The sequence below is a fragment of the Crocodylus siamensis genome, chromosome 1, assembly GCF_052110815.1.
Source record: "Crocodylus siamensis isolate JL-2025a chromosome 1, ASM5211081v1, whole genome shotgun sequence".
NCBI lineage: Eukaryota > Metazoa > Chordata > Crocodylia > Crocodylidae > Crocodylus > Crocodylus siamensis.
In genome coordinates this window covers 358,488,289-358,632,467 of record NC_143395.1, presented here as the reverse complement: position 1 = coordinate 358,632,467, position 144,179 = coordinate 358,488,289, and positions in this window count along the sequence as shown.

Below are 144,179 nucleotides of genomic sequence, written 5' to 3'. Positions count from 1 at the left end.
GGGCATTGACACCACAGTCCCCCAGTTTCTTAATGAGAACAGGGTGAGAGACAGTGTCGAATGCCTTCCAGAAGTCCAGGAAGACTATGTCCACTGCTACCCCATAATCTATGTCCACTGCTACCCCTGCATTGACCACCTGGGCGACAGCGATCATCGCCTGCTGGAATTCACCATCCAGCGCAAGGTGGCAAAGACATGCAGTAAGGCAGCAGCTCTAGATTTTAGGAAGGCAGACATCAATGAGCTAAGGAGGATATTTGGAGGAGTGCTGAGGTTGCGGAGGGGAGGGGAGCCAGGTGTCCAAGGACAGTGGTCGCTCCTTAAGGAGACGATCCTCCAAGCCCAAAGGAAGGTAATCCCAACCAGGATCAAAGGGAGCAGGAGAGCATACAAGCCTCCGTGGCTCACTGAAAGCATCCGGGAATGTCTCCTTGCTAAAAAGGAAGCTTACACCCAATGGAAAGAAGGGGTCATCACCAGGGAGGACTATTCTGTAGTTGCTCAGGGATGTAGGGGGGTAGTTAGGAAGGCCAAGGCAGAGATGGAACTGGGACTAGCTTCCCAGATTAACGACAATAAGAAGTCCTTTTTTAAATACTTGGGGGGTAAAAAGAAGGTCCCGGGTAATGTGGAGCCCTTGCAGGACGCGATGAAAAACTTGGTCGTCACACCCAATGGCAAAGCTAACATGTTTAACGATTTCTTTGTCTCCGTCTTCCTAAGTAGGGACCAGAACAGCCACCTACTCCTGGGCCCTCCTTGGGCCCTAGGAGAGGCACACCTGGGCCACGGGTTAGCGAGGATTTAGTTAGGGAGCTTCTGGAGGGGTTGGACTTTTTCAAGTCAGCCGGTCCAGATGATCTCCACCCTAGAGTTCTAAAGGAACTGGCCAAGGTCATTGCAAGTCCCCTGGCACGACTTTACGATCACTCGTGGTGCTCTGGTGATGTACTGGAGGACTGGAAGAGGGCCAACGTGATTCCCATCTTCAAAAAAGGCAGGAAGGAGGACCTGGGAAACTACAGGCCGGTTAGTCTTACCTCAACCCTAGGCAAGCTGTTCGAGAAAATTATGCTGGCACATATCCAGGAGGGGCAAGCAGGGGACTGCATGCTTCGGGGAAACTGATGAACATGGGTTCATCAGTGGCAGGTCCTGTCAGACCAACCTGGTGGCGTTCTACGATCAGATTACCAGATCATTAGATGCAGGGGTAACAGTGGACATAGTCTTTCTGGGCTTCCGGAAGGCTTTTGACACTGTCTCTCACCCCGTTCTCATTAAGAAACCGAGGGACTGTGGTGCAGACACCCACACAGTCAAATGGGTCGCCAACTGGCTGGAGGGCCGCACCCAGAGGGTGGTAGTGGATGGGTCCTTCTCAACCTGGAAGGACGTGGGCAGTGGGGTTCTGCAGGACTCGGTCCTCGGGCCCGCACTGTTCAACATCTTCATCAGTGACTTGGACGAGGGGGTGAAAAGCACCCTGTTCAAATTTGTTGATGACACTAAGATGTGGGGAGACGTGGGCACACTGGAAAGATGCAACAGGCTACAATCAGACCTAGACAGGTTACAAGGGTGGGCAGATGAGAATAGGATGGGTTTCAACACAGACAAGTGCAAGGTGATGCACCTGGGGAGGAACAACCGGCACCATACCTACAGGTTAGGGAACTCCCCTCTTGTCAGTACGGAGGAGGAAAAGGATCTGGGGGTCATCATTGACTCCAAGATGAACATGGGCCAGCAGTGTGGAGAGGCAGTTAGGAAGGCCAACCACATCGTGTCATGCATCCACAGATGCATCTTGAGCAGGTCCAAAGAGGTGATCCTCCCCCTCTATGTGGCACTGGTCAGGCCGCAACTGGAGTACTGCGTCCAGTTCTGGGCGCCACTCTTCAAGAGGGATGTCAACAGCATGGAGAGGGTCCAGAGGAGGGCCACTCGTATGATCAGGGGACAGCAGGGCAGGCCCTATGAGGAGAGGCTACGGGACCTGAACCTGTTCAGCCTCCAAAACAGAAGGCTGAGGGGGGATCTTGTGGCCTGTTATAAACTAGTCAGGGGGGATCAGCAGGCATTGGGGGAGTCACTGTTCCCCCGAGCACCACCAGGAGTGACCAGGAGTAACGGTCACAAGCTGGCAGAGGGCAGGTTTAGGTTAGTTATCAGGGGGCGCTACTTCATGGTCAGGACGGCTAGGGTCTGGAACCAGCTTCCAGGAGAAGTGGTGCAGGTTTCTACCCTGAGGGTGTTTAAGAGGAGGTCAGATGAACATCTTGCTGGGGTCGTTTGACCCCAGTATTCTTTCCTGCCATGGCAGGGGGTCGGAGTAGATGATCTGCTCAGGTCCCTTCCGGCCCTAGAAACTATGAAACTATGAAACTAATGATCTGGTAATCTGATCATAGAAGGCCACCAGGTTGGTCTGACAGGACCTGCCACTGTTGAACCCGTTTTGAATCGCCTTGAATGACTACTCAAAAAGAAAGTCATCTCAAATTACTAGCCAGTCTAGGAAATGTAGGCCTTTGCAAAAATAAGCAATCATTCAATAAATTGTAGCAGAAGACAGAGAAAAATTATACTCAACAACTGTTTAATAACATAAAAGCCATGTTGGGTCAAACCAATAGTCAATCTACCCCAGTAACCTGTCTCTGACAGAGGGAGGAGAAAATACTTCAGAGGAAGACCATTGTTCTGGATGGCCACATCCCCACAAGGAGGGGTATGCTGTTGCCATGGAGAAAAAAGCAGCATCATGAATTCATGCCAGTGCTTTTTGCCCTGGCTCATGTCCCTGCATGTGGGGTTAGCGCAAGGAAAAATGCTCCAGGTAGAGTAGAGGAGGCTGGGGCCAGCACCTGTGCTGGCCCCAGCAACCTTACCTAGGTTTCCAGAGGCCTCTCAGGGCAGCAGCGGTGGTTATCTGGCATCAGAGAGCCTGACTGGCTGGCTAGGCTCCTGGTTTGGCAGCACATGCACCTGCTACACAAGCCATATGACTTTTTTTTGCCTGGTGTCAAAAAAAATCACTACACTACAAATTTGCAGTGCAGTGAATGGGTGCACGTGCACACATATGCATGTTCATCTGGACGCACCCATATTTCTAAAGCAGCAATTCTCAAGCAGGGTGCTGTGCCACCTTTTAGATCAGGCCCGGGAGTCGCATCCAGCCTGCCCACAATATGGCCCGGGAGTCGCATTCAGCCTGCCCCACCATTCTATCTGGCCTGTGGGGCCCCTAAAAATTTTAGAAAATTAATATTTATTTGCTCCTATCTGTTAAAGATGATAGGAGACAGGAGCAGTAGGACCCAGGGGAAGCTGGTTGCAGGACCCAGTAGCAAGGCCTGCTCAGCCTTGCCCCCCGCAACCAGAAACCCCTGCCTAGCAGAGGCTTCTTGCCTGGGACCATGGGGCTATTCCTGCTTTCCTGCACTGGAGAGGGAAATGCGGCACTCAACAGCTCACCAAAACTCAGTAAGCAGCCCTCCGCCCAAAATAATTGCCTGGCCCTGCTTTAGATCCTTCTGAAGACACCATTGGGTACCATATAACTTTAGCACTGTTAGGTGTGCAAACATTAATTCCCAAGATAAACCTTTTCCTTTCAAATAAAAACATTCTCATTTATTGTGGTTTTTCTGAGATTTTTTTTGCAAAAAAAAATTGCTCTATTTTTTTTTCTGTAGTAAAAAAAGTGTAAAAAATAACAGTTGGCATTCTCTATGGAACAGCTTGAGTCTAAGAAGGGGTCTTGAATCTAAAAAGAATGAGAACCACTGATCCAAAGTGATCTGTCCCCATCCATTACTATCCCTAGTATCCATAATCATTGCTTTAGAATCTATTACCTTCCCTGACATCTGTCATGATTGTTTGAGTCTTTGGTGATAGCAACATATTCCACTTTTGACAAGGCATTGGTACAGGACATGACTGGGTTCAAAGTCTCCCTCTATTTCAAGGGGTTTGAATCTTTAATTTTCCAGAAGGTTACCCTAAACAGCAGGCAGTGTTCTTCATGCATTTTTGTGTTAAATAGTGATTGGATAAAAGTTATAAAAAAAAAAAAATACTGAAGCGGGGTGGGGGTTGCAGTGTCTAAGGTACTTTCTCTCCTAAGACAGTATACTTTCATAGAATGAGACTTGGTTCTTCTCCATTTGGCTCCAAAAACATTTCTCTCTTGGTTACATAGTAGACAAGCTTCAGTAAAGTGTGGAGGGAGAAATAGGATGTGGGGCGTAGTGGTTTCTAGCCCACAGCCTGGTAATTTAGGCACTTCCATAGAAACTGAGGGATGTTGTGGTGATCCATTGCCTGACCCAATTTACTTTTCTTTGAAGTCAAATGTGCTATCAGTCAATTACATACACTGGTTCAAGTATTCTCTCCTCTTTGATGAATTAGAACCATAAGGCTAGCCACTGAGAACAGAGATGACTTCATCTGTTATAATAGGATCCACCTCTAGATTGTCCATTTCTGGAATGTGAGAACTGTATTCCTCCATTCTTCTGAGTTAGGTACATATTGTTGGGAAGAGCAAAGCCTACTTCTGAGATAGCTAGTAAGCTAAATGGGATCAGAGCTAGAGCATATTAAATTATGATCACTCTTATGTTTGTTATGTTTGCTTTGTAGGACTCAAAGTACAAAGCGGTAATTTTTATTTTCTGTTTTTTTCAGTAAGTAACTAAAACTCATTTTGGTAATTTCTTTAATGTTTACAATTGCTAAAAAGGAAGAGTCAAGACACCTTTCATTCATACCTTGATGATGAATTCTAATTAAATAAGTAGCATTGGTATTATTTTACAGAATGGTTAAATGGGTTGCCCAGGAACATGAGGAGAACCAGTGTCAGAACTAGATTGAAGTTTGACAGTACAGCTGGCTAATATCTGACTAATTTCATGAACCTTAGTGTAAACATTTCCTTTGATCTTAATCCATATTCACTGATCTTACATTGAGTTTCAGGTTCTAACAACTCCATGAACTTAAAGTAAAACTTTGTGTTAGTAGAAATCATCGATATTCATCAGGTGTTGAGTCAAGCTCATGGGACACTCCAAATGTTATGTGATTTAAATGGAAAACAATAAATTGGTCCAGGTGCATATTAAACTGGGCCCAAGAGTATATGAAAAATATGAACAACAAATCTGGCCTGAGTTTTGTGTTTGTAATGAGATATACCACTTTGGGATTTTCATTTTGTTTAGAGATTTCTGTGACTATTTTGCATACTTTTCTCAAGAGTTGGCTTCCAAATTTGTGTAAAAAAGCTCTTATCACTCTTTCTTTATAGAAAACAAAGCAAAAGAAAAGAAATAAATAAAATTGCTCTGAAAAGAGCTAAATTCAAATATTTCTTCATGTGATTACATCTTGAAAATGGCTTGTTTGTTATCACCAGTGAAGGGAACATAAAATACGATAGAAATATCTGGCTGAGATAGGGAATTCAGGTGCAGGGACATTCAGCTGTATTATACTTGTATTCATGTATTATGCTTTCATATTTTTTATTATTATTATTAGAACTGAATCCCAAAGATTTAAATGTAGAATTCAGATGTTCTGCAAGGGATGTATTGTGGGTATACTAGAAAAAAAAAGGTATTAAGATGAGCTTTGAATAAAAAGGGGTAGTGATCTTAGTTCATTAGGGCTGAAAGATTGTTTCATGGTTAAAGTCTAATCAAGGAAAAAAGAGAGAAAGAGGAAGGAAAAGATATACAAAGGGTGTTAAGACTGGTCACATTGCATGGATTGAAGGAAACGGGTGGAAACAAAGGTAGGATGTGGCAGAAACAAGGCGTTAGATGTAGGCCAGGATAGAATTGTGAAAAGTGAGGAGTCCTATATGTTTATCTTGATACAGTGAACAATAGAGAACCAGTTGAAATGCCTCTTAACTCTGTCTCATTACAAGAGACATCATTCATTTTAAATCCAAATTTACCTCTGTCATATACAAGCCTTGTTTCCCCACTGCTTGTTGCTTTGAATTATTGATTTTATTTGTCACACATTTTAAAAGCCAATGTCACACAATTGGGCTTTGGCAAGACAAGAGTTGTGCTTGCAGAGTGAGCAACAGTGCATAATATCCATTTGAATTGAGAATCAGACAAGCTCATATCTGTATGAAAGAGCTTTACTCTTGATGCTCCATTTGTTTTGGTAGAGGTTGGTATTTGAAAGCTTGAGGAACAAATTGCATGAAATATGCATCCATTTCATTTTTATTATAAATATATATATTTGTATTGCTGCTGCTATAGCAAAAATTAAGATTAAAAGTTGAAGAAGGGGGGGGAAGTCCTTAGTCTCTTTTACATAAAAATAGGAGATTATTATCCTAAAACATAATCTCTGGTCTCTCTGCTCTCTGGAGTGAGGATAGGCCAATTCATCACTTTGTCTAGATATCACAAACTTTATGAGTGCTTCCAATATTAGTGTGCTCTCTGTTCTTAAAACATTATCACACACATTTCTGTGTCCCACAGACTGTCTAAGCAAGTAATATTGATAGCATTCCCATACATATTCTTATCACCTTGTCTGTAGGAAAAATGGGAGAGCTTTTCATACAGTTCACAAAATAAAGTTATTTATATACTATTTTATAGATACTTATATATCAGAGCTTCATTGAAATTGTAGTTACCCATATACCTCAGTATTAAATATACAGTGGTACTGCAAAATGCATTTGCAGTTTACACATCCTATGGGACATAGTGTAAACAGAACATTAAGGAAGGTTTATTTTAATGAAGAGACATTTTAAGGCAGCCTAAGGGAGAAAAAGTAGATCATTTCTCCACTTTTAGGAGCTATGTTACTAAAAATAGATGAAGTATAACTGTAATTCCATTTCTCCACTTGCATATTAAAGGTCAGACTATAACAGTATTATATTATTTGATGTTATTTTAATAGCCCTTTAATTTGTTCATTGACACTCCCAGCAAACATCTATGTACTTGTTCCTTGTGGTGACAATATACTTTTGAACACAGTACAGATCCAGTAACAAACAGTAATCTATCATTAACTTTATTTGCATAACAGGTATGATCAAGATCTTAGCCCTACTTATATATTTCACTCCAAAGTGATATTGTAGTAACTGAGGCGGAAAAATGTTCTTCTTAAACTTTGATGTATTACTCTCCTCCTCTTTGGGTGAATCCACATGTGCTACTATGGTGTCATTGCTACTGGAGAGACCCTTTGGAAGTATTAAAAGATGGTGCAGTATCAGCCGGTACTGCATCGTGCATGCTGCACATGCTTATTTTTAGGCACTACATTGCCATAGTGACACCCTATAATGAGGGATAGTGTCACTACAGTGATGTATCTGAGGCATCATGGGTTTTGCCTGCGGATGTTATGTCTCTGTAGTGTGTTGCTACATCCACGTAGCGTCACATGTAGACACACCCTTTGTTGTCTACTCTTGTCTTGATACCTAGGGTAATTGTTTCAAATGCACATAAGGACCAAATCTGAAACAGGATTTAGGTGACCAAAGTGAGACGTAGACATCGATATCTAAATGTGTGGTGCTGAAAAGTCCCATGCAGCTACCTTGTACCCAATAGCTGCCTAAACTCCAAAAGAAAGGCATTTTCCTTTTCATCTGAATTCCATCTCAATTTCCAGAATCACCTAAAATTATTCTTCTATGCATGACCAGAAATACATATCCTTGACAGGCCTGAGCAGGTCATACCAATCTAGATTAAGAAACTAGGCATGTCTATGCCTCTGTCTCTCAAGAGGCTTAATCTCATATGTATTTTCAGAGAAGATCTAGCACAGATGGACAGGATTGGACTCCACATGGAATGCAGGAGTAGGGGTTCTTTCTTTTAAGGAACACTGGGGAGCTATGTCATCGTTTTATTCAATGGATTTGTGGTTTGCAAAGTCACCAAGGACATTGGAGGCCCATATTCTGTTCAATTTACCTTAGGACTTTCAAACCCACAACTCCCAGCTCCTTGGAGAGGACTCTTAACCACAAACTATAGGCTATATCAGAAAAAGGATAGCCTCTTCATCCCTTCTGTTTAAGGTTTGCAGAAAGGAATGCAAGTTTCATTAGTGGTAAGAGAAGAAGCCTCTCTACACTACTAGTTTGGGTGCTTACCTGGGAACAAGTAAATGAGTTTGGTTCCTTGATCTAAGGAATATGGGCACTTCCCCAGGTGAGGGTCCTAACCCCTACAGAAATCACATGTCCCCTTGCTCTCTTTTTCTTCCATATTTAATCTTGAATTCTTTTCTTCACAGTAGAACATCTTCAACAAAAGGGTGGAAAGTTCCCACCAGCCTCTCAGAACAGCTGGGAGATTAGTGGTACCAGGACTGTTCTGAAAGGTGGATAATATGGATCTGAACTCCTTTAGGTAGAGTAGAGTTAAACCCAGATCTTCTATAGCTTGGCTAAGTGTTCTTACCACTGTTGTGTAAAATTAGGTGGCACCAGCACCAGCTTTAAAAGAGCAAGATTTACCCTGTTTTTAAGAGATGGGACCCCTACTTCAGCTGAGGATGCTAGGCTACTGAGGATGCTAGGATATTGCATGGAAGAAAGGCAGTTGCATGGATTATGATGGAAGAAAGGCAGTTCCTTCCAGCTGTGAATAAAGAGACTAATTTCCAGAAAGGGGGAGGGTTGAAGGCGTATACATCCTCACAATCTCCCTGTTGGCTAACCTGGTTCCAGGCCCAGTGTACTGACATCAGGGAGCTCCCCATTCAGTGTTCTCATTGCCTTAAATCCAATGCTGGGCATCCAACTCTCTCCATACACTGTATAGGGAGTCAAGACACCTAACTGAACATTACCCAAAAGGAGCAGATGCTTTAATTTCAGCAACAAGCGGCAGCTCAGTGCTTAATTCCTTTTTCTTTTTTTTTTTGTTTTTGTTTTTTTTGGATCTAACCCTAACTCAGTTGAATGGGATTTAGGTCTCAAAGGGTACATGCCCATGGTTGTGACACTGTGTCATAACAGGGGCACTTCCCAAAATGCTGTTCCTGTCCATTTCTGCTTAGAGGATCCAAATTTGGAAATGCACTTATGAAACCATTCTTTGAACGTGCCTTTCCACTTGATCGTGAGAGGGCAGTCTCTGGCATTCTTGAAGAAGGAACTGGTGGAGACTTAAGTAGTATATTTCCTAGGGCTTGATCAAATGGACATGAAAGTTGTTGAAAGGTGTTCCATTGATTTCAGCAGGAACTGGATGAAGTCTTTAGAACCTAACTTCTAATAAGTAACTATGGCTGCAAACATGCATTTAAATAATCTGGGAGAGTTCTCCCAAGTACAACCTTTTATAGAAGCAGGGCATTGGCTGTCATGGTTCCTCTGTTTTACCTGTGGCAGGTTAAAGTGTTATGTGCTGTGTCGGGGTAATCTTACAATCTTATCAATCTTATAGGATGGTTTGGGCAGGGATGAGCCTGTCGCAGGCAGGAGGTTGGACTAGATGACCTCTGACCTACTGCTCTATAACTTCTATGATTTTCTGGTAGACAAACTTAGCCAGTGCCACATGTACAGACATTTGAATGCTGATGTCCTGAGGACTGAAGAGCCTTCAGTGCTGAGACTTTGCAGCCAAGGGCTCCTATGCACATATCTCAGCATGTTCCACAAACTTCCTTAATCTGCCTGGCAACAGATGGTATCAGGACATAGGCCAACCCTAACTGGCTGGCCCAAACTTTCCATGGTCAGCCTGTGTTTCCCTGCAGGACAATGTGAGGATTGTGAAGCAGGCATGTTCTTCTCCCTGCTGTAGCAGCAGAGTCCAACAAGCAAGACACTGTCATTTTTTCAGGGGAGGAATGCTGGAGTACTGTATTTTCTTCTGAGAGAAACCACAGCATAGACAAACATTCACTCATCCAGGAGAAACTCTCCAATGAGTGATTCAACCCTGGTTGTTCCAAGGTTATTAGTTTCCTGAAGCATGCATTTTTACTCTGGGAGAAAAAGTCTGAATATTTGTATACTCATGCTTTTTCTCCTGGGGGAGCAGCAACTCTCTGGGGATGGATGAGAGCCACTTCCACATAGTGATCCCTGGTAACATCTTGGATGGCCAAGAGCACCCAAATTGACAAAAATGCCAAAGCTCACAAAGATAGAGGTAGCATTTTTATCATACAAAAGAAAAAGCATCTGTCTCAGGAGAAACTGAACGTCTGCATGAGGCCCAAGTAGCTTCTTATGACCTTACTGGAATTACTCATGTGAATGAGTCTGCTTACAGAAGGAAGGGTTTGCAGGGTCCGGCCATTCACTGGCTAATGGTATTACATTTTGTAAGTATTGTAGGGTAATTAAAAGAACTTATTTATATGAATCTATTAAATTTTGCAAAATGAGCAGCAAGTCTCATTCCCTACTGACCTGTATCTTGGAACAGAACCTAGTTTTCACAAGCCAAAAGGAACATTACATATGAATACCAAACTGGCTAGTTATCTAGCATTTACATTTTAAGTTTTGTTTTCTTTTTCATGTTAAAGTTATATGTATTTCCTTATTAAGGAAAGTGAACTAAAAGTTTAGCACAACACCAAGGGATGAACTGTGGAAAACTGTGCCAGTGGCTTTGATTTCAAAGACAACTTTTATTTTTTAATATTGTCCATGTAAGCAGGGGGTATCCATTACTGATGGTGAAGTACAGCATGATGTTTCCATCCTGTATGCCATTATTGGCAATATAAAAAAGTAATTTTACATAAAAGATGTGCTTTATTTGTACTTTTTTCATGGCAAAATTTAAGTGCAAGCCCCTCAGGATTCACATGAACAAGACCAATATAAGACTGCTGCTGAGATTTGACTACTCAATGGCTTCAATACAGCAGGGAACCAATTTGAGGGAAAAATGATTTAAAAAAAAAGAGAAAGCAACGAAGTTGGGTAGTTTGAGAATGAAATTTACAAAATGATTTCTCATGCAGTTCACCCCTGTGTCACTACATCCCCTGTGTGTCAAGCAATGTTATAAAAGGTGTTGCTATAACAACACTAATTAATTATAGTGGGATTTCATGTGTTGCAGTAAAAAGCCAAGCCACAGTAGTCCTATTCTGTGTCATAGCTAAAGGTGTAAGAGAGAGCTGTATGATATTGAGATAAAAAGTAATGCAGTAATTGCCGAAAAAAGCTACTAAAGCTATTCTGTCTTGAGGTAATATATACATATGTATCTCGTTGTTACGTACATATGAGTGACCATCAAAAATAATAATACTTATTCACACCTTATTCAATACATTAGAGGATAAATTGAAATACAGGGTGAGGTTTGTGCAAAATACTAAAGCCACTGGGGAGCTACATGACTTGAAAAATGATGCCTGTCAATGTACTCAGACTTCTGCTGCACATAAGTTAGAAGATTAGGGTCACCAGAAATTCTGCAATGAGTACTAAATCTATCCTGTGACTCTCTGACAAGTCTGAGAGGACTAATATAAGCAATAAAGTGTCCATGAAAAATACCCTGCAAACAGTAAATAAAGCTTACTTTACCAGATGCCCTAATCAAACTTGGCCACAATAAAATGCTGTTACAACAACAAGGAGGCAATAGTATTTCCAATGTTTAAGCCTGAACAGTTTTATATCATGATATGGCCTTCTGGAATGCTGGAGGTAAATTAGACACAGTTCACATTAGACAAGTATCCCTAAAGAAAAGAGCTTCTGACTAGTTAGGAGGGTTACCTGTAAAGTTATTAGAAGCAGGTAATAAAGTGTGTTCATATGTTGTGCATGGTCACAATGTGCACATTTTATTGTGCGTGGTCCAGCAGGAATTTTAGTGGATAGGCCAAGTCCTGGTCCTTCAACCACAGCTAAAAAGAAAGGCTCATTGCAAAACTGATATATACATTAGGTCTGTAGGCCAAATCCTATGTCACTGCTAAATCATCTAAGTGACACTTATGCAGTTTTTTGTCACCTAAATGCTAAATACTATTTCACCCACTAGGTGACAATCCTTGACTTATGCAATCAGGGTCAAGGGGCAATCTTTTTTTCTTGGCTACCCTCATAGTTCCTCCACTGCAGGAATAAGGTAGAATTTTGATCCTATTTCACCCGTACCTCTCTTACAGTGGATAACGGGTCTCTTGCATGCCTTTGGTAAGATCAGGCAATCTGCAGGTATCATGGAGATACTCTCAGCACCCTCAAAAAGGTGCACCTCTGAAACAAGAGTTTCTATGAACCACTAGAAAAAGTTAAAAAAAAAAAGGATTTTTCTGGGGCAACTCACAGAATATGCAGGGAACTACTGCTACACATTGGAAAAAGGACTTATATCACTTGCCAGCAGGGGCACAGGGGGACAAACTCATACTTTTCCCATAGCACAGTAGCATATAGTGTAACTGCACAGCCCCCAACTGGAACTCATCATAGCTCAGCAAGGCCTTCCATTGCAATGCTACCTCCTCCTGCCAGAGAAAGGCTAGAGATGGATCATAGCTAGTTTCAGTAGTGTCTTCGCTGAGGCACAGACCCCTCCTACCAGGCACACCAGACTTTCCTAGAGGGAAACAACTGGAATTTCTCACCATCCCTTCCCTCTCCGTGTCCCTTTGTTTCCTCCCAGGTGGACAACTCCAGAACATCTCCATAGTCCCTCAGGCCAGACGCCCAAAGCACCCAGGCAGAATGACTCAGGAAGACATGCTGAACCCACATGCTGCACAGAGAGAGATCTGCTAAAGTGCATGCCTCACACAGGTGCAGATCTATGAATCATGCCAACCCCACTGTTCGGATGCACCAAAGATGTGTCAACCCTTTTGTTGTTACAAACTTCCACAGGCAGCTACAAATGTAGGCAAGGTAGAGATGTAGGCAAGGTGACCGTCTATAAACTCACGAGGGGGGACCAGAAGGGTTTGGGGGAGACACTGTTTCCCCTAGCGCCCCCTGGCATAACAAGGAATAACAGCCACAAGTTGTTGGAGAGTAAGTTTAGATTTGACATCCACAAGAACTACTTCACAGTTAAGGCGGCTAGGATCTGGAACCAACTTCCTAGGGAAGTGGTGCTGGCTCCTACCCTGGGCGTCTTTCAGAAGAGGCTTGATGCCTACGTGGCTGGAGTCATTTGAGCCCAGTTTTTCTCCTGCCCAAGCAGGGGGTCGGACTTGAAGATATACATGGTCCCTTCTGACTCTACTTCTATGATTCTATGATTCAACTCTGCAGTTAATCAAACCTCACCTCTTATCCCCAGCACTCAATGGAAACCTCCAGGAGCTCTCAGGACCAAACTCCAGCCAGACTCTGCTCTGACCAACTGGCCAGATGCAGGCCGCTACACTGCTACCTAGGTAGCTAGTCAGAGGTGAAAAGCAACAGTTATGTGGATGGTGCCACATCTGATTCTACTACTAAGCCTTACCTGATTCAGTGTGATCCCTTCTTACCTGCACATCAAATGGGGACACCCCTCTGACCTGGTTAGCTAGCCCATCTCAAGCTATGCACATGGGATAATGGCTGCAGCCTTCCCAGAGCTCAAAAGCCAGAGGATAGTTGATGCCAGGGAGGGTGCTGGCTCATGCCAAAGAAGGAGAGAGCAGCATTGTGACTCCCCTCTGCATTGTCCCAACTTTACTTCCCAGTAGTTTCAGATCATAAAGTACTTTATGGTCCAGGATCTGGGGGAGCTCAAAAAATGGGGTGCATCACATTGCCTCTGCGGAGTACTTCTACATGTGGAGGAGACGCAGCAGTGAGTTAACACTGTGGCCAGGACAGGAAAGAACCATGGAGCCCATCCAGAAAAAAATAGATTGGTCTCAGGAAATGGACCAAAATACATCTGCAGCAGGACATCCAGAAGGCCTGGGGAGCTTTGACTAGGAGGTGTTTATCAGGTCAGGCACAAGGTACCTGAGTTGTGTCTATCTGCCTCCTTCACCAGAGGTATCTCCAGGGCCAACACATCAAAGTGAATAGAGCAAATTAGTAGAGCAGGTGCCTGACACAGGCCTTCTGACATCTCTATATGGGCAAAGAGCATAAACCCTGACACATTTCATGGCTGGTGAAAAGTTACACAGTGCTGTCATGGAAGACACTTCTTTTATTATGGAGAAGCTGCTGCACATCATTTTTCACACAGCTCTTGACACGAAGGGACCTTAATCCAATAGCAAGAAGACCAAAACAACTTGGGATCTTATTATGCTTCAGCCTTCATTCATCTTTGCGGACGTTGAGATTTGAACATCTCCTGCCTGCTCCTCCATTCAGGACTTGTAGATCCATAGCTGGGGATGAGCAGGCTTATTATAGTGGCAACCTGTGAACACCATGTCATAGTACCATCAATGGTTATATGTGGCTTTTCAGGAGGGAAACAATCTGCTGTTCTTCCACCTCCTGGTATTGCTGCCACTGCTTATTTCATGACGGCTTATTCATCAGAGTTACCCCTGCTTATTTTGCAGCTAACCTTCCCTGAAGGTCATTCCACTATCCACCACCTGTGGACATTCAGGGTAGCAGTACAGCTTTGCCCCACAAAGAGAGGCAGCAAAAAAACTCATTTGTTGGACAGTCAGTAAGAGGCTGCAGAGGAAGGGTTCTTGCTGCAGGCCATCCAAACAAGTACTCCAAGGAAGGTTGGCTGCAAGGAGCCAGGCGCTGTGTGGTGGTGGACAGGGATATGAAACTTCTTACTTAGGAATGAGTTCTGGGCTAAAGCTCTTTGGGGCACAATCTCCTGAGAAGGGCCAGCTAGATCCACAAGGAGGCATCATAGCTGAAGCCAAGGAACCTAGCAAAGAGCATTAGTAAACTCAAAGCAGGAGCTGCTAACAACCATCCTGTTAAAGTCATACAGGCAGTACCTGTTCACAAATGTGTGGGGCTCCTATGTGCAGTTTTTTATATTAACAAATGTGCCTGTTGTGACATCCAGACTTGTGAGGGATTTTTGCAATCTGTTAAAGTCCTTCATGGTCTATCTCTGAATGCTGGAGTGCTGGGGAAGACAATGTAGGTTAGCCTGTGGGGAGGAAAGCTCTCTAGGACCTCTAGGCCCAGGATCTCAAGGGCTTTGGATTGTCTGATGCCAGTAGTCTAGCAACAATTATTTGGAAGGAACCTGAGGTCAGAATATCTAGGGCAGTACTGGCTTTTTGCATTTATGCAACTTCATCGGGCCAAATCCTGAACTTTCTTACTAAATAATTCAAAGAATGATTGGATCATTGACAATAACGTTGCTCCACATTTACATCAAATGATATGCTTGGGTCAAATAGTCACTGAATAAATGGCATAAATATTTTTGGGGTCAGGGCCCAGAAGCAAGGACTCTTTCCAACTCAGGACAGGGCCCACCTTCTTGAACCACAAGAGCTTTCAGCTTTTCAGTCTGATTCTTGCTCTCTCTTGCTTGCTTATATTCTGGCACTGTGAGCCAGCTTCGAGAAGAGCAGGTGGACAATCTTCTGTAATGCACTGCCAGAGGCACAGTAGCTCCCCATTGACTGAACAAGAAAACTGAGTTTCATAGGCAAAGTAAGTTCACCCTCCTGTGTCTGGTCATATTAGCTTGGAAAAAGCAGAGGTTAGGTCTCGGATATCTTAATGTCAAAAAGTTTCTTTCCTATAGCATGAGTCAGAGTGGCTATGACATGTACACATCAGGGACACTCAGAAGTTTTTTCAACAACCTTATTAAAAAGTGATGGTGGCTATCTTTCCAGATGCAACCCAGAATCTCATCAGAGCCTTTCTATGTCCTTTTGCACTGGTGTAAAAGAGGGAACCTTACAGGAACCAGTCAAGTTAGACCAGTATCAGAGTATTATGAATGAAGAATCAGGCACTCAGCCTTAATACTTTCCCATTATGTGTTTTGTTTTATTAGGGGTTTGAGCAAGCTTGTCTAGGGTAAAAGAAAACCTTTTTTCATTTTCATCAGTATTTTTTACATGCCTCTAAACTCAGTAGTTGACAAAAAAAGGTAGTGGAGATGGAAAGAGACCAGCAGAATGGATAAATAAAACATATGTATACAATTTGTTACATCAAAGGGAGATATTAAACAGTGAAGTTCTTTGTTGTGTCATCAAACTTTTTTATGTGCAATTTTTTTTCTCAGGTTGTGGTTGTAGGTCAGGCTATAATTATCTACTGCCTGCTTTTTTAACTTTTAGATAATTTAAAGTCAAATTGCAAATGTATTTGTTTGAGTTTTCTAAAATTACCAGTCTTTTAATTTCTTCCAATTTTTTTGTGTTTGAGAAGGTTGCTTATTTTCAGGACAGTGCATATCCTGGTATGGATTGATGTGATGTGCTATAGTCGGGCAAGAAGCCCTCGGTGACCCCATTACCCTTCCCCAGTGGGGTACCAGCTGCCAATTGCCCCCATTCTGTGATGCCTTGTCCTTCTTCTCACCTTGTCATCAAGCCAAGACTGAACACTGTCAGACTACAGGTAAGCATCTGCATCTATAATCACTGCCAAAAGCTCTCCATTATCAGCTGCCAGGGCTACTTCAAAGATACGTGCACAACTTCCTCCAGATGCGGACAGTGAGTGTTTCATGACTGCAACAAGCTCTGCCTCTGCCAGCTGGGGAGTCTCAAATGTCAAATCTGTTTCCAAAATTGCATCCCAGCTCACCATGAAACATGATGCGTGTTGGGGAATCTTTTTTTACTGGCAGGCATTCCAGGCTGGACTAAGTACACACGTTTCATTTAAATAATAGAAATATATCCTCTGATGAGATGATCTTTTACAACACAAAATTAAAGGAACCTGTCAAAACCCATTGGTAACTCTTAAAACTTATCAGTTTTGCCTTTGATAAGTAAAGGTTACCTAAGTGTCCACAGTGTCCCTTATGCCTTCTATGATTTTCTTCAAATATGAAAGCAAATTTTAGTTATCTAAGCTGCTCTCTTGAGTCCATAAGCATGCAAATTTATGTGCTACAGCATTGGTTCCATGAAAGTATAAGGGCCTGAGTTTGAAAACTTATGGCCGTAGGCATTTGGCAAGTTTCAAAGGCACATTTTAGACAGCTCTTGCTGTTTGGAGGAAAAAAAAAGAAGCTGAAATCAGACAGCCTTACTCCTTGCTGCTATTGCTAACTTCTTGCCCTTCCCATCATGATTTAAAGCCAGATAATGCCAAATCTTCCTCATGGATACATGCAAATATGTAAGATTTGCAACCCTATAGCTTGAACATCTCAGTCAGAGGTAGGTGTTCCAGGGAACGCCTAATTTTAACATTCAAATAATAATTTAATTTTTAACTTATTTCTCTGAAGTTCTACTCCTGAATGGTAGAAGTGAGCTTCTTTGGAGGAAAGAGAGCTGAAGAGAGCTCTGAAGTAGGAGAGAAACAGTCTCTGTCTTCCAACATATAAAAAATATGCTAGGCACAGTGTAAGGTAAAGCATCTTGCTCAACCACTTGATTCTGCTCTCACACACATATCTTCTCCAAAACACACCCCTAAGGCTGGGTGAAAAACATCAAATAGAACATTTTTTCTTTGGAATGTGGGCTTCCATCAAACCTGAATTTTCTATGTATAAACGTTGATTTTAGCAGAATTAACCACAGAGAAAAATCAATAGAAACCATTTCATTTCAGGCTCTATTGACGCTAATCTCTACAGCTGCCTGATCCATTGTGGTGCTTCATGAGAGTTAGAGTTCACATCCCCATTCTTTCCTGAGGGTCATGCCCCCCACCAGATTTCATCTCTCTTGATTCATTGTAGTTTGTGTCACAGTATTGCTACCCTGATATTTGGCATTTGTAAACTGACATCGTCAAATGTTCAAGCCTTCTTTTTTGTCACTTCCAAGCTGAAATGCAATTAGATTGTGTTGTTTTTGTTTGGTGAAAAATTTCTATAGTTCTATTTTTGTCCCAACTTGGGGCAGTTCCTTTGACACTGAATTCTGGTTTCAGATTCCATTGTTTGACACTCCACTTTTTTTCTGGCAGAGTCATGTGCCTTGAATTGAAATTGTGTATCTACATCCATTCTGGGTACTTGCCAAGGCTTCTGCAGTTTTAGTTCTGGTGTGGGGCTATGCTGAGATAGCTAATATGTCTCAATTTATTGGGCATGGTGAACTTGGCTATCAGCTGGACGCAGAAGGAAGTACGTATAACATTCTGAAGTCTGCCACTGTTAGTCAAAATACAGTGTGTGGTCCTTAATGGTAGAACTGAGAGAGGTTTCATAAACTGATATTCTCTTTTCAAGGTTTGCAGTCAGGGCAAATAATTATATGTGCAATTTTTTTCTGTGGTACATTTAGAATGCTACTGCATTCTTAGATTTTTACAATGCCTATTTGTATTTCCCATTTGGCCAGATAATGAAATTTATTTTTATTTTAAAAAAAAAAAAGCCTAACTAAGCTTTTATATATGCCAGATAACAAGCCTTTTTATTACAGTTTCCTTAAACCCTTATCTCAACCTGTGTTTATTTCCTGTAAGAATTCATTTGTATGGATTGGTAGCCAGGTGTAATGTCTCAGCTGGAGATATTGATAGAAGGGTATATTACTCCCAACTTTCAGTCTTTCCCCAGGGAGAAAAGCAGAGTTTGGAAACATCTGGTCTGTTTTTGTTACTCCTTTATTCAGATGTTAGAGTTCTCACCACCTTAATTTTCAAAGCTTTGCGGAAACTGTAGCCAAAAAAAAAAAAAGATAAAGCTTTCATTATATCTCCCTTTTTTCAGAATCTTTTTTTTTTTTGTTTAATATATTAATCACATTAGATGCAAATGGTTGAAGAGGCAGGGATTTATTGTCTCAACTTTATATTGTCCAGCAGAACAGAATTAAAGTGTGGCCAGCCTAGCAGATTCATCCCTGTCTACCAGTTGGTAGTGGAAAGAAGGTCAGATAACAATATAAGCCAGTTACAGTAGCCCAGTGGTAAATGTAAAGCTCTGATAACCTAGCCCCATGACAAAGCGTGCTGTTCAATCTTATTGGGGTTTTTCAGAGACAGTAATTTATAGCACCCTCTAAGGGCCAAATGGCCTCCTCTAACATGTGCAGTGGTTCCCACTGATCTAATTTGGCTCTGAAAGGTTATCCCAAGGGCTAGTAAATTATTTTTTTGTTCTTTTTTTTTTAAATCTAAGGAGAAAGGGGGAAGGGGGGAGGGCATTCTGATCCTTTTATCCTTTTTTTCCCCTTTATTAAACAGAATGGTGGTGAAATGAACCAGGAGGCACTAAGTAACTAATATAATGTAACAGATGATTCTGATCTTTATTACTCATGCTGTGTTCCTGGCAGCCTGCTTAGAAGGAGACAAAGGAACATTATATGAGAAAGTGTAGCCAAGCAACATTGCATCATATCGGCTGAGGTGGAGAGTTCAGTCAGCGGCACTCGGCAGGGTAGAGACTGGTGGCTGGGGACAAGAACTAATGTGTGTCACAAGAGCGGAGAGGCAGAAGGGCAATGTTCACACAAAGCTTTGTGAAAGAAATTGTCACAGCAGATAGGCACTGAATTACCTGAGTGAGGCACAGGCCAGTGTTTTTTGGCTTATAGACACGTTTCAGGCACTGCACGCTGAAGACATAGTCAGTGACTGACAGACCACACTGACAGGTGCAGACAGTGGACATAGCAAATGCCCAAGCTATGAATAACATGTGCTTAAGCTGGTATACAGCCAATAATTGACAAGCTTAGTCAATAATCAGTAAGCTTGCATTTAAGTCATAAGCAGCATCCTGGGGAAGTAGAATGAGGATCTGTTTATCAAGGCCATTAATATGACAAGTGTAGATAACTCTTTGTGCAGTGCTTAATAGCAGCTAAAAGGAACAACTGGCACACTGTCGTTTTGATATGAATGGAAGTGTATATAGTCAGCTAGAATCCTATTGAAATAATGTATCGTTTTCCTTTGGCAAAGCAAAAATGTTTGCTACATATAGAAAAGACATAAATGTGGGAGTTCAAAATACTCTGGGAATATGAATCTGGCAATACAGAGGAAAGGGGGAATTCAACACTGAAACTACCGGTTGTCAGCCTTGGCCATTTTCAAGGCTCTTATGGTAAGATGCAGACCCCAAATCCTGTTTAAGAGCAAACCTTTACAGATGCTACACCTAGACCGATCTGCAAAGTAAAAGAAATGAACATAACAAGTAGTATTTCGAAATGGTGAGGGAAAGAGAGAAATCCTCTCTCTCAGATCTGTAATTTTCACTAAGACACACACTCCATTGGCATCTTCCAATTTTATAGAAAAACCAGTTCAGTACAATTCCCAAAGTCTAAGTGAAACAAAGGCATTTGAATAACACCAATTAAAGAATATTTATTTAAATAAGCCACATCTAAATGTTAGGTATAAACAGTGGGAGGTTTTGGAGACCTCTGCCAATTGAAGACAACCTGGCAGACTCTGTGCCAACTTCCTCCTCCCTCCTGTGTGTCTCCAGTGGTATAGGTGAGAAACTGTGTTATGCTGCTTGAGGTAGCTAGATAGGCATTGAGACAAGTGCCTGTTCTTGTGCTTTGGGGTTTAATCAGTAATAGGTCAGGCTATAGATTTGTCTCTTGCATCTTTGGCTGCCTTAGGCAGTAGTAACACCTTATCTGGTAAGCGGGAATGGAGAATTGTTGGGAAGTGTGATTGTTTGGATTTGTAACTGTCCCTTAATCCTGTCTAAGCTTGCCAAAGAGGTTCTGATCATAGGTGGACTGTAGTCCTGTCTCTCTAAAGACTGAATGGTCCTAGGTTTTTGTGCACTAGTAAAGGAAAACAAGACAGGAGGGACACCACTTAATGTAACATGTAGCACAGAGTAAGAGGAGAAATCTGGAATTTGGGCATGTTACTTCCTTGTCACATGATAGAGATTGAATATTTCTCTTCTCCGGTGCCCTCCTCTTTTCTTCCCCCCTTCTTTTTGTCATCAAAAATTCACAACATTAGGATTAACTCATCTTTTTGGTTTTTTTATTCCCACCTTTTAATTTCTGAAGCTCCCATCCTTCCCTATTTCATTTTTTCATTTAGGTCCAAACCAAGAAACTAATAACAGTCAATACTTTCTAAAGAAATAACCCTTTACAAATGTTTCTTGCTGGAAAAGTTTCACAATTGCTTGTGTATGAATTATTAGTGACCCCAGAGTTTAGATGCACTCGTCTTGGACATTTCCTAATGAGACCTCCTACACAGTATTTTTTTAAGTGCGTGCTCTGGCTTTACACACATTTTTCCTCTGTGGCTATGGCTATTAAAGTATTTATGTATTGTCAATTTACATTTTGAAAAGGAAATAAACATGTCTGCAATTGCTTTTTAAAGGGTTTCCTTCATTACACAGATCATCAAAACAAGAATTAGCCTTTCCAAATGAATTTAGTTCTTCAAAAGCAATTTTGATTTTTTTTCCTAACTTGATTGATATTAAGTTTTCATATCCACAAATAATTATGTACAGGAAAGGAAAATTGTACTAATCTCAGGCTAGATCTTGAGGTCTGTTTTCCACATTTATGCAAGATCACTCACCAGTGATGACAACAGGCCAGATTTTATTACTGTTTTATACACCTCAGTATAGATACAATCACACTTTCCAGCCTTGTTAGTGGCACTTGAGAGCATTTATGCACAATTAGCAATATACCTTGGGCAGCCAAAAGTGGGAGATATGTGAACAAGCTAGATTGTACATCACTCACTGAAAGAATGTGGCTTGGAAAGAATGTGGCTTGGAAGGGAGCAGCCCCTAGGTTGTAATTTGGACCTTTGCTCCCAAAAGGACACAAACCTCTCTGCTGTTCACCCTCCAGTGACTCAACCTGAACAGGAAAGGTTGCTAATGCCGAACCTGTCACCTGGCACTTGGAGCTCTGTGCTGTAAAATGAAATCATTCCAGATTCAAACTCTGGGGGAGGAGAGCCTAGAATCTGAGTCCCTCTTTCCCGGGCAAATGACTGAACAATGCAGCTATTTGAACAAGAATGAAGGAAGGCTCTTTCTCTTTCTTTTTTTGAGACATCTTCAAATATGTGTGTACATAGCATAGACCTGCTTGGTAAGTGTGTAGTGTACTGATTATGAATAGTAGCCATGTGGATGCTTATGCATCCATACTGTATGGGTAACAGAATCACAAACTGAGTGCTAATGCCAGCAATATCATTTAGCTGGAAAACCACCTTTTGGATAGTTAAAGGGTAATAGAATTTGGTCCAATGGGAGTTAATCTGAATCAAATATATGCAAACACATTTGGATTTTAGCCCCCACATTATGAAATGTTATTATGGTACTGGCTACGGGGGACGACCTAATAGGCGACCTAGTGATCGATGGGAAGCTGGGTGACAGCGACCACGAGCTGATCACCTCCACCATCCGCCGTAAAGCTGGCAAGTCAGTCAGCAACACAGAAGTCCTTGACTTCAGAAAAGCCGACTTTGAAAAGCTCAAGAGGCTAGTCGGTCAGGCCCTCAGGGACCATGACCCCAGGGAGATGGGAGTTCAAGAAGAGTGGTTGCTTCTCAAGGAAGCGAGCCTCAATGCACAAGCTAAATCTATCCCAACATGGAGGAAAGGCAGCAAGAAGGCACAGCAGCACCCCTGGCTCTCCAGGGACCTAGCAGACCTCCTGTGGCTAAAAAGGAAAGCCTACAAAGGATGGAGGATGGGATTCACCTCCAAGGAGGATTACTCCGCGCTGGTCTGGTCCTGCAGGGAGCAAACCAGGAAAGCCAAGGCTGCAACTGAACTCCAACTAGCTTCAGGCATCAAGGACAACAAAAAGTCCTTTTTCAGATATGTGGGGAGCCGGAGGAAAAGCAAGGGCAATGTTGGACCCCTGCTAAACCAGATGGGGCAACTGAAAACTGACGCCCAGGAAAAAGCCAACCTATTTAATAGGTACTTTGCGTCAGTCTTTCACCAGTCCCATGGGATGCCCATGCCTGCTATGGGACAGGGAAATCTGGGTGAGGGGGATCCCCTACCCTCCATAAATGCTGACCTTGTGAAGGAACACCTTGAGAAGCTGGATACCTTCAAGTCAGCTGGCCCTGACAATCTGCACCCCAGGGAACTCAAGGAGCTGGCGAGCGTCATAGCCCAGCCCCTGGCATGGATCTTTGAAAACTCCTGGCGCTCTGGTGTAGTGCCCAAAGATTGGAAGAAGGCCAATGTGGTGCCGATCTTCAAGAAAGGGAGGAGAGTGGATCCGGCTAACTACAGGCACATTAGCCTCACTTCTATCCTGGGGAAGATCTTAGAAAAGTTTATTAAGGAGGCCATCCTTGAGGGACTGGCCCAGGCTAACATTCTAAGGGACAGCCAGCATGGGTTTGTTGTGGGTAGGCCTTGTTTGACCAATCTCATTTCCTTCTATGACCAGGTGACCTATCACCTGGACAAGGGAGAAGAGGTTGATGTCATATATCTTGACTTCAAAAAAGCTTTTGATCTGGTATCCCATGATCACCTCTTGGCCAAACTGGCCAGTTGTGGCCTTGGCTCCACCACGATCCACTGGCTGGGAAATTGGCTCCGTGGTCGGACCCAGGGGGTTGTAATTGATGGCAGTCTCTCATCGTGGTGCCCTGTGGCCAGTGGGGTCCCTCAAGGCTCTGTCCTGGGACCCATACTGTTCAACATCTTCATTAATGATGTGGACACTGGAGTCAGGAGTGGACTGGCCAAGTTCGCCGATGACACCAAACTTTGGGGCAAAGCATCCATGCCAGAGGACAGGCGGGTGATCCAGGCTGACCTGGACAAGCTCAGCAAATGGGCGGACGAGAACCTGATGGTGTTTAACACCGAAAAATGCAAGGTTCTCCACCTTGGGAGGAAAAACCTGCAGCACCCTTATAGGCTCGGCAGTGCTATGTTGGTTAGCACTACAGAAGAAAGAGACTTGGGGGTCATCATTGACCACAAGATGAACATGAGCCTGCAATGCGATGCTGAGGCTAGTAAAGCAACCAAAAAGCTGGCTTGCATACATAGATGCTTCTCGAGCAAACCCCGGGACGTCATTCTCCCCTTGTACTCGGCCTTGGTGAGGCCGCAGCTGGAGTACTGCATCCAGTTTTGGGCTCCACAATTCAAAAAGGATGTGGAGAAGCTTGAGAGAGTCCAGAGGAGAGCCACGCACATGATCAGAGGTCAGGAAAACAGATCTTATGATGACAGGCTGAGAGCCATGGGACTCTTTAGCCTGGAAAAGCGTAGACTCAGGGGTGATCTGATGGCCACCTATAAATTGATCAGGGGTGACCACCAGGATCTGGGGGAACGTTTGTTCACCAGAGCGCCCCAAGGGATGACGAGGTCGAACGGTCACAAACTCCTGCAAGACCGTTTCAGGCTGGACATAGGGAAGAATTTCTTTACTGTCCTAGCCCCCAAGGTCTGGAACAGTCTGCCAGCAGAGGTGGTTCAAGCACCTACATTGAACAGCTTCAAGAGTCAATTGGATGCTTATCTTGCTGGGATCCTATGACCCCAGCTGACTTCCTGCCCTTTGGGCAGGGGGCTTGACTCGCTGATCTCCCGAGGTCCCTTCCAGCCCTAATGTCTATGAAATCTATGAAATTATACAAGAAAACCATGCTGGTCTTACCCTTACCCTCCCTCAAGCAAATATATTAGAGGGGTTAGTGGGAAGTTGGTATTTTGTGCTTGGAGCTTACCATTCAAGATATATCTCTTTTGCAATTGTCTTTTCCTCCCTGCTTTCCCTAATTATGGAATCCTGGAATCATGTTTCAAAGGGACCCCAGGGGTCTTTTGGTCCAAACCCCTGCAAAAGGCAGAGATGAGATGCCTGTGTCATCCATGACCACTGCTTATCTAGAAAGCAGCAGAAAACCCTGATAGTATGAAATTAGGCAGAAGGCAGAGTGGATTTGCATCTTGTAGACTAATTGAATCAGATATATATGAGAGATACGTTTATAAGCAGCAGCTTAATTCAGCAGATGCTAGCCAGGTTCAAAAAGAAGCTGGATAAAATAATAAATGATATATCTATTAATGGCTATTGAACAGAATAATTGGAAATGTCTTCTCTGGCATCTCTAAATTAATAAGGATGGATGTCAGGGAGGGACATGAGTAGGAGATGCAAAACTGTAGAGCTATCCAGTTAAATGCTATCCCACTATAGCATCCACTTCTGGCTCTGTTGGAGACACAAAACTGAGCTACATGGACCATTGGCCTGACCCATTATGGCATTTACGTACTTTATTCTGAAGAGGTTAGTATAGGATTTATTTGGGGATATTTAAAAGAATAGCTTCCACACTTATTGAATAGAGGATTTTCAAGATTGTAATTTCCCTTTGGATATATATAGTCTGTCGATACTTGCTTTTGGAAGTCAAGTTCCGTGTACAGAATTGTTTTCCTGTCATAGTAGTTCTTCTATAGTCAAGTCTACTAGTCAGCAATATAAAGGATGACTAGCCAAGTGTAAGGCCAAGTTTCTGTCCAGCCTGCTCTTAAAAATTTCCAGAGATGTAGATTCCATGACCTGTTTCAAGGTAGCTTGCTTCAAGGCTTGCCCATCCTCATAGTCAGAAAGTTCTTCCTAATCTCCACTCTAAATTTCCTCTGCTTGAGGCCATTGTTTCTAGTCCTGTCCCTTATGGCCAAAGACAAAAATCCATCGCCATTCTCTCTCTAGTCTCCTATGATACCACGTACTAGGAGCCTAACCATTAAAAACTTTTTGTCTCAACATACCCCTTTGAAAATTATAGCATCGTTCTGTTTTGCCTTCTTTTCCTGTTAAGCTCATATGTCAGCAGATGAAACACCATTGCTCCATTGCAAATTCTTTTCAAACTGGAAATCTTGGATTTGCTATGAAGGCAGCTAGTACTTAGTACATGGTCTTCAGAGACTTTGAAAAAATAACCTTAATTTCTAGCCGTTCTCCTTTTCATTAAAATTGTTGATGTCACATCTGTTTCCAAAGCTGCGTACTATGTGCGGCCAATGTGTGCCCTTACTGAATATTCCTCATTCTGCTTCCTGCAATCTCATCAAACATAATATTCTTTTCTACCAAGTGCTGCAGTAGTAAACTACTTTGAGAAATTGTTTGTTTCACTTCTTAAACATTTGCTGTCTTAGTTCTTCATGAATTGCAAGAATAACTTAAAGGAAATGAACTAAATTGGAGGATAAGGCATTCACTATAAAATTATCTTCATATATACATGTCCTTGATGCATTATATCAATGACTGATTACATAAGAACATAAGAACTTCCATACTGGGTCATACCAATGGCCTGTCTAGCTCAATATCCTTTTCCAACTGGAAAGGGTTGATGTTTTAGAGGGAGGGTATTGAACCACATATATTGGAATGATCTATTAATTTCCTTACCTGGCATCCGCCATTATTGGTTTAGAGATACCAGATGAAACAACTCCAACCGTTCTGTACAACAGCTATTAATAGATCTATCATCCATGGTTAAAGGAAAGATGACATAAGAGAGTAGTAATGGACTACAATGTCTTCATCTTTAAGTTGCTAGTTTGAGCTAGCTAGTTTATAAATGAAAATAGTTGTTAATTACAGCTGGGTATTTCATAGTTAGTTGATTTTCTAATTTTTAGGGATAATTGTTTTCATCACAAAAAAATTAATTACCAACGCGAATGGAAATTTCAATACAAACCATGAAGTATGGAGACATGGGGAATGGTGAGGTTTGCATACCATTTTTAAAGGGTTGTCTTCATCTCATACCAGATGCATGATTTCTAAGTCAAGATTGGGGCATACTAAAAGAAGAAGTTATAGACCTTTGTTTTACTCCTGTTTGACTGTGGTTTAAAAATGATAAAGGACTTGGTTTTCAGGGGTCTGAAAATGCACACTGCAGTATACCCTACAATAGAAGTATATACCGGCCATTGCAGAATTAACTAGAACTGATTTTTTAAATGTATAATACTTTTCCTAACAAAAATCATCTTTTTCAAGACCAACTCTTTTGTAGAAAGCTTTCATTCTCTTATAAGTGTTCCAGATAGTCACTGAAACTAAAATCATGCCTGTTTTTTATAGAATACTTTTAATAGGCCCTCTTAAAGTCTTATAGAGAAGAGGGCAGTGCCATTATTTTCATTTTACTGATCAGGAAACTGAGGCACACAGAAATGATTTGACCTACCTGAGGTCCCCCAGTAGAACAGTAGAAGATCTGGGAATGGAACTCAACTCTCATGAACCTTAATCTACTGCTCTAGTCACTTGGCCAAAAAGTGAAAACAAAGCTCTGCCCCTGCCAGCTTCCAACTCTTTACAGGTTGAAGAAGTTCTTTGAGGCAGAAAGTTCAAAAGGGGGTAGGGAGAAAATGCCAACGTTTCCCAAATATTTTTAAAAAATATTTCTCAAATCTGTTAATAATAGGTTTCATTTCATTTCAAATCTTGAAAAATAGAAACAACAAAAAAATCTCTGTTTTTGACAGGTTCTTTTTTTTCACATTCAACATTCTGGGAAAAAAAGGTTAATAGATTCTTAGTCATTGATTAAGGTATCAAAAGTACGTACAGATCTGCAGGAAGCTATTGGAAAAATATCAGTGAAAAATAAAAATAATGAACACGTTAGGATCATAGAATCATAGAACATTAGAGTTGGCAGGGACCTTAGGCAGTCATCTAGTCCAATCCCCTGCTCAAAGCAGGACCATCCCAAACTAGATCATCCCAGCCAAGTGTTAGTCTACCTGGGTCTTAAAAACCTCCAAGGGTGGAGATTCCATAACCTCTTGGAGTAATCTGTTCCAGTGTTTTGCTACTCTCCTACTGAGAAAGTTTTTCCTAATATCTAACCTAACTTCCCTTGCTACAATTTGAGGCCATTGCTCCTTGTTCTGTCATCTGCCACCACTGAGAATGGTCTAGCTCTGTCCTCTTTTGAATTACACTTTAGAAAGTTGAAGGCTACTATTAAATCCCCTCTCAATCTTCTCTTCTCTAAACTAAATAAACCCAGTTCCCTCAGCTTCTCCCCATAAGTCACCAGTCCCAGTTCACTCACCATTTTTGTTGCCTTCTGCTGGACTCTCTCCTATTTGTCCACATCCTTTCTTGGCAGGGTTGGGAGGGGGTGAGCAAAACTGAACATACTTCTCCAGAACTGGCTTTACCAGTGCAGAATATAGGGGAATAGTCACTTCCCTTTCCCTGCAGTCAATATTCCTAACAGTGCAGCCTAGTATGCCATTAGCCTTCTTGGCAACGAGGGCACACTGTTGGCTCTTATTCAGCTTATTGTTCACTGTAACCCCCTGGTCCTTTCCTGCAGAGCTGCTGCCCAGCCATTCAGTCCCCAGCCTGTACCTTTGCATGGGATTGTTCCATCCTAAGTGCAGGACTTTGCCCTTGTCCTTGCTGAATCTTATGTGATTTCTTTTTTGGTTTTTTTTGGCTCAATCCTCCAATTTTTGTAAGTCACTCTGAATCCTAGCCCTACCCTCCAGCATAGCTGCTACTTCCCCTAGCTTGTTGTCATCTGCAGACTTGCTGAGGGTGCACTCTATGCCAACTTCCAAGTTGTTGATGAAGCTATTGAACAAAACGGGTCCCAGGAGCAACCCCTGGAACACTCCAGTTGATATGGGCTGCCAATTAGACATTGAGCCATTGATTACTACCCTTTGAGTCTGATGCTCCAGCCAATTTTCTATCCACTTTACAGTTCATTCATCCAGCCGGTGCTTCCTTAGCTCGCCTGCAAGAATGTTGTGGGAGACTATCAAAAGCCTTGCTAAAATCAACATATACCACATCCATTAGTGTCCCTGCATCCACAGAGCAGGGAGACCACAGGTTGCCTATTTTGAAGGTCAAGGACCTTCCAAAACTTAACAGTGAAATGTTGACCCAGTTGAAGTCAGTGGGAGTTTTGCCACTGACTTCTGTAGAGCCAGGATTTCACCATCAGAATTTTGGACAACACATTTGTTTTCAGTTAAATTTTCATCAGCGTTTGGCACTATATGAATACCCATAGACATTTTGAAACAGCTTTTATATGGTGCCTTTGAGGTTGAAACTGGAATTTGAATGGTTGTAATTGCATGGCATTTCTTCTAGCTGCCTTATTGTTTGATGAACTGCACCTTTCTCCTATTCCCAGAAGTCTCAGCAGAGCCAGTTCTGCCTTTTTTTTCTTAGAGAGGACTATTTCTGTCTGAGCTAGGGGAGTGTTTTCTCTTTATTTTCCTAACAGATTTGGCCCTGCAATTTCCCTAAATGTTATTTGTAAGAATGTGTTCGGTGTGTTTCCTCCCCATATCTCTGTGAGATTTCTGCAGACTCAGAGAACACATCTGTGATTCTCCCTGCTCTGGTATAGAAGAGGGTCACATGCCTATTGCTAAAGACCACCCTTTGCTTGCCTGACAGCCCCCAAAACATATAGGGATTATGCAAACACACCAGGAATGCCTCAGCAAAGGCGGTCAGGGCAGGTCAGGACAGATTGCTTCATTTAAGAAAATGCCACCAAACAGGAGTGATATATTAGGGATTATCTCTCATGGTTCTGTTATGGGAGGAAGGATTGTGTAGTGACTGTGAAGGGTTCAGTTCAAATTCCAGATCTTCCCCCATCACTATATTTTTACAGATCAGTATCATGGTTTTCTATGTTGAGACTGGTTTACAGCATGCAATATTATGTCTGATTTTATTATGTTGAGGTTGGCTTACTGTGTATTTTTATATGTAGTTTTTTAATATTAATGCTAGGCTTGCATGGTTTGTTTTTAATTTTGTTTATTCCCTTCAGAGTCTCAGAAGCAGAATTATTACAGGGGAGAAGGGTATGTTATTTCATTGCAAATTTCACAGATCAGCTGCAGAAATGTATACTCTGTGGTGAAGAAGTATAGGATATGCACAAGCAAGAAAATAGGGTATAAAGTCCAGAGGAGAGCCACACGCATGATCAGAGGTCAGGAAAACAGATCTTATGATGACAGGCTGAGAGCCATGGGACTCTTTAGCCTGGAAAAGCGTAGGCTCAGGGGTGATCGGATGGCCACCTATAAATTTATCGGGGTGACCACCAGGATCTGGGGGAACGTTTGTTCACCAGAGCGCCCCAAGGGATGACAAGGTCGAACGGTCACAAACTCCTGCAAGACCGTTTCAGGCTGGACATAAGGAAGAATTTCTTTACTGTCCAAGCCCCCAAGGTCTGGAACAGTCTGCCAGCAGAGGTTGTTCAAGCACCTACATTGATCACCTTCAAGAGTCAATTGAAGGTGGGATCCTATGACCCCAGCAGACTTCCTGCCCTTTGGGCAGGGGGCTGGACTCGATGATCTCCTGAGGTCCCTTCCAGCCCTAATGTCTATGAAATCTATGAAATGAGAAGGATACAGACAGGAGTTGCCAATGGAAATGTGGAGTATGAATCTGATATGGAGAGAAGTAAGAAGCCAATGCAGTGACTTAGGGAATGGAATGACATTGTGGGTATGGCAATTGAAGAAGCAAGTTTTAATTACAAAGTGTTAGATTTCAGGAGAGGAAAGGTTTAAAAATTAAGAACATGTGGAAACAAGAACAAGGCTTCTGTAATCAGGTTGAAAATGGACTTGGGTTTTGGCCAAGCTTTAATAATAAGTGTTGTGAGGAAAAGAGATTTTGAACATTTTAAGTGAAAAAGAACCCAACAATATTTAGTGACAGATTGGCTTGGGGGAAGGTAGATGAGAAGGAGACACATAAAAAAATGACCCTAATATCACATTCTTATGTAAAAGATGGTGGAGTCATTGATTAAGATTAAGTCAAGAAAAAGAAAGTTTTGTAAAATGAAGTTCTTTCTATGCTTTTGATGTTTCTATAACTGGTCTTCGATTCCAAGCATTTTACTGAGTTGTATATTCTCTGGTTTAGTGAAAATCTGGTAAAAATGTTGGCACTAATCCCAACCAGTGACTTTACTGATAGAACAATGTATCAGTATGGCATATATGGGAACTGGTGACAGACTACTGTCTACAAGCATATAGGATGACAGGATCATAAGAAACTAGGGTTGAAAGGGACCTTGCTAGGTCATTTTATCCAACTCACAGTTAAGGGAGGGTCATCCTTGACTAAGACATCCTAGCCCAATGTCTGTCCAACCTGCTCTTGAAAATGTCCAGGGATAGAGATTCCACAGCTTGTACAGGCAGCTTGTTAATGCTTGACTACCCTAATAGTCAGAAAGTTCCTCCTAATTTATTACAAGACTGAATTTCCTTTGCTGCAGCTTAAAGCCATTGCTCCTATTTCATAGGATTGTAGAAGGGACTTCAAGAGTCATATAATCCAACCTCCTGCTCAAGAGAGGACCATCATCCAACTAGATCATCCCACACAAAGCTTTGTCTAGTTGGTCTTAAAACCCCCCAAGAATGGAGATCCTACAACCTCTCTGGGTAACCTGTTCCTCTCCTGATTGCCATGAGTTTTCAAAGAAGATGGCCAATGGATCTGCAGTCTCATCAGCCAACTCCCTCAGTACCCTCAGGTGCATCCCATTCAGCCCCATTAACTTGTATCTGTCCAGATTTTCTAAATAGTCTCTAATCTGTTCTTTTGATACTGTTGGCTGCTCCCTTACTCCCCAAACTGTGATGCATGGTGCAGTAGTCTTGGAGCTGACTGCCTGTGAAGACTGAGATGAAGAAGGCATTGAGCACGTCAGCCTTTTCTGCTTCATCTGCCACAAGTTTTCCTTCCCCCATTCAGTAAGGGACCCACACTTTCCCTGATCCTCCTCTTCCTACTGAAATAATTTCTGTCCCCTACAGCCACATACAGAAATCCATCTCCATCCTCTCTGTAATTACCATTCAGGTATTTGAAGACTGGTAATCAAATCTCTCCCTCGGTCTTCTCTTCTCCAGATTGAAAAATCCTAGCCCTTTTCAGCCTTTACTCATAAATCATGCTTCCCAGGTCTCTAAGCATGTTGGTTTCTCTCCACTGGATTCTTTCCAATCTGCCTATGTTCTTCTTGAAGTATGGGCCCAGAACAGGACACAGTACTCCAGATGAGGCCTCATCTGTACTGAACAGAGTGGAAGAATCACTTCCCTTGATTTCCAAGTGACACTCCTATTAATACAACCTAGGAAACTGTTGGCGTTTTTTGCAACAAGGCCACAATGGTGGCTCATATTCAACATATTGTCTACTTTAACCCTCAGGTCTTTCTGTGTAATACTGAAGCCTAGCCAGTCATTTCCCATATAAAAGGCCACAGAGATGACTTCATAGGGTTTAGAAAACACACAATCTCAAAAAGTATATTGAACTCCCCCTGCCTTGCCTATTGTCTCCTAACATACCCCAAGAAAAGTTTTTATTTTATAAAAGTAAAAGATTCAGCATGGATTATATTATTACTGTCATTCTACTTGGAAGAGCTTCAAATATTATAGTAAAGGCAACAGTTTGAAAGGCTAATGTACAATAGAATAGGAGAGGGACTGAGAAAGCTCCCAGGAAGAAACTATGGACGTTATGTTTGACTGTGCAAATCCAGACCAGATTTAAAATACCTGAGCTCCTTCTTGGCTGAGATAAAAAAATGCAAAAGCTAGATTTATTGGCTGTCCAACAGATTTTATGTCCCAGTTTCTCTTGTAATTTCATTTGCGTATACATGCGCAGTCTTGTTTGCAAAGGCAATGGCCAGATGCTTGTCTGGCTCATTTAATTGCCTGAGTGTTAAGCCTCCAGCCAGGGAGCCATATACAACCACACACACTACTTCACATGTCTGGCAAGAGCATGGTTTGAAATCTACCAGTTTCCATTAATCATGCTATAATTCACAAACTGTTTGCCAGAATCATCAATTAGGTGTACATGTGCAGGTCTATTTGCAAAGGGTACATTCATGTACTTTCCTTCATCTAGTTATGTTAACTATGTGGATGCCAGATCTGCATTACTTTCTCTTCTGTGTTCACTTTCAGTCACTTCATTTCAGTAAGTATAAATATATAATGGGGGGGAGAGAAAGCATCTATTACTTCTGTTAGTGAAAAGCAAAACTACACTGCTATAGAAAAGCTTTATTTGCACAGACTGCCTTCCCACCAGCCTTCCAGTGGCTCTTGTGTGTGTCATCTGATCAACATGGATCATAGATTTGGAGGAACGGGGGTCTCTCAGGTTCACTTAGAAAGATGAAATAACTTGTTTCCCAATAGCTAAGACTTTGTCATGGTTTCTAAGTGTTCTTGGCTCTATTTTATAGTCACAGCAAAAATGACCATAGCAGATGACCATAACCTGACTGTCTATGTAGAACTGAAGAAAGTTGCCTTAGGTAGTTGTTGGATCCAGTTGTTGGATCCAGGGAAGCTAATCCTTTGGAAATAGAAACAGACACCTCTGAACTAGTATAATTTATACCAAACTATGAATAGATTTGAGAGGATTAAGGAGGTTGTAAAACCAAGGAGCTGTTTATTTCTGGGACACTTTTATGTTAGGTAGGCAAAAGGAGCTAGAACTGTTGAAATTACTTAAAGAATATATCAGTTATATTTTGTCATGGTATGTACAGCACACATATATATACATCATGTATATATGTGTGCATATATAGCACACACAAATTTTATATTTATATATGATTATACTATAGATATAAATACTCTCACATATATACAATTCTGCTTTGGGTTTTGTATATACATATACACACATATACTTGTATACATGTATGTATGTATGTATGTATGTATGTGTGTATTCCTAATACTTTTGCCATTAGGGATATGCCTCGATAAATTATCCTTTACTAAATGTCTGCAAAAAGTTAACAATCAGACAAATTACAGCTACTCTTTGGACAGATTCTTATTGTATTTTACAGGACCAATGATATTTACCCAACCATGTAAGGACTGTATCTGGCACTTATACATAGTTTGCAATCCTATTCAGTGCACATTGTGGCATGCAAGTGTCCACATGGCCACTATGTTCAATAGGTTACATATTGGCCAGGCAGGTACATGGCTGTGTACACACAAAGCGGGTGTAAGTGCCCAAAATGTACCCAGGCAAAACTGATGGCTAATGAGTGGTAGATGCCAGAGAAGACCCTTCCCACATTTTAGTTCATTATTATAGAGGTTAGGGCTCTTTCTCAGGACCAGGAAACCCACATTTTAGTCTACTCTCAAATAAAGGAGGTTTTCACTACATCTCTGAAGCTTCCTAGCACAGTGTTCTTACCATCATAAAGCAGAAACGTTCCCACTGTTCCATATCTAATAAATACAGAAAGCAATGGCTCATCTGCAAGAAAGGGACAGTGGGTAATGCCTAACCTGTGGCCTGGGAAGCTGAGATATATCGGTATGGGGGCCTGGAACCCTGGATGTAGCTGGATATATATCTCTTCTGGGTGAGTGGGGTTGGAACCCTGGACGAGTCTCTTGACCTCCAGGCTATTAGATGAAAAATGGATTCAGCTCTTGATTTTTGCTGGACTATAATTTGGGGATTTACACTCAGTTTTGTGCACGCACATACTTGCCTGGCTAGAGCACAGCCTGCTGAGCATGCCCAGTTGCTGTTTGACCCTTTCCACTTCCACCCTGCACATAGAAAAGGATTGCAAACTGTGCATAAATATTAATAATGGCAGTTACATGGTTAGGGAGCTGCCATTTTGATATATACAATGAAATATGTTCTGCCCTGAGAATCGGCAAATCCTGTCCTCATGGTTTAAGTTTGGGATGCTACTTTACTGTACCAGCCCACCAGAACTATGGCGTACTGATGAGTTCCTTGATCTAGGGCATAGTAAAAATTCAAAGTACTGCATACACTTCTGAGTCTTGAAGGAACAATATATTCATAATACCCTGTTTTTGATTCTCCCTAGGAACCTGATGCTAACCAAATCCTTCACCTTCAGGAAGTTTGCAAAACTAAGCCCCCAGCCAGGAGATACCTCTATGGATGACATTTCCTGAGTTTTCACAGCAGAACCTAAAAAGAAAGTTAAATTGTAACATATTGAATGAAACTAGATTACATTTAATCACCATAAGTGGCAACCACATCCTTGCTTCTTAAAAGGAATTTACTTGGATCACATCAAAGTAACAATCCAAAATGAAGATTGATCTGTGTAACTGTGATCTCTGTGCTTTTCTGCTTGTCATGCTATAATCCTATAAGCTAAGAAGATTCAGGAAGCAGATCAGCTGCCTAGTCACATTTTACCTGGTCATACTTGTTCATATGATCCTCATTTCAGCTTGACAGCAGGTGGTCTATAATTTTATTAAGAAGAAGAATACGTAACAAATCAAACTGGGAGATGGGGGTTAAGTTATTAAAAATAAAATTACCTCCTTTATTTCTTGTCAAGTATTTTTCCTCTTTCTGTTTAAATACCTTTCTATCCCTCATGTTAGGAAATTAAGTAGTCAGCAGATGAATCATGCCACTTCTAGGTACTAGAAATATATACACTCAAGATGTGAGGCTGGCTATTTGTTCTTAGAAAAGGAATGAAGAAAATCACTTTTGACACAGGTTGGTTTATGACAACTCAGGTGAATTATTTAATAAAACTTAATCGTGTACTATTGTTATCAAAATCTGTACAAATTGCAAAGCCTTTTCCCCGCTCTTTCATATGGTACATTTTTTCCCCAGTAACACAGCAGTACTCATCAATGTTCATAAATAGGCTGACTTAGAGTCACTGAAAGCTGTTGCATACATACACGTTTTTAAAACTGATGGATCTGAAATAATGGGCTAGAAACTATGACCACTGCTACTAGCTGGTTTGAGTTTATATGCCTTTTGACTCACCTTTTTAAGTTTTACATTGGCAATCCCTCTCATTTGCACATCTTATCTTTTGTAGGTACCTTTTCATTTTTTCTCTCTGATCCTTTTTTAATTTTTTTTCTCAGCTAGTCCTTTGTTCCTCGTTGCTTTATGCACAATTCTAATATTAAAAAAAACCAAATACTTGCCACCCTAGTCTCCTACCTATCTTCTCACGTAAATAACTGAATCCAAAAGAAAAGAAAAGAAAAGAAAAAAGAAAAGAAAAGAAAAGAATAGAAGACTTTTCCATGTTTAATTTTCTATATGCTTGTACTTACAGGATTTGCAAATGACAGAAATGGGATACCCTCCCCCCATTTTATCTATTTATTTTTTTTCTTTAATATATACCTGCACAGACACCTTCCATCTGTGAGATCTTTGCTTTGTGAAAGACAATACAGTGCTGCTGATCTCTATTGATGAGTGAATTTGAAAAGGTTCTGCACTTCTGAGAATCCCCAAAGTTATCTAAATGAAACCAAACAAGCCTGCACTGGCATGGGAAAAGAATAGATGAAGCAAATAGTCATTCCCCTTCTAACATTTATGCTTCTTTATTTCTTTTTTGAAACAACTTTCCCTTTCCCACCCCTTTTATATCCAAATATAGATAAAGCAACATTTACCACTGTACAGAAGATGAAAGTAAGGCCAAACTACTATTTAATTCCTATTTAAGCCCTAATATGCACAGGTCTGTGCAGGGCCTTCTCATAGGGATAAATTTCCCTTACACAGTAGTATGTTGTTCTTTAAGCTGCCACCATATGGTAGCTCATAACACATACACTATTGCTATCAAATTTATTTATTTTAAGTAAATTATTCAAGTCATTAGGAATGCTCCCACTACAGCAATGTTAATAGCACTCTGCTTTCAGTTACTACTTATTCATGCTAAATATACACTGAACATATGCATACTTTCCACTACCAAACCCATATTTTTTCCCACACGTGTAAATGTATCTATAATTCATTTTAACATGTTAGGAGGGATGGCCTTCTTGGAAAAAGGGAGTGATAAAAGCATCTGTAAGACTGGCTTGTAACATAACTATTTTATTTTTATATATATATATACACAATTGAAATTTCTGGGGCTTGAGTGATTCTAAGAATCAATATAAATAGATTCTGGGATCAGAAAAGGCTGATAACTAGACCTGCCTGATTCAGCTTTTTAGTTTGTGGCTTGAACTTTTGGCAAATGTCTCAGATCTTTCAGCTGCCTTCCAGAATATAATGGGAGTTTTAGGTTGGCCATGACTGTACGTGCTGCAAGCAGAATGACTGCAGCAGCCACAGGCTTGAAGTAGATTAGCTATATCCTGCCAGGTTAGACTGCAAAATGATGTAGGCCTCATTATTATTGGATCCACTTAAAGTCCAGGATGATTATTTTCCTGATTTAGGACAACATCATTAAATTATTAGTTTGATTATGTTTTTAAAGGAGAGAAGGATTAGTACTGAATACTACAAAGCAGCCAAGAGTGTTTATTTAAACATACATACAGGGTTAGAGGTAGAGTCTTACATCCAGACAGTGGTTTGTTCAGTTTTGCCAAAACTCCCAAATTAAATACTTGCCAATGGTCCACAATCACGGTTTATTTCCATACAACTCCCATGGGTTGTACAAGTTTATCAAAGTTCAGACTTGGACATATAATATTTCCTATCAACTAACACCAGGTTTTGCTTTTTCAAAAATATTTCTGTGGGGTGTGTTTTGGGTTTTTTTGCCCCCATATGCAGTTTTCCACTTGAAATTAAATTTCATAAAAGCTTATTGAAAACTTAGTTCAATATGGTCTTTTGGTGTCTTCCTATTTAACTGTTATGCAGTATTCTCAAGCAGTCAGCAAGGTGTCTGGCTGTCTACAATGTGAATGGCTGGGCATTTCTTGTAAAGAATGGAAGACACTACATTGCTGGAATTGCATAAAAAAATCTTTAGTGATATGGAAAAAGGCTCTGGGACCTTGGATGTCAGTTCTTGGAGAGATGAATTTATAGGTAGAACAATCTCTCTCCTAGAAGTGACACCCGAGGTCCCAGAGGTATTTTCTATAACACTAAGGACTTTTTTTCATGCATTTCCAACAATATGATATATCGTGCAAGTAGTCTTTTGAACATATTCACACTCCAAGTGATACCAGAAAACTTTGCCTAAGAAAATATTTTCCCCTGATATTATTGAATATTTTTCCTAGCTGTTATTTATTAAGCAAAATGGGAAAAAGCACTTTGCAATGAGAAAGGAAAGGAGGTCAGAGTTTACATTTAGTTTGCCACATTGTTTGCTTTTTATCTGAATCATTCCTTGGTGTTCAGTAAGGATAAATAAGTTACATTGTAAAACTAAATGACAAAGCCTTATACTTGGAACCAAACCTCCTTCCAATTTCATATTTTTATAAGCTTCCTTTTCAGCTTGCTCAGTTGCATTAACCCTTCTATTTAAATATTTCAAAGATTGTTCTTCAGGCCAGACTATCCTTTTCTTCCAGACAGCTGTTCACTTTTACAATCATTTCCTTCCTAAGCACAGCTGTACTAAAATTTGGCCTTATTAAATCAGTGGGTGTTTTGCCATTGATTACAGTGCACATGTCTACACAAGACGCTTACCTCACAGTTGACTAATTAACTGTGCACTAAATGTCTTGGTATCTTCCAAGCTTTGGTTCCAAGTAAAATACAGGTACTGCCCTGCTAGAGTTTTTCATGTGCTGCAGTGCATGTGTAAATGCTTTCCTGGCTGTCTGGGGTACAGGGTACTTTAGTGTGGGGTGGGCAGCCCCCCACACTGAAGTACCCTCATGACCCACAGCACATGGTGCCTTGTTGGAGTAGCCCTGGGCTGGTAGGCTGACCCCCCAGAATCCACTACCAGCCTGGGCTGCCCAACTGGGCTCCATGTGGTGCATATGAATAAACTCTGGAGCAATATACTTGGGAGATTGTTGCTCCTGGACACATATTCAAATGGTATGCCCATGAGCAAAAGCCTCTGGAACACTAAGATTACTGGAGATATTTGTTCCTTGAATATGATTAAATAAGTTGATTGCAAACTGTACTTGGTACAGTTGCAAAGTAACTGTACTCTGTACTGATTGAATCATCTAGATTTTGTTAGACCAAAGAAAGCATATTAAAATAGTTTAATCTTTTCCCTTCTACTTTCTCATCTACTTTACATTTTCCACCTGGGCACCTGTGACTCTGGGTTGTGCCCCTGCACTGTCGTGAAGCACTCCATGATGTACACAGACCTGACACTGAGCCCAGGATAACCCCCTTGCTTGTGCACAGCTGTGTGGAGCCCAACTCTGAGTACATCCAGAGAGGGACCCCCAAGACCTTGTGCTTGGGTACAGCTACATGGAACCAACCCTGACTCCCACACACCACATCTCAGTGGCCAGAGCTAGGCACCTTGTCACCCAGACCCCAGTATGAATACCCCCTCCTCCCCATGAGCAGAAGTCAGTGTAAGCAGCTCACCTCTGGTGAGTTGGGGATGCAGGGCACAGAACATCAGGACTGGGCCTGCACAGAGGCAACCCTGTGACCTCTATGGCTCAGCCACTGCTGGCAGATACCTGGGCCATGGGCTTAGGTGCTGTAAGGCTTTTTTTGGCCTGCAGCTACAGTGTCCCAGAGTACTAGAGATCACTGAGCATCCAACCCAGGGCAAGCAGGTGGATGCTGCTGGAAATGGCAGGCAGAAGACACTGAAAATGTCCAGGTTGGGCATAGGACATTGTCAGAATCATGGGGCATCTTTTGAAAGCCCCTGGAAAGTTTGAGGTTGTGGGGGTAGCTTGACTAGTGGAGCCCTGGTCACACTGGAGAAGGGGCTGTACCCAGCTGCAGTGAGAGAGTGCCACATGATGGAACCTGAAGCTTTGTGCATCCTTCATTCCCTCCATCTGTCTACCTTCCAGCCTTCCTGCCCTCCTTCCAGCATTCCTTCTATCCTTCCATCCACTTCTTGTAGCCAAACGTTTACCAGTCCATGGATAGCGAGACCCAACAGACAGTGCTACAGACCATGGGTTACCCTGTCCCAACCTCCTCTGCTAGCTAACCCTTGTCACACAACTGGGACTACAGGGAGAAGAGGGATCTCATCACCATCAGAGGCAAGGAGGAGGCCCAGCACCAGCTCCAGAAAGGACACGAAAACAGGAATGTCTTTAAGTGCATTGTTCAGCAGATGTAAGTGCAAGACCACTTGCAGCTATAAGCAGTGCCATGCCAAGACTAAATGGGTGAACATGCAGTATAGGCACATGCATGATACCAACAAAGATCTTGGGCCCAGAGGGAGACCATTCCCTTCTATGAGGAGCAGTTCTTCTTCCTCATGAAGAACAGGGCTGTTGAGACCCAACACACCTACAGCACCACTGGAGATTATAGGAGTCAGCAGCAAGGATCTCACCACAGGAGGTGGTGCAGGAAGGCCCCAGGTTGAAATAACAACTGAGTTCCCAGAAGCAGGACCCCAGAGGCTATAGAACAAGAGGACAACTGCTGGAGCTGGTCTACAAAGAGTCCACCCTGTTGATTCTGGTCCCCACTTCCCCATCATCACAGGATGTGGGAGACAAGTTGCATCTACAGCTGGACATGAGTGCCCTTCACATCTTCTTGGGTGTGCCCAAGAGCAGGGAACATGGCATGTAGGAGTTGGGGGAAAACTTCAATGCCATGGAAATTGGGATCCAGGACCTAGAGTCCAAATCTATGCCCTCCACCTCACAGGACTCCCACCCCTGGTCCTTAATCCTGTGGGCAGCAGCTGAGCAGCTGGGACACTGTTCCCTACACTTCTGCCATGGATGTTCCAGATCTACTTCTCCAACACCTCAGTGCCCCCTCCTACAAACACAGAGTACCCCCAGCCCTCCCTAATACTGGCACAGTGGCCACTGATGCAGCACAACCTATAGGACCTATGGCCAGCCCTCTATACACTTCTGCTAAAGAGTCATGCCTCAAGCAAGGACACCAGGCAGTCTGGGAAGGTATGGCTCACCTCTGCTACATACTACCATGACAAGGACCCAGGCTCCAGGGATAATGCAAGGGCCACTGGAAGGAGGAGGAAGAAGGAAGGGGAGAGTGGGATGCACAACTGCTACAGACCATCCCCATGATCACAGCTCTCTCTAAGGCTGAGAAGCCCAGAAGGGTTTGGGGAGACAGTGCACGGATGGAGGGGCATGAGGGAGGGTGAATTGCCTGACCCTGTCTGCTCACAATGCATAAAGCTGCCTCATTCATGCCTTCTTACCCTGGCTTTCAGGACCATGTTCAGCTCCTGGGAGAAGTAGAGCCTAATCCCAGCTGGCCAGAACAGTGGTGCTGAAACAGCCTTCCTCTCCCATGCATTCATGGAAAGGCACTAAAAAAGACAAAGTGCATAAAACAGATACAAATGTGGGAATTTGGTGCCTCACTTTGCCATGGGCCCACATGGTAGATGGGACACCGAGATAAGGCAGAGGAGATAACATACAGCTATCTGTGATAACCACTAGAGTTAGAGGACAGCAGGAATGAGAACAATACCCCATTGCTAAACAATCCCACTCTTCCAGAATTTTCTCCCTCCCAGTCTAAGAAAGGCATTGATGTGATAGCAGGGGGTCCAATGTGGAACCATTATCTCAGCTGCTCCAGCCCTGCTGCTAGGGTGACTCACATATGGTGCACGTAGAGAATGATAAGTGGCACTCCAGCACTTCTTCTCCTCCCTCTGATCCAATCCCTGGGGAAAGTCCATGAGTGCCAGGTGGCTCGGGGTTTCATGGAATAGACAGTCACTGTGCCAAACCTTCAAGGCAACTCCCCAGTCCCCTGCAATTGCAGTCCCATCCCAATTCCAGATTTCCCCCCACTACCCAAATCCCTAAAAGTAAAGCAACAACCTACCCCCGCCCTCTTTCAGAGTATTCAACACAGAAGAATGGTGCTTTAAAGCCAAGACAGTGTACTGCAGGAGAATTCTTAGGCAGCTGGGGTATGGGGAACCTCATCCCCAGAACCTCACCAGGGTCAGGTCACAGGCTCAGCAGCACATCTATAGCAGTGATGATCGTGAACTCATCCAAGGTTGTAAGCACATTATAGTGGAGCCATAGGTAGAACACAAAGCAGTTTCTCATGCTGAATATCATCCCAGGCTTCCCTGGCACTGTCACAGCAGACCACCCCTCTCCAACTCTTGAGCACCTCTGGAGGAACCATCAACTGCAGCAGGAGCATGGCGTATTGGCTAGTGCTCCCCCAGAAGTAGTGATAAAGCTCATTCCTCCAAGCCCAGCTGAGTCTCTCCAGGAGCAAAATACCTGTCCTGGATGAACACAGTGATGAAATGGCTCTCCCATTAGGATGGGGGTGCATGGGTGACTGGTGCCACCTTACTCAGTGGGGGCATGTGCCTCACACAGCAACCAGTCACAACTGGGGGGGAGGTTCCCCCACAGCCAATCTCACTCTCCAACTTCCAGAAGTGGGCATGGCACTCCTGGAAGTGGCTGCGGTGCTTCCAGAAGTGTACATGGTGCTTCTGACAATGGCCACAGTGCTCCTACTCCCTAGCTGGTGCTCAGAGGTGGAGCACCAGTGCTCCTGCTGGCCCCCCTGCCCATCACCTAAATGGGGAGTGTGGTCTCTCAGGGGGTGCATTAGTACTGTCAGGGGGTACACATTCACCCCCGTGCCTGCCCTATGTGTCGCCACTGGGGGTGGTGTAAAAGCTTTGTTGTCCCAGCCAAGGCACCAAGGCAATGTTGGGACCTAAGTGCTGGCCCTGTAGAGACACAGTGCTGAAATGCCCCTCTGTAAGGGAAGGACTGGGGAGGTGGCCTTGTAAGAGCTCTGCCAGCATTCTCTGGAGTGGCTAGTCCCTGCACACTCTAGGGATGATCTAAGTTCCCAAAGGACCCAGTTCCCCAGACCATCTGAGGGAGTGGAACAAGTGTCCACCATGGTGCTAGCAGAGGAACCCATGCTTTCTCCCCCTGGCTACCTGTCCCAGCACTACTGCAGGGCCTGGTGCCCACTCACAGCATTGCTGGGACCCTGGTGTCCACTGTGTTGGGTGAAGAGTAGCAGCATGGCTTCTGGATCTGGGCAGGGGGAAGGATTTGGACAGCGGACTCACCATAATTGCTTTGCTATCTCTGTATGAATGCCCAGGTAATTGAGGAGGGGTCCAAGTTGCCTGCTTTTGTACTTCATTTTTTTTTCAACAAAAGTTGCAACTTCACACAAAACTTCTGTGTCTCCCCTGTCTAACTGCTGTTGAGTCATGTCCAGGTGGGTTCATGTGATGTCCCACAGCCTCTGGTAAGAGTTGCATAAGGCAAGAAGCAGGCAACACTGCAGCTCCTAGATCTTGCTGCTTAGGTGTGGGTGACACCATGGAAGGGTGCGTGTGGGGCCAGGGCAGAACATGGAGGTGCATGTAAAGGGCACTTGCTATGGAACTTTTCTGGTAGCCTATGGCTGAGCACAGGGGAGGGTCCACAGTGACATGGCAAGAAGTTGTGGGGTATGTTCACCTGTGCCTAGCAGCCCAGAGGTGGTTCAGGTGCTTAGCTGAGCTTGAAACTCTCCAACAGTCTGGGGAGTCTGCAGGGCATAGTAGGAGGCATGCAGGAGTGCCCCCAATCTGCTGGCTTTGGTGGCTGCATCCAGACAAGCATGCACATGCCTCTTGCCCCATCTCAAACACCTTTGAGATGGGGCAAAGGCATGTGTGGGAATGAAAAAATGTTCCCTGCACTGTAAACTTGCAGTGTGGGGAGAAAATTAGACCAGAAAATTAGACCAGAGCAGGCCATGGTCCTGGACCGTGCCCAGAGGAAACCAGAGACTGGGTCCTCCAGGGAGATTCTCTGGCTGCCAGAGTGTCTCTGCGGTTGACCCATCACCCTTGTGTTGCATGCTTCAGCACCAGGGTTTCCAGTGCCAGTAAATAAGGGGTCAGGGGGCTGGAGGAGGGGGGAGCCCCACTGCTCCCCCACACCCCCTATCCCCACAGTGCCCTGCTGAGGCCCCATACCCCTACATTGCCCCGCCCCAGTCCCCACAACCCCCCGACCACCTGATCCCCACAGTGCCTGGCTCCACCCCCTGTCTACACCTCAAGCCCCCCTGACACCTGGCCTGCCCAGCCCCACCCCTCATCCTCCCTAGCATGCTCACATTACAAAACAAACAAACAAAAAACCCCGGGATCACTTGGGGCCCTGTCTGCACAGCACGGGGCAGAGGGACAGCCCCAGCAGCCCCAGCCTGGGCCCTCCTTCCCTGTGCTTCCTGGTGGGGCCCAGCAAGCCCCAGCGCCCCCCCACCCCAGCTCCTTGGGTAAGTAGAGGCTTTCCCCCCCATTTTTTTCCTTTTTTTTTTCTGGCTTTTTTTCCCCCAAAATGTTGGTGCCTGGGGTTGTGGGGGCATCCATGGGGGAAAGTGTGGGGTGGGACCAGCAGGGCAGCCACTGGGGAGTCTGGGGAAGTGGGGGGTGGGACAGCCATTGGGGGGGCTGCAGCAGCTGGTGGGGGATGGGACCAGGTGGGACAGCAATCTGGGGTGGGGCATGTGGTCCTTGCAGGGTGGGTAGTAGCCTCTGTAGGGGTCATATGGCCCCTGTTGGGGGGCCATAACCCCTGTGTGGCCATAGCCCCCACAACAGCCAGTGCTTTAACACTGTAACTATATCAACAGAACATTCCCAACTTATCACTGTCTCTCTGTCTCTCACTCTCACTCTCTCTCTCTCTTTATAGTGTTCTTTAATTTTAATTGTTGAGGAACATGGATTTTGGGGTATTTTACAGAGTGACTTTGGGAATTTTTTTATCAAGGATTATTCAGTTTTCTAATAGGGAGTGTGACAGGATGGGAATTGGGGGTCGCCATGCTCCCCCGTAGTTACCCTCTATACCATGCCAACCTGCCTATCTGCACCTCACAATCTCACCTGTCACATCTTTGGTCTTAAGTGAATTATAGGGAGGGTACCTTTAGTCTTCCTGGTCACAGTTCTCCTGTCCTATACTGGGCTCGTATTCCAAAATGCGGTTCAAGTGCACCCTAGACTTATGGGCTCTGTGTGGCTCCAACCACCCCTGTACCATGCCCCAAGCCTCACGCATGTACTGGATGTTCTTCGGTCTTATTAGATGCCTTCTCACATTGCCCCATCTCTCTTGGGACTCCTCACACTCCTCACTTTCTGGGGCTCCCACACTTACGTGGTTCCCCTATGAGGCCTCCTCCATCCCCTTATAGCCTCACCCAGTCCTCCAGTCTTACAATAACAACAAAACCATAACACAAGCCCCTGGGCTATAACATACAGCTAACTTCCTTTAAGTTGCCCTCTGCGGGTACTCCATCCCTCACTAGCATAACTGACTGCTCACATTCAGGCCTTACCCCTTTACTTAGTCAGGCACCACTGCTTCTCCTTGGCTGCCAGCCAAGATCCCACTCTTGGCCTCCAGCCTGTGCTTTATAGAAGTCAGCCCTGCCCCTTCCAGTCAGCTGACTCAACAGATGTGGGCCCCTAGCTCCTCCTGGTTGCCCTGGCAACCAGCACATGGTGGCCATTCCTGCTCTTCAAGTAGCTGGCACCTTAATGTCCTGCTACAGGGAGCAACAGAATTCATGCTATGGAGGCCAGTGGCAGGACCGTGCCTTCTCACAGCTGGCTGTGGCTGACCTCCTGGCCAAACGGGGCCAGGAGGGCATGCTTTGACAGCACAAAGCAGACCACCATATCCAGAACATCTTCTGGGTGATAGTTGCCCAGGTGGCCAGGCAGAGGGCACACATGGCAGTAGTGTCACATAGATGCCAACCCTGCAGCCACAGGCCACTGGTAGCTGGCCAAGAGGGGCAGATGCCTCATCCTCATCTGGCAAGTGTACAGTAGGTCACAGCTAGGCAGCAGACCCCACTGCCAGACTGCTGCAGTGGGTAGAGAATGAAGGGAACCCAGAAGCTCCTGAGAGCAAGTAGCCCTGAGCTATTTGCCAGGGCAGCTTTTTGTATTGCTGGGGATAGCACAAGTGCTGTCCCCGCTCTCTAGCTCCCCCTGGCTGCAGATCTGGGAGGAGCCAGGAAAGGTTATTTTGCCCCAAGTGGCACAATTTGCTCCTCAACAAAGTGCATGTCCAAGCACGTGCGCTGCAGCAAAAATCCTTGGCTCAAATTTGCACCACTTATATTTGAGCTGCTGCAAGTGCACATGCTTGTGTGTGTGGACATGCTCGGTGAGTGCAAGTAGCCTGCATGCCTACCCCTCACCAAAGGGCAACCATGCATTTTGCTGACTACTAATCTAACCTAGGCCACTTACAGAAACCCATGTAAGCAAAATCAATTCCTCCTTGGGCTTTTAAAATGTCTGTATTTAGCCTATAACACTAATATAAGAACATAGTGTCCTTTATCATTTTGGTAATATTTGCAAATGTAATTATTAAAGCCAGGCTAATAATTGATTTTTTTTATTCATCAGCTAATCTGAAAACAATATAATTATAATAATTTTGCATCAAATCAAGCCAAAGTGTATTTTTGTTTTTCTCAGTGAAAAAAAACCAAAACTGTATTGAACTGATCAGAATATTTTGAGAGATTGGAAAAGAAACATTTGATTTTTTTTTAAGGACCTTTTTTGTTACCTTTTGGCAACTTTCTAAACAAAAACATTGGTTAAAAAATAAAGTAAGGTTCAATTTTGAAATTCATAAAATGCTTTTGACATTTCTGGGGTTTTATGTGTTTATGTGTTTGCTTGTTTGAAAATACTTATTGAATTAAACCTGACTTCTGAAAACTTTTTTTTGCTTCTGTCCCCAGAAACATCTTTTATGATGACTAATGTATTTTTTGAAAAAAACCTCACTCAGTTGTAGTAATATTTAATAAGGCCATTTGGAGGTGTTTAAAGATGGCTATTTTAGACCTTGGTAGGAAGCTGAGGAAATAAAACCTGATTTTTGTGTGTTTAGTATCAGTTCAGAAAATAAAATTCACCCTTTGTGCAGCACCTTCAAAGTTTCTTAAACTACAGTTAGAGTTTGCCCCTAGTAATTCTAGGTGCAGTTTGGTTTTAATCATAGCTTCACATTGTTCAGCAATTCTGGTAGTTTTGTTTTCATACATAGGGCCATATGATACAATAACAATATGATCAGATATTTTTCTTGTGTACTGGTGCAGCTCCGTTCACTTAAATAGTGTTGTATTGGAGTAACAGAAAAGGGAAACTGGGGCAGGATTTGAACAGTGTGATAAAATAGGATGTACTCAGCATTTTGTTTATGTCTCTCCCATGGTGGTAAAACACATAATATAAAAATGTACAGCATGCCATAGAGCGATATATAATGTCACTTTAATTCAGTGCTCTGCATTTTATATTCCTCCCCCACCCCACCATTCTTATTTAGGTGGCAATCACAAGACTTGGATTCAAGATAAGAAAGAGATTGTACGGCAGCAATACCCCATTTTTAGCAGACTCCATGAGTAATTGCATGGGCAGTTTTTGAGCTACCTGTGGGTCACTTTCATGATTAGACTCCTGATAAGAAGTCTGAGCTACCTCCTTCTCCTGCATGTCATTTCCTTTTAATTCACTTTTGATTCAGGGAAAGTATATTATTTTATGTAGCTGTGAATAAAACTGAGTTCTTGTATATTCAGGGGTTGAAATCATATGCATCCCTTCAGAAGGCAATACAAGGAGAGTATTTGTATTTATTGTTGCAGATGTACCCATTGTCTGAGTCTTAGCGATTTCAATCCTGTGGCCCTTTATTTTGACATGTACATCAGGAGTAAAGTATACAAGCTTTTTTTCTCCTTTTCATTTGGGAAGGCACATATTTATTTGACATGAATAGAATTAGAATTATTTTCTTCGCAAAAAGGCCCTGCATTATGGTGTGAAAGCTGCAATTTGGAAAGGTCATACTCCTATATTTGGAACAACTAAAATGTTAGTGGATAAAGCTCATTTTTCAGTCCCAGTTTTCATTTTCTGCCTTCAATAAAAACATTTGCATTTCCATTCTTGTGAAAAAACCTTGTCTCTTCCAGTAAAACAGGCAGAGATAGGAAACCAGATAATTGCACTGTACCTGTAACTAATAAAAAGGGGACATTTTTTTTTTAATGCAATACTTTTGGACCAAAATTAGTGGTGAAAATATTTCTGGCAGGGGGAGGATTCAGGGTTGTTTCTGTATTTATTCTGATATTGTCACTTTTCAAGGAGCTCAGAGTAGCAGTATATCAGTTTAGTCTGTGTGATTTATAAATAGAAAACATCTTAAACCACTGTGATGATAAGGCTTCATTCTGTGGTGTCTTGTGGAAGGCCTCAGCACTTTAAAATAAAGACTCATAGCACCCCCTCACTCCGGTTTACCAAGGATCCATACACATTATGAAAGTGATGTCAGAGTATTCAAGTTTTGAGGAAAGGGAAGGAAACAATCCTGCTGTTCCTATTTAATTAAAAGGAAACAACATATATACATCTGCCCTTGAGCTAAAGCAGAAAATAAATAATAGAGAGGGAGGCTGCTAGCTCAAGCTCAAACCTGTTACCTGACAGCTAGATAATTACAACTAGTCAAAGCCTATTCCTTATGAAGGATCCAAAACAATACACTCACTCATATGCTGAACATCCTTAAATACAACTATATGCATGCATCCTTGTAGAGTGCCTGCACTGTTGAAAGATAAACTATAAAACATCCGGCTGATGACAAGCAGCCCCTAAAAAGTATGCCCATCTTAGGCATCACTTGTGCAGTAATCTCAAGGATTGTGTATATCCAATACTGGCATTGTTCTTGGGTTGTTTCAGAACTTAAACTGCAATATTTTATTCACAGAAAATTGATAACCTGACAAAGTCTCAAGAAAGGATGAACCGCTGGTTTGTAAGTATTTCTTTATACAGCTATTAACAAAGTTTCCCAACATACGTTTGAGAGTCAGAGAGGGAGAACATGTACATCCAGGGACTGTGCAATCCTCAGAAAGAGAATAGAGCATAGGCATACAAGAATGAGAGCTAGGATATATAAAAAAAGAGGAACTCCATGAATATTCACTCAATAACCCTTGTCACTACCAGTGAGAGATGAGAACTTCACAGTCCTGAGCAGCATGGGTTAGGCAAGGGAAAAAGAGACTATACCAATACCCTTGGGATACTCAGACAAAAAAGGAAGCATTAAAATTTAAAAAGACATTGTCAAATACATAACACATTGGCACCACATTTGTCTTCCATTTGTTGCATACAGCAGGCATAATGTTACTACCAATCTCAAAATACTATCAAATAGCACTTAATTCTTTGAAAGGTGGCTTTAATGCTGGCTTTAAATCTCATTAGCAGCTCCTGAAAGGAAAGGGCACTGAACCACATTAATTGTACATCTAATGTGAGAGACAAAAGGTCAAAAATATATGAGACTGTCCACTGACAGGAGAGAAGATGAACTAGTAGCAGGCCTGCCTATTTGTGTCTTAGTCCCTCTTCTAGGATGCTGCATTCAAAGATAAACAAAATTAACTGTGAGATTCTTAGAATCTCTTTTACTGTTTATTTTGGGGAAAAAACCCTGTAATAGAGGGTTATATTTACATTAAATATCTTGTTATGTCTTGCAACATGTCTGTAAAATTGCATTTTATGGCTATTTTACTGTATAAATTGTATCTGGCCTAGACAATTAAGTTATTTTAAAAACATTGTGTTTCATACATAAAAACAGAGTGTTAGCTATTTAACGAACCATGTGAGGATGTGAAAATTCTGTTTCTCTAACAATAATGCCTTCCAAATGCCTGAAAAAAGTCAAGATAAAAAGGTTAGTGCTTTTGATTAAAATAGTCTTTAGAGTGGATACTTCAATATTTAACTGGGTGGGAAAATAAGAAAACAAATGGGGGAGATAGAAAGCACACATGAGAATTCATTGTGAAATGATAACTATTTTACAGACATCTGAATGCTCGGATATGCAAAGATATCCATCATAAAGCTGGTACAGCACTGTAAATGCTGGTTTAGGCACACAGCTGGATATCATTGTAGCATTATTAGGCATTTGGAAAAGGCCACTTTAGTAAGCATTTAATTAACTTCAGTGTTGGTCTACATTTTTTTTAACTTAGCAATAGTTTAAATGGAGATATTCCATCTTGCTTCAACGTGCAAGAGTCTGCTGGTGGCAGTAGGTCCACACACATACATGTTTCTGTATAATCTTAGAGTAACATGCAAGCAAATTAATGCATTAAATGTATAGCTTTTAATGAAAAAAAAGTCAAGTAAGGCCTATTATGTAAATATGGGAAGGGAAAAAGATCCATTGTTTTGATTTGTGATTTACTAGTTACAAGTATGACTCAATTTATATTCTGAATTATTTTACTGGAAGGATTCTTGATTTATATACACTATCTACAGACACGTTAGGTGTGCCTCTACTACTTTCCCCAAGTTCCTGGGTGTGCTACCAAGGTAAGCCTTTCCCACATGCTCTCATTCCATATAAAACCAAAAAATGCAGCAGTGAAGCTACCTTGGAAGCATCCCACATTGACACTCTCAAGAATGATGGAGATATATCTTGAAAGCATCTGTGTGGCGGAGGGGGAGGGGGGGTGCACAGAGCTTCACTGCAGCTTCATTGCTTTTCTGATTTAGTAGGTATGGAATGGAAACAGATGGGCAGAGCCATGCATCTTGGTGGCATAATCAGTAGGGGAAGTGGCATACAGGGGCAGATCCACCAGGGTTGCTGTGGTACAACTGCCCCGATTTCAGACTATGGGGCAGGAGCAGCAACCAGGGATTTTTTTAAGTTCCAAAGAAGGTAAGAATTTCCCCATCTCTCTTTCCCTCCATGATAAGAGGCATGACTCCTCACTGCCCGCTCCTCTTCCAGTCCTTCCCTCACTTGCTGCTGCTGTTGTCCCTGCTGTTCAATGTGTGATAGAGCTTATCCCGCTCCAGTGTGCATGTGGAAACTGAGCTCAGCCTGAGGCAGTGGCAGCAATGGGCAAGTGAATTACCACTCCCCACCTGTTGCCTCTGAGTGTTCCCTGCAAGACCAGGACCAGGCAAGGGGAAAGGGAGTCCTAGCCATTTGGCACCACTGTCGGTGTCCTGGGCTGAGCCTAGCTCCTGTGCAGCTGGGCTGGAGTGAAAAGATTCATAGATGCTAGGGCTGGAAGGGAACAGATCATTAAGTCTGACCCCCTGCCAAGGCAGGAAAGGGTGCTGGGGTCAGACGACCCCAGCCAGATGCCTATCCAGCCTTCTCTTAAAGACCCCCAAGGTAGGGGGGAGCACCACCTCCCTCGGAAGCCCATTCCCAATTTTGGCCACCCTTACCATGAAGAAGTTTTTCCTGATATCTAGCCTAAATCTGCTGTCTGTCAGTTTGTGATCATTGTTCCTTGTTACCAGAGCATTTCTGTTCCCTCTCTGCATCCCCCTAATGAATTTGTAGGTGACCACAAGATCACCTCTCAGCCTTCTCTTGCAGAGGCTCAAGGGGTCCAAGTCCCTCAGTCTCTCCTCATAGGGCTTGTCCTGTAAGCCCCTAACCATACGAGTGGCCCTCCTCTGGAATGCCCTTGCTCTAAGGACAGCACAGATAGCAGGGATGCCAGCAATGGCAGGTTGGAGAAGGTGAGAATGGGAGGAGAAGGGGGAAATGCTCACTTTCTTAGGGACTTAAAGTTTTCAGCTGCTGTTCCTGGGGTGTGATCTGCATGCCATGGTGGGAAGGAGGATGTGAGTGGGGAGGTAAGAGTTTGGGAGCAGGATTGCAGTCACCCTGCAGAACCAGTCACTGCTCCTGAATTCTCCTTTATACAATCCTTGATCCACTTCTGATGGTATAGATGTATTGATGATGGTCACAAAGCTATTTCCCTTTCTTTTCTTTTAAATTATAGCAATGTGGTTCAGTTCTACATGCCAAGTAATTTCAAATATTTGAACATATACTCATTCATCCTTCTTATAGCAATTTAAATTCCATCACGGTTAGTAAACATGAGGAGTATCACTTACAAATCAAGGGAAATTGTTTGCCCACTCTATTCATTACTGGTGAGGCCTCATTATGAACCTCTGGGCTCCACATTTCAAGAAGGCTGTGAACAGATCAGAATAAGTCCAGGAAAAGGGAATAAAAATGAAGAAGGTTCTGGGAAACAAGATTTATAAGAAAAAGCTGAGCTAGGGTGATTTAGTCTGGAGAAAAGAAGACTGAAGGGGATTTGATAATAGTCTTCAAGGACAATTATTGAGAGTACAGAGATGGGCTTTTCTCTGTAGTCACAGGGGTCAGGATTAGAAGCAATGGCCTGAAACTGCACAAATAAAAATTTAGGTTAAAGATGAGAAGAAACTCTATGAGGGTGGTCAACCACTAGAACATTTGTTATCTAAAGAAACTGTTAAATCTCCATCGTTAGAAACTTTCAAAAGCAGGTTTGACAGACACTTATCTGGGATGGTTTAGTCAGCAACAATCCTTGAGTAGGGTCTGAACTAGAGGGTTTTGTGAAGTCCTTTCCAGCCCTACTTTCTTATGCTCCCATGGCCAATTGATAATCATTTGTTCCATAGATAAGCTAGTAATTCTTTGCCAGAAATTGGGTGCCCATTTGGTCCAAGCTAGAAGTGTATCTGGCTATGTAATCACCTTTGTACAGTCAGGATACTGAGCTACAGACCCTTTTTTAGGGACTTCAGACATGGAGAGTTTAGGCATTAATAAAACTGAATGACAATTATTAGAAGAGGGTATGGGCTCAGCGGATGTGTGTAAAAAAAATCATGTTGTTATTTATGGATGACAATAACATGTTCTAGAGCATTTGGCATTTGGTAGGCATTCAGTTGAACAAAATCCAGAGCTCAATTACATATATATCCATCTGATAAAAAAAAATAAAGATAAAAAAGGAAATAAAGAATGTCCAGCCTTGGGTGAAATGTGGACCATGACTGCCATTTAGTTTTGCTACGGTAAAGTTATTGCTGAGAAGGAGACCGTGGAGAGAGTAATTAAAGCTATTAACACAGATATTCACAGCCCTTAATATCCATTTAAGTTGGAGCTCTCAGTACCAGATAGGATTTTGTTTAAAAGCATGGGAATGATGATTCCTAAAGCACTATTAACAGGAGCACATGGTATAAAAGAAATATGGAAGCTATTTATTGACAAGTAAGCTCTGTTTTTTTTTTCCAAATATGCTAGAGCTGACATATTAAGTAAGGTCTAATAGTTTAGTTGGAATGCATTTGCAAAGTCTGTAGTGAAGTACAGAATTAGGGTGCTATTACAGGTTAACTTTAAACCATTCTAAACCTATGCAGTGTTAGGTGGTACTCAAGACAGAACAGTTTCAGACCAGGCACTCATTAAGGTTTAATGCTATCTCTGATTTGCACAACTGTGATTTACCATTAAAGGGCCTGGTAAACAGGGGCATTGTCAGGACCTAGCATTCTATCCTTCCTCTGCATCAGGAGCAGGGAGCATGGGGAAATGTACTTCCATGGCATTATGCTCTTATCCCCTGGTGCCTGTGATCCCAGTGCAGAACTGCCAGGGGTTAACTATGGCAACACCATAGACACGTGGGAAGCATGTCTTTCTGGGCTCCATGCTTTCATCATGCTTGAGACTGGGCAGCCCTTTCTTCTATTTCTATCCCAAAAACATGGGAGGCTGGGATAGAAAGCCAACCCTCTCCCTCCCCCCCACCCCTCGGTTAGAGGACAGCCACTTAGATATGGAGCAAAGGCTTAGCCCTCTGAGGGAGGGGCCAGGGGCCCAGATTGGGCCTCTTGGGGTCCTTGAAGGTAGCGGTATGGTGCCATTTGCACTCGGCTCATATCTACTTGGGCAGGTGCAGTTTTGACTTGGAGCCAAAACCATCCCCTGGACAGGACAGCTTTGGAGGCTGAACAGTTTATCAAGGGTAGAGAGGCTGAGAACTGTGCATCCCTGGATGCTGAATGACTGCAGTTTGATTTCATTATCTCCATAGAGCAAACTAACAATACAGATGTTCAAACAAAGTAGAATGCCTCAGAGATAATCCCTGCTGAAGTGGCATAACTTTAAGAAACTTAGGCTGCTTACAGATGTTAACTAACCCTCCAAAAGGTGTTTTACTTTAAACCCTATGCACTCCCGTGCTTAGCCCAGTACATGCCCAGAAGAGGCAGTGTATTAGTTGGACCTTATCAGGCATATTAGTAAGGTTTTTTTCATTTTTTTTTATCTAATAGTTGATTGAATCAGCTATTAGATAAAAATGCCAAAAAGTCCTGGTGAAATACCCAATCTATACAGATGCTTCAGAGCTGGGACAAAGTAACACACTGCTTCTTCTGGTAAAGCATTTTTTTTTATTTTTTAACATCTACAAGCAGCCTTAGAGGGTACTCAGTTTAACATCTTTTGATGTGTGGACCTGTTTTGTGTGTCTTTAGAATAATAATAACCTGTAAGAACCTCTAGACACATCACTGTTTGACCCCATTATCCTAATTTAGTGTGTTGGTAGAAAATGATATAATAATTATTAAATTTTCACTACAAGGATTACAGATTCATATAGATGTTTGCTTAGCATGGGTAAAGAAGGGATTGGCATTGCCTCACCTTACCCTACGCTTTGTATTCTAATCATTGCTTTCTGTTTTGCAGTTCTGCTTCCTGCAGTCCCTTAATAGTATCTTATGAATTATATCACTGTTTACAAAAGCTCATGCATCCCTGATTTAGTTGGTTTATTAGGTGCGGGTTTACTTTCCTTCCTTCCTGAAGTAGGGATTACCATCAGCGAAGCATGGATTGCCACAAGCGTTTTGTTCAATAAACTGAAATCAAGGATGCCTGCACTCTTAGATACAATTTCAGCATCACCAGGCGATTGATACAATTTGGGTACTAAGAGTTGCCAGTATTTCATGAAACTGAAGTTGCCAATATTTACTCTGAAAACAAAGTTGCAACCAGCAGTGGCAACACAGGTAGGGAATGTCTCATTTGAAAAGCCCATTTCTGGGATCTCTAGTGCTTCAGTTTGAACTGAAACTCTGAATAAACTAAAACTCTGTCATTTTTTGTAGGGTGGCAAGATCATTTAGATAAAAAAGCTGAAGGCACAAGCACAAACCACCTTGGGGTAAAATCTGCTCTGTGGTCACTAGGGATCCTGCCTTTCTTTGATTAAAAAAATCCCCACTTTTTGGATATAAAAAAAATAACCCCAAATCCATATTTTTCCATGATTCAATGAAGCATATCTATATTCATAGATTCATAGATTCATAGACATGAGGGCTGGAAGGGACCTCGGAAGATCATCAAGTCCAGCCCCCCAGCCAAAGGGCAGGAAGTCAGCCGGGGTCATAGGATTTCAGCAAGATAAACATCAAAATTTCTCTTGAAGGTGTTCAACATAGGTGCTTGAACCACTTCCGATAGCAGGCTGTTCCAGCCCTTGGGGGCTCGGACAGTAAAGAAGTTCTTCCTTATGTCCAGCCTGAAACAGTCTTGGAGGAGTTTGTGACCATTCAACCTCGTCATCCCTTGAGGCGCTCTGCTGAACAGACTTTTCCCAGATCCTGGTGAGCATCCTGGTAAACTTATAGGTGGCCATGAGATTGCCTCTAAGCCTGCACTTTTCCAGGCTGAAGAGTCCCATGGCTCTCAGCCTCTCATTATAAGGTCTGTTTTCCTTACCTTTGATCATGCACGTGATCTATATCTATATCTATGTATTACTGGCATTTCATTTGAATCATGGAGAAATGTGGATTTCAGTTTACTTTTTTATATCTGAAAACTGGGGATTTTTTTTTTAATCAGAGAAAATCAGGATCCATGGTGGTCACTGAACGAACACTCTTACTCCACAGAAGGCAGAAGTAAACCCATGACAACTTTTCCTTCAGTGAAACAGATGTAAACCATTGTGAATGCTCATGGACTGTTACCACAGGGCCACTGATGTGCAGTAAATCCCTGCTATAGTTTACCACTATTAGGATGGATAAAGGCACATTGCACATTCCTACCACACAGAGAACTGTAACTTATTTTAACTTATGTCCTTGGTCTTAAGGACCTATAGGCTCAGGTAGCAGTTGAATAGCAGTTTTGAGAATGTCATTAATGCCTAACTATCTTTGAGGATCTTGGCCTGAATGGCAATCACAGCTTCCTAGAAAATTCAGTGTATCAATGTGTATTAATATTAATGTATTAATACTAACAGCAGCATAACATGATATCTAAAAGTACATCTGTAAGGTATACAGATGTACTTTCATCTGTGGAAAGGTATAATGTCACCAGGACACAGTGGAAATGGGAAACAAAACAATCGTGCTCACCTAAATTTGGGAGAAATCCCAGTGACTGGAGAGATCCAAATGCTTTAGGGAATATATTAGGCATATCTCCCCTTGCCATATTTCAGGAAAGTAGATTTTTAGCACTAATTCTTAAGCTTCAAATCCCTAAGTAACATAAAAATTCATCAGGTGCCCCTAGACGCTTGTTGATAAATAAACACCTTGAGTATGAGTATAATTTAATACAAATTATGAAACAAGGTGAGGGTGGCAGGCAGATTTATACCTGCTGAAGATCTGGCCATCCAATTCAAATATTCACTGTTAAACATAGTCTTATTTTTCTCAGGTGAAATTCAAGCTACTTTTCCTGATACTCTCTCAGCTGGAACATGTCACATTCAACCACAACTCCATAGGCACTTTCACCTGAGGATGGCCTCTGTGCAGATGTATAGTCATACTTGGCATGCAGCTCAAGCTCCTTTCAGAAATAATCCCAGCTCCTCTGCAAATGTCAGGAGAGGCCCACAAAACCAAACAGTTGCCAAACCCAGAATGGCTGTGTGAATGTCACAATGATGCAGGCTACATGCATACTGTACATGTAGTTTGTGTGCGTGTCAAATTCTGTCAGATTCACCTTAAAGAAATGCTGTATTTTAGAAGCAGGTACCCGTGGCCGAGGGTGAAATAATATTCATGCCCTGCATGGGTGAGTAGTTTTCCAAGTCTGCCTCCACATGGCACGGCTCTCCCTCAAAGAGAATTTTTAACTCATTTCAATGTCTCTTATCAGGTAACTGACTATCCATTTTAACTGTGTAGACTTAGATGACCAGCTCTCCTTATTTTATTTCACATTACTGTGGGGTTTCATTTGATTTTGTTTTCCTTGGTTTTTTGCTTCTGTTTTTTTTTGTTTTTGTTTTGGTATGTTTCCACCCCCCCCCCCCCCGACATTTACTTTGGTGGCACTGGTTAGTTTCATACCCATCAAGAGAGATCTTGGCTGGGCTACATCATGTTTCCATGGCAGCAAGTTGCTATTTCCAATGGAATTAAGGACCTGCTGTGCCACTCAATACCATGAGTGAGGGTATAAAATTAACCTCTATCACTGCTGTATCAGTGATTTAAAAAAAAAAGAAGGAGAACAGAGACACATAAATATAAAATATGTGTAAGGTCTGGAAACCTTTTCCTTTGCATAAAGCTGGATTGTTCACCATCTGCTTGGGAGGGAAGGGGGAAAGTACGGGGTGTGTAGGATTTCAGGCTTTTGCCCATGTATAATTCATTCATGCTAATTCAACCCAATGAACTGAAAAGGGAAAAAAAAGGGGGGTGGGGCGAGGAACTAACCCTAAAAATAACAGCCCTATTTCTCTGTTTGAATTTTTTTTCTTTTTTTTGTCTCAGCTTCCTTCTTTCTGCTTGGATCTTATGACTGCAAATGATTCTTTTATTTCAAAAACTCAATTTAAGTTGACACCAGCAGAAAGAAAAACTGTCAGATAGGGACATTTTAGCTGGGCTCTCTCAACCATTCATGCCCCTCCAAATAGAGGGATGCATGCTGATCTGACAGTGACTACTTGATTCGCTCCATTTCCAGTTGCACTGACTCCTCAGTTTTGCATGTATCATCCTTGGAAATGCTGATTCATCAACAGCCAACCATTCATCTACGGCACCTAAACATCCTTTCTACAAGGATAATTTTTCAGAGATGCAGCCATTGGAAAACAAGGTAGTGGGTAGTCTGGATAGGTAATTTGGGGTCAACACTCACAGCCCAAATACTCACAGAAGAAGTATTTTTAAAAGTGTTTTATATTTCATATTTTAAAAAAATGTTATGAGTTGCATGCTTCGTCCTAGTCATTGAAAACTATTAAAAATCAAGACAATTATTTTAATTTTTAGCTAAAGATTACCCTGTAAATATAGCCATGCACTACCCCAGAGGTGTAATGTGACTCCTTGGAACCTGGGGCAGCATCACTGTATCTGTACAGCCAGAGGTACAGTAGTGGCTATTCTGATAGTGAAGATGCTTCTATTTTTTCTCACCCACTCCCCATGATCTCCCAGTTGTCTGCCCCCAAAATTCATTATGCTACTGCACCCTCTGCTAGCTTCCAGAGTAGTTGTGTACAACTTAGATTCATTAATTAGTCTAAGTTGCTATACAGGTTAATTATTTCATTTCTCCATCATAAGAAACTCTTTTTACAAAGCTGTATATGGCAAAGCATCATATTCTTTCTTCCAAATAACACTAAGAAAGAAACTTAAAAAAAGTAAGACATTTACTTTCTTCTTTCCTACATCAATAAAGAATTGTACTTGGAAATTAACCTGTAATATGTTCTTGAAAAAAAGGCACAAAGGCACAGTTAGAAACTTTGGATGTTTATAATGTGGTCCAGGGGTTGCTTTAATTAAAGCGCCCAGAGAGTTTCATGTCTCAGCTTCCCTGCATTGAAAAATGGCACCGGGGGCACTTTAACTAAAGCTGGTCAAACGAGCTTTAGTTAGAGCACCCCTGCTGCCATTTTTCAATGCAGGGATGTTGATACATGTGAAGTTGAAGTCCGCTGGAGCGCAGTAATTACCATGCTCCAGCAGATGCAACTGAACAATTCTACTCTGACACACTGTAATTACAGCTCATCAGAGCAGCCTCACTGCTTGTGTATAGGTGCCCTTTGTTGGCTTTTTTTTATCTGAAGCAAGAACTTAATTCTAGAGAAAAGTGGCTTACATGGAGGAAATACATGGGGGTAAAATCTTCCTTACCAGTGGGAGCTGGCCTACAGAGAGCCCACAAAACCTAGAAATGCTGCATCCTACAGAATAATACACAGAGTCTGATGAGTTTGTAATTGAGCTTTCTTGACTATTCACAAAGTCCTCTTCTGTGACCTTAGCGGAGAACTCTTCAGGGAGCTTAAACACAAAAAGGAAGCTAACAAGAAGTTGAAGCTTGAACAAACAACTTTGCAGGAGTATGAGAATATTGGTCAAGCATTCAGTGATGAAGTCATGCATGACCAGCCTGATTGCCTTGTATGATGAGATGACTGGCTTTGTGGATGTTAGGAAAGCAGTGAGCATGATATATCTTGATGCTAGCAAGGCTTTTGAGACCCACAGCATTCTCACAAGCAAGCTAAGGATGTATGGATAGGATGAATGGACTGTAGGGTGGGTAGAAAGCTATCTGGATTATCAGGCTTAGGGGGTAGGGATGCCTAGTTGGCAGCCAGTATCAAGTGGAGTGCCCCAGGGGTCAGTCCTGGGGCCAGTTTTGTTTAATATCTGCATTAACAGACTGGAAGATGGGATGGAGTGTACCCTTAGCAAGTTCACACGTAACACTGAGCTGGGGGGAGCAATAGATATGCTGGAGGGTAGGGGTAGGATTCAGAGTAACCTAGACAAATTGGAGGACTGGGCCAAAAGACATCTCATGAGGTGCAACAAAGACGAGTGCAAAGTCCCCCTCTTAGGATGGAAGAACCCCATGCATCACTGCTGCCTTGGGATTGACTGGCTAAGCAGCAGCTTTGCAGAAAAAGACCTGCGGGTTACAGTGGACAGTAAGACAGATACAAGTCAGCAGTGTGCTGTTGTTGCCAAGAAGGCTAAGGGCATACTGGGCTGCGTTAGTAGGAGTGTTGCCAGCAGATCAAAGGAAGTAATTATTCCCCTCTATTCTGCACTGGTGAGGCCACATCTGGAGTAATGGGTGCAGTTTTGGGCCCCCAACTATAGAAAGAATGTGGACAAGTTGGAGAGAGTCCAGAAGAGGGGAATTAAAATGGTTTGGGATCTGGGCCACATGACTTATGAGAAGCAGAGGGAACTGGGTTTATTCAATCTGCAGGAGAGAAGACTGAGGAGGGATTTGATAGCAGTGTTTAATTACCTGAAGAGTGGTTCCCAAGAGAATGGAGGTAGACTGTTCTCAGCAATGACACATGACAGAACAAGGAGCAATGGTCTCAAGTTGCAGCCAGAGAGGTTTAGGTTGGATATATTAGGAAACTCTCTCTCACTAGGAGGCTGATAAAGCAATGGAACAGGTTACCGATAGAGGTGGTGGAATCACCATCCTTTGAGGTTTTTAAGGCCTGACTTGACAAAGCCCTGGCTGGAATGATATAGTTGGGGATAGTTTCATAGTTTCATAGTTGGTAGGGTCAGAAGGGACCTGAACAGATCATCAAGTCCGAGCCCCTGCCATGGCAGGAAAGAGTACTGGGGTCAAATGACCCTAGCAAGGTGTCTATCTAGCCTCCTTTTGAAGACCTTCAGGGTAGAAGCCAGCACCACTTCCCTTGGAAGTTGGTTCCAGATCCTAGCCGCCCTGACTGTGAAGTAGCGCCTCCTGATATCTAGCCTGAATGGTCCTGCTTGGATCAGGAGGCTGGACTAGAGGACCTCCTGAGCTCCCTTACAACTCTAATTTTCTACAACTTTATTGTTCTATGATTCTATGACCCTACAGAGAACTGTTCTGTAGTGCACAGGAAATCTTAAGTTTTCCTGGATATGGTTTTCATTTCTTGCTTGATGCTCTTCTTTGACTTCCTGTTTCATTGGAAATGTAGTCCCTCTCTATTTAAGGTCTCTAAGGGTGTGAACAAGTGTTCAAGGGGCCTGATTTAGTCCCACCCCTTTAAGCTGTCCAAACCTAAACCAGAAATGACATGTGCATGCATTTAATGCTGCCAGGAGCAACATGGACAGCTCAAGCAAGTAACTCAGGGTGGTGGGGATACACTGACAGGATCAGGAGGGGCTAGCAAGTCCAGAGAGGTTGTTGGGTCCAAAGGAAGGTTGCCAAATCTGTGCAGAGGAGGTGGAGGTAATTCAGGGACCAAAAACAGCCTCATTGGGGTTGCTGGGGATAGCGTGGACTGGAGCAAGTACCTGGAATTTCCCAGCCCTGGGGCTGTCCTGAAAGTGCATACAGGCATTTATTAAACTGGGTTGACCCATTTATATCAGGACAGTTTGAAATTAGTTGACCTTCTGAGGTGAACTAATTATGAATCAGGCAGCCATTTAGAGTTCCTTTCACTTTAAGAGAAAGACTACAAGCAGCTAGAGCCCAAGCACCTAAACAAGGGCCAGCTATAAGAAGAGAGACAGTAATGAAATGCTGCTGCCTAGGCAGTGAGCTTCCCAGCCAGGTAAAGAAGCACACTTGCAGCCAGCCCAGGGAAGTCACTTGACTGGAAGAGGGCAGGGCTTAGGGAGTGTATAAGCCCTGCCCTCTTGGTTGACACACAACGAACCCTGGGAGTACATTACAGCTGTCCTTGAGCCCCAGCACGTTCTATAGTTCCCAAATTGTTAAAATCAAAACAGTGAGATATTTTGCAGGGGAAACTGGGATGGCTATTTCACTGAGAAATAGGATAGTCATGGAGGCTACCAATGATTTTAAGAAATATAAATTGACCAACTACAGGGATTTTGAATGACAGTTCAAAATGTTAGAGAAAAGCTCCATATTTTGAACTCCAGAAGAAGAACTCATGTACCGATTACACTGGATTTCCTTTTTCAAAGACAGGGATGATTTTTTAGCCCTGTGAATGCTTACATACTCCGGCATTTAGATCAACCTAACCATGGTTAGCTTGATCTAAATGTAACACTTGTACATACCCTAAATGTAGAGATATGTCATATCATTAGCTGTATGTATTCCACAGTGACTTGAAGTACTCTTAATTATTTTCTGTCAGCACCAAATTATCATTGAGTCTTACATGACTTACTAAACCTTTCTTTTTTTACTTTAGTTTCTTGCAGAGATACAGGCTGTAAATGTAGTTTCTCTTTTCAGAGAATCCTCTTCCTTTGAAACAAAGATGTAGATTGTGAACACCTATTTTAGTGGCCTGTGAAATCCAAAGTTCAAATTGGTCTTGAGGTCTGGTCTTATAAAAGACCCAGTTCTGAAATCTTTAGTCAATTAGATAGTACATTATGTCTAGGATCCTTGAATTGTATGCCTGGTATGGTCCTTTGAAATCAGTGGAGGATCCATTTGAAGTCCTTTCAAAAGTCTGTTCTGTGGTGATACTTTCACATATAAAATAAAGAAGTGAGAGTACCATCATGTGTTCTTTGGGGAAGAACATTCTTGCTCTCTGGGGAGATTCAGGAGACATGATGCATCTGTCATCACAGTTTTTCCAAAATCATCCCTTTCACTGGGGTTAAGGAAGTTCTCCATTTTAGCATGAATGAGAATAAAACAGAGTCAGATTATGCTACCCTTATTCAAGTCGAAAAGGATTTATTTAAGTAGGTAAAATAATCTGTTGAAGTCAGTAAGAGTTGCTTGAATGAACAGTTGCTTTCACAGACTGGGCCCTGTTACATCATTCTGTAACATGTTTGAGGAAGAATTAAATTTAGGTCTTACACATGAAACAAGAGAAACATAGCTTTGATAGCACATGCATCTCTCATAGTTTTATGGCAGCTTGTCATAACTTCATCTGTCCTTGGCTATTTATACTTATAATAAGCTCCTGATACATATAAAAACATCTATTTAGCATTTCAGAAATATTTTAAAATAAACAGAAAAGTAAATCAAAGTGTTACCAAAATGTTCCCCACCCCCTTTAAATATGTGATGCAGCAAGACATCTTCATCTGGTTCTGTCAGGTCACATCAGATGATGTCATATCACAGAATATGTTTAACCTTATGCAATATGATATATGTGCAATACTTATATAAAAATTTAAAGGGATACTGTAAACAAAATAAACCTGGCTCCCCTGGATCTGCTACTGATTACAAATATACCTTTGTTTCCTGATGATAGACAGGTGCACTTATGTTTTTGGAGTCTGAACTGGAGTCAGTAGTGGGTACACCTTCCCCAACTACTTACAAATTAAAAAAATGGACAATTTCATCAAAATGCCACTACCTTTTTTCTTGTAATGGGTCTTGATAAGAAACTGTTCATGCTGTGTGACTTTGAAAATGCCCTTTTCTGGCAGCCAGCTTTTCTTCCAGCCCTACTGTTTGCTGGCTTTAAACAACAGGAACAAGGGCCAATTTATAGTCCAGGAATCAACTGATTTGAGATGCAGAGACTCCCCATGAAGCAGTTATTCCCTTGGATGGACATACTGTCTTTATTATTCCATAAATTTTGCACAACTTGAATATTCAGCTGTTGATGTACATTATTTGCACTGTAGGTAACATATTTCATCTGGCTATTAAAAAAAAGCCAATTACTTGGGGGAGGGAGAGTTCAGAGTGGAAATGCACATATGTTTATGCTTTAAGTTTAAATTATACACTGTAGAGGTGAAATGAACAGCATTAAAACAATTATTTCTCCTGTCTCTGAGAAAGAAAATCCAATGTAATCAGTATATGATTTATTCTGCTAGAGTCCAAAACATGGAGCTTTTCCCCAACATTTTGAAATGTAGTTCAAAAACCCTGTACTTGGTCAATTTATATTTCTTAGTGTCATTGGTAACCTCCATGACTACCTTATGTAATTTCTCTGATTTAAATAGTTATTCCAGTTATCCCCCACCCCCCATCTCATTGTTTTGCTTTTAACAATTTGGGAACTATGGCACGTGCTGGGGCCCAAGGATGGCCTGATGTACTCCCAGGGTAGGTCATGTGTCAACCGAGAGCTCCTTCATAGATAGCCGTCCTCCCTAGAAGCTCTTTGCTCAGCAGGCTCCACGGCCAGAGTGCCTGACCTAGCTCAGGCCCTAGGCTTATACACTCCCAAAGCCCTTCCCTCTTACAGTCAAGTGACTTCTCTGGGCTGGCTGCTAGTGTGCTCCTTTACCTTGCTGCACAGCTCATTGCCTAGTCAGTAGCATTTCCTTGCTGCCTCTCTTTTTACATCTGGCCCCTGATTAGGTGCTTGGGCTCTAGCTGCTTGCAGTCTTTCTCTTAAATTAACTGGAGTCCTAAGTTCCCCATTACAGACAACAAGAGACAAAGAAAAAAGAAACAGAAACAGGAAATCATCCCTGCCCATTCTGTAACATCTGTATATTTTTGTCTGAAAAGTGATCCTTGGAAAAAATCTGTTTCCGGTTATCTTTATTTCAACTGATTCCACTGATAATTCCAGAAGGATATTTTTCTTAATTTTTCAAACTCCTTTAAAATTTTGGAAATCCTGCTGTAGGTGTCTATGTATGGCACTGTAAATTTTAAACTTCCAGAAGTAGAGGTTATATTTGAAAGAATCTGTCCATAAAATGTTTATGGCCTAAATTTGAATTGGCACTATTTAAGTCAATTCAACACTTACAGGCTGGGGGATGACCTTCTCAGTAGCACAGCAGCAGAAAGGGATCTTAGAGTCACTGTTGACTCCAAGATGAACATGAGTCATCAATGTGATGAAGTGATTAACAAGACTAACCACACTTCATCATGCATTAGCAGATGCATGACAAACAGGTCCAGGCAGGTAATGCTTCCCCTCTATGCAGCTCTAGTCAGGCCGCAGTTGGAGTACTGCATTCAAGCTGGGGCACTGCACTTCAAGAGGGATGCGGAGAATCTTGAGAGGTTTCAGAGGAGGGCCACTCGTATGGTCAGAGGCCTGCAAGCAAGGCCCTTTGAGGAGAGACTGAGGGACCTAGATCACTTCGGCCTTTGCAAAAGGTGATCTTGTGGCTGGCTATAAATTCATCAGGGGATGGCAGCAGGGAATAGAAGATGCTTTATTTACTAGTGCACCCCCTGGAGTAACTAGGAACAATGGCCACAAATTTACAGAGAGCAGATTTAGGTTAGGCATTAGAAAGAATTTCTTCACAGTAAGGGTTGCCAGAATCTGGAATGGGATTCTAAGAGATGTGGTGCTCTCCCTTAGTTTGGGAGTCTTCAAGAGGAGGCTGGAGAAGTACATAGCTGGGGGTCGTCTGACCCCAACGCTTTTTCCTTCCCAGCACAGGTGGTTGGACTTGATGACTTACTGAGGTCCCTTCCAACCCAAACATCTATGAATTTATGCAAGTCAATAGAAATCTTAGCATTGTATTTAATAGATGTAAATCAAAAATTAGCAATTTGATATTAACTCAATTTTTTTGGTTCACTTTGGGGATTTGTATTTTAAACTGTTTCTTATATATGCCAGTAGGATGGCCATCTGAGACTCAAAAAAAAAAGAGAGACTGCAAGTATGTATGGCGAGTATAAAAGATATCATGGTTGAGTGAAATAGAAAATCCCCAGCCACTAATATGCTAGACTCCACATACACCCTCATGAAACAGAAGGAGGGAAGAAGAAGAAACAGACAGGCAGACAGACGAGCAGATCAGTTTGCCAACTGCTTCCTCAATCCATTTAATAACACTAAAGAGTAACAATCTGCTGCTTAGTTAGCAGTATTTCTTTCAATGCTATAATTTTCTATTCACATATGTTCGTCACGTGAAAAAAAATGAAATGAAATGTAAAATTGTGGTCCTGATTAGTTGTGGTTGATATAGTTTCCTTTTTGCAAATGGCAGGCTTTAGTCTCATCATCCAGGCCTGATTCCAGCCAGGTAATTACAAGAACATGGCAGAGACCAGGAATCCCATTTTGCAGGGGATTTTGAAATGTATTTCATTCTGATTTGGAACAAAAAGAAATTCAAGAAAGCTCAAAATATTTCATATCAATAACTGAGAAACAATAATTCTGCATGATGTTCTGAAAGAAGCCTGGAAAACCTAGGAGCCCTAGATATGCTGGAAGGAATGTAGCATGGGAGTTGCATCTCTCAAGACCTCCAGACTCCAGGTTCTCCATCTGGAAGGCAGATTCCTAATGGAACTTTGTTATAATTGACACATCTCCTTGGAACACATCAATGTTGATGAATCTGTATACTCTTAACTATAAATCATGCTTCTGTAAAATTTCTAACCAGCTCTAGTAATTACATGCTACCTTATCCAAATTCTCTTAGTGATATCTATTACAGCCTGGGTCTTTTACACTGATGGAAAATCAGATGATCTCTGTTGTCTTCAGTCAATGAACTGATATCGGTAAGATCAGAATCAGGCCAAAAATTCATGCAATATCTGGCATAGTGTATTGATCCCTTCATCAGACAAAAGTCATTTGCATTTTGGTCATCTGTGGGTTCATCTCCCCAAAATGTTAATGCACGGTTAACTAATTTGCTGTTCGGTACATGTCTCATATCTATACGTACACAGCTATCAGGCTGCAGTAAACATTTATTCCACAGCAGGACACTACTTGTAAATATTTGTAGTACCTGTAAATTCATGTATTACATGAGACCACCTGCACTAGCTAGCCAAGGTGAGCAGGGTTGGACACTTAAGCATGTCTCCCAGAATGACCCATAGCCTCCCTAGGCTGCTGGGGATTGCTGAGTGCTGCTGAGTCAATCTCCTGCCTGGTTTGCTCCCTGTCACTGTCTCCCCTCACAGGAGACATAGGGTCTCTTGGTGTCTGTGCAGGAGCCTACCAAGAGACACCCATGCCTGATAGTTTCATAGTAGCTAGGATCAGGAGGGACCTGAATAGATCATTTAGCCTGACCCCCTGCCACAGGCAGGAATGAATGCTGGTTCACAAGACACTAGACAGATGATCATCTCACCCCTTTTTTAATTTACCCAAGGTAGGGGTGAGGACCACTTGCCTAGGAAGTTGGTTCCAGATTCTGGCCGCCTTAACTGTAAAATGTTGCCTCCTGATCTCTAACCTAAACCTATTCTCCATCAGTTTATTACCATTGTTCCTCATCACCCAAGGTGGTGCTGGGGAGAATAGGGCTCTTGCTATTTGCTGATGATGAGTTTGTAGGCAGCCACCAGGTCCCCCCCCAGTCTCCTCTTGCCGAGGCTGAACAGGTTCAGGTCCCTCAGTCAGGTCCTCAGGAACTATCCTTCTGCCCTCTCACCAAATGGGCGGCCCTCCTCTGAACTCTCTCCAGGCTGGCCTCATCCTTTTTAAAGTGTGGTGCCCAGCACTGGACACAGTACTCCAATTGCGGCCTGACCAATGTTGGATAGAGGAGGAGTATCACCTCTCTGGACCAGTTTGAGATGCATCTTCAGATGCATGACAAGGTATGGTTGGGCTTGCTGGCTGTGGTCTGACATTGGTGGCTCATGGTCATCTTGGAGTCAATAATGTCTGAATTTAGTTGCCTCCTGAGAGTGTGTGCAGTGATAGGGAGCCATGTGGGCTGGAGATGCCTGTCACATTGACTATTAATGTGGGGGAAGAGGGGATTGGCCATGGCAGCATGGTATAGGTACACAGCCACCATCTGTGCAGTGATGGAGAAGAGGGGCACTTACTTTATTCTTGCTTCAAATCAGTGATGCTGCCTTGGCCAGCAGGGAAACAAGGAGGGAGAAGGGGAGCACCCAGGTCTGTGCCAGGGAGATGTGAGGAAAGGGGGGAAAAATAGCACAAACAGTGGTTCATGCAAACCTTCTGCCCTATGCTTACACACATCTACACACACACTAACACAACCCACCCCCACCCCCACTCCATTCCACTGCACTCGAACCAACTAAGCTAAAAAGCCAGCAGCATAGGCATATGGAGCCTGCCCATCTCTCTGTCACTGTGCCTACTGCCAGGAGGCATGGGGGTTTCTCATGGGGTCCTGCAAACCTACTAAGAGAACCCCATGCCTCCAGATAGGGGGCGCAGTAACAGATAACAGGGTACAACTGATCCCCCACTTCCACCCCTCCACCATCAGCAGTCAGCATGACAAGCTTCTGCAGCCAGAAAGTCACTGTGAGGGAGCTAGTGGAGAAGCCACACAGGCAGCTGGGATGCCAGCAGACAGCAACCTACCTTGATTTGTGAGTAGGCCTGGTACTGAAGTTCTATTCACCAGTTTAACTTAGATCAGCTAAGGCTAATAGCACATTCATGCAGGTCTATCTTAGACTGGGGTCTACCAATTTTTAAGCTATGTGCCCCACACTTCTGTCCTGTTATGGGTATAGACTGGTTTCCAACCACCTAAACCAGAAAAAGTGCAATGTCTGCACTTGGTCTTAGTTCAGCTTTTCAGAGAATCACAGAAAATGAGGGTTGAGAGGGACCTCTGGAGGTCATTTAGTCCAACCCCCTGCTCAAAGTAGGACCAGAGCCAACTAGATTGCCTCAGCCAAAACTTTGTCTAGATGAGTCTTGAAAACCTCCAGGGACAGAGACTCAACCACCTCTCTGGGTAACCTGTTCCAGTGTTTTAGTATCCTCCTAGTGAGAAGATACTTCCTAATATCTAACCTAAACTTTTCCTGCTTCAAATTGAGACTGTTGCTCCTTGTTCTGTCATCTGCCACCACAACAATCTAGCTCCATCCTCTTTTAAACCTCCCTTCAGGTAGTTGAAGGCTGCTATAACATTCCCTCCCAGTCTTCTCTTCTCTAGACTAAATAAGCCTAGCTCCCTCAGCCTCTCCTCTTAAGTCATGTCCTCCAGCCTCCTCATCATTTTTGTTGCCCTCTGCTAAACCAATTTGTCTACATCCTTTTGTCAAACCAGAGTTGGTGAGCCAAGCTCACGGTACTGGTCACAGTGGGATGGCAGGGCGGTGGCAATTGGACATGGAACAGGTGGGATTTTTGGCATGGAGTTCTGAGGCACGGAAGCATACTGATTTCAAATAAGAGGGATTTATTTTAACTTACGCTTTTGAAGGTGTAGGTTGTGACGCTTGCTTCAGTTACAGCGTAAAGTTGTAATAAACAGAACAAACACAAACACTAACAGAGGGGTCTGTTGGTCCACAAGGTTCCCCAACGAGCCCTTGCTTTCTAGCTGAAGCCAGGTGTGGCTGCCCGTTGGTTAGTGTTAGGACTGGTCAACAGCTCATAAAGGGTTAAACGAACAATACGAACAAATAACAACTGTAACTCATTGAGAAGAACGAGGTGGTTGTGACGCCAGTCCAATGGACACTGGGTGGTTGAAGAAAAAGCCGAGGTCGAGAGACGGAACATGATGCAGTGGAGATGATCAAGGTAAGTAGGGATGAGCTGGATCATGGTCAATAATGGATGCCAAAGTCAGTCAGATGCCAGGTAAGTGAAAGCCGGAATCAGTGTCGAAGCCGTAGAGGTAATCAAAATCAAGGTCAAGGTCAAAGCCAATAAGTTCGGTAATCAGAGTAGTCAGTATGAGAGAAAACGAAATCGAAGGTATGAATTTGCTGTGTGAGATTGCGAAGAGAACCAGGGGATCAAATCCCAAATTGCTCTCTGCCTCGCAGTCCCTGCTGAAAGCAGCCACTGCTACAGATAGCGCACGGTCTCTCACTCTCTCACCAACGATGCCCACACAACCCACACCACAGGTGGGGGGTTCACTCACTAATATAGCAGCCCCTTAGCCAATCAGGCTGCTTGACCGTTAGAATTTTCTAGTACGATTACATCATGCTTTTTTGAACTGAGCATGTGTGAGTTAGAGGTCTATGTTGTAACTGGGCATGCGCAGGCCTGAAAAGTAGGTCACCGGTGATTGACAAGCCAACAGGTCACCCAGGGGGCACATGCTGGGCACGCTGTGGAATTTTCCATGAGCTAGTGTTATCTGCGCATGATCAGACTTAACTCATGTGTTGCCAGCACCTCTTTAGAATTTTGTTTGGACACCTTTCTATAGTGGGGGGCCCAAAGCTCAACACAGTATACTCCAGAGGTGACCTCACCGGAAATTACTAGAGGGGAATTATTACTTCCCTTGACCTGCTGGCAACACTCCTACCAATGCAGCCCAGTATGTCGTTAGCCTTCTTTGCAACAAGGGCATGCCTTTGCCTTAAGAGAGATGGAGGGCAAGGCAGTTAATTCATACCTCCCATGTAATACAGTGAATGGTAGGCTTTTGCTTATGGCAAGCTACTATGTAGGAAAAATGAAAATCTCATGGGACCAAAGGTAGCTTGTAATTTTGTAACCCACTCAGCTCTGAGACATGCTTGCTTTTATGTCCCTGTTTCAAAAATTATTTCTGTGTTTTAGGCAATGACTGTATAATGTAAAATGTAAAAAATCCTGGAAACAGGGACCAGAACTCAGGATTCTATCATGAGGCAACCCTGTCATATAATTCCCTTAAAAATGATCAGGCATCAAGTAATTCAGGATTTATACAACACAATTATTTAAAGAAAGAAATCAAAGAAATCAAAGAAAATACTCCCATCGACTCCATTTGGCTCCCCTAAATCTTTCCTAATACCATAAAACATTTTATACTATATATTCTCTGGTCTGTGGTATCCAGGGCACATGTCCTGTAGTACCGAGTGTCATTGGGATAGTGTGGTTATGACTAGGGATCCTGGCTTTCTCTGATTAAAAAAAAAATCCCCAAATTTTGGATTTAAAAAAAAGTAACCCAAAATAAACATTGTTCTGCGATTAAAATGAAATGCCACTAATATATAGACATATATATATAGTGGTGTTTCATTTTGATCTTGGAAAAAATGTGGATTTTGGGTTACTTTTTTAATCCAACAATTGGAGATTTTTTTTTTAATCAGAGAAAGCCAGAATCTCTGGTTATGACATTAATTTCAGTAGCCAACACTGCAGGAGAGAGTTGTTTGGTCAGTAACACCTCCTGCTGCTTTTGATTCTTCAGCCGCATGACTGGGTACCTGTGCGGAGCACCTTTGGGGTGCTCACCACATGGCAGAGGCTGCAATAGGCTGGGTCAGAGCCCAGCAGAGAAGGCAACCTAGGGTACCTCTCCCTCCCTGAGTTCATTCAAAGGGGGAAGGTGTGTGGCAGAGCACCTTTGAGGGTACTTGCCACTTGGGGGCTCCCTGATGTGAGTCTGCTTTGGATGAGTAGCAAGGGAATCCCCCTAGGTACCATTTAAAGGGGGAAGGTGAGTGGCAGGGCACTGTTGGTGCCTGCCACTTTAAGACCAAAGCTAGGCAGCCAGCAGATGCTAGATTAAGGCAGCCATTTTAGATTTCTGGCTGCCTATATAAAGAGTTCAGTTCTCTGCTGGCTGTGAGGCTTTGTGTATCATCCTGGAGGTAAGGGAGGAGTCATAGGGGATGGCTTGGAGGCTTCTAGTCCTGGGCATGATCTAAAACTGCACTCTGCTGGGAGTGGGTGGCCTGGAGGCAGTTGGAGCCAGGCATGCCTATGGCCACCTGAGCCCTGTGGGGTGAGATACCCTGAGAAGGGAGAGTTGGGGCCAGGCATGGCTGTAGCCACCTGAGCCCACCAGGGAGGGAAGCCCCATGTCCCCAAGTGAGAGGGGGCAGAGACAAAGAGCCCTGAGTGAAAGGGTGGTATGGAGCCCTGAGTGAAGAGGGCAGAGATCTGTGGAGTCCCAGGGGTGGTGTGGAGCCCCAAGTGAGGGGAGTAGACCCAGGTAGGTCTTTGGATGCCTGAGGCTGAACTTTGGGCCCTAGGCTGAGTAAAGGGGGCTCAGCCTGACAGAGAGAGGTGAAACAATTAGTTCTTTGGCTCAGTCTTCCTAAACGAGGGGCAAGAAAAGTCTCACATGGTAGAGAGGCAACAGCTGGGTACCAGACTATGAAGTGTTGACCCTGAGATGTTGCAGAGTCACTTGGCAGGCCCGGATGAGCTCCATCTGAGGGTACTGAAGGCATTGGCTGATATCATTGCACAGCCACTGGCAAGAATATTTGAGCACTTGTGGTGCATGGGCCAAGTCCCAGAGGACTGGAAAAGGGCACATGCGGTCCCTATTTTCAAGAAGGGGAGGAAGGAGGATCCGGGCAAATATAGGCCAGTCAGTCTCACCTCCATCCTTGGCAAAGTCTTCGAAAAAATTATTAAGGCTCATGTATGTGAGAGCCCAGCAGGAAAAATTATGCTGAGGGGAAACCAGCACGGGTTTGCAGTGGATAGATCATGCCTGACTAATCTGGTCTCTGTTTATGATTGGGTTACAAAACACCTTGACACAGGAGTATGAGTTGATATCATTTACTTAGACTTCAGGAAGGCCATCGCTACAGTATCCCACCCCATACTGGTCAACAAGTTAAAAGGCTGTGACTTGGATGATTACACAGCCTGGTGTGTGGCAAATTGGCTAGAGGGTCATACTCAGAGAGTGGTAGTGGATGGGTCAGTATGAACCCGGAAGGGAGTGGGTAGTGGGGTCCTGCAGGGCTTGGTCCTTGGACCAATACTCTTCAATGTCTTTATCAGTGACTTGGACAAGGGAGTGAAGTGTACTCTATCCAAGTTTGCGGATGATATAAAACTGTGGGGAGAAGTGGACACACTGGAGGGCAGGGAAATTACAGGCAGACCTGGACAGGTTGGACAAATGGGCAGAAAACAATAGAATGCAATTTAACACGGAGAAATGCAAAGTGCTGCACCTAGGGAGGAAAAATGTCCAGCATACCTACTGCCTAGGAAATGGCCTGCTCGGTACCACGGAAGCGGAAAGGGATCTTGGAGTCCTAATGGACTCCAAGATGCACATGAGTCGTCAGTGTGACGAAGTCATCAGAAAAGCTAACTGCACTTTATCATGTATCAGCAGATGCATGACAAACAGAACTAAGGAGGTGATACTTCCCCTCTATCGGGCACTGGTCAGACTGCAGTTGGAATACTGTGTGCAGTTTTGGGCACTACACTTCTGGAGGGATGTGGATAACCTGGAGAGGGTCCAGAGGAGGGCCGCTCGTATGGTTAAGGGCTTGCAAGCCAAGCCTTACGAGGAGAGACTAAGGCACCTGGACCTCTTCAGCCTCCACAAGAGAAGGTTGAGAGGCAACCTTGTGGCTGCCTATCATCATGGGGGTGCAGAAGGGAATTGGCTCTACTCACCAAGGCGCCCCTGGGGGTCACAAGAAATAATGGCCATAAGCTAGCAGAGAGCAGATTTAGACTGGACATTAGGAGGAACTTCTTCACAGTTAGAGTGGCCAAGGTCTGGAATGGGCTTCCAAAGGAGGTGGTGCTCTTCCCTACCCTAGAGGTCTTCAAGAGGAGGTTGGATGAGCATCTGGCTGGGGTCATCTGAACCCAACACTTCCCTGTCTATGCAGGGTGTCAGACTCAATGATCTATTGAGGTCTCTTCTGACCCTAACATCTATGAATCTATGATTCCTGACCCCGGTAAGTCCTAAACTACTGGGAGGCTGAGTGTGGGTCCAAAGTAAGCTCTTAAATAGCACCACGACCTGCTGCTCAGGTGGGGAGTGAGAGTCCCCTGGAGTACCTGTCATGGTGTGAGGTACCCCAGCTCCCGCTTCCATGAAGGTGGACCCGAGAGAGAGTTTGGGGCTAGTGAGAGAGGCTGGAAGTAGACTACCTCCTCAACTGGTCAATGCTGGGGACAGGACCAGAAAGGTCAAAAGGGCCACGGCCCCACTACCAGGGATGCCCAGAGCACAGGGCTGGGGTCCTGCCTGGTCTTGGAGATGAGGCCAGGGCCTGTGTGGCTGAAGGTCCTGGCAGGACCATGCCTAAGAGGGGAGATGGCTACAGGGAGCTCAGTAGCCCGAATGATGGTGGAGTAGGCCGTCTGAGCAGAGGGATCAAAGGGGGGTCCTGATAGGAGGATTCTGGAGCCCAGTGTGGGGCTGGTGTGACTAACAGCTGGATGCCATCCTTGAGGCATGGGCTATGGTATAGGGAAGGTTCAGAGCTGCAGATAACACCCCCTGGCATCGGGGCATAAAATGGTCAACCTCCCACTTAATTAACATCCTAATTAATAAGAACAAGGTGTGGCAGATGAGTCAGGTGGGAGATGTGCCCAAAGGCAAGTGGGGAACCTAGCACTGTGGCTAGGCGGGGAGCCCCACGTCACCACAATACCTATGCAACAGTTTTCAGGATGAATTTAGAGCCATAACAGGACACCTTAGCCATTCTACTACTGTACATTGGGACATTTAAATCTAAAAAGAAAATATTCTTAAGTAGGTGAAAAACAGGTTATCTGAGATTATTTTGCTTTGTGTCTAATAAATGTAAAATATAAACATGATAACATTTGTGCCTTGGGTTTTTCAGATTTTTTTTTCTTTTTAAGATATATATAGTATACCCATAAAGGCAGTCATAAAATGGAATGGAATATTTTCTTTGTTTTGATAAATAGTTAAGGATTCAATACTAACCTTTTAGATCAGACATTTTTCACTGACACTGAAAATGTACTGATTTGCTGATTAGAGGTGTTATAAAGTATCCATGAGTATTTCAAGTGTATAAAGTGTGCAGAAAGCATGTAGTAGTTAAGGAATTATATTTGGATAAAATACTATTTAAAAAGAATCTGGTTCATTATTTATATATTTTGTTTTCAGTCATGCAACCAATTTGTCCATAAATAAGCTAGCCTTTTGTCACAGTAAAAAAATAATAGAGAGCAGGTTTGTTTTCTCCTCACTTGTTTATCTGCCTAATCTAGAAAACAAACAGACATTTAGACCTTTAAATATAAATAAATGTATAGATATGGTGCTCAGCAGTTTGGAAGCCTAATTATTCATCACAACTCCCAGCTCACAGTTATTGTCCTGATCTCCAGGAAATTGAGATATGTGAAACCAAGACAAGAAGAGTAAGTATATGGACATGCTGTAAAATGGAAGCTGCCCTAAATGGAAAGGGGCTCTGGGGTCTATCCTGTGCCCTCCCGCTGAGCAGAACAGAAATTTCTGCTATTCTTTATCTGTCTTATCCCATATATATTAAATTCAAGACATAGTCTTCAAGAGTCTATATAATATTTAACCTAAAGCGCTCTGCTGAGCTGTAGGTTCAAATGCTTTATGTATGAGTAGGCCTAGAATCTGGGCCTCCTAATCCCTGGGAAAATGACCTAATCACTGAGCTTTTGGGTTAACCTAATGAGTTTGGTTCTCAACCTTTTTGGCTCACCCCTTGGAAAATGCCAACTTTTAGCTCTAATTTATTTCTAAACTATAGGAAAATAATAAAGCCACCTTTTCCCTGTTGCAAAGAACTCACAAAAAAACATAATAGGTGAGAATATTTTTGACACTAGGGATTCCTGTTTGAAATCTCTGGTTTTATCTTGTAAATCATGCACCCTTAGCAGTGCCAATATTGTGTTGCACATGATGACACCCTCAAAAAGATCTCAATGTACTATAGCACCTTATTTGAGAATCACTGGGTTAAATCTCAGGGGGGGTGGCTCTTCTCCTTTTTGCATCCAAAGATGGAAATGGAATCAAAAACTGTTTAAGTGCAAAGAACTGCAATCACATAGTGGCATGGGAGGCAGTTAGGTGCATAAAGGAGAATACGATCTGACATGGAGAAAAAATATACATAGATATGGTTTTCTTTCTTTCAGAGGCTAAATAGCTTAAAATATCAGATCTTCGTGAGCAAAATATCACTACTAATGTTCAAAATAAATAAAAATGGAAGAGGGAGCTATTGGAGAAGTACCAAAATTGGAGGGAGGCACTACTGTCCTTCAAATTTTAAGTTAAGGTCTGGTGGAGTGTCATCCCATTTCCCTGTTCATGCACATTCCACTATTTCCCCATGGTCCTCAACCTTTACACTCTCACTGCTGGGCTACTTTCATGCAACGTAGCATAGGTAAACCATAGCAATAGACAAGGCAATGAATTTCTGGAGCAGGATGCATTTTATGTACAGTGGAGCACATTTTATCCATTCAGAGGGCAGCTTTTACATCTGAGCCGGCCTTACAGAAAATGGCACACTGAGTGAACTTGTGTTTTAGCACCCCTCTGATGCCCCCCTGTCACCCCTCAAGTCATCAGTGCTGTTGCCCTGCCACCGAGGGGCTCCATCTGAAGGGCCAGGGAGCTGAGCAGCGCATCTGCCTGTGGCGGGAGCTGCCAGCTTCAGCCCTGTGAAGCTGAAGCAGAGGGAGCAGGAGCTTGCAATGAGTGGCTGCTGAGTGTCTGGTGCCCTACAATCACCAATGGGCTCTTCCATGTCCAAACCATATATATCATAGACCCTCTGGAATAAGAATTCTTCTCAGCTTTCCTCTTTCTTCTTCATTACTCAGGCTATGTTGCTGGCAAAAAGAGATCATGTTTTTGCCACAATAATAGTGATGACAATGCAACTATCTTTCATTAACTAAATAATAATTTTAAATCATTTTAAATAATAATGTAATCATAATTTCAAGACTGATTCATGAGTTGCAATGAAAAGTATTCATATTGTACATATATTTTCATGTTGGAGCTTTTTCTGAAGTTGGTGGAGCTCCCTATGTAAAGAGCCTGTGAGACAGGACCCTTAAAATGATAATGACATGTATTTTGCATCTAAGATTTGACTTTGCTGAAAGGTGGGAACATTTGCCTTTCCTTGGAAAAGTGAAATCCAAGTCCTGCTAAAATTTGTAGGGCTAATCCTGACAATTTGACTCGGACTGAAATCTCATGCATATGCAATTGACTTAAATAGCATTTTTTTGTGAGTAAAGACTGAACAGTTAAAGTCTATGGCATGAGTCCTAAGGGCTGTTGTTTCTGTGGCAGGGGATCAGTAGTAAGCAGGTGGACTAAGACTGGTGTGTGATGAAAAATGGAAAAGAAGCCCTTGAAGTTTTAGCCTTGATAATAACAACAGGGAAGTGAAACTAAGTTAACAAGGACTTTGATAAGCAAATCATTCAGGGCTAAACTGTAATATAATAAATAATTTGCCCCCCACTGCCTTATGGGTATTTGTTGATTGGACATCACCCTGGCAGAAATGCACAGTTATTGAATTAGCAGCTGTTCTTATCTGTTGGCTTTTGGCAAAAGCTACAAGCATTGAGGCATTGAATATCTGAACTCAGTCTGGCTTTTGGATTCTGTCTCAATGATCTAAAGTGGGTGTGGTAAGTCTTGGGAAGTCTCTACTCCTTCATATTCTTGCCTAGGCATAAGCATTAAAGGTCTTGGTGTGATGGTCACAGGACTCCATACAAACAAATTCATCAGGCACCTGATTAGATCTATTAACCCGTACACCATGATCCAGAAAATCAATGGTTGCTTACTTATTCAGCCAGCATTTTGCTGAACATATTTAATATACTACTTCTACTTACGGGCAGGCTATGTTATACTTGTCTGCTTTGGGTTTTGTTGTACCACTCCTGAAGGACCTGGCTGTGGTTATTGCCAATGACTAGATATTGGAGTAGAAGGACTACTGGTCTGAACCATAATCAGCTTATAGTAATGATCCCTATAAATCATATATAATATGATATTATATCATATATTTAAAAATATATATATTCAGGCTTGAAAATGGCAATTGTGCAGAACTGGGAAAACAGAAATGTACACTATTGGTAGTCCAAACCCCCTTGGAAAACACCTGCTGGAAAGTCATTCAGATAACTGAATTCATTCTTATAAGTGAAACCACAGCATCTTATGAGGCACTATTCATACTAACACATAATGTAAAACCCCACTAGATTGATGAATGCATATGCTAGATACAAAAAGCCTAAAAAATGCTTTGTTAAACGACAATATTTACAAGTTACCTTATCAAACTTTGGAGAAGAGATACAGTACCATGTAAAATAAAGCTTAGAAAGAGGGCAGTGTGCTATATTAACAGTTATGAGTTACAGTACTATATCAGACATAAGAGTAGAGATTTAGTATTATATTAATGAAGCTTGAAAAGAGAACAGCTTTTTTTTATATATAACTTAGCATTTGCAAATTAGTAAAACCGTAGTGTTCAAATAACCAAGGTTAGGATAACCAGGGATCTATGCATTTGCTAGATATTTTTTATCTTAAGTTTCTGAAAACAGGCAGGACCCAGTCAGATACCAAAGCTGTACTCTAGCCTGGAGGACTAATGAAAGTTATCATTCAAAAAGTACACTACAATATCTGGCAAACAACACAGTCATTGGAGAGACAGGATTGCCTGGGATTTGTTATGATCTGGGTGGATTGTGGCAGTGGCAATGCTCATCTTTCCCTCAGAAATATCCAGCTAAAATGCCTATCATGTTATCAAAAGTCTTCCCAGGTGTCATAAGTTCCACCTGTTGAAACTTCCAACTTCCCTCTCAGCCAGTGCTATAGTGCAGGTACTTACTCTCTGCATGAATATGTGCAGTAATTCAAAGTAGAAATCTAGGAGTGGAATAAAATAAATGTGCTGCAACATAAATAACAGAGGATATTGCAGGGACTTTTTTGTTCTTATTAAATACAGTGAATACCTCCTTAAGCCATCACAGAATTTCCTATTTGTCACAGGCACCAAAGGAACTTACAACAGAATTCAGGACTAACTTCCTGCAAAGTACACAAGCCTTGAGTATACATCTTCGACTTACACAGATTAACTAGGTCTATCTGTATATACCTACCATCTGGTGTTATACTGCATGTGAAGGATTAGAAATAACAGGATAGACTCTGAAATGATCTGCAACATCAGATGGCAAAACAATAATAAAGTTCCTACTGGAGGATGAAAAGGCTGTTTGTTGTAGACAGGATTCTGGCAGAGAATGTGTAGAGAAGGAGATGAGTCATTTTACAGCTGGAAGCCTTCCAAACTGATATTATTGGGCATTTTCAATATCCAACTTGGAAAAGTGTTTACACTAATCCTCTGTAGAGAAAGATATTTCAGAGATATGGTAAACTGAAAGACACAATGGAAGTTTTAGAAACAGGGAACAAAGCAAACCCCACTTAGTAATATGCAGCAGCTCTTTCACAAAAGCATTTGTCTACAAATCAAAGTTTATGAGATAAAGGTGGAGGAAAGCATTATAGATATAGGGCTAACATCTCGCTGGGTGCAATTCCATTGAAGTTTCTAAATTTAACACTAGGGATGAGTTTAGTTCATGGAGTTCAAGACTGACAAAGAGCCTAAAAAGTAAAAGAAGTAACAGTTTGATGACATTAGACAGATGAAGAATAAGGCTACTAAAAGAGAAGGCTGCAAGAATAGTTCTATTGGTAAATAATTCAGAATGAATTAAAAAACTGAAAGAAACATTGAAGAAAGCAAAAAAGAGAACAAGCTTGCAGGAAAAACAGCACTGAAATTCTTGTAGGACTTCCAGTGCTTCTATTTGAGAAGTATATCTGTACTGCCTGAAATCATAGCCTGGTCAGCCCATCATCCATCCAGGTTCTGGCTGCACTTTTCCCTGTACATTTTATTTTATTTACACCCTTTAGGTACCTCAACAAAATCTTGGAAATTTTTCTCATCCTTGATCTGGCCAAGGTCTCCATCTCCCAGACCAGGAAGGAATTGTTGGCTGGAAAAAACTTGGGTGAGTGGAGAGGGAGTCTTCCTTCCAGGCACATATCCAGGCAGAGATGGATAGCTCCTTAGATACATTCCAGGGGCAATGGGAGTTAGCTGGAGCTCTCCTATTAGTGTCCTCCCTAGTTATTAACCTATAATCTGCACTCCTGTTCCTGTTTTCTTATGATTTTTCCCATGAGTTCAGCTCTTTTACATTTGCCATCCTCCCTCTAGCAGTTGAGGAAGGCTTGAATTTCCTGGTGGACCTATGTCCACTGACACCGTACAACAAGTATGCTGGCAGTGTCTGATACAAGCTTCAGAATAATGTACAATGAACAACAAAAACTTTTCAAATAAAGCTGTAAAATAATTTGCCCATAAGGAAAGTTAATTTCTGTCCCCTTTGACATATTTTTTACATACCTAGTGACTGGTTTAAATTTGAAATTAGTGATGGAAAATAAAGGGAGCAGGGGGTTAGAAGATATGACTTCCAAGACACATTCTTATATATACAAACATGCATGCATGTGTTTCATGGGAGTTTTCAGGAGAAAATTTGTTGAAGGCATAATTTTTGCCTTGTTTTTGGAAACAGATTTTTTTTTTCTGCTGAAAACTGCCAAAAACTGAGGAAAAATCAGTTTTTAGATGCAAGTTTCCAGGTTAAGTATTTAAAATTTTTACAAAGAAAATGGCCCAAAAAGCCTGACACTAAAGTTTCACTTATTTGCTTCTTCCCATACCTTGTTTTCGCAATTTGTGTTAGTCTTCTAAATATTCCTGTAAGCATTCAGACAGAAGCAAATGTGAAACTAAAATCAACAAACAACTAAATCAGCTCTTCTTTGTTCATTTTGGAGCTAAAATTTTAAGTCTCTTCCCAGGACATGCAGCAGGAGAGGGAATTTTCTGAGTCAGCCAAAATCAGGTTGAAATCTAAGTGCATCTTTAGACAAAGCTGAACTAAGTTTTGGTTTTTAACATAACTGTATACCATCCTTTTTAATAGCTTCAGAATTAAAGGTCTACAGTTACTCAGTAGTTATTGTCACAAGAAGGATTTTACTTAATAGAACATGAAAACATCTCAATATATTGAGCTACCCAGAGGGTAAAAATGTCCTGAAGAAATCAGGTATGTTCAGCAGCAGTAGAAAGAAATGCAAAATATGTTGTGCTATTTAGATCAGAACCTGAGTAAGAGAAGTAAGTGTAGAAATGACTTGAAAGATCATTGTAATAAATAATAAATAACCCTGGACAGTAAATTTGAGACAAATGAGAAAGGACAGATGTGGACTTACACGGATGTACTGGAAACTGAAAGCATTCAAGTGGGACTCAAAGGTGTTATGTTAGATGGTTTCAACAAAGTTCTTTAAATAATATGGAAAATATTATGAAGTTAGAAATAAGGATTGGTTATATTTCTGTACCAGAAGTCACACACAAGAATGCTGAGCATCTCAAAAGAAATATTTATTTAAATTTAGCCAGATTTGTGTGGGTAAGAGAGAATCGGGATTGTTTCCAAAAGAGACAGGGCTAGCAGCAAAACTATGGGATGCCAAAGTATTCATTTTGCACAAAAAGCAAGCATATTCTTGCTGTCATATTTGAGTAGGGTACTGATATAGTAACTGAATTATTTCTGCTTATGTCTGAAGAAAGTTGTCTTTTTATTTTTTAAAAACAATCCTAATGTATGTTTAATAGACAAAATGATATGGAAAGACAAAAACATGTTCAAGGAGGAAATATAATAAGTTTGGAGGAGAAAAAATCAGCTAAAAAAAATCCCAGTATTTTGAATGCAGACAATACATCTAAATTAGAGATGCTCAAATACTTGCAGCTGTTTTTGCAAGAAGTATTATATAAGTTTCATTCAAATTTCAGCATGCCCTGTTCTAGTCTTATCATATGTCCCATCAGCTACCAATAATATAATGATTTGTGTCTTGTCTTCTTTCCCACACAACACCCACAGTCCACAAATGTTGTGGCTGCTGCTTTTTTTTCAACCCAATCTTAAAACATTTCATAAATTCACAGATGCTACTATAGACTTCACTAGTTTTCAAGGGGATGTCAGATGGTATTCACCTTCAAGTGGTAGGATGTTGTTCTCAGCTTGCACAGAGTGGAAGAACAGAAGCTCTGAAATGTGTGCAGTATAATGTAGGAAGATATGCCAGAAAAGTTGTGTGGTGGAAATAAGACATATACCCCCCTGCACCTCCTCTCCCCCCATGTATGTCTAGCAAGATGGTGCTTATTAGGTAAATTTAATTTTTTGAAATTGCTAAATCACAATTCAGATTCAAAGAATAGGTGACAATATTATATTTGTTGAGATGATCTGGAAACATGCAAAAAAATGACAAAATAAACAATAGCAGAGTTTTCTCTAAATTTAAACTGTATGGTTTGACATAAGAGAAGGAGACCTCTTCTTCTAAAGCAGAATTGCTCCAATGAACACTGCCTCTGTTGAATCTCCATTTAATGAAAAATTCACTGGATTGACTGGAGGCCTTAATTTTCTTATGTGGCTAATTTAATGGTAGGTTCTTAGCTACCCCATTATGTATCTTCTCTTAGTGGATGTGGATAGAAATAGAAAGAGAGATGTTCAAATGCCCTTGAAACATTTTAAAGAGCCAGCTATATGCTTTTTGAGATATTCCACAACCAGCTGAAATGTTCCAGCACAACATATCTTGAAGCGAGGAAACCCATAGGTCCTCCAGAGTCCCACAGTGCTCCCCTCCCTCTCTCCCAGCCCTAAATGGGTAAGGGAGGGAAAGTAGGGTGCACTGGCAATGTGGCGGGGGTGCACGTGGGTGCGCGTGCACCCTCTGAGATTGGCTGTGCACCCCACAAAACCGGAAGTGTTGGAAGAAGTGCACTTCCAGTTTCTCTGGCTTCACCTCTGGTGCTTCCATGCTTGACGATCGGCTGTGAGAGGACCCTCCCTCCTCCCCCCCATCATCAATCCTGTGCCCCCCCAGACTTGGGAGGCACCAGTCGCCTGTGATAGGGTGGACCTTCTGCTATCTGAGAGGGTGCTTGATGCCACTTTTGGCAACAGGATCTTCGTCCCTAACCCCTTGTGGAAGACCAGGAACCTGCTCATGTACAGGCACACAAACCTCTATATAGAGGCCTGTGTCAAAATGGGACTGAGACACAAGGGTACTATAAGAAAGTGGTAGAAAAGGTCAAGGAAGAGATGGCAGGGATCATATAGCAGAGGATGGACTGGCACAGTCTGTTCATAGGTGGGATCCCTGAAGAAAGCGATGATAAAGATGATGATGATGGTGGTGGAGGTGGTGAGAGAGAAAACAATGATGATGACAGTGATAGCTGAAAGCACTGAGAAATGGATGGGGGAAGGGATGATTAGGGGCAAGTTGCATCATTGTGACAAGCCAGGGTGATGGTGATGGACACATGAATGCATGGACATGTGGAGCATAGGTGACCTGGAGCACGGTGCAGATTAGTGATGGGAATGTGTGCAATGTAATTGCAATGGTGTGCTTTGGACTTTCAAGTAATCTATAGTGGCCATGGGACAGGTTGTCGGGGTATAGTGGTATATATATATAGATATATATATATATATATAATTCAGTCCTAATACATTTTGTCTCTCTGCTCTGCTGAGCGGGGAAACAGAGAGGACAAAAGGATTTGGGTTGGATGGCTGTATCCCAGTAGTGGGGATCTCCCCTGGATCCCTTCTCCCCAATCCCATCCCTCCAAAGATATCTTCTACCCACTGTAGTGACCCTGGGGTTGCAATTTTGAATTGCTCAAGCTGAGGCTGGAAGGTTGTGTTGCTCAGAGGCCTCCTTCTGGAATTACTTCTTTTTTAAATGTTTCTAAGCCAGTTTCATTTGAAAAAAATTCAAAAGTTACTTCTGTCTACAACCATTGAAGGGAATGTATTATGTGATGTATTGGTGTATGAGGAGCATTGATCTGTCAGTGCAGATTGATGATACATTCAAATCCTGCTCTTTTCTTAAAGCCATTGTCTGGATCTTCATCTAGACCATGTGGTTCAAAAACATCAGCGAAGTGAAAAGCTGAAAAAGAAATGGGCCTGGAGATTATCAGCAGTGCTGTAGAAGGGACTGAGAGAAAGAAGGTAAGAAAGGAGAAGGACATTCAGAGTGATGGAAGAATAATAATAAAGATGACTGTGATACAGGAAGGAAGCAGATGCTTATCCAGGGAAGAATTAAGAGTTATATAGAGTCATAGCTTTTTGTTTCATCCATATCGGTGTAATTCATGAGCTCTGCTATGACTGCTAGCAAGGGGATTAATGTCTTTAGCATATTGTGCTGTGAATTTGAGGGACTCTAGGAAACTGACAATTCAGCACTCTTAGGCCACTAAATATCTGTCAAATGATAATGACTTTTGGTCAATAACTTGTGCCAAAGTTTGTCCACCGTTGACCTGAAAGTAAAAGATATTATAGCCCATTCTCGATTCCACCTGTCAATTATTTAAATACTCTTTATAGCAATGTGTGAGCAGAGTTGTGTTAAAAAAAAATCTCTGTCTACAGGAAGTCAGTTTGAATCTTGCACTGTTTTCATGCTACTGTAAACAAAGCTTTAAATATGAAGCAATAGGTAACCCCTGTGACTAGCTTTAGAATGTTATAAGTAAGCATGAGACACTCGCATAGCAGACTTATTTTACATGTCTACAAGAAATAGCAGTTAAGGACTTTCAAAAATGATTTTCTGCTCATTGACCTGAACATTTTGAAACCCAGATAACCCTCTAAAACTGATTTGACTGGCATTCTAGCAGATTTTTCTAAGCAAAGTCAAACTGCCATATTTACCTGAATCCAAGATGACCCTGAATTTAAGACAACCCCCCTATAATTAGATTCTATACATAGAAAATGTACACATTTGTTAGAATTTCCCATGCATAGAACTAATTGTTGTAGGATTATCTTAAATTTGTCCCCACCACTGCAGCAGGGAAAGTAGTAGTAGTGGGGCAGGTGGTAGGGTGTCACAGGGTGGGGGAGATAGGCAGTGGAGGGAGCAATGCGGGATAGATTGTAGAGAGCAGGTGGTACAGAGGTGGGGGGGCAGCCAGTGGAAAGCAGGGGAGCAAGTGGTAGAGAAGCAGAAGGTGGGAGCTAATTGATCCCTGCTGCCTGCTACCCACTGACTGCCCCTTGTGTCTGCCTCCTGCAGCCTCTGCCCCCCCTCATTTCCACCTCCACAGTTTCAGCCCCTCACCTTCCCCTCTCCGACTCTCCCACTTCTTATCCTTGTCCCATGCCAGCAGACTCTGTCCCTGCTTCAGGCTGGGGCACAAAGCAGAGCCTCAGCCTGGCCTCTAGCATGTCTCATTGCTACAGAGACAGGCTGGGGCTGTGCTTCGTGCCCCACTGGGCCAAGGAGACAGCTGGTGCAGAGCAAGTTGAAGGGGAAGGGGAAGGGCACAGGGGAAGCAGAAGCAGTGTGTGGGTGAGATGGGGAAAGGGAGAACGGGGAAGATAAGGGAAGAGGCATAAGGGCTTGAGGCTGTGGGAGTTTGGGGGAGAGGCTCCCATGTTAGATAGGAGGGGTGGCAGGGAAACTCAGCTTGGAATTGAGTAAATATGGTAGTAATTATGCCTTTAGAAAAGGCTAAAGAATCTTTGTACTATTCCATTTGCTTCCTTCACCCTTAATATTGTATGTCTTTTAAAAATCAACTTGTCATATCAACTGTGTAGTAGCAGAAAAATGCCAGTTGGAGGCCAAGGTTGAATCATGAGCTTTGCTTCTTGTTCCTAGAGGATGACAGATCTACAAAAGAGACATACTCAGCGCTTTGTTGTGTAAGCAATTCACATGGAAGGTGATGAATTTGCTTTCACCATATTTAGAAACTGATTTAATGATTCCCTAATAAACCTTGCCTTGTTCCAAATGCCTGAAAAAATACAGTTGCCACAATGTGATAGTTCTGAGAGGCTTGGGGGAAAAAGCAACTGCAGAACAAATGAAGGTGTTCTTGAAGGACTGCCCTTACTTAATCTACACCACCACAATTTCAGTGAAAGGAGAATGTAGCTTTTATCAACTTGCACTATGAAAGGAAAATGCTGGTTTCATAGGCAGTCTGGAAATTTCTCTCTGCAGAATTCTTTATACTAATGATCATGATTCCATCACTTTTATTATCCTAAAAGGTTCTGCTTTGATTTTCTGTACTCTTAGTGCAATTGTGCTCTCCCAAACAATAGGGAGAGGGCAAAATTTTGGATCTTTATGTAACAGGATCTGAAAAAAAAATGTATAAAATGTAGAACTATGGGTATGGAAGGTCATTTAGCATTGTCAATTGTTCTCTAGCACTCAGCTTTCAAAATAACTTTGGAGAAGGAGTACATAATGAAAAGCTATAGTATTTGACTAGCTCACTTCTATTGTGAAAGGGGAAACAAGTAAGGAGTGGAAATTCCCTTGCATTTGTCACAAATCATTTGTACAGTATGAAAGGAAACATGCCTTATGTTGATGGACACCATGTCTTTGTCAAATATATTGGAATCATTCCTTCACGGTAAGTTCATCCAGTTCATCCTTGTGAAAATTTTTTGGCCATGAAGTTGGCAAGGTCAATGTCAGCTTAAATTAACTGTTACATAAGTATCACTCAGGCAAATTAGTTCTGCCTAGGGGCTAGCCTAACCTGGACACTTAGTTCTCTGAAACCTTTTTCTTTCTGAATTAGCAGTCCTGCTGCTTTTGTACTACATTCATTTTATTTTCATCTTTCCCCTTCTATTTTCATTTTTTTAACTCTGCACCTTCATTTGAGGATAAAGACCTAGTAGTGTCTAACCAATACACTTATATGACACACATTATTATAATATGAGTTCCTCACTTCATTTTATATATTCTCAGAAAACACTGATAAGAAAGAGTAATACTAATATTACAAACTCCAGTTTGTTGATGGGGAATTTAGCCACTGAGGGTCAGATCGAAGTCATTCTCCTAGGAACCTACGATGGAATTTAGGTGCTCAAGTTGCAAAACATTATCTAAATCAAGCTCTCAACAGCTATAAAATTGTCAAGATGCCTTGAATTATTTGGTGCCAGTCATGGGCCAAAAGGCCAATATGCAGAAGGAAGTATATTTTTGTAACCTAGTGATGAAGTATTCCCCTTAGAATACTAGCTTCTGGTTTATGCTATTTATCCATTTTTACATTACAGTAGATAGCCATTGGATAAAAAGCAGTAACAACTGAAAGGCGTAAAACATCTTTGAAACATTTTAAAAGGCCAGCTATAAAAATGCCAGTGTAGAGGTCCCTTGGAAACAGGGACTAGAACAACATGGGATATAAAGGGCAGAATCCTATTTCACTTTACGTACACAAATGGCACTTACTAGTTTCATAAGAGCCATTTTTGGTACTTATATGCAATATATAAGTGATCCTATTCCACGTTCAGCATGGACATTCAAGAATCTAAATGGCTACTGAATATTCTCAATAGGCTGTGCTCCTGCTGTGGTTGCATATACACTTACTGGAAGTCATGAAATAATAGATGACAAGCAGTTGGCAGCCACTGGAGGAGAAGTTGCATTTAGCATTCATATTAATATATTCTGATGTTGTATTGAACATTCATTGACTAAAATGCATACAGAACAATGGGGGATTTTCTGTCCCATTAGGAAAAAGGAGTCAGGCTTTAACATGTGGTCCCTATCTTTTGTAGGACAATAGCTGTTTCACTGGGCATTTGTAGATGACACTTTAAAGCAGGTTTAAAGTGAGTTAAATGCCTTTTGCACCATTGTAATGGTATTGCTGTTTGCACATTTGGCGGCATATTACGCATTAACTCCAGCTGCTGTAGCACTTTAGGTGGAGTAATGTGCCTTAAATGACTTTGGGATGCAGCAAATAACCTTGGGGTGCTGCAAAATAAAACACTTGCGAGAAATTTTAGTTTCTAAACCCTACAGCTGTGGAGTGAAGCACTGGGCCCCATGTAGCTCAGGGGCTGTGCAGGCAGCCCCTGCAGGCAGCCCGGGAAGGCAGGCTCCAAAGAAGAAAAAAAAACAAAACAAAGCTGCAAGCCTGATCTTTGCTGCCTGTCCCCTGCCCTCTCCCCACCCTGGAAAATGCTTGCCTGCCTGGGCTGTGCGGGGACCAGGTGCTTTCCTCTGTGGCTGTGTTGCCTCATGGGACTGCCTGAACTGGGTGCCTGTGAGTGGGTGCTGGCTGGTGAGGGGGGGGTGGGGGCGGGCTGCTACTGTGGAGGGTAACACTAGCTGCCCCTTCCTGCAGCTCAGGGACTGCTCTGCCTGCCAGCAGCTCTCCCCTCCCTGCTGTTGGAGAGGTAGATAAGGAAAGGATGGGGCTTCAACATGGGCGTACATGATATGGAGGTTTATTTTGGCCTAAATTGAAGATGTGTTTTTAAACCCCCATATCATGTACCCCCACTGATGCTTACAGAACTCTTCTAGAAATTAAAGGAAATATAGCTTCAAATCCCTCTCTGGATGAGGGTGGTTTAGAGCCTACATCTCTCACTCCCTGGGGTCATGGCAGAACTATTAGGCTATAACAGCATCTGACTGGCAGCACCCAATAGTTATGCATTTTTGTCTGGCCAGAGCGCAACCTACTGATCATCAGGGATCCTGGTTTCCTCTGATTAAAAAAAACCAAACAAACCAATTTTTGGATTTTAAAAAAGTAACCCCAAATTCACATTTTTCTGTGATCAAAATAAAATGCCACTGATATATAAATATGTATATATTAATGTCGTTTCATTTTAATCATGGGAAAATGGATTTTGGGTTACTTTTTAAAATCTGAAAATTGGTTTGCTTGTTTTTTAATCAGAGAAAACCAGGAACCCTGCTGATTATCTTCACAAAATGTTCTGCATGCCTTACACATTTGCTACTGCTGCTGCTGTTACTACTGCTATTATTATTATTATGTTTTGCCTTTTGTGATGCTTAGGCTATACATTGGTCCATAACACCTACGTTCTGGATTGTGTGGTTTCTGCTCTTTTCTGGATTATTTTAGCTTGAACTTATGCATCTATTCTGTGCAAGTGTTTGTTATTGTTTGAATCCTTACCTTATACAGTTCTATAGGCATTGGTTTAGGGTTAGATATGTGTTTCACAAATGTTTTTGTCTTTAATTAGGTAATCATTAATGTGCCCAGATTTACATGTAAAGACTACAGTTCTTAATTTTGCAGTGGACACATTTCTTTTGTTTGCCCTTTCGGTTTTGGATAAAAACACAGTATCTTTCTACATATTTATTTTATCTCATGTCACAGTGCTCATGAAACATTTTTATCAGTCCTGGTAACGCTCATTATTCCTGACAATAGTGTCCCACTCACTTTCCCCTTTCAAATTTACATCCATTATGATCAGTTCTGTATGTATTCTCAATTTCTTACTTCCACATGTGTGCAGGATTATTTGCTTAGGAATCCAGTCTCCCTAATGGTCTGAGACCCTCCACGTTGCCTATTACTAATGTTTCCAAGAGCACCTTTGTTTACCTGTTAATCAAAATCTCTTTGTTACTGGTGTCTCACATGACTGACTGCTGCCACCAGGTTTCATGTGCCACATACTAGATGATATGAGAGGACTCCATATACCTAAAATTAAGAGATTTTTAATTAAGAAAATTGTTTATAGAGATGGTATAATTGCAGCTAACATTCTAGCCCAGTGCACCCAACCTGTTTTCCAATGCCTCCTTCCTGCAACCTGTTTCTCCCTGCAAGTTCAATGCAGGTTGTTGACTCATGAATTTTACATTCATGTGAGAGAGGAAAAAAATGAGACCAGTCAGCCAAAAAACATTAAAATCTCCAGCCTTTGGGAGAGGCTTGGAATTATTGTAATCACTTTTCCTTGCTGTTTAATGGTTGTCCTTTTTTTATGAAATACAATTGCCAGTAGAAAGATGAAGAAAAATGATAAGCAAAATGTTATCAATGCTCCCTCTCCTGCTAATGTAAATGTCTTTCTTTCTTTCTTGCTTGCTTCCTTCCTTCATTGGTGTCACCGGGAAAATATTGTTTATAAAACAAAATTTAATATAACCCATTAAATTATTCTAATCCATTATATTAATATAATCCATTAATAAATTCTGATTACATTTACTTGAATATCTTCATTTATTTTCTTAGTCACTTCCAGGTAAGAATGAGGCTTTGTGCCACACAAGAAATTTTCCTATACTGCAAAAAATCTTCCTAACTTATGAAAAAGAGAGAGTAATGAAAAACAATTTAGTAGTTTATGGCAGACAGAAAAGTGAATTTGCTTGTCATTGTTTCAACATTAGGATTTGACACCTGATTCTTTTGTTTTGCAATGGGCAGATTAAATGAAAAAAAGATAGAAAAAAAAAGAGTTTGGTTCTCAGATGAAATGTCATGTAAGTATTTTTTATAAATTCAAAACAACTTAGTCGTATACCCCATGTTTCACACCCAGCATTTTTGTTATCTTGACTGTAATCACATAGTTTTAGTACTTCTAGTTATTACTAACTTTTTATTTCATGAGTTTCAAAGGCTATTGAGGTAAAACAGGACTGAGACATTCTGAGACATTTCCACAAAAGGAAAGTCTTGGAGTACATATGATTAGCATGGAGCAGCTGGTCGGAGCCTAGCAGAGAGAGGGCAGATTTATGAAGCCTAAAAACAAATACCACCAGGGATAGAGGGTCATCTATAATGAATAATTTACTCGGTCAATTTGTCCTCTCTGTGGACATATGAGTTTATTCACTCTTTATTTGTTCTGTGAAATTGTTGTCATTTTTTTCAGTGAATAATTCTTTGACTATAGTTAATTTATGAACTATTTATAGTGAGCACTGTAAATTCTAATTCATCTTAGAGGTGTCATGTGGCATCATATCTGATCTCAAATTAGATGGTCTATGTAATTTACCAACAGCAATGTAAAATCCAAAGTAGGCTTGTAGGGTTTTTTCATTTGAAAACTGATGCTGGTATATCTTCAAGTACTTATGGTTTATAGTCGTTTTCCACAACTCTTTGCACTAATAACTCATGTTCACTAGGATATTCAAAGAGACTGTGCACAACAGAAATACAGCTATAGATGATGCATGTTGGTTAAAATGTTTGACTAAATATTCAAGTAAACAGTTTTTTAGAGTAATGCATGCTAAATATGACCAAGAACTCCATAAAAGCCCTTTATGTTAATGGTAGTCTTTTCAGCGAATTCAGTAAGCTTTTACATGATTAGAAGGTTTGCACTGGGCTTGGGATTAGGGCATGGAATCTGGCTCCATTGAAGTTAATGGCAAAATGACTGATGACCACATGTGTTTCAGGTTTTTATCCAGGGAGCTGAGAAAAGTGTTAAAGAACGAGACAGAAATGTGTACTAAAAAGAGAAATAGGAGATTGGTTTGAAACCTAAAGAGAGAGAAATTTGCTGAAAATTAGAGGTAAAAACTTAAAGGAAAATGAGAAGGAACCACATCCCATGTTTCAGATGAAGATACTTTTGATATTACTAGTTAGTAGATCTAATCATTAAAGGATTCAATAGATGAGAGAGTTTTTTTCTGAAAAAATATGTTGAATTTCTGAGATTTTTAAACAGCTCTACAGACAGCTGGGGAAAAAAGATTCTTATTTTGAGTGAATTTTCCCAGTACAAAAAAGGCCTATGATAACTACATTAATTGAAATACCCTCAGGGGATTGCACGTGGACACACACACACGCGCACGTGCATGCACACGATCAACTAGACTAGCCAGATATGTAGTCACTTAATGCAAATTCAGCTGAAAACAGTTTTAAGGCTTGAAGTGCAATTCTTAATAAAGAGATTATAACTATAAGTGGACTTGGGTTCAAGTCTATAGTATTTAACAAGGAAGAATTGCTTGAATGCATCCAACTCTTGTTATTATATTTTGCTATATTTAGTGGACAGATTTTTAGTTCAGTGGCAACTTCCTGTCCTGTCAAGACACTAACAATGTCCACCTGCTTTACCAATGGCAAGATAAGATGTTTTGATGCTTCCAGCATTGTGTCTGATAGTTGTGTGAGAGAGTTTTTAATAGGTTAGATAAAAACTTGTCTAGCATGGTTTAGATAGGGATGATCCTATCTTAACTATGGTGTTGGACTAGATGATCTCCTAAAGTCCCTTTCACTATTTTTCACTATGATGTTATAACTCCCAGTCTTGACACCTATAGCCATAAAGACCAAATCATATCAAGTCACCTACAGATGAGATGAGCTCTGAAGACCTTTAGGTTTGTAAAGGGAATATTTTGCTAGACTTTTGCCCTTTCTAACTCATACTTTGCCCAGTTTATCTGACTGGCTGAGAAGGACTGATAGGTTAAAAACACTAGTAGACCCCTGTAGTAAATCTGAGATACAGCAATCATTTGCCAACTTTTCCAGTTTGTGATGAAAACTAAGAAAATTCCATATCACAAATATCCTCCTTGATAGCTCAGATTCCTCTTAGAAATGTTATGTTTGAGGGATACCTATCTTTACAAATGACTACAACCTGAGCATCTCCAAAATCATTACTAACCACTTTATTATCTTTACAATCAATCCAAAGCATTTTTCTAAATTTGTGATACAATGAAATGCATTAAGCATGTACAGCTCACATTTAAAACAATACACTTTCACTGTCAAATTACATTGCACATGTGCTATGCAAAAGATGACAGAAAAGGGTAGGTGAAATAAATAATCAAATGTGAAGGTGAGAAGCAATGCAAAACTACATTAAAGCAGTGAGTGACTTATGCCCTTGCCTAGTGTTGTGCCCTTTGGCTATGACCAGCCCTTGATGATGACTTTTCCTGGCATAATATATTACTTCAAATGCTGATGTGAACCACCAAACTCTGAACCCAGGAAAAACACTGTACTCACTATTCTTATCCCATCTCTCCTTCACTGTTTTTGAAAATCATGGGAACAGCCACATATATATGACCATTCAGTGGGCACCTAACAGGGCATGAAATAAATAAGACATGGCAGTCTGATTTCCACCTTAGAAAGTGTACAACATACCTAACAGAGTTTATTACAGTCTAGACAATTCAGAATTCTATAGCACTGAAGTGGAGAAGGAAAGGAGCTTTTGCCAGAGCAAAACAACTTAGATTTTAAATTTATTTTTAATACATCTGGTACACTGAGAATTACATGTATCTGTGGTTAATAACCTAAGAGTAATTTACTTTTGGAGGTTAGCAAAATATTTCTTTCTGGAGGCAATAGCTCAAATCAAGCATCAACAGAATAAAATAAGAAATGTTTGTAGTTGCAGTTCCCTTGGGGTAAGGGGAATTACTAATTACTTGTCAAAAAGGAACTGAATCCAAAATTAAGGGTGAGGGTATAAATTTTAATGGGCTGTGTCCACACAAGCATGGACATTTGGTTCCCCAGGAACAACTAGCAGTGGGACACCTTATGCCACTGCTAGCTGTCCCCAGGGAATGCCTGTGCCATGTGCACACTGGTGAGTGGCAGGTTATCCCAGGTAGGGTAAGGGAGGCAGGGGCTGGCACTGGGCTGGCCCAGGTAGCCTTACCCAGGGTGTTGGGAGCCTCCTAGGGTTGCAGCAGCAGTGATCCTACCACTTGGACCCTGGCCAGCAGCTGGAGTGTGGCTCTGGCCAGCCAGGCTTCAGTTTAAGCTGCACATGCTGCCCCCACATGTGCCACTCTGCTTTTTTTTGTTATTTATAGTTATTTTTGACCCCTGAATATTTCCCCCACCTCCCATGTTGCTCCCTTGCAGTGCAGAGAACAACTGAATGTGTGGTATGTGGTGCCACAGCCATAACCACAGTGCCACATACCACACTGCCATGCTTATCTGGACACAGCCATGAGGGTGAGGAAATAGAAAAGTTAAACTTCTTATTCTACCATTACCTGTATGCAAGACTTCTGCTTACTACTTAGAATGCCAAATGCATACCGAACTGGTATATCAGTCTTATACTGGAATATGCCAGTCATCAATACAGATACTCCTAATGTAGTTTTGCATTTACATCACAGAGAGATAAAAGTAAGGCCCAGTTTTCTTAATACTGAGGAAGATCAAGTGAGTGTCCTCTGGATATTCCTTCCCAATAGTAAGTGAGAACATTTTTCCATGTGTGTAAATATGTTTTCATTGAAATCTGTTTATCTGTTAATAGATAACTCTCCACTTTTATGAGAACTAGAAATGCACTGTTTAAAAAGGACAAAGATACATGTTTTAAAAAGAGACAATTTGTATACTAATGGCAAACAGTAAACACTCAGCAGTGAAATTAGTAAACAATAAGGATACTCTGTTTAGGTCCTTGGGCACGTCATGGCTGACATGTTCCAACAAAAGTACAATTCAGCATTTTTTCCTGGAATTAAACTTTTTTACTCATTTTCTCCTCAGTGCAAGTGATTCTATTGGGAATAGAAGTCTTTTCTTTTTTTTGGCAGCATAGTTGCTGCCTTTGTTAGAAAAAAGTGGAGTACTGACAAGGGAATCTAGCCTGGAAGATCAGTATAATGCAGTGTTTGTATTCTTTGTACTAAAGGTATAGCTACGCTGTCGTAACTGCAACCAATGTAGCCATATACAAGTTAGACATACGCTAGTCTTGGTAGCACTGTAGTAAAGGATATTTTATGGGTTCCAGTTTTTGCTGAGAAACTGTGTAAATATTCGAGGGGTTAGCTGAGCTGAGGGCTACTATAAATTTAAAGCTAACTTAGTTATTTTTGCACTACAGTGCAGTCACAGAGTATTTTAGTTGAATTAGTCATTTTCAAGCCATTATATTTTGTCAATTAAAATTATTGTTGACAAACTCAACCTGAAAAAGTATATAATTTCTTGAGAGCAGAGGGGCTGGTCTGTCAGTCTTATACTATAGCCATCATCTTGGTATTTGTGTACATGGCTGATTACCTGACACAAGTCAGCATTATGCTAAGGCGGCGCACTAATTCTGTGCATGCCAGCTTCCTAATATTGTGATGCAATGCTCACACAGGAGTTCTGCTTCCAGTCTGAGACTTAGTATGAGCAGAGCAACAGCACTACCTTTGCATCCAGTAGTAAGACCTTACATGACCAAGAAAATTTGAAAGGATACCCTGACTCAGATTTGGTCTGAAGTACCTTTGAGACACACTTCCAAAGGAATTCTCATTCTTTCAGGGGTGCTATTTTTTTTTTTTTCTTTTTTAAGGCTGGAAGGGACTTCAGAAGATCATTGAGTCCAGCCCCCTGCCTGAAGGGCAGGAAGTCAGCTGCGGTCATAGGATCCCAGCAAAATAAGCATCCAATTTACTCTTGAAGGTGTTCAATGTAGATGCTTGAACCACCTCCAATGGCAGCTGTTGTTCCAGACCTTGGGGGCTCAGACAGTAAAGAAATTCTTCCTTATGTCCTGCCTGAAATGGTCTTGCTGTGGTTTATAACCATTCAACCTCATCATCCCTTGGGGCACTCTGGAGCAAACGTTCCCCCAGATACTGGTGGTCACCCCTGATATACTTATAGGTGGCCATCAGATACTTATAGGTATCTTCTCCTGTCCACTGTTTATCCACTGAGAATAGACTGATTTTGCTCCAAAGGTTACCTTCCTAATCAATCAGCTTTCCCCATCTTACCCAGCTTTTACCAGTTCTTACCAGAGGCAATTTTGCCAACTAGAAGAATTGCACCCTTGTCTGATCACATGTTCTGAAACGTTAAACCCCATTTCCATAAAAAGGCCTGCCTATATGATAAAATACTCTTAGATTATTTACCAGTGGCAGAAAGTATGTTACAAAAGATATAGAAGGATTTATTTAAAAAAAAAGAGCAAACAAGAAAGCAGTAACTATATGTTGATATAATACTGGTATGATGATTTTCATCCCTGCATCTTATCCCTAAGCAATAAGAATGTGGCTTCCACTTCTCTGCTTAATGGGTTAAAAAGTAACTGTTGCCTCTGACCTTGGTGTCTGGGCTCCCTGTAACTTATATTGTTGGCCAGAATACTCAGCCTGGTGCCTGAGGGTTTAAAGCCATTTCCTATGCCCAGGAAAACTAAAGACAAACATTCTCTCTACTAGCAAGCCTTAAGAAAGGTTATCTAGCCATTCACATTATCAACTTGATTCTTGGAGAGTCTATATTATGCATATAATTTCCTGCCCCCCCAGGATGTTTCTGTTTACCAGACCAAGTGAATATTTATAGGCTTTCAGACATAAAGATTGCCAATCCAATATCCTAAGGCTACTGTTTCTCATTTAATTTCCCCACTGTAAGAAATGGCCTTCTCTAAATAACCTGAATATCCAGATGTCATTCTTTATATACATTTCTTCTTTTAAAATGTAAATTCATCATTGTCTGGAAGGGCCTGGCTCATGTGCCTCAACATGTCTCCAAATATGTTTGACAGCCATTAAACCTACTCATACCAGATGATAATTTTCAAGGATTATCTCTCTCAAATGTAAATAAGGGAGGGATACTTAAATTAATTAATATCCTACTAAATAGTCTTGGCCAAAATATAAAAACATATAAAAATTGCATTTATATCCAATACCACCACTCATAGAGACAGAACAATGATAAGATTACATATAGCTCAATTCTCCTTATATGCAGAGACTACACATACCACAACCATAAAACATATTCAAGAAAACATGCAAGACATCCCATGAACACCTCAAAAACTAGTGGGCTCATGACAACTGCAATTACTGTTCTCCTTTCCAAACCCTACTTCTTCTCTTCACCCACACATACTTATTTAATAATTTATTTTAAGAAAAGTAGAGCCTATGACTGTCTGTATTCTATTTATTCACAACTCCATCTATTCTTGCCAGCCTTCTCTATCATTTGATGATATATTAGAGAATAATCCAAGCAATGGCTACTCTAATTCCTCTCCTGGTCTTCACATAGCTCCCATTTCAGGGCCCGAAGAGTACCTGATTGTTTGTTAGAATGGCAGAGTGAGATTTCTGTTCTTTTGTTAATTGATATTCATTTTCTATATTCCAAACAGAACTGTGCTGGGAATATATAAAGGGCACATAGTCAGTTCTCTAGAAGTCTGTGAAATGATGCCTTTAACAGTGCTTATAATTATAGCATTCAAAAACGTGTATGTGACCTCAATGATTTAACTTGAATGCAGCAGCATTTGTATCCTGTTGACCAGGTGGTTTAAGGAAACAAAGAACAAGTATATCTGGTGTATTTAATTTTATTTTAAAGATAAAAATGATAATTTAGTGAACACCTGCATTGAAAAGCTCCACTTATTTATATGCAAGAAAATATAGCTTTCAACTAATTGTCAAGTGTACTGGAGTCAGAGTGCTTTTGCTATTTTTAGGTAGTAACTTACATAGTTATATTGGATCCTGACCCTGGATGGATGTCTATCAGCAATGAGATGTGTAATGGCTTCAATACAGATGAAAAAGAATCACAGTACAATCATACATTCTTGTTTGACCTCAGTTCTAACAGTGAAGGGCACTGTTTCTGAGTCACCACTTAGTGTAGTTACTGTCATGCTGTCATGAAGGAATCTGATAATGGTAACAAATTTTGGTGGACATACAGATCTCATGAGTATCTTCCACAGGTCTCTCTGGGCACATCTACACATGCACTTTAATGCATATTAACTTATTTTAAAGTGAAAGGGAGCCAATAGGCTCCCCCATGCACCTGACGAGCTTCCTGTATTGCTCTGCAGCCTTGCATGTGATTGCAGACCTAGTCATTTAAAAGTGCCATGGCATGGGGAACTGATGGGCAGAGTAAGGAAAGAAGCATGGAGGAGCCCATTAGCTCCTCGTCACCAGCAGTTACACCATTTGGATCTGAGGAATTGTATACCTGATCCCCAGAATTGCACGTCCTGCCATACTTGTCTCAGATCACAATTGTGCAATGATATTAATGTCTGCCAGGGGCCTCTGACACAAAGTTTGTGACTTCTGGTGAAACATCTGATGAAGATGTTGGCTCTAAGCCATTCTACCTATCAAAAGCATACGATCTTAGGAAAGAAGAGCTGGAAGGGACAGCATAAGGGGTGTCACATGTGCAATTAAGGAGCACAGATAAACTGGAGCTTATTGCTGTCAATTATGGCTATTGAGAAAGTTCAGTGTGGGATTAGCCAGCAGGCATCCCCCATGCTTAAGAACTCTCAAGCCCCAGCCAACCATGTACAGTAAATGCAAGTACATCCTGCCATACTTGTATTTACAAGTACTAGCCTGTTCCAGAGTTTATTAGTTTTGTGGGTCCTAACAGGGACTCATGTATAGATGTACAGACATTTACTGCAGAGCTAATTAGGCGGCTCCATAGTAAACGTCTTGTGTAGATGCACCCAATGTCATCTAGTTCAGCCCACTGCCTGAGGCAGGATCAACACTGACTTAACCAAGTGTCTGTCTAACCTAGTTTTGATAGTTTCCAAGCATGGAGGGTTCAACTTCTCTAGGCAAATTGTTCCAATGCCTGACCACTTCCGTAGCTGGAAATTTCTGCCTAATCTCTAGCCTAAATTTCCCCTGCTAAAGCTTGAAGCCATTGTTCCTACTCCTGTACTTTATGGCTATAGAGAAAAGTTCATCTCCATCCCTCTATATTCCACTTCAGGTATGTGAAGTCTGTTATCAAATCGCTCTCAGTCTTTTCTTCTCCGGGCTAAATAACACTAGCTCTTTCAGTCTTTCCTCATAAGTCTTGCCTCTGACTAATCCTTTTTGTTATCCTGCACTGGATTCTCTCCAATTTTTCCACTTCTTGAAGCGTATGGCTCAAAATTGGACATAGTTTTCCAGATGAGGTCTCACCAGTGTTGACTAGAACAGAAGAATCACTTGCTTTGGTTTGCAAGTGACATCCTTTGTAACAATGGCACACTGTTGGCTCATGTTAAGTTTATGTTCAGCTTAACCCTCAGGTTTTTCTCTGCAGTACTGCAACCAAACCAATCATTCTTCAGTCTGTATTCGTACATGTGGTTATTCTGTCCCAAGTGCAGCATCTTAATTATTATACCGGTGGTGTGTCTACATGTGCCCCTGATTGTGAAGCTGGTACCACACAGTCCTGGTGGCACATGGGTTGTTTTTGACCCTATTGCACAGTAGCAACAAGCTATTGTGTACTAGCTCATTGCTACTTCACCGAAGGAGCGGCATCACAGTTAGTGCCTGCTGACGCTACATCACTGTAGCGATGAGCTATGTCACTGTAGCTTGTTGCTTTGGCAACATACCATCTCATGTAGATGTACACTGGCTGTTCTTCAGTTTACAGATGTGATATCACTAAAGGACATTTACCAGAGAAAATTCTGACCTGAAAGCTGAAAGCTGTGTATCTGAGTGGATTTTTGTGTTTGGACTCTGATAAAGCTAGTGCTGTGAAAGAATGTTTTATTAGAGCTTATGTACTGTGTTAGAGTTCAATTGTCCACTGTTGTTGCAACATGTGCCCAACAGTCAAGTCTCTTTCAAAGGGCTAGATTGTAACATTGTAAGCTGCTTAGGTTGAGGGACATTGCTTAGTGCCTTGCTCTCTTTGCTTTTCTGGAGAGGAGGTAAAGTGGGGGAGATTTATTTGCTGTGAAGTACTGAAGCATCACAAAAAATCTGTGTTCTTAGCTAATACACACTAAAATAGGCTAATGTGCATTTTTCTAGTACCTGACAATAAAGGAGTGCTAAAATAGAGTGTGAAGGCTGCTCTGAAATGCTGGAGTTGTAGTGTCTGCTGGAGCTTGGCAATTACCGTGCTCCAGTAGCCTCACGTGTCTTGTGTATCAGCATCCCTGCACTTAAAAATGGTGGTGAAGGCACCTGAATTAAAGCTTATTCAATGATCATTAGTTGCAGTGCTCCCACTGCCATTTTTAAGTATGGGAACACTGATACACAGAGCCCCTCTAAATAAAGCACTGCTCCTCCCACCCCTGGAGCATGTGTAAAAGCGCCCAGAGATAATATACTTAATGCACATTACCTAAAGTGTATTAATGAATGTGTAGACACACCCTCTGCTACTTGAATCAAAGGCCTTGGGTCTATGGAGACCATGTAAATATCTCAGGGTTTCTTGTGGCACTTCTTCTGCAGTTTCATTTTCTTTCTACACAAATCATATCTACTGCATCTCTGAGTGATCTGAAACCACACTGAAACTCAAGGAGAATCTCCTTAGTGAGGAGAATCTATTGAGGAAAACGCAGATGAGGCTCCATAATTGCTTTAATCTGATCTATATGCCCTTTCTTGACTATGGTAATGAGTCTAGCACCTCTCAAGTCACTGCAAATCTGTTCATGTTTCCAGATGTTCATCATAATGGCAAGCAGTTGGTGAGAGAGATTTTTTTCCACCTTGCTTATAAATTTATGCTGGCAGTCCATCAAAACAACATGTTTTGTTGTCCTTCATCTGCTTAATAACTTTCAAGGCCTCTTGATACATTGGTGGATCTGCAAGGTCATCGTTGTGTGTTGTGGAACAGATTTGATAATATTGTCTATGACATTAGAATCTGTTCAGGAGCTCTTGAAAGGGCTTTTTCCACTTTCAGTTGTTGGTGGAACTGTCTTTAGGGAATGTTGTTCCCTCTTTGCAACTCAGAATGGGGGCTCCCTATGGGCATGCCCCATATATAGCTTTGGTTATGTTAAAGAAACTATGCATGTCATGGCTATTTGCTAACTTTTGAATCTTTTTTGGTTTATCCTACCATCACTTGTCCTTTCACTTTTGAATTTTCCTCTGGGTCTCAGTAGTAATAAGTGTCTTTCTTCTGCTTATAGTTGTTATTTTGCCAGCCTTTGAATATTTTGTTTTTTCTGTCAGTGAAAGTTTTTATTTTCCTCTCATTCTCATTGAACCTAATGTTTCTTTGTGAAGAACCCTAGTGATTCTTTCCATGCTTCCTGGATGCCTTTCTTGAGGCTGTCTTTAATATCACCATTCCAAATCCAAGATAACCAGCACCTTCATTACTGACTTTTAGTATGTTAATGATTGTGTGTGCTGTATGCTGACTCAATTGAAGACCTCCAGGTTACTCTTGACTGCCTCTGTGAAACATATGAAATGCTCAGACAGATGGTCAACCTCATGAAAAAAAATAGCTTACCAACCAACCCCCAACCAACCATAGAATCATAGAAGTAGGGTCTGAAGGGACCTTGTAGATCTTCAAGTCCGACCCCCTGCTTGGGCAGGAGAAAAACTAGGCTCAAATGACTCCAGCCAGGTAGGCATCAAGCCTCTTCTTAAAGACCCCCAGGGTAGGAGCCAGCATCACTTCCCTTGGAAGTTGGTTCCAGATCCTAGCCACCCTAACTGTGAAGTAGTTCTTACGGATGTCTAATCTAAACCTAATCTCCAACTACTTGTGGCCATTATTCCTTGTTATGCTAGGGGGTGCTAGGGGAAAGTAGGTCTCTCCCAAACCCTTCTGGTCCCTCCTAGTGAGTTTATAGATGGTCACCAGGTCCCCCCTCATCCTTCTCTTGTGAAGGCTGAACAGGTTCAGGTCCTGCAGTATCTCATTGTAGGGTCTGCCCTGTTGTCCCCGGATCATGCAGGTGGCCCTCCTCTGGAGTGTCTCAATGTTGTCCACATCCCTCCTGAAGTGGGGCACACATAACTGGACACAGTACTCCAGCTGTGGCCTGACCAGTGTCACTTAGAGGGGGAGGATCACCTCCTTGGCCCTACTTGAGATGCACCTGTGGATGCACGACAAGGTCCGGTTAGCCCTACCAACCTTGACCTCGCATTGTTGGCCCATGTTCATCTTGGAGTCAATACCTGGCTGTGGCTGGCCTAGTAGGCCAAGGGGTCGCAGTCCAGTGGCTCCACATCCTCAGTGAGATAGGTAGCCACCGAAGCCTGGTGCTGGTACTGGGAGTGCTGGCATGGAAAAGTTGATCCCCGTCTTCCACATACTCTCGCCTCTGCACTTTGGCCTCCCTGACTTTGTTGACTAGCATCTGCATCCAGTGATCGAGGATTTTGGTGCTGCCATTGCACGTGCTCCCTTCACCCTTTGGTTGCACATGCCCACCGTCATGTGGACCATATTGGACCACAAGGGATCCAGCTGTCCCTCCTTCAGCCACCTCACCAGTGCCTGCACGTCTAGTGACAGTGGCTTGCCCCAGCCAGGAACATTGATCCCCTGGAACTTCTGCATTTGGATCTCAAGTTCCCTTTCTATATAAAATCATCTGGATGAGGAGGGCATCGCCAGCACTAAGGGTCTCAGTGATCTCAGGTAAGGGCTTGAGGACCACAAAGATCTGGGAGAAGGTACCCCACTCAGCTCTGTTCAGAGGGCCACTGATCCCAATCTTCCCAAGTAAGGCCATGTCATGGTTGGTCCTCTGTTGCCCCACCAGCCTTTTGAGCATCAGGTATGTGGAGTTCCACTGAGTCTCCACATCCTGTATGATGTTGTGCTATGGTATGCTCAGTTCTGCCTGTTTCTTCTGCACCATTTTGCCCCCTTTGATGCTGAAGTGAAAGTAGCCCACCACCTTCCTGCATTTTGAAATCAGCTGGGTAGTAGTGATGGCACCATCATGAGCAGCCCTGTCCCCCTCCAAGGCATCCCTGACTATGTGGTGCAGCTTGTGTGCCAAACAATAGATGCCAAGAAAGTTGGCATCATAGATAGCCTTCACCATATTGGCCCCACTGTTGGTGACCATGAACCCATGGGTGAACTTTGCGTGCCCAACGAGCCACCCCTGCATCATGCGGTTCATGGCCCCCATGATCTCCCTTGCCACGTGGGACTCATCCAGCACCTTGGCTTGGAGGAGAACCCACTGACGGCCTGACTGATTGCAGCAGTGTCTCGTGAAGGAGAGGTAGACTTGATTGCCACTTTGGCTGCTCCAGATGTTGCAGGTGAAGTGCAAGTCATGCCTGATTGGCTGTTGGGGCAGCGGAGGGAATTTCAAACCATGGCCTTTAAAAGCCATGGTTTGATGTAGCTTCTGGCACTCAGGAGACAGGAGCAGGGAGAAGAGGAGGGATCCAGGCACACGTGTGTCCTGCATGCACGTGTGCCCCCTTACCTGACCCGAAGCAGAGGCGGAGGCAGCAGAGCCAGCAGTGGGGGCAGCAGCATCTGATCCCCCTAAGGTAAGTGGGGCAGAGGGACTGGATACAGCTAAGCTCAATCCGGAGGGGAAGCCCCCCAGATCCTTCTTAAATGAGCCGGTAGGAAGCCGCGCTCCAAGCCGCCCCGTGTTGTTTTTATGTCTGAATTGGATGCAGCTTGCAGGGTTGGTAGCCTCTTCTGAGAGCATAAAGCCTGACAAGTTTCAAGAAGATATATGCAGGGGTTTGGGGGAAACTGCACCCCAAATTCTTGAAAGCAAAACTCATTTCATGTGTATGTGTTAAACCACAAGGGGGCAAAAACTCTGGGGGGAGGGGGCAGATAGCCACAAAGCCTGCCAAGTTTCAAGGAGATAGTTGGAGGGGTTTGGGGTGAACTGCACCTCAAGCTGCAGAGAAGCAAAACTCGTGACATGGGTGACACTATGAGTGTTAAGGCACAGCAGGATGAAAGCTGCAGGCCTGCTAGCCCGTGCTGAGGCCACAAAGCCTGCCAGATTTCAAAGAGATAGGTGCAGGACTTTTGGGTACTGGGGCCCTGCACCTCTAGCTACTGACAGGTCAAACTTGTGACATGGGTCCTTGTGCAACTGTGTCTGTCTTGGAGTGTGTGTGGTAGTTGGGGGGGACTACTACAGGCCTGGCTGCTAGGCTACTGTATTACAAGTTACCAATCAATCATGATGCACTCAGGGACCAGCTAAATACACTGTCCCTAGCTAATATAACTAATTAATGAGCAAGGATTAACACCTACAAAACCACAGACTAAGGAGAGGAAATAATCAATACAATCAGTTGCCACAAGACAGACAGTCAGTTGCACAAGCACCCATGTCATCAGTTTTGTCTGTCAGCAGCTAGGGATTTAGAGCCCCAGAACCCCCCTGCACCTATCTCCTAGACACCTGGCAGGCTTTGTGGCCACAGCAGACATTAACAGGCCTGCAGCTTTCACCCTGCTATGCCCTAAGACAAACAGGGTAATCTATGTCATGAGTTTTGCCCATTAGCAGTCAGATGTACAGGGCCCAGAAGCCAAACTCCCCCTACACCTATCACCTTGAAACTTGGCAGACTTTGTGGTACCAGTAGGGGACACCATCCCGGCAGTTTTCACCCTCCTGTGGTGCAATACATACTCATGACATGAGTTTTGCTTTAAAGAATGTGGGGTGTAGTTCCCCCAAAACCCCTGCACCTATCTTCTTAAACCTTATCAGGCTTCATGCTCTCAGCACAGGCTAGCAGTCCTGCAAGTTTCATCCAAATCAGACAAAAAACAACAAAGTTATAGATATTTCACTGATTCCCCATTATACCCTATGGCCAGATCTCTGAAGCAGCTCCAAAACTTTTCCAAAGCAGTTCGGAAACTCTCAACTGCTTCAGAAAGCCTAAAGAAGCCACTGCTTCAATCCAGACATGCTGATTTAGGTTCCAAAGCATCTGAATCTTTTCTGGGTCCGAAGGGCAGTCTGAAGCCTCGCACAGCTGTATTAAATATGTCAGTCTTCCCCCCTCACCTGCTTCCCATCCCCCCTGCTTCCCCTCTCTCTTCTAAGTCTCTGTTTCCCCATACAGACAGCCCTCTGAATCTCTGAATCACCGAATCTTTTCTGAATCTTTTCTGAATCAATTCAGAAGCTCTGAATTGATTCAGAAAGCCAAAAGCAGCTAACAATTCAATTCGGACATGCAGATTCGGACTCTGAATCGTCTGACTTTTTTCTGAAACTGAATCATTGTCTGAAGCTTCTCCCAGCCCTATTTTCTGCCACCATGTTAACAAGAAGGGTGTTCCCCAGCCTATAGGTGTGTTGCTGGTTCCTTCTCCCTAGATGCAGTATCTTTCACTTGTCTGTGTTGAATTCCATCTTATTCTCCTCCACCCACCTCCTCTGTAATTTGTCTAGATCTAGCTGGATTCTGTCCCTCTCCTCCAGCATGCCCACCTCACCCCATAACTTGGTGCTGTCTACAAATTTGGACAGCGTGCATTCCACAGCCACATCCAGAATGCTGATAAAGATGTTGAACAGCAGAGGCCCCAGGACTGAGCTCTGGAGGGACTCCACTGCCCACATCCCTCCAGGTCAAAAACGACCCATCCACCACCAGTCTCTGGGTGTGACCATCTAGTCAATTTGCCACCCATCCTACTCTGTAGGCATCAGTGCCACAGTGACCTAATTGTTTTAAGAGAATGTGGTGGGAAACCATGTCAAAGACCTTCTTAAAGTCTGGGAAGATGACATCCACCATGACACCCTTGTCCAGGGACTTTGTGACCTGATCATACAAAGAAACTAGGTTATTCAGGCAGGACCTGTCCCCAATGAACCCATGTTGATTGCCCCTGAGCATTACCTCCCCTGCCTGGCCCTTGCAGATTAAGGTCCTGGTTTTTTGTTTGTTTTACTGGGAGGAGGGAGAGACTGGTGAGCCACCTGGTTTTTTGTTTATTTTACCAGAAGGAGAGAGAGACTGATGAGACACCAGAGAGACAGAGCCCAGGCATGGGCATACTTAAGACCCAGATGGGTCAGTATGGAGCCAAGTTGAAGTGCCCAAAGATAGGGCTTTCACATTCCTGGGTGTTTTTTTTTTTTCTTTTGAACCAAATGCATTTTGCCCTGCTTGAAAGGGAAAAACTCCATTAAAAATAGAAGATTACCAAGAAGGCTCTGCCTATATGCTGCCAAGTCTTCTACCACAACAGAAGGGGACTTGTTGTATTTCTTTCATTTTTGTCATTTTGGTCCAGGGGACCAGTGTATTGGGCCAATGGATCAGATATGACCATGAGCCCATACAGGGAACCAGTCTGCATATAAAAATATCAGTGCGTGATGGATGATTAACATCAAAGTGGTAGATAGACAGGGTGTAGGGAAGGTTGGAGCCCCAGAAGATAGGAAAAGTCTGGTGCACTAGAGTCTAGCTATAAGGGTAACTGGACTCCTCCTGACTGAAACATCCTGTAAGATCAAGTCATGGCAGGAAGGAATCAGGTTATCCCTTGGTGCTAACTCAGGTGAACTAGAATATCCATGGCACAATCGGGTTGTGTGCAGGGCTGCCGGGCGCTGAGACAATCACATGACATGCCAACAATATCCAACACTGGGGAACAGCTGCCAATGCTACCTTTGGATGTTTCCAAAAGAGTATTTTCAATGATAGTGACATCAGGACCCAAGCCAGACTTCTCATCCACCAGGCTATTGTTATCCCTACCAGGTATGAAACTGGGATGACATACTAGAAACACATGAAAGCTTTGGAATATTACCATTGGTGATGCCTTTGGCAAATTCTCCATATCAACTGGAAGTACAGAAGAACAAAAACCATGCTCAAGAAAACACCACCAGCATTGAAACCATGTTATGCAGGACCAGTTCCACTAATGTCATAAGGATGCCAGACTACCGGCTCCCAAAACAGATCTGATACTCCCAACTCACCAATGGTTACCACTCTAGAGGTGGGAAAAAGATTAAAAGATACATTGAAGGACAATCTCAAGAATTGCAATAGTAACATCAGTACCTGAAAAACCTGAGTACTGAATCACTCCCAATGGTACCCAATGGTAACACAAGGCATTGGTCATTTTGAGCAAATTTGTCTCAGTATGGAGGTGAATGGAGACAAAAGAAAAGAGCTATGACCTGACATCCTGGTGGTGATGTCAAACATGAGGATTTCAGAATGGCTTCTTCAGTCACCTGTGGACTCAGCAATGACTTCCCTATTTACTGGAAGACTGCTGACAATGTATATAACTTTCAGAGAGAAAGAGAACTAATTCAACCAAGTTCACCCAGAAAGCTTGTGACAGAGCTACAATTTTTACCAATATCTTCTGAGTCTGAATCCAGGGTCTTAATTTATTTTCTCAATTCAAAACAAACAAACAAACCAACAAAGCATAATAAACCACAATGTTAGATTCCTCAAACTTACAGAATATCAGTACTATTGATATTAGGACTAAAGTTGCTCATTAGATTTTCAGCAAAAAATTCTGTGTCCTCCCAATACCATAACCTCAGGAAATCTGACCCATTGAAAGTAAAACTGTTCATGGTGAAAGGTTGGTTTCACCAAATTTCCCCTGTTGAATGAATTTTGGAAAAATGGGTTCCAACCTGTTAAAACATTTCATTTCACAATTCTCTAAATGAAAACAACTCATTTCCACTTCATTGTTATTAATTTCAAACTATAATTCAATTGATAGAAAAAGTTGTAAAAATCAATATCAAACTATTTCTAAATGAGATTCAGAGAAATGTTTTTGGCTAACTAATTGTAATTGTTATTTCTTCTTCTTCTTCTTTTTTTTTTTTGGTTCATACAAAAGGATGATTTCCAGGATTTGACTTTTCATTCCTATTTGGGACAGGCACATCTTTCTGAAGTCTTGAAAATACTTGCAGGATGAAAAATACTATTGCCTGCTTGGCTTTAATTAAGAATGTCTTTTGAGGCAAAATTACTCAGGATTCCTTCTTGCCCTTAGGTTGTTTAAATGTCTGGACTTTATATTGAATACAATGAGTATGCTCTAAATGCTGAAATTTAAAGTGTATTATCAAACAATATATTTTTCTTAGCTGAAACGCATTATATCACATATCCTTTTATAAATTACTGAAATGTCTTTTTTTCCTTTAAAACTAGACCATTGCATTTGTTCTAGTTCAGTGACATAAGACATTCACTGACCTATATAATTACCACTACATCCCTGAATAGTCAGAAATGTTAGGATTAGGATCCAAGGTGCTCCTCTGGAGATGCCAGCACATCCTGAAGACCTATTAGTCATGATGGGGGTACTCACATGCAGTTTAAATTGCTGAAGTTCCATTCACTCAAAGAAATTAGGAAGGAGAGGTAGTGATTGCAGTGTTGTCAGTATGGATTCCTGCAAAGCTCTTGGATCAATATTGATTTAAAAACCACAGGGAAGCCAATTGTGATGGCAGAACTGCCTCAATCTCTGAGGTGGAAAAAGTATCTGAAGGATATGAAAGGTGATCATTATAGAGAAGATTTCCAAGTTTATCTTTTGCCACTTTAGTATGTCCTTTATTTTTATGAGTGTTTGAATATGTTTCAGGACTACAGTTTTTTAAGGTCCGTGGTATGCATCAGGCTAAGAGAAAAGCTAGTAACCAGTATATGTTGTCACATTTATGCTCACTGACTTTGAAGAAGTAATTATAAGAGCAAAGTAAAAAATATCTCAAGAGACTATAGTAAATTGGCATGCTTCTTAAACAAGAGACAGATGGTAGTATTTAGCTCACCATATTGGGGTAATTTTATAGGTCAAAGGCTCATAACAATATATGCTGTAGATATGAAATTTGTGTTTGTTTATTTTTTTACTATGCAGAGATGACAACAACAACAGATCACAGAACAGACAAGATCAATAACTTAAAACAAACACATTTCACTAAGACTTTTGAAATAAATGTGTTCTTTAAGCAATCAATTTCTTCTCTGTAATTATAGATTTTAAAGACTTTTTGGGTTGATCCTTCTACAGCTCTGCATCAAGGAACTGATTTTCAAAGGGGTAAGGATGCAGTGATGCACCTAAAATTTACAGACTTCCTGCAAGTATGTGTATATCAATGAAATGGTACCCCTACTCTTTACAGAATTCCTGTGGATGGGTGTAGGTCAGTGATTCTCAACCAGAGTGCCATAGCCACTGGGGTGCCATGAGATCCTGTCATTGGAGAGCTGGGGTGCCATGCAATATTATCACTGTTAGGTATGTATACACCAACACATTATTCAGAGGATAAATGGAGGGGTTTCAAATAAAACTCCATAGGGTCAAAAATGTTAAATGACCCTATTGTGGTCTTTCTGAGTTCTTTGCAACATAATAATTGTTGTATTCATTTTCCATTGGAAAACATGGTGAAAGCTAAGAGTTTGCATTTTCTGAGGGGTGCCTTGAGTTTAAAATAATTGAGAAACTCTGGTATCCATATCAGTTATTTTAATTTGTAGGTAGATAAAGTTAGATATTAGTAGATAAAGTAGATATTAGTTTACACAATCATAATTACTCTTTGTGCAACTGGTCTTTAGCCTTTTTTGAAAATTGGCCTTGAAGGTTTGTAAGTGATAAGACATAATGGCTACATCTACATGTGTGGTGGACTGTGCAGTTGTTTCTGCACAGTCATCTGGTACCTGCATAATCTAAATGAAAGTACTAAATGACTGCACAGTAACCGGCATTACTGCACAGTATTGTCACCATACAAGTTTTTGCCTGATACTATTATGCAGTAGCAATGAGCTCATTACTACTGTGCAGTATCATCACTACAAGATCAGTACTTGGTAATGTTACTCTGTGGTAGCAACAAGCTACTGTGAGTAGATCATTGCTACTGCACTGTAGCATCTCATGTAGACACGCCCAATTAGACTTAAAAGTTTATCCAAATTCGTCAGTGAACTTTTTTGGCAGTAATGTAAATGACAGCAGCTAGATGGTTCAAAATATAAGGCAAAAATTTAGATGGCTCTCCTATCCAGACTGAAGATCTGGATGTATTTTGTCTTATTTGCCATTTGCTGAATACACAATGTATTTTTTTCCTTACCCCCTTAATAATGTCCATTCTGGTTTTCTTACAGAATTAGAAAATGTATTCTAAATTCAAATTCTCTTTAGCAATTTTGAACATTTTTCTAAAAAAATGTAAAATGTGCTATAGTCTTTCCTGTTTTTTAGAAATTACCTTTCTTATATATTTTTGAAATTATAAGGCAAAGGGTCAACATGAAATAAACATAAAGCCTGAACTACATTTGATGATGTTGTGCCTTATGATATTTGCTCTGAAGCAATATTGAAAGGTTGTCTTGGGTAACCACCTTAATCTCAGAAGTTTTTAATTATGTTACTTTATAATTAGTTTTTGGGAGTGTAATCGGTTTAAACAGAAGTACAGGATTAAACACTAAATGGTAGGTTAATGAATATAAAGGCTATTGGTTTGTGAATTGTAAATTAGGATAATTTCCTCATACTGCTAATCTCTACATATAAAATCACCATATTTTGATTACCATACTGATCTAACATACTGGTAGACCTATCTAGAAATAGTTTATTATAAATTAGTGGTAATGGACTTGTTTTGGAAATACTCAAAGCATTATGTTTCATGAAAGAACAAATAATTAGCACTGTGGTAATGATTTGGTAAGGCACATAAGCATATTTTTAATTTTAAGTATATGAGTTGTCTCAGTGATATTCAATAGAACTACTTATTTGCTTAAAGCCTAGCACACAAAAACACTTTTCTCATTCAGATCCTTTAAAGAACCTTTAAGTTCTTGACTTGTTGTCTTAAGGTTGAATTTTTTTAATTCTATGTAAAAAAACATAGTAAATCCAAACCTTGAGACTATGGCTGAAACTTTGACTATAGACTTGTGTAAGAAGTAATTACCATGGATGGCATTCTTTTTCTCTCCTGGTCAACTAAGTGTCAAAATTGGACCATACATACAGCATTTTTAATCATCATACTGTTTTTTGGTTTTCAGTCCCTGTCTGCATGGTCATTTATGTAGGGATGTAGACTGTGCATGTGAAGCATTAGGGGGCCAGTACACACATCCACAGGAGGCCTCAAATGCCTCTACACAAACTCTCGTAGTATGGGAAACAAGCAGGAGGAACTCACCCTCCTGCTAGCTGACACCAACTCATACATAATGGGATCACTGAAACCTGGCGGGACTCAACGCATAACTGAGCTGTGAATATTGAGGGCTATAGGGTGTACAGGAGGGACAGGATAGGAAGGAAAGGTGGGGGCATGGCACTCTGCATTAAGGAGGAATACCCATCCTCATCAATTAATAAGGAATCAGAGGAAGGGCACTCTGAAGTGCTTTGGGTTAGATTACAAGGCAGTCGAGGGGAAAGAGACTTGACAGTGGGGGTCTACTACAGACCTCCCAACAAAGGGGAAGAGCTCAACCAGGAATTCTTAGGTCAGCTCATGGAGGTAATGAAGTCTAAGGATGTGGTAGTCATGGGGGACCTGAACTTCCCAGGCATCCACTGGGAAGAGCAGTCAACCAGGTCTGACTGCTCATGCAGGGTCTTAGCCAGAATGCAGGACCTCCATCTAACCCAGGAGGTGCACAGCCCCACCAGGGGAGACCTGGTCCTTGTTGGATCTGGTGTTGGTCATGGGAGATGACCTGGTGAGGGGGCTGCGGATGCTCGACCACCTGGACGACAGTGATCATCGCCTGCTGGAATTCACCATCCAGTACAAAGTGTCAAAGGCCTGAAGCAAGGCAGCAGCCCTAGATTTCAGAAGGGCAAACTTCAATGAGCTAAGGAGAATAGTCAGGGAAGCACTGAGGTCCCAGAGGGGCGGGGAGCCAGGTGTCCAAGAAGAGTGAACGCTTCTTAAGGAGATGATCTTCCAAGACCAAAGGGAGGTAATCCCAATGAAGATCAAAGGGAGCAGGAGGGAACACGAGCCCCCATGGCTCACCAAAAGCATCCAGGAATGTCTCCTAGCTAAAAGGGAAGCGTACACCCAATGGAAAGGAGGGGACATCACCAGGGATGACTATACTGCAGTTGCTCAGGGATATAGGGGGGCAGTCAGGAAGGCCAAGACAGAGATGGAACTGGGACTAGCTTCCCAGATTAAGGACAATAAGAAGTCCTTCTTTAAATACATAGGGGGTAAAAAGAAGGTTCTGGGTAATGTGGGGCCCCTGCAGGACACGTTTGGAAATTTGGTCGTCACACCAGACGACAAAGCCAACATATTTAACGATTTCTTTGCCTCCATCTTCCTAAGCAGGGACCGGAACAGCCACCTCCCTGCTGGGCCCCCCTCAGGCCCCAGAGAAGGCACACCTAGGCCAAGGGTTAGTGAAAAACTAGTTAGGGAGCTTCTGGAGGGACTGGATATATTCAAGTCAGCCAGTCCAGATGATCTTCACCCTAGAGTACTAAAGGAATTGGCTGAGGTCATACCAGGACCCCTGGCACGGCTTTATGAGCACTCGTGGTGCTCTGGTGTGGTGCCAGAGGACTGGAAGATGGCCAACGTGGTTCCCATCTTCAAAAAGGGGAAGAAGGAGGACCTGGGAAACTATAGGTTGGTTAGTCTTACTTCGATCGTAGGCAAGCTGTTCGAGAAAATTATGCTGCCACATATCCATGAGGGGCCAGCAGGAGATTTCATGCTTAGGGGCAACCAACATGGATTCATCAGTGGCAGGTCTTGTCAGACTAACCTGGTGGCCTTCTATGATCAAATCACCAAATCCTTAGATGCAGGAGTAGCAGTGGACATAGTCTTCCTGGACTTTTGGAAGGCCTTCAACACTGTCTCTCAGCCTGTTCTAATTAAGAAACTGTGGGGCTGTGGTGTCGACATCCACACAGTCAACTGGATCGCCAACTGGCTGGAGGGCTGCACCCAGAGAGTGGTGGTGGAGGATGGGTCATTTTCAACCTGGAGGCATGTAGGCTGTTGGGGTTCCACAGGGCTCGCTCCTTGGGCCCACACTGTTCAACATCTTCATCAAGAACTTGGACGAGGGGGTAAAAAGCACCCTGTTCAAATTTGCTGATGACACGAAGATGTGGGGGGATGTGGGCACACTAGAAGGGAGCAATAGGCTGCAATAGGACCTAGACAGGTTACAACAGTGGGCAGATGAGAATAGGATGGGATTCAACACTGACAAGTACAATGTGGATCGACCTGGGGAGGAACAACCGGCACCATATCTACAGGTTGGGGAATTCCCTTCTGGTGTGTCAGTATAGAGCCAGAAAAGGATCTTGGAGTCACCATTGACTCCAAGATAAACATGGACCAGCAGTGTGGGGATGAAGTCAGGAAGGCCAACCGGACCTTGTCATGCATCCACAGATGCATCTCAAGCAGGTCCAAGGAAGTGATACTCCCCCTCTATGTGGCACTGGTCAGGCCACTGCTGGAGTACTGCATCCAGTTCTGGGTCCCGTACTTTAAGAGGGATGTGGACAACATGGAGAGAGTCCAGAGGAGGGCCACTCACATGACCAGGGGCAGCAGGGCAGGCCCTATGAGGAGAGGCTACAGGACCTGAACCTGTTCAGCCTCCACAAGAGAAGGCTGAGGGGGGATCTAGTGGTCTGTTACAAACTAGTCGGGGGGATCAGCAGGCACTGGGGAAGTCCCTGTTCCCCCGAGCACTGCCAGGAGTAACCAGGAATAATGGTTGCAAGCTGGTAGAGGGAAGATTTAGGCTAGATATCAGGAGGCACTACTTCATGGTCAGGGCAGCTAGGATCTGGAACCAACTTCCAAGAGAAGTGGTGCTGGCTCCTACTCTGGGGGTCTTTAAGAGGAGGTTAGATGAACACCTTGCTGGGGTCGTTTGACCCCAGTATTCTTTCCTGCCATGGGAGGGGGTCGGACTAGATGATTTACTCAGGTCCCTTCCAACCCTAGAAACTATGAAACTATGAAGCAGCAGCTAGGGCAGGTATACATCCCACCCCCGGTGGATGTATATCAGCTGCAGATGCTCAAAAATGGCATCTTATGAAACCCATGACTACAGTACGTAGACTAAGTCTTTATCCTGTCCAAAATTGGCTGCCTGATTTTTATCCTGTGTAAATTTGGCTGCCCAAACAAGTTCATCAGTGTTTTGAGACTTCTCCATGACAACATGTCTGCAAGGGTTCTCAGCAACGGGAATCAAATGGAACCATTTGAGGTGAAAACTGGAATGAATTAAGGTTGTGTCATTGCTCTAAATTTTTTTTTCCATCCTCATCTCCACCATAATGCACCTCATCAACAGAAAGCTCCCACCTGGAATTGAAATTGTGTATAGGATGGACAGAAGACTTTTCAACCTCAACAGACTCAAGTCCAAAACAAAGATTATAACGGCATCCATAATGGAGGTGTAGTATGCGGTTGACAATAATGTCATTGTTCAATTTGAAACAGATGTCCAAGCCATTCTTAATGTATTCTCGGAAGTCTAAAAGAATATTGGCTTAACTCTAAACATCAGTCTTTTGCCAACCTGCTTCAAATGGAGAAACAAACCCCCACTCCATTCAGATCAGTGGAGAATTACTGGAGAGTGTGGATCACTTCACCTATCTTGGAAGTCATCTTTCATCAAAGGCAGACATCGATGTGGAAATACAACACCGCTTGAAATGTGAGAGTGCAGTCTTTGGATGTCTGAGTAGAAGAGTCTTCTTAAATCATGACAACCTTGCTGAAATGAAGCTCTTGGTTTATCATGCCATTGTCATTCCATATATATATATATATATATAAAAATATATAAATATTGGTCAGGCAGGACTTACAAATATATATAGTAGTTTATATACTAATTATATATTAGTTGTGTTTCACTACTGAAAGTTGGGGCTTTTTATCAGAGAAAACCAGGATCCCTGGTAATGTCTACCTTTAGGTAATTCCTAGAATGGTATCCAACTACACCTTTAGACCAGTAAATAACCCTTTAAGTGGCTGCATATGTAAATTTTAGATCTTACTTCCCCCTCAGAAAGTGCATAACTCTGTGTAAGCAAGAAAAAATGGAGAAGGAGAATAAGCAACCCATCTTTTTTAGCTCAGTACCCTAATGGTAAGGGCACTTGCCCTGGTATCTACTGGGAGAGCAACACAACTGTGCACAACCAATCCAGGAAGTTTCTGGAGAGTGCTGGAGACAACTTCCTGGTACAAATACTGAAGAGGCCAACTAGGGGCTGTGCTCTTCTTGACCTGCTGTCATGAACAGGGAAGAACTGGTGGAGAAAGTAGTAGTGGACAGCAACTTAGCAGGCAGCAGCAACCATGAGACGACTGAGTTTAGTATCCTGGGCAAAGGAAGGAAGGAGTGTAACAGAGTAAGGTCCATTGACTTCAGAAAAGCAGACTTTGACTCCCTCAAGGGACTGATGGTCAGGATCCCCTGAGAGACCATTCTGAGGGAGAGAGGAGTCCAGGAATGGTGGCTGTATTTTAAAGAACCTTACCGAGGGCACAAGAACAAACCATCCCAATGTGCAGAAAGACTTACACATATGGCAGGAGACCAACTTGGCTTCACAGAGAACTCTTGACTGAGCTTAAACACAGAAAAGAAGCTTACAAAAAGTGGAAGCTTGGACAGATAACTAGGGAGTATTATAGGAATATTGCTTGGGTGTGCAGGGATTAAATCAGCAAGGCCAAAACACAACTGGAGATGTAGCTAGCAAGGGTGTAAAAGGTAACAAGAAGGATTTCTACAAATATGTTAGCAACAAAAGAAAGGTCAGAGAAAGTGTAGGTCTCTTACTGAATGGCGGAGGCAACCTAGCGACAGTTGATGAGGAAAAGGCTGAAGTACTCAATGCCTTTTTTATTTTGGTCTTCACAAGCGAGGTTATCTCCCAGACTACTGCACTAGCAAGCAAAGTTTGGGAGAAGGTGAGCAGCCCTCTGTGACAAAATAACAGGTTAGGGAATATTTAGAAAAGCTGGAAGTGTATAAGTCCATGGGGCCATATGTACTACATCTGAGTGTGTTGAGGGAATTAGCTGAATAATGCTGGCCTTTATTTTTGAAAACTCATAGTGATTAGGGGAGGTCCCAATCAATTAGAAAAGGACAACCTTTTAGAAAGGTAGAAAGCAGGATCCAGGGAACTACAGACTGGTCAACATCATCTCTGTCCCTGGGAAAAAAATCATGGAAGAGATCCTCAAGGAATCCATTCCTAAGCACTTGGAGTAGAAGTAGATGATTAGGAAGAGTCCGTATGGATTCAACAAAGGCAAGTCTTGCCTGACCAACTTGATTGCCTTCTATAATGAGATGACTGGCTCTGTGGATATGGGGAGAACAGTGGATGAGGTAACCTTGATTTTGGCTTTTGATACAGTCTCACACAACATTCTTGTAAGCAAGCTAATGAAGTATGGGTTGGGTGAATGGACTGTAAGGTGAATAGAAAGCTAGCTGGATCGTCAGGTGTAAGGGGTAGTGATCAATGCCTCAAGGTCTAGTTGGCATCCAGTATCAAGTGGAGTGCCCCAGGGATTGGTCCTGGGGCCAGTTTTGTTCAATTTCTTCATCAATGATCTGGAAGATGGGATAAACTACACCCTCATCAAGTTTTCAGATGAAACCAAACTAAGGGTTGTAGTAGATATGCTGGAGAGTAGTACTAGGATTCAGAGAGACCTTGAAAAATTAGAGAAATTGGAACAAAATACGTCTCATGAGGTTTAATAAAGAAAAGTGCAAAGTCCTTCACATAGGGCAGAAACATTCCATATTATGGGCTGAGAACTGACTGGCTAAGCAGCAGCTCTGTAGAGAAGGACCTAGGAGTTACAGTGCATAGTAAACTGAATATGACCCAAAAGTGTGCCGTTGTTGTGAAGAAGGCTAACAGCATAAGGGACTGCATTAGCAGAAGTGTTGCCAGCAGATCGAGGTAAGTGATTTTCCGCTCACTGTTGGCACTAGTGAGGCCACATCTTGATTACTGTGTTCAGTTTTGCGTCCCCCCCCCGGCCCCAAGGTGTGGACAAATTGAAGAGAGTCCAGTGGAAGGCAGCAAAAATGGTAAAGGGGCTGGGGAACATGACTTATGAGGAAAGGCTGAGGCAAATGGGCTTATTTAGTCTGGAGAGGTGAAGACTTGAGGGGGAATAGTAGCGCCTTCAACTACCTGAATGGTGTTTCCAAAGAGGATGGAGCTAGACTGTTTTCAGTAGTGTCCAAAGACAGAACAAGAGTAGTGGTCTCAAGTTGCAGTAAGGGAGGTTTAGGTTGGAAATTAGGAAAAACTTTCTAGTAGGAGGGTGGTGAAGCATTGGAATGTGTTACCTAAAGAGGTGGTAGAATCTCCATCCTTGGAGGTTTATAAGCAGGGATCCTCATTTTCTCTGATAAAAAAATCCTCAAGCTGTGAATTGATACATTGTGAATAAAATGCAGACTTGAGCATACATTGGTAGGTTGGATCCAAGCTCTTTATGTGCATGCGGGCTATAGGTTGACAACCCCTGCATTATTGCATCTATTTTTTAATGACGCTGTCGTTTTACTCCAAGGGCTGAACTGCAAAAAAGCAGCAAGGAGGAGGAGGAACAATCCACCATTTTTATTAATGATTTTTCAGTGACCCAAGCAGGGTGGAACACTTAGGCAGTTTAGTCCACTTATACACCTAATAGGTGGAATAGTATCTGGCCCCAAATGAATTTAATCAGCTATGGTGTTTAGTGGCTGCTAGAGGATAAGGCAAAGGTCACAATAATGAGCAAAGGAATAGAGCTCAGATTTCCAGGAGTAATTCCATAGCTAAACAGGTATATACATTCATTCACATGCATGGGTGAACCTAGAATTTTGAGATGGGGGTGCAGATGGTGAAGTGCATCATCATATATAAAACACATTTTTTCTCCAATTAAAAATAAACTAAAAACCTTGCTAATATGCTAAGGGTCTAGACTGTATTATGCAGTTTAAGATTGACACAAAAACAAATATTACTTCATTGAAATGAGTTAAAAACAATCTGCAGGGCTGTGAAATAGGGGCTTCAGGATCAGCTAACAGACAGCAGAACTGCAGAAGAAACAATAGCTTGATTCATGGGACATCAAAACCATTAAGAAGGAGACAAGATTGTTAACACCTATGGAATGAGGAGTTTAAATGGGATCATGAAGTCAGTTGACTCCCTAAGCAGCCACTGATTACAAATGCTGCTGCCACTGCCAGGCAGCTGGTTTTAAACTGGCTGGAGCAGGAAGCAAGGTGGGGTGCAATTGTATCAGTGCACCATTCCCCACAGACCTGCCACTGGTCACATGCATTATTGTTGCAGGATATGGGTCTTAGTCAATTTAAATTCAATGCATATTTTAAAATGTTCATTTAAAGCAGGGGTTCTCAACCCTTGGCCCACAAACTAAATCTGGCCTTTGAAGCCATGCAATCAGACCCATGGAGCCACATATACAGAGATTTGGTAGCAGGGCAGAGGTGGTATTAACAGCCACTACTATCCTGTTCCCAAGTTTTGGAGCTATAAGGACCTCCTCAGCCTAGGTAACATGGACTAGAATGCAGGGCCCAATGAAGGAAGTCCAGGGCCTGATCCCAGCATGCTAGGCTGGGTGGAGGTAGTATGGGAATGGGGCCCAATCCTGGGGGAGGTGTTGAGGGCCCAGTCCTGGCACCTGGGGCCCGTTCATTCAGTCCATGAGGCCAAAAGGTAGAGGTTTCACTGGTTTAAAGAATGACCTTCAGGGTTTTTGTTTGTATCTGGTTTAGGACTTGAACCAGTGAAGCAATGTGCAGTGATGGAGTGAAAGCATGGAATGGAAATGCTGGGGAAAAGAATGTAGAAACACTTTCCAATAGCAGCCTTGCATGATAAATCATCTCACTTATTTGGTTGCAGATTAACATCCTTGCTTTCGTTCCTGATATTGTTTGTTTTCTTATTATATTTCAGTTCCCTTAGAGCAAGGAAATGTCTATGTACATGCCTATAAAGTGGCTATTCTTTGTGAAAATATGTTTATTATTATTTGTAGTGGTAGCAGTCATCACAGCAGCAAAATAATCCAGATTCAGGACACATGTCAATACATGTAAAGAACACAGTAGGCAATAAGAACCCAACCCATATTTCCTTGTATACAGAGACAGTACATTTAGGGTAATCCTCACCATCTGTTTGGATGCAGGGGTTGGATCACTTTATTTCCAACATCCTTAAGTCCTTCACAATTGACATTAAAAATGCTTTATTCACAAATGGCACAACTATTACTATGCTCACAGAATCCATCATCATCATCATTCAATATCCTGTTTATCTGTTTAATATCTTTATGCTCAAAATGCTTATTCTTACATTCTCCTTGTCAGCTATCATTCTCCATATCAGCTATCTAGGTCAACCCACATGCTTTAGATGACTTAATGTATGTAATTGAATAATGTATATATAGTAAAAGTGTGGGCCTGATGCAGGGGGAATATTTGAGAGTATGATAAAATCAAGATACACCTGCTGTGTTCTGAAATGATACAGGGATAATGTAATACAAATAATCCTAACGGTGCTAAGAAATCGAAAAAATCAAAATGATGTTACTAACTTGATTGCCTCTCGACAGACACTCTTTAACCTTTGTTAAATGCCCTGTGTTTACTATGCATCAGCTTTAAAGATCTGGATAAGTGAATTAATTTACCTTTATTCTCTTGAGGAATGCTATTGATTTTTATGAAAATGAATTAAACATTCACTATCAATTAAGTTCTATGTTTGTTTTTTTAGAAGAGCTATCTTCTTGCTGAATGAGTAATTTTCCTAACAGCAAACACAACAGAGTGGTGTACTGTCCACTTATTGGCATATGTATTGGATAAACAAAACCCAATTACATTGCTGTTTATATTGCATCAGGATTACACATTATGTTTAGCCTTGTTTTTAAGGAGTTCCACCCAGCTAAATGACTTATCCTTGATTTTTTACTGCCTTAAGATTTATAATATAAAGTAAGTATTAGAGTTAGAGCTGGAAAAAATTAAGAGAAAAAATGTATCTTGCGCTGGATTTGTTTTATATTTTCTTATTGTCTTACTAACTATATAAACTTCCCCTGCTCATCCTTTTATTGTTTATGCTGAGTGGCTTGTTTTGGACCTTTTTTGCCAAGTTGACTTCTTCCTTGGACCCACATACTTCTTTTTTTTGTCAGTAGTTTTATAAGACCCTTTACGAGAACGTTGTCCAGTAGGTCTGTGCGAATATGCAAGTATTTGATTTAGATTCAGATTCAGCCAATTTGGATTCAGCCAATTTGATTCAGAGATTTGAATCGCTTTTCCAATTCAATTGGTCCGAAATGATTTGGAGCCGATTTGGAGCCAATTCAGGGTGATTCAAAGTTTCAGCCATACGGTATAATGGGGAATCAGTGAAATATTATAACTTTGTTGTTTTATGGCTGATTCAGATGAAGCTTGCAGGGGTGGTAGCCCTTCAAGTGATAGGAGCGGGGGTTTCTGGGAAACTGCACCTCAAAATTCTAAAAGCAAAACTCATATCACAAGTGTGTGTTAAGCTACAGTGGGGTGAAAACTGCAGGGATGGTAGCTCTTGCTGAGGCCACAAAGCCTGCCAAGCTTCAAGGAGATAGGTGCAGGGGTTTCTGGGAAACTGCATCTCAAACTGCTGACAAGCAAAACTCATGACATAAGTGACACTGTGTGTGTGCATGTTAAGCTGCAGCAGGGTGAAAACTGCAGGCCTGCTAGGGCCTGCTGCAGCCACAAAGCCTGCCAGCTGTCAAGGAGATAGCTGCAAGGGGAGTCTGGGTTCTGGGGCCCTGCAGCTCTGGCTTCAGGCAGGCAAAATTCATGACATGGGTATTTGTGAGACTGTGTGTCTTCAAGTGCATCTTTCCTGGTACTGGGGCCCCTGCACAACATGGCAGTGTGCCCCCGTGAGGTTCCTTCTCCCCTACGGCCTCAGTACAGTCTACCACAGCACCAAATTGTTTAGGCACGTTTTTCTTTATCCTTATTCCTTCTCTCTTGTTTATAACTCAGTCATCTATTGTATTTGAACTTTTGATAAGCTTCTGTGTTCTGTTGTTTTTGAAATAATAGTGTTTTAAAGACTGGAAGTAAGCTAAAAAAATAACTTCGCTTATAAGAAACGTGAGACATTAACTTCATGGCAAGGGCTAGATCAAGGGAGAATGCTCTTCAAGACACAAACAGATGAGACCAACTGCAGGGAACTTCTACCCAAATAACTACTCTGACAGGCTTGAAAGTGATAATATACTTAGCTAGTGACATAATTTTAAAATCATTGCACAAGATTAATCACTCATTGGTTCATTGTTCATTGAGTGTTGTGGGCACTGGATTTACAACAGAGCCCCAGTACCCTGCTCTGGGGGAGTACAACCTTCAGACCTACCACAACACCTACAGTTGATAATAAGTTAGTTTGTGATGCACAGTGATAGGATATAAAAACAATGTAGGCAAAGCAAGTAAGATGATTTCAACATAAATTACCCAAATTTCCCAGTGCCAAGAATATATACAAGGCGAACTGTGCATCCAGCTGATACGTAAACGCCACCTTGAAGTTCATGGCTGGGGGCCCCAGCTATTGAGGCAGCTAGGGCTCCCCAAGCTGTTGTTGTAAACTACAGCTGGGGAGCTGGGTGAGATGGGCCACTACACACCTGAGAGTCCCTTCTCTGGTGAAGTGTCACCAGAGGTGCCAGGCCAGGGTTGGAGCTTGGGCAAGCTGCCCATGCTGGTGTAAACTACATAAGTATGACCTGGATCCTAGGGCACCAGAAAGTTGGTCAGTTGCCACTTAAAGTGTATGACCTTGTGGGCATAGCTGGACTGACAATTGTGGTCAGTTACAGAGACCCACAGTGCCTCAAAGACCAACCTTTATGTGGCACTACTATACCGACTGGTCATGCCCTAGCTCCTGCATCTGGCTTTACAGGGCTTCATAGATGTGGGCATTGGAGCACCTGCCCCACTCAAACTGGCACCCCACAGCACCACAAGGTCACCTTTGTTCTCTTGGCTTCAGTTGGGCCTTGGGATGGAGAGCACAGGTGTGTGGACCCATGTGGTCCTGGGCCTGGGTGAGAAGGACAATGCCATGCTGGGTCCTGTGCCAGCTCTCATGGCCCCCACATTGCTGTCCTGGTGTTACCAACCATGGGCAGATGTCAGCAATGCCCAGTGCAGAGCATGGCATGGGACTGATAGCCACATGGCAGAGGCAATGCCCTGCAGTACCTGCAGATGCAGGACAGGCTGCTGTGGGCATGCTGCAGGCAGAAGATACTGGCCCTGCTGCCCAGAAGTTGCTTTCAAATGGCCCTGGGACTTGACAGGACTAGCCAGGAGCTGCAGCAGCCTGCAGCGCCCTTTAGCACCCTGCTGGACCCAATGGCAGTGCCTTGGCAGCCATGTGGCAATGCAGTGCCAAGCAGCAGAACTGGGGTGCTGACAGGCAGGCACAGGTAGGCTGTGGCCTGCCCAGGGAGACACAGGACCCTCAGACTCCCTGGTGAGTGTGCCCCAAGGCACAAAATGTCTTCAGGCTTTCATAGTGACAGTGGCTGCCATAGATGCAACTGAGCCCTGAGCCAGGAGAAGTGGTTGTGTCTACATGTGTGCTACTGCTTATTTCCTAATCTCACTTAATTTGCTACTTATATTTGCAACTAGCAAGATAAAGTGGGATTAAGGGGTTTTACTGTGCAGCAAAAGCATGCTTATGTAGACATACATGCTTACTGTGTTGTATACTGTGCTACTGCGTAGGAATATGTTTCATGTAGACATGGGCACTGTGGAGATAATTAGTTTACTTCAGCTTAAGAGGGCCATGCATGTAGAGGTGAGACATTTACTATGGAGCTAATGAGTCTGCTCCACAGTAAACATATCATGTAGATGCACCAAGGGAGTTCACTCGATAGTTTTGAATCATCCCATGAGAAAGGGCAAAGATGAGGTGTATATTCCCTGTGAATAATTCTGTTATGCTAGAGAATTTTCATTGTCAAAACTGTCTTCATCAAAATGTTTTAAGGAAATGTTTACAGAGATCCTAAAGACTCAGAAGTTTATTTGTCACTCAATCATATCAATTTTAAGCTTGGCTAATTCTGTTGATTTTAAAAGGAGTGAAATCTATGTAAAGGAGTGGAGACTCACATCTGTTCTTTCCTTGTGCTATTCTAAGGAGGTTTTAAGTGAATAAGCCAAAGAGCTTTGGCTTCTGGGATAATTTTTATTCTAGTCTTCCATTAGCCTAGGATTTAATAGTGGCCTTGGTGCAGATTTTTACAATAGCTTTGGTAAACAGGTAAAATCCCCAAAATACCCCAAACAGAGCATACTTCTATTAGATACATTCCAAACTTACTTTTGCTCTGGTGACTCAAGCAAACTGAAATTTAATTCAAAACTTCAACATTCACCTCTAAAGCGTAACCATACATAAAAATACCCTGTAGGACAAATGCAGTACCTCATTCCTTCTGCCTTAAAGATTCATTCCAGCTACTCTTATATACTGGCTGAAGTTATGTTACATCAAAAAGTATTGATCAGAATTATTCTATATCTTTTTCCAGGCTTCCAGTATCTGATCTTCACATCACTGGTTATTTATACATGGTCTAAGAATCTGCTACTCTGCCTGAGGTTTATTCAGCTGAGTTTGCATGTTTAACTGTAAATCTGTACATAGTTAGATAGATTTAAGCCACTTATTATTTTGTTCTGAAATAAATAGGAAGGAATTTCCGCATATTAGTAATACCTAATATTCTATATACACAAGAATACCTAATATTCTATATATACAACTGATTTACACTCAAACTGACTGCAAGTAACTGTTGAAATACAGGCCATATTGAAATACAGGTTTTAACCCAATTAATAAAAAGCATGGTATCTTATATTATGTGATGTCAAGTTATACAAAGCCAAAACACCCTATCTGGGCTATGCATAACCCTTCCATCTAAACATGCTTCAAAAAGGATAGCTGCAGCTTCTCTTCATTCTTTAAGCTCATGACTAGAAACAAGAGAAAGAAAATCCTTTTAAGCCATAATTCCTTGTTGTGGGTTTATTGATCTATAAACAGAGAGAACATTCCCAGACATATATGCAAGTTGAAGCAAAACATTGAGATCTTTAGACAGAGTTGTAAAACAAAGTCAATTTTTATTCTGAAGTTCAAAACTATTCTTTGGCCCAGTTAAGAGTCATGCCATATCTAAGCCGAGATCACTCATTTACTCTGCCACCTCTTGAGGACCAAGATGTAGTGAGCTCAGTGTGTTGCATACTAGATTTTAAAAGAAGACAAAGATAGTATGTGGGTTTTAGATATCTCTACCCAGTGAGAAGAAAATGAAAAATGCCATGACACTGCAAAGTCTAGAGATGGCTGATATGTAAAAAGACCTCGCTTTTATAAAGATGGACAGGAATGAGAGTTCTCCAAAAATGAATTGCCCTGTGCTGTATGGGTGGGGTGGGGTCTGCCACAGGCCCCCAGATGCCCCAATGGCTGAGCCAGTGAGTGCGGAGCTTCCCCCCGCCTTTTTAAAGAGCTGCGATGCTGGGGCTGGGTGGGGCAGCCATTGCTGGGGCTGAGACAGTGGGCAGGGGATGGGGGCTTATGAAAGAGCCTGCCGGGCAGTGGGGGGAAGTGAGAATCACCCCACCCACCAGGCAGGAACCAGTGAGTGTGGGGCTTTTTTAATTTTTTTTTTTTAAAGAGCTGGACACTGGGGCTGGACAGGGCAGCTATTGATGGGTCTGGGAGAGTGGGCAGGAGTCAGAGGGCACTCAGAAGGGCTAGAGGAGGATTCATGGAGTGGGGCCTGGAAGGGAACCCCCAGTGGTTTCCTCCCCCTCCTCTAGTTCTCCTCCTCCCTGCCTCCTACTTGCCAGTGTGGAGTCCAGGTCCAGCTCCCTGCAGAAATGATTGGGGACTGCCCGAATCTCTGAATATCTCTGAAACTCTCCAAATTTTTTCCAAATTGATTCAAGGAGCTTTCAATTGATTCAGACCTTTTTATTGGTCTCCTGATTTGATTCAGATTTGGAGATTTGGCTGCCAAATCAGACTGAATCTCCTCCTCATCGAATCAGCACCCAAAGCTTCTCATGGCCCTAACGTTTATCTCCCAACAGTTGTAGAGATTGAACTATTGCACTTTCCCAAAGGATGGAACTCTTTAATACACACATGCTATCATTGGGAGAATAATGGGAAAAAAATAACTTTAGATTACAGTTTTCCATTGTTGTAAACAAATTATTTTTATACATGGGATGATCTTTAACCAAATAATTTATTTTGGTATTAAATCCTTTTGAAGTCCTTTGGAAGTTCTCTTCAAAGTAATGAACATAATTTTGAATGTTCACTCCATTGTATATGTTAAATAACTTCAATAAGTTTCTGCTTTTAGCTCATCTTATGAGATAGGTTTCAGGGTATTGATGAATAGTAAAATATGATTCACATTTTGAAAAACTTGTGTGTGATAATCTTTCCAGGAAAACAATTTTTTTAGCAAAAACATAATTTCCCCACATATAAAAAAAAGATTAGGATGCTTATGCTAACTCAGAAAAAAATATTTAAATATGTGCTTAGTCCATCTGTATTCAAAGAAACAAATGCTAAGTAGAACAGTTATTTATTTGCTGAATAGAAGTGCATTCTTAAGTCAGAGCCTCAAACAGGATAAAAGAGAATGTATAATTTTGAAGATACTTCTTTGTAAAGTGAAGGAAGTTAGATTTATCCATTCATACATTGCCAGTTGGATGTAATTAAACAACTTATTTAAGTCTGAATTTAAGCAAGGCATTTAAGTATGAATTTAAGCTAGCATACTTTGCTGAATAGAAACCATAATACATACTTGTCTTTAATTGTTTTTTTCTTTTTATTTCCAAAAGGCAAAGCAATTTTCCCTAAATGTAAAACTGTTCAATTCAACAGTATCAAAAACCTTTTCACTACCTATCATAAAAGCATCCAGGTCCAATTTATTCCTTGATTCCTAATTAAAAACCAGGCTGTGTAATTACCTGTTTGTTTTGAAGGAGCTCTGGAACAAGATTTCATTGCTGCTAAAGAAATTCAAAAGCAATTTTGACTAAGTATTATATTGATACTCTATTCTTTAGGAGAGTTTAGCAGGCTCTCTTTTCTATGTCTGGGCTAAATCTCCTGGCTAGAATAGAAGCAATAGATCCACTTTTTGTCCCTGGCCTAAGGGGTAGAGTACAAACCATCCCAAAGGTGATGGTAGGAACAAGATGTTCTTGCAGATAAAGAAAACACATGCAGTAATGTAATTGGAGATGCAGGGGACAGAGGGATGGGGTGGGGCGGGGATGATTAATAACTGGGACAGCAGTTCAACATATTGCCTTTTTAGGGGACAGGGGGGTGCAAAAATAGCCACTGGTATACCAATGCCATGTCAGCTAGCTCTGCCCAGTGCCCAGAGCTGACCTGTTATGCCTCTGAGCCTATGGACAGCAGTTGTGACTGACCCCTGTGCTTGTTTGGAAGCTATCTCCCGGCATTTTTCATCCCTGCCTTAGATGAATAGTTCAGGTCATATTCTGCCTTTAAGTGAAAGAAATTATGCCACGTGGCAGATTCCATTCTTTTAGGGACACTTTGACTAATTTTTTTAGAATATTTCCTGTTGGGTCTGGACACATGACATATTCATGCTGATGTAAATGGCACTAATATAAAAAAAACACAATATGAAACCCTACACCTAAACCATCCCAATTTCACAGTCTATTTCACTACTACCAGCTTAGCACTGGTGTCACAGACCAGCTGGGCACTGTGAGTATATCAATTTAGTTGCAGACTGACTGAACACTGCAACTTTATTAGCCACTAGGCTTTTTGGTTCGGGATTGAGGAGTTGATGTTGGAAAGGAAAGAAATGACAAGTTTTACTTACAAAAAGGAATGAATTTTACTTATGACAACACAAGATATAGTTTGCATATATAATAGTTAATAAAAAGGTTAAGCTAATAAGCAGACAACATAATAGATTAAAATTGACAGTGATAATAAAACAGATAAAGAAATTAACCAAGAGTTCCCACTTGGTTAGCAACTTATCGATAGTCCCTCTGTTAAAAGATGCATGTCAAGTTGAATCAGCGAAGTCAGACATCTCTGAACTGGGCTGCCCGAAGGATACCGGTGGAAGCCCCTCAGTCAGGATCTGGTCCTCGCTCTCACAGGGAGTAAGAGAGATCCATCGGGGTATGGGACAGCAATGACCCTTCTGTTCCATCTTTCCCGAGGGTTACTATGACGTGTGTTCTTTTATATTCTAATTATGCTATGTTTTTTAGTTATGTAGCCATTCATAATATTGCTTTAAAGCTGTTATCCTATGAGGTTAAAAAGTGTTAGAAATTATTATAATAAGTTACTGCCCAAGCTTGGATTTATCCAATAAGTAAATTGCAACACAGCATCTTCAGGTTTGAAATTAACATTACCCGCCTAAATCCAGCCCCTTCAGAACTCTCTGACTATGCTTTTTTGAGATATCCAGTACATTTTAAGAAAGGACAATCTACGCAGTTGAATCCAGTTTTTATCATCATCAAGGCTAAATTCCGATTGAGAAAGAACTATTAGGTCAGCTAATTTCACAGCTATAGCTTCGTCTTTGAGGCCTAGTCAGTTCCACAAACAGTTACAAGTTACATTTGCTGGTTACAAAAATGCAAGCTTCATATTAGACAAAGTTCCAAATGCCTCCAAGAAGCACATATTTATTGCTTATTAATTTCTTTGGTTCTGGCCATCACACACTGGTACTAAAGAGTGTACATTTTAGCATGATATTTAAATAAACTATTTAGTCTTCATAGAATTCATATATTTTACAAAAACACTGTCTGGACAGATAACTAATGATGAAACACTGCCCCTGAAATATTAGTTTGTTTCAGAATATTTAGAACATATGAATAGGAGCTCAAGAGCATTGCCAGGTCAACTCTCTAAAAATATTCAGAAATAGTCTCTTCTCCCTAGTACATCTGTATGTAAAGCAATTGCACTAGTGATGGTGACACTTTGATTCTAGTGTACAAAACCCCAAAGTATAACTACTATATTCAGAATGATGGAGGGATATACATTTTTGAGTCACAACAAATAACTTTAATTAATGACCCAAGAAAACAAACCAAGTTGAATAAAAATGCACTAAAATTAGTAATAGGCTAACAGCTTGCCCATTTCCTAAGGCAGCACGTGGCTGACAGATGATATGATGTTTCATGACAGACAATTCCTGATCCCTATCCCCTTTTTAAATTCTGTCTGCTGAGAAAATTACCATTTAATCAATATCAATAGAAGAACCACTAGGTCCCAGAAGCAGTTTATGATTTTAAAGAAGAAAAAGACAAGGAACAATACTATTAGTGCTGAAGACCAAGCTAATGCCAATCATCCATAGGGTGGTCTAAGGTGTAGAAGAAATACTGAATAGGTCTGCCTCCATATCCACATTTATTTATGTTGTCTCCCTGCCACCAGACTCCATTACCTTTTCTCAGCATCTGCCACATATATTTAATTAACCTTTACCCAACTTGTGCTTTAAAATGGTTCCATCAGTCACATTCTTTTTTCCCCCCAGTAACTTCTCCCCTTAACAACCAATAGATTCATTTGTTCTGCTCTATTTGCAGAGCATAGTAGTCTGCAAAATAAACCACTAAAAATAACAGACTCAACTAGGCAACCTTCAACTTCAGCCAATTGTTTGGACTGTTTAATTCTGATGTCTTTCCACAGATGTCTGTATAAACTTTTCTTCTTTCTAAGGTCTCCCCAGAGTGAATAAGTGCTACCTTCCAGAAGGGTGGCATTTGGGGTCCTGCAATTTGAAATTCCACTTTGACCTTCTCTTGCCTGTACAGAACCAGCTCAGTTTTCACACTAAGAAAAATCAGCACTAGAAAAAAAACAGGATCCATTTTGAAAATTCCCATTTATATTACAAGAATTAATTAAGGTGTGAACAACTATTAAATAGGTACTTTGCATCAGTCTTTCATCAGTCCCATGGAACGCCAGTGCCTGCTATGGGACAGGGAGATCTGGGTGAGGGGGATCCCCTACCCTCCATAAATGCTGATCTCGTGAAGGAACATCTTGAGAAGCTGGATACCTTCAAGTCAGCTGGCCCTGACAATCTGCACCCCAGGGTACTCAAGGAGCTGACGAGCGTCATAGCCCAGCCCCTGGCACAGATCTTTGAAAACTCCTGGCACTCTGGTGTAGTGCCCAAAGACTGGAAGGAGGCCAATGTGGTGCCGATCTTCAAGAAAGGGAGGAGAGTGGATCCAGCTAACTACAGGCACATTAGCCTCACTTCTATCCTGGGGAAGATCTTAGAAAAGTTTATTAAGGAGGCCATCCTTGAGGGACTGGCCCAGGCTAACATTCTAAGGGACAGCCAGCATGGGTTTGTTGTGGGTAGGCCTTGTTTGACCAATCTCATTTCCTTCTATGACCAGGTGACCTATCACCTGGACGAGGGAGAAGAGATTGATGTCATATATCTTGACTTCAAAAAAGCTTTTGATCTGGTATCCCATGATCACCTCTTGGCCAAACTGCCCAGTTGTGGCCTTGGCTCCACCACGATACGCTGGCTGGGAAATTGGCTCCGTGGTCGGACCCAGGGGGTTGTAATTGATGGCAGTCTCTCATCGTGGTGCCCTGTGACCAGTGGGGTCCCTCAAGGCTCTGTCCTGGGACCCATCTTGTTCAACATCTTCATTAATGATGTGGACATTGGAGTCAGAAGTGGACTGGCCAAGTTTGCCGATGACACCAAACTTTGGGGCAAAGCATCCATGCCAGAGGACAGGCGGGTGATCCAGGCTGACCTGGACAAGCTCAGCAAATGGGCGGACGAGAACTTGATGGTGTTTAACACTGAAAAATGCAAGGTTCTCCACCTTAGGAGGAAAAACCTGCAGCATCCTTATAGGCTCAGCAGTGTTACATTGGATAGCACTACAGAAGAAAGAGACTTGGGGGTCATCATTGACCACAAGATGAACATGAACCTGCAATGCGATGCTGTGGCTAATAAAGCGACCAAAACGCTGGCTTGCATCCATAGGTGCTTCTCGAGCAAATCCTGGGATGTCATTCTCCCCTTGTACTCGGCCTTGGTGAGGCCGCAGCTGGAGTACTGCATCCAGTTTTGGGCTCCACAATTCAAAAAGGATGTGGAGAAGCTTGAGAGAGTCCAGAGGAGAGCCACGCGCATGATCAGAGGTCAGGAAAACAGATCTTACGATGACAGGCTGAGAGCCATGGGACTCTTTAGCCTGGAAAAGCGCAGGCTTAGGGGTGATCTGATGGCCACCTATAAGTTTATCAGGGGTGACCACCAGGATCTGGGGGAATGTTTGTTCACCAGAACACCCCAAGGGATGACTAGGTCGAACGGTCACAAACTCCTGCAAGACCCTTTCAGGCTGGACATAGGGAAGAATTTCTTTACTGTCCGAGCCCCCAAGGTCTGGAACAGTCTGCCAGCGGAGGTGGTTCAAGCACCTACAGTGAACACCTTCAAGAGTAAATTGGATGCTTATCTTGCTGGGATCCTGTGACCCCAGCTGACTTCCTGCCCTTTGGGCAGGGGGCTGGACTCGATGATCTCCCGAGGTCCCTTCCAGCCCTGATGTCTATGAAATCTATGAAACTAACATGCACATACATTTTTTTTTGTAGCGCATGCACACATCTACCAAGCATGCTCAGCTGAGCTACACTCAGGCCACACAGCTTTGAACCATTTCAAATCTGTAACACAACAGAAGTTCAGTGCATATAAACTGCTTTCAAAATGGGTGAAACTGGTTTAAGATAAACCTGGATGGATGTAGTATTAGACTTAAGTGAATTAGGTAAATCAGTTTATTGAACTTCTGTCCTAGATCCCCTCCAGATTCAAGTCAACTCTCAGTCCCCCAGCATCCCAGGATGCTTTGTGCTTCCCCTGCAAAGTCCCCCTTGCAAAGTAGGTGTGCTAGCTTTGACCCAAGTTGTCTGCTCCAGACAAACAGGGAAGTATGTTCTAGCACCCCCCCCGGTATCTGGCATTGGCCACTGCAGGCATGTGACTGCATTTCTGGAATTAGAAGTCAATGTTAAGTTCACTTGCTTATTGGTTCAATCTAAGTAGGTTAGATTAACCTGCAAAGAATGAATTGATTCAATCTTGGGCTTTTTGACTGTCTGTACTTAGCTCTAACATCTAAATGCTCCAAAGTATAAGATCTTTAATTTTCACTGGGATCAGTGAAAGCTGGGCACCTAAATGCTTTTAGGGATCTGGGACTCAGTGCCTAAATCATTCTTGAAAATGGGGCTCAGGCTGTTAAGAGTTTTACATGCATCTGAAAAGGGAACTACTCATGATTTATTGAGTTAAGCACATGGATATATAGGAAATCAGACCATATGATCTAATGGTGGCCTTCTAACTTTAAGCTCCATGATTTTGCAGTTTTTGCCTGAGTAGGGTCTCGATAGACAATGGAAGTATTTTCATCATTCCACTTAGAAAAAAGATGTACATTTTAAACAGTGAAGCCATTGACCATTGGAACAGCTTACCAGCAGCTACGGTGGATTCTTCTTTGTTAGCATATTAATTAATACAAATGGCTGTTTTTTTTCTAAAATGTATGCTCCAGTTTGAACATAGATTAACTCAAGGAAGTCCTATGTCCTTTGTTTTAAACAGAACATCACACCACATGGTCACAATGATCCCTTTTGGCTTTACCATCTATGAATTATCCCATTATATTAATACAGAATGGAAGCACAAAGAAATTGAATGCCATGCTCAAGGTTATACAATAAATCTATGGTGGAAAAAGAGACTGAATCTGATTCAAAGTAAGGTGTTCTAACAATAACACTATATGCCTTCAGTATATGCCTTCTCATAAAAGGACATAAAGTTACACCCATTTTGAGAGATAGCTGGAGTTGAGATCTTCCCCACTGTAGAACCTCCCTTATGAAAGCTAATTTGTGATACATTTTCATTTCTTTTCTTAAGTAGCACTCGTTATTAGTTTACTTCTTGCTATTGAATTACTAATAGTCTTTGAAAATGTGAATATAGGTTTAGCTTGGAGTCAGATGCTTGCCATTCAGACCTTTCAATAGTTAATGACAGTTGCAATCACTTCAGTACTTGTGCTCTTAACAGCTTGGCAAGTAGCCCTGGATTTTTCCATCTTCCAACTAACTTTTGTGCAGCCCAGCACATTTCTTTCATTTTTAATGCTTCCATCACCTCCAAGATATTTTTAATGAAATTTATGTAAGGTTTCCCTTCATGCATCTGAAATCTATGTTAACAAATTCATGCATATTTAGCTTTTCTCTTAACCCCCCCGCCTCAACTTTTTCATAGTTTTGCCTTTAACTTACTAAGCTTGAAAGGAAAAGCCTCAAGAAAATCCTTGTGCATTATAGGATGAGGGGGCTCCTGCTAACCATAAAGCCTGAATGAAACAGGAGCTTGAAAGGTATTTGCTAACCACCCAAAGCATTTTTTATCTTTTATATAATATTTTCATTATTATTTAATGGCTCTGTATCTAGAGTCTAAAGCAACATTTAAAAATCCCAATCAGTATCCTAAGGATCCACTATTAAATTCCCTGTATATACATGTACCTATATTTAATGCCATTCTTTTCCCTGAGATGATAATCAGGTCTGCAGTACCTAGTTTATATTACACAGGCAGACTAGTTGGCTTGAATAAAAATGTTGAAAATAGTAAAGTCTTTGAACAGTTTGTAAATTTTTATTTCAGCCCAAACTTAAAACCTGATACAAATGAGGAAAACACAACAAACTGGTTTCCATTTTGCCAGCTGGATATAAAAGGAAGATACCATGATTTATACAAAATGCACACTTGATTTATTTTCACAGTAAGAATACATTTTAAAATGTTACTATTATGTTAAACTAATTTTGTGATTAGGCATTTTTCCATGTACTAATTGCTACTGTTACACATTTAGTGACTGTTTCTTTCAAAGGAAGAGCAAAGCTACTTATCTTTCTTTTCCTTTATTTCTCCCAGGTAATGAGTCAACCACTAAAGTAATATTTTCAGAAATGTGTCTATGGCTAGGAGGCCTAAGCCCTATTTTTGAAAGTCACTTCGGAATTTAAATCATGTTCAAAGCCAGTGGGATTTTGAGTCCTAAACTGAAAATCACAAAAGTGCTTAAAATGGGACTTATATGGAATTTAGCCTAAGCTCAAAAAGCAAAACACACCTCAGCTCCTAGGTGACAGAGATTGCTAAAATGCCTGTATTTTTATTCCCAGAAAAGCTTTTTAGGCCCCTAAAATTCAGTTGCAGAGCATACTCACATGTATCACCATGTTGTCTGAGATTTAGATGTCTCTCATTCCCATTTGGGGTTCATAAACTTAATATCCAATAAGGCCTAGGCTTTAGGTATGCTCTCCACACCCCTAATGTCGATGAATAGCATTAAGTTCTGCATGCACGGATGCTTTCATTCCAAACCACAACAAAAGGAGAAGCCTAGCTTTTGTATAATAACATAGTGGGTAGAGAACCTACCCAGGAAATGGGACTCTTAGATTCTATGCTTCTCTTAGCTTGAGAGAGTTCAACTCTCCATTTTTGCATGTGACCAGAGAGAAGCAAGTAAACTATGTCCCTATAGCTAAGTGACTAAGGCACTCCAAGCGGATAGTCCCTCCTCCCAGGTATCCTTATCTAATGACTCTTTTAATATAGTCCTGACAGATTACACCCTAGGGTACTCAAACAACTGGCAGGTGTCATAGCCCAACCATTGGCAAAAATATTTGAAAACTTATGGTGCTCAGGTTCAGTACCTGAAGACTGGAAGAAGGCCAATCATAGAATCATAGAATCATAGAATTAGGGTTGGAAGGGACCTTGTAGATCTTCAAGTCTGACCCCTTGCCTGGGCGGGAGAAAAACTGGGCTCAAATTACTCCAGCCAGGCATCAAGCTTCTTCTTAAAGACCCCGAGGGTAGGAGCCAGCATCACTTCCCTTGGAAGTTGGTTCCAGATCCTAGCAGCCCTAACTGTGAAGTAGTTCTTGTGGATGTCTAATCTAAACCTACTCTCCAATAATTTGTGTCCATTATTCCTTGTTATGCCAGGGGGCGCTAGGGGAAACAGTGTCTCCCCCAAACCCTTCTGGTCCCCCCTAGTGAGTTTATAGACAGTCACCAGGTCCCCCCTCATCCTTCTCTTGTGAAGGCTGAACAGGTTTAGGTCCCGTAGTCTTTCATTGTAGGGTCTGCCCTGTTGTCCCTGGATCATGCGGGAGGCCCTCCTCTGGACCCTTTCAATGTTGTCCACATCCCTCGTGAAGTGGGGAACACAGAACTGGACGCAGTACTCCAGCTGTGGCCTGACCAGCATCACATAGAAGGGAAGGATCACCTCCTTGGCTCTACTCGAGATGCACCTGTGGATGCATGACAAGGTCTGGTTAGCCCTGCCAACTGTAACCTCGCATCGTCGGCCCATGTTCATCTTGGAGTCAATAATGACTCCAAGATCCCTTTCTGCCTCCATGCTCTCAAGAAGGGAATTTCCCATTCTATAAGTGTGCTGCTGATTTCTACTGCCCAAGTGCAGCACCCTGCACTTGTCAGTATTGAAACGCATCCTGTTTATGTTAGCCCACCCCTGTAACCTATCCAGATCTTGCTGCAATCTTTCCCTCCCTACTAGTGTGCTCACATCACCCCAAATTTTGGTATCATCAGTGAATTTAAACAGGTTGCTTTTCACCCCGTCATCGAAATTGCTGATGAAGAAATTGAACAGTGCAGGCCCAAGGATTGAGCCCTGGGGGACTCTGCTGCCCACTTCCCCCCAGGTTGAATATAACCCATCCACCACCACCCTCTGGGTATGGCCCTTGAGCCAATCTGCGTAGGCATCAATGCCGCAGTAGCCTAGTTTTTTAATGAGGATGGGGTAGGAGACGGTGTCAAAGGCCTTGCTGAAGTCTAGAAAGACTACGTCCATGGCGACACCTGCATCCATTGCCTTTGTGACCTGATCATAAAAGGCAATCAAGTTGGTCTGATGTGACCTGCCCCTAATGAAGCCCTGCTAGTTGCCCTTGAGCATCATCCCTGAAGCCGGCCCATCACAGATGTGCTCCTTGAGGATCTTCTCAAAGAGTTTCTCTATGATTGAGGTAAGACTGACAGGCCTATAGTTCCCTTTTTTGAAGATGGGGACCACGTTAGCTATCTTCCAATCATCTGGCATCTGGCCCAAGCACCACGAGTGCTCGTAAAGCCATGCCAAGGGCCCTGCAATAACCCCTGCTAGCTCCCTCAACACCCTGGGGTGGAGAGCATCTGGACCCACTGACTTGGACACGTCCAGCCCCTCCAGAAGCCAGCAAAATGGGGTCAGAGGAAGGGCAGGCTGAAGTGCTCTAGGTCAGGAAGTTCTCTGGGTCAAGGGGGCTGTGAGAAGAGCGATTTGACAGCAGGGGTCTACTACAGACCCGCCAATGAAGGGGAGGAGCTGGACCGGGAAAGGGACCCAGATAGTAGTGGTCGATGGTAGCAAATCATTATGGCGCACCATGACCAGTGGCATCCCCCAAGGCTCTGTCCTTGGGCTGGTTCTCTTTAACATCTTTAACAACAATGTGGACATTGGTGTCAGAAGCGCACTGGCTAAGTTCACTGATAACACTAAACTTTAGGACATAGCGTCCACATGTGTGGACATCCTAATGATCCAGGCTGACTTGGATAAACTTAGTAAGTGGGTGAATACAAACCCGGTGATGTTTAATACAGATACATATATGGTATTACACCTTGGGGAAAAGAACAAACAAACCATAGCATACTTGTAGGCTCAGCAGTGCTACACTTGCTAGCACCACCGGTGAAAGACACTTGGGGGTCATGATTGAACAAGATGAACATGAGCCAATGTGATGTCACAGCTGGCAAAGCAAACCAAACACTGGTTTGCATCCATAGGTGCTTCTCAAGTAAGTCTCAGTTTGTCATACCTGGGGTACTACATGCAATTCTGGGCTCCACAATTCAAGAAGGATGTCAAGAAACTTGAGAGAGTCCAGAGGAGAGCCATGTGCATGATCAGAGGGCAAGAGAATAGGCCTTATGAAGAGATGCTGAGAGCCATGGGACTCTTCAGCTTGGAAAAGTGCAGGGTTGGGGGGACCTGGTAGCTGCCTATAAGTACATAAGGAATATATATCAGGATCTGGGAGAATGTCTGTTCACCACAGTGCCCAAGGAAAAACCAGGACCAATGGTCATAAACTCCTCCAAGACCATTTTAGACTGGACATAAGAAAAAATTTCTTCACTGTCTGAGCCCCCAAAAGCTGGAATAGACTCCCTCCAGAAGTGGTGCAGGCACCTACACTGGATTCATTCAAGAAACGTTTGGATATTTATCTTGCTGGGATCCTTTAACCCCAGTTGACTTCCTGCCCCTGAGGCAAGGGGTTGGACTTGATGATCTTCGAGGTCCCTTCCAGACCTAACATCTATGAATCTATGAAACATAAAAGACATAAGCAGTCCCCATGACCAGGTACCATAATTTTAGATGTGGGAGTCCTCAGTGGGCATGTCTACATGTTCATTTAGGTGCACCTAAATTTAACGTGCATTGTCTTAATTCCATTAATCCTATTTCCTACATCTACACATGCACATGTTAATGTGGATTAATGCCATGTCTGTCGACTGACATGGAACTAAAGTTAGTCAAATAGTCTAAAATAACCATTTTTAAAGTGCATTTAGAGAATGCACATATAAGCATATGCCCTTAATGTGCCTTAGATTGAGGTAAAGCACCTTAAATTTGCATATGTAGGTGCACTTAGTATCATCATATCTATATTACTTTGTGAATATCACCTTAAATGCTTACATGTACTTGGTTATTTCAATGCATAACTGGCAGACATCTAACTATGTGGTGGAATACTCACTAACTCAGCATGGGAATACTCCTTATATAGTGACTTGAAATAATGATGTGCCCAAAAAGGGTTCTACAAAAGCCAGCACCATGATTAGGGTTAAGCCATTCAGTTAGAAATTCTGAGGATGGAGTTGTGTTAAATCTTACACCTCTCAGGAATTTAGGAAAGAGAAGTGTCCCTAGGATTTAGGGGGGTCTCACTTTGTTCTTAGCATTCACAATCCTCAATCTCTCATAAATGTAGGCACTTCTACTTCAGAAATGGCAAGGGGCAGGTGGGGTTGGAGGGTGGGGCATGGAAGGAAGATACCTTTTATCCAATAGCCAATCAAGGACTTGGGAGCCGTGGGACAATTTCCCTCCTGTCTGTGGAGACTGAACCCACATCTCCCAAGTGAATGACATAATTACCTACCCAGTGATTGTCTGGGCTGGGTAGGTATGGATCCCTCTTACTGAAGCTGGTCATATTGTATAAAATAATTACATATTTGGGCACTGGAAATAGGAAGGATTAACATGACTTGACCAGTGGTACAGACTTGGGGGAGGATATTTTTGGATGCCAATCTCTGTGCCAATTAATATTTGATACCCAATGGTTTAACAATGAAGAACACATTAGCCCTATAAGGCAACAGCCACAAGGCTTTGTTAAAAGTGAGATAGATTAGACAAGCCTTCAGCAGTTCCATGCTAGGGAGACAGAAATGTAGTAGAACAACTCCTTGCCACAAAACTAAGTGAAAGCATACCTCGTTGCCCAGGCCTTCTCTAAATAGTAATTGTATTTTCCCATTTTAATCGAAAACCCAAAATGAATAAATACTTCCATCAAAAATCTAAGTCTGCTGGAGGTAAGGAAAAGGAAAAGGGGGTGGGAGAGAGAGAGAGAAATATCATAATATGGTAGGCAGACCACTTCACCAGTATGATACTATAGTGTCAAGACATATCAGTACCTGGTTGGAAGGATCAATGGACAGCTAGATAGTGTTTTGCATTAACCATAATGCCCTTGAAATATTTCTAAAGCTAGAATGTTTATCCCTTACTCATATCAGTGAGCACTTCTTCACAGAAGATTCCCACTTATTTAAGTACAGGCCCAGCAATCTAACATGTAAAGTCTAATGTCCTTCAAACCTGACCTCCAAAACTTTAACAAATTTATATAACTCAATAGTATTGTCTGATGTTAAAATAGGGTTTGTCAAACTTGGAAAAGACCCTATGTACTTTTGCTAAGGATTCTTAAATTTAAAGTCTACCTTAATTCTTTGTAACATTGTAGTATACGTGTTTCCATCTTTTTGCCTGCCACCTCATCCCTATTCATCTTCCACTTATTAAATCTAGTTCTTGCATGCTGTCATTCTTTTGAGAGTTCTTAAGTTTGGGAGTGAATTTGTCTTTTTTCTCTTTTGCCCCTCATTTTCAGCTTCTCTCAGGGTTGCAAGTTACTGTCATTATTTTCTTGTGGACAGCTTGCTTTTGAGTCCATCAAGCACTCATAGTTTGTTCTCAGAAGCATTTCAGTTGAGCAATAGGACACTTTGCCTTCCCCAGAAGTTTAGTTGTCTACCTCTGCTGAGCTCTCAGCATCTCTGACTGACTGATAGATCATGTTTAAATGCCTTTTTAAGCATGCTGAGTTTATCAGTAAATACAGAAACCAAGAAATATGCAGTGTCATGTTACATAAAATTTCATGGTGCATTCTCTGTTCATGAAACGTAGTTTTAAAATTTCACCTTCATAAATGAATACATCACAGAACAAAAGATGGAGAGAGAAGATGTTGATGAAAAGAGAACTAAAGCATTAGAATTTGTTCATTTATCAGACACAGCACGTGTCAAACAAATAATATAAATAGGATGTCTATGAATACTCAGTGCTCCCTTATAAAAGATCATGACAGACATTTAAAATGTAGGAAAAAGCATTAGAATCGTTCATTTGAATACTATGTATTACAGGTAATCTGATCTGGTAACGAGTATAGTGTCCCTTAAATTTTCTCTGTTATGTTAGGTTATGTTGCTTATGTAGTATCTTGTATACTGATGTGACACAGCATAATGTGATTTAATTCAATATGACAGTAACAACTTAGAAGGAAACCTACTTTGAATCAGATACTCACCATCAATTTCAACTGTGGGTATCTGATCTGATTTGCTGAGCTTTTGACGACTAGATATCTGTGAACAGCAGGTCCTTGTGGGTATCCATGGCAATCCATGAACAGCAATGCTTTTCTGTTTCCACATCCTTTGAGGCCATTCATGGTGGATTCACTGACATTTTCAACATACCTATGAGCCTGGATATCTGTAGGGTCTAGGAGACAGAGGTAATAAATAAATTAGCACCAATAATGAGTATCAAACCTCTAGGATATGCTGAAGCTTCCCCTGAGCTGTCAGAAAAAACTTAAAAAATAAAGTTGGATAAGAGTGATACTCATGGAAAGCTTCATAAATACAAGCTCAGTCACAAAATTCTAGACACAAGTGATTACATTTTCTAACATATAAGAAGGAGCTGGAGACCACAAGGCAACCCTTAAGGAAATCAAAACTTTCCTCATTTATGAACTATGGAGGAAGCTGGAATGAACTGGAAGAATTATTTTCTCTTAAAAAATGTGTTTGTTTGTTTTATAGGGGGCTGAGGGGTGCCAGTTTAGCTTCACTTCGGCCAGAAGGACTTAGAAATATGTCAACTTTGTGAAATACCACTTCTTGCAGAACCTGGATATTCCTTTGATATCTGCCCAGAGTACCACACAACTTTCCTTAGTTTGCAAATTCAAGCATCATTTTCTGTCACCTAGCACTGTACTGAATAAATAATATGAACAGCTTCTATTCTGCAAAAATCTAAACAAACTAGAGTGTACTTTTGCCTATTTTTTTTCTATTTTGAATAACCGGTCAAACTATTTTAACCAATTACTCAAACTCCCCTAAATGGGCAAGCCACCAAAAGATTTGTAGCATTTTTCTATTCATTGTGTTAATGATTATGCTAGTACTTTCTGCTGAGAATGGGGGGAAGAGGAAGAGTGATTTAGGTAGGACAGGAAATAGTTTTCATGCTGTTTATCTTTGATTGTGATTTGACTATCTGTTCTTTCTCTGTCCTTGTTACAACCTCAATTGATAGAGCCAAGCTAGGAGAACCTCTGGCATTCTTTTTTGGTTTCTGTCTCTATGTTCATTCCTTTCTTTCTTTGCCTGGCTTCATTCCTACCTTCCAGTACGCATTTATTTCTACATAGGAACTCAAATCTTAATACTGACTTAGAAAACCTTGATTTATGGGTAAAATCAAATCTAAGGGGGAAAAAACCAAAATATGGAGAATGCCCATAATATATATATTTTTTTCTGAAATATATTAGACTCAGTGGAAAACAGGCATTCAATGGACTAATGTATGTGTAATATAGCCATGTCTGAAGAGGATGAGTACACTATGACAGTTTATTTTTGAAAAGGGAAATATAATGCATGAATTGTATGTAATGTGCCAATCTAATAAAACGGATTTGGCTAAGTGGCTGGAAATTGATTATCATCTGGTGGGAAATTTTGATCACCTGCAAAAGATGATCCAGAGCCAAGAATCTTCAGATTTGAAAAGACAAAGTCTGTCAACAGCCGCTTCTACAGAAAGTGAGAAAAGTGGATGCAGGAGAAAGAGGGATATCTTTCTCTCTTTCAAAATGGCCACTGACAGAAGTGTTTGCTCAGAGTTCTGAGAGCTTTTTCTTATTTTGTGAGCCTTTCTCCTTCACTTGTTTTGGTTTCCCTCCCCTAGACAGTCTGACCCATTTCTCATTGTAGTTCCAATTGTAGTAATTTTTCATTACTTTTTCCTTGCCTTTCCCCACCCTTTTCTCAGCCCTTTCTCCTGCAGTAACCACCTTCCCCTTTCCCTCCCCTCCCCTCAGGTTGTGTTTTGTTTTCCCTCCCTCTCCCTGCAGCTGCTCTGCTGTTTATCGTTTTCCCTTCCCTTCCCTGCCACATTGCTTATCTTTCTCCTCTCTCCTGGAGTTGATTGGTTTGTTTGTTTCCAGCTTCTTTGTTCCCTGCATCATCCCCCACCTCTCTGGTTCCTTGCAGGGTTAATCATTTTTTTTTCCTGGAATGGCTGAAGGCAGCTCCCAATGGTTCACTGCTGGGGCTTCAGCCCTTCTGGACCAGAGCTTTGGTCTCTGGCTTTGTGTCCCTCCCTCCATTGGAGCGGAGGAGGTACTCATAGGCTGTAAACATGTCCTCTATGCTGCCCAAATGAGTTCAGTCCCCACTGTCTTCCTCACCTCCCCTGCTTTAGCGCTTGAGGTTGTGGTAGCAGGTGTGTCTGTTGGGGGTGTTTTTTGCCCTGCAGCACCCCTAGACACACCAGCCATTCATGTGATAGCCTTGAACATGCCTCCATTTCTCACAAATGATGGCCTCACTAACTCCCTGCACCCTTGTGGCATGGTTACAGGGCCAGTCCATAGACTGCTGCTTGGCAGCGAGGTCCCTGAGCTCCAGCATGTTCTATCCTTTAAAAAGGCAGCTGTTTATGCTTCTCAGCAGGGAGGTTTGCCCCACTCCATCTCTTTTCTGTTTGATGGGCAGGTTTGCCTCACCACTGGGGGCACCTCATGTTTTTGCTGTGGTAGCAGGTCCCACCTGGCTACCCAGTGCTCAAAGAAGAAGCCAGCCACAGTGGATCCACCTGCAGCTGCACCCAGTGGTGGCTCATCTGATTCTGGTGCAGCAATCCTGTTGGGTCGTGGGGAAGGGCCTTCCTTTCAGTCCCTCCCCATTTCATTGGAATCACCTAGCTCTGTGGTGGTAGACCTGCCCCCCGCTTCCCTTTCTGCTCAGGGAAGGATTTGGCCCCTCCTGTTGGGAAGGAAAGGTCCTCCCAAAAAAAGGTCTTCTAAAAAGACCTTATTATCCCCTCAAGACCTCCCCAACCCTTCAAGGGGAGCTGAGGTTAGTGAGCAGCCCCCACCCCCCGCCTGCCTCCTCGGCATCTCCCCAGAAGCTGTAGTACTCAGGGATGACCTAGGGGTAGAGGAAGTGGTGGTGGAGTGCAACAGCCCTCCCCTCACCCCTCAACTCCTTGAGGATGATGAGGTTGACATGGAGGTTGGACTTTCTGGGAGCCGCAAGCAGCTCCAGGAGCAAGAGTGCCTGGCTCATGAGAGCACCCCACCCAGGAGATCAGGGACTGATTCCCACCCTGCAGGCCCCTTTGGAGGATACTGCTTCCACAGGACCTGATGCTGAGGATCCTGGTGAGGGGACAAGTGCTCCTCCTGGGGCTTGGTGGCTCTTAGTGTCTGATATGTACAGCTTCTCCTCCTCGGGGTCTGATTTTGATTTTGCCTCTGAGGACAGATTAACAGAAGTCCTGTCTCAGGAGGTGGTGTCCTCCAATTCAGTTAAGGTAGGCACCTTGATAGGGAGCATTCCCACCCTGGAAGTGGAACCTGTTCCTGCTTCTGAGGAACCTCCCTGTGTTGGTTACTTGGTTGAAAGCCTTATTGAGTTGCTTGACCAGATGAAGCACCACCAAAGGGTTCCACAGCATATACATAAATGGCTCCCAGAAACTGAGACATTTCTGGTGTTTGCTAAGGCTGCGGCAGTGGCACTGCACTTCACTGCAGGGATGCAGCTATATAGTTTTTGCCTAAGCAAGCTGGCCGGCAATGTTGGGCACTTGTTGAGAGGAGTGCTGGCTGGCAAGCTGTAGGCCTTATTTTATACCTGTCCTGCATGCTTGCTTCTCTCACTGTTCCCCTCTGTTCGTTTGGCTTTGCTTACTTCTGTGAATGCTTTGCCTACTTCTGGCAGACATGGGAGACTGCAAGAACCATCTTTTCTTCCTGGAAGCAATAGTGGGATGTGGAGAAGGCACAGATTAGAACTTTCTGCTAGCAATACAAACAGCTCTGCTGTGAGCTCTGCTGTCATGCCTGGGGGTTGGAGGAGGATGTAGCAAAGCTCAATGCAGCTCTACATGATGCTGGCAGAGACACAGGATTACTTGAGAGACTTAAGCTTCAGAAGAAGCACCTGCAGGAGCTGGTGGAGTGTGGAGCCTGAGGTAGGAGGATTTGTGCCCATTGCCAAGAGCTGGCAGAGGCTGTTGCCTTGACCCAGTTCTTTTTCAACGTGGAAATGCAATGGGCCCTGAAGAAAATCCTTGACCATCTCAAGACTCTGGATGGATGGATACTCATGGATCCTGTTGAGATCCACTGTCACTCTGTAGTCTTCTATCAAGACCTGTTTGCAGCTGAACCTCTCTGCCTGGAGTCTGCTAAATGTTTACATGATGGTCTTCTCAAGATGTGACCAATGGAGGATGATGAACTTGTGTGAGAGCCGCCCCTGGAAGAGCTCACAATTGTGGTGGGGAGTCTCACTGTGTGCAAAGCCCCAGGGCTCAACCGGTTAGCCCTCCTTGCCCCCTGCCTCTTGCACATTTCATGAGAGCCTCACTGATAAAATCCTGCCAGTTAGCTGTTGCTGGGTGGTTCTCACCCTGCTACCAAAGATAGGGGACCTCAGCTGTATTAAGAATTGGTAGCCAGTATCCCTCCTGTGTGCTGACTACAAGATTCTGGCTAAAGCCTTAGCCAATTGACTGCATACTGTCATAGCCTTAGTCATCAGTCCCAAACAGAGCTACTATATGCTGGACAGGACCATCCAGGACAATCTGCTCCTACTTTGTGACCTGGTGACAGCTGCAGACCTCTTTGGACTAAACATCGACACCCTTTGAAAGGGTTAGCCACAACTACCTTTTTCAGACCCTAGAGGGCTTTGGCTTCAGACCGGTCTTCACCTCCACCCTCCAGGTATTGTACTGAAATGTCTCCAACCTTTTGAAAGTGAATGGTGTGCTCTGTGCTCCATTTCTGGCACATAAGGGCATCTGCCAGTCCTGACCCCTCTTGGGAATGCCGTACACTCCTGCCATTGAGCCCCTGCTTTACATGCTGCGATAGTGACTGATTGGCCTTGTTCTTCCATTGACCTCTGGTTTGGTTGGTGGCTTGCTGGTTAGGCTGACAGCATATGCAGACAATGTGACCATTCTCCTCAGCACCCAGAGTGATGTCTAGTTGCTGGTGGAC